Below are 141,157 nucleotides of genomic sequence, written 5' to 3' on the forward strand. Positions count from 1 at the left end.
TAGGTTATATACACAATCCCTTATCGAGTAAGAGAGAAAAATAAAAAAACAAAATATCTAGGATTGGCTCAAGTGAGAATACGAGCTATAAAACATACAAATTGTTAAAAGAGTAAGGGATTGAATTCTGAACTGGACAATTATCACGCTGTTTAATTCGGGATTAGTTTTATAATTGTACGAGTCCCTTTTCCTACTCAGATATATGTTGAGAATAGGGATAATTAGGATCATAAAACTAAAAAAAATAAAAAATTGAAAAGACACAAAGAACAAATGGGAGAAGTGCATATTAGTTTTGTTTTAGAAAACATGTGCGAAATTAACAAGACTTTTGTAGTATAAGTCGGTTTCCCTATTGTCAAATAAAAAAAAGGCTATTATAATTAATCTATTGGCCTATAGCGGTTACCCGGAATTGGGGTCTCCCTTTCCTCTGTTAAAAAAAAAGCTATTATTAATGAAGTTAGCTCAGATAAGCCGGGAGAAAAAAAGAGACAGTGAAAGAGAAAGAGAAAAACGCCATCAGGCCAGAGATACATGTACTTGATGGTGTGCTTCTAGAATCTAGAAATCTTAATGTTCAGAAAACAAGCAGATATGGGAGATTCACAAAGTTCTTGGTAGGATTGAAATTTGGGATGCTTTGAAGATTAATTAACCCATGACATGTGATGGAAAAGGTCCAACACAAATTCTTAGCTTAGATATGGACAGTCTTGTGGGTTGGTTACCATTTTAACCACTCATAGTAATATTAGTCGACGTACACATTCACCAAAAAAAACAAAAAATTGTTAAGTGTTATATATAAACAGTAATTGAAAATTTTCCACCGTCAACATTTTACTTATTCTTTTGCTATGATTTTCCAATATTTATGTCTTTTTTAATGAAAATAACTGTATCATGCACTACCATACATCATTTTGATATTGAGTGTATTAATCCATGGACGACCACGTGTATATTATACATTGAACTTTCCTTAAGCACATGCTGTTAAATTGAAGATCATAGATATTATAAAGTATTTTTCTTACAATTTGTGAGAGAAAGAGCGAGGGAGATGACGGTGGGTGTTGGCAAGTCAATAATTATATATATTAATGAAAGAGAATACGGTTTCAATTAAGTACTGTTCTCTTCGGACTATAGCGTGAGGTTGGCAAAGGTTTTGGTGGGTAGAAATGGGTGAAGGTGGTTGGACAAGACCATAGAATACACATAAAATCTATCCCAATTATTAAAGTGTAACAGAGACTCAACCCCCTCGTGCACAAAATAATTGCAACTAGCCTTCCTAATAAATTTGACATATATTCATATTTTCACATCCTTATATATTGATTACGACACTTGACACACAACATTTCGTAGAGTATAATCGATCCTCATATGTATTCTTGGTTTGGTTAAGTAAATATACGTAAAATAAAGTGACAATTTTGGAAATCCACCGCTACATAAACTGAAAGCTTGTTAGTTATTTAAAATACATACGCAAAGAAAATCTACATGTTTCGTGGAGGATGTCATATTTGTCAAAGAGTTAGCTGTATGCATTTATTAAAAATATAAAGACTTATTCTATGGATGCATCTTGTTGAAGGGTGAGTTATAAAACCATAAATAGGATAGGCCTTACAAGACCTCGTCCTGTTGATGTAAATTGAGCAAGCTTTTGAGTATTCACTATTTGTGGTGCATGCCCCTCTTCACTTTTTGGTAATCTTATTATTCAAGGGATCAAAAGCAGGTTAAATATTGGGTCCACAGGAATGGCAGAAAACCTACCTCCAGGGTTCAGGTTCCATCCTACAGACGAAGAGCTCATCACATATTATTTATTAAGGAAAGTGTCTGATACCAGCTTCACTTCCAAAGCTGTAGCAGTTGTTGATCTCAATAAGTCTGAACCTTGGGACCTCCCAGGTAGTTTTAGAGTTCTTATGCCTCTCATCTATATTCCTTTTCCTTTTCTTCAAAAAAATTAACCCTTTTTTTTATTAATTATTAATTTGCAAGGGTTTATGTTCTTTAAGAAAACTTTCAGAGGTTGATTATTTTTGAAGGACTGCAACTTATTGAATGCGTTTCTAAAGCAAGGTTCTATAAATTGAAGCCAAAAGAAACATAAAATTAAACAATTACATTAGGCTGAAATTTCACTGTTTTATAAGATGCTGTAAATAAAGGAATTAATGTTTCATATATGTTATGTGAGATAAAATTATTTCCTACATAAATAAATGTGTGGTTGATATTTTTTTTTCTCTATCTTTTCTTTGTATGGCTTCACATGGGCTCTTTTCTATGTGTAGGAGTTAAAATTATCTCATAAAACATGAGAAACATTAATCACGCAAATTAAACATAATTAATATATGATTATTTAGACTTCACTTCATCATTTATCACTTTTAGGTTATCAGTCAAGCAAATTTGACAAGTCTTAGTTTCTGCTTCATCTTCATACTGTACATTTATATATAGTTTGACCACTTATATGCTGTACCGCATGCTTTATTACCAGAATTCAGAAATTTAATATGTATATAGTTCACGCAAACTGAACTTCTTCACATACCTTGATTAGAATCCATGCATATAATTGAATATAATTTCATATATAGACACTAACGAATTTAGCATACGGTATTATTTTTTGGTAACTAAAAAATTAAATGAACTAATTAAATTAGGATTATTGATGTTGAATGTGCGTGTGGAAATAGGTAAGGCTTCCATGGGCGAGAAGGAATGGTATTTCTACAGCTTGAAAGATCGAAAGTATCCAACTGGGCTTCGAACCAACCGAGCCACCGAATCAGGCTATTGGAAAACCACAGGAAAAGACAAAGAAATTTTTGGTGCTGGAGTTTTGATTGGAATGAAAAAAACTTTAGTCTTTTACATGGGCAGAGCGCCGAGGGGTGAGAAAAGTAACTGGGTTATGCACGAATATAGGCTACAAAACAAGCATCCATTTAGATCTTCAAAGGTTAGTAAATGCATGCAACCACAAATATAATGTTCTTATTAATTACTAGATTTTCTCATAACACATGCATATATTATATTATATAATGTAATATAGTAGTACCAAAGGGATAGCTCAGTTGGCGCACGGGAGCTAAGTAGGTGGGAGTGAGAGCATGTGTTCGAATCTCTCCAGTACCACATTTGGGAAAGATTTAAAGTCTTAATCTTATACTCGGTCCGAATCGGATTAGTTGCGAAACAATGAACCGATTAGAATATTTTCAAAAAAAAAACATAACAGAGTACTTAAATATTCATATGTGTAATATTTCGAAACTTTAATTAATTAATAATCAAGGATACACACACAAATATATTGAGTCATCTTCCACAATTATTAAAACCAATCTAGATTGGTCGGTCCAACCAGCTGATCCAAAATCTAGTCAAGGCAGTGAATTAGGTTATGCAGTTGAACCAGTACGAAACCAGTGAACAGGTCATAAACGATGCTCCAGCCATTATTAATTGGTATCAGTGTTTTCACTTGAACCGGTTTATGAATCGCCACTAAACTCATACATTTGTTCGTTGAAATATATTTATTACATAATTTAATATAAATTCAGTTGAACCAGTGATCACGTGTCGAATCACTAATCCATTAATCCCTTTGGTTCAAATTTAATAAATTGTTGTCTTGTGTGTCCCATATATATATGTCCATGTTTATGCTTCATAGTTGAGAAATAACTTTTGGTATGCTTTGTTTTTCCAGGATGAATGGGTGGTTTGCAGGGTCTTTCAAAAGAGCTCAGCACCGAAAAAACCACAACACACATCATCCTCCCAACAATCTCAAGAGTCCCCTTGTAATACAACCTCAATGGTCAATGACTTTGGGGATCTTGAGCTGCCAAATCTAAATAGTATCACAAATTCATCAAATGGCTTCACTAGCATCTCATCAGGACAAACTTACAATGGTGTTGGTCCCAGTAATGTTAACACAAATATGAACTTGACCATGAATTGGCCAGCTATAAGTGAGGTTCCCTCTCTTCCATCTCTCCCATGGCCTTCTGGGTTGCTGAATCCAAATCTTTCTGTGAATTCTTTGCTTCTCAAGGCATTACAGCTTAGGAGCACTTATCAACAAAGAGAAGCTGCAGCTACTGATCATTTAGCAACATACATTCCTCAAGGATTTTCTTACCTTGGAACTGACTTGACCTCCAATCTCAATGCTTCTTCTTCAAAAGTTTTAGAAAGTATGCCCCAGCAGCAGCAGCAGGAGGAGCAACCATTCAATATGGACTCCATTTGGTGAAGCTGTGTAAAGCGAATAGCTAACATCATGTAAACCTTGTGAACTAATGTCCAATCTCTCCAAATATTATATAGATAAAATGGTTCCTTTTCCAAGTAGATTGGCATTAATTTCTTAAATGTTATTATAAAACTGAACTCAACCGTTGATATTGTAAACATTGCTCATGAATTGTTGTAATCAGGGAAGGGTTCAAAATAGTGAACTTGTGAGTCATTGTCAAAGTCTTTCCTCATCAATCTTAATGTGGAAAATCTCCTCAGTCAGTCTAGTCCTAGGTGTCAGGTAAGAGTATTAACTTGGATGAAAAATGTCAAGAAAATAAAAATTGTTGTCTGTACCCTTCAATAAATTCAAGGGTTCAGTTGCATCTGTATATGTGTGAACTCTTTCTGTTTGTATTTTTCTTCACCATGCAACGTGGATATGCACGTCTGATATATGTTGAGCAATATTAAGATTACTTGAAAAGAAAAGAAAACTCTTCTGGACCAATCCATGGATCCCCTATCATCTATTAACAACCACTTAGCAAACAGATTAGGATCATTAAGTTAACAACACATGTGTAAGGAGATTAGGTCTATCATCTTAGCCCTTAATAATTTGTCCTTCTACTAGAATTTTACACTTCCATGTAATCTCATTTAAAAATAATGAGTCAAGCCTTTATCTACATTTTTTTTAATAAAAGGGATTTGATTTTCTCATGTTAAATGAGAATTCAATTCTCATGTTGTAGAGATAAAAAACATGTGGAACCCAAGTGTTAGAAAAAATTATATATAAGACCTATGTCAGCACGAAAATCGAAGAGTGTGTAAAGAATTATAAAACCCTAATACAAATGATGGCATTGATACAGACTATTCAGATCCTTCACTGCCAAATTAATCCTATTAGCTAATAGCTTTTTCTATGTACATATTTTTCTCCATTATTAACTATTATTATGCACACACCACATATTTTTGACGTCACACCTGCTTAGTCCTGAATAAATTATCAATGATGGTTTCAATATTCTTCTAAAAAAATATTTAACTGATTTTCACAAAGAAGGGGTTGAGTGGGTAATAAAGGAGGTGGACTTTATCGGAGAGAACCAAAGTTTAAATTCCTGGCAAGACAAGACTCTTAATAGTTTAATATCACAACTGTTAAAGAGATATAATGTAAAATAATTGAAGATCCATCACTTAATAGTTTGAGTGGTTGGGTAAGATAATTATTTATTATAATATTAGAGCCTCTATGAGATTTGTGCAATATCCACAATAATTTGGGCATTATTTGATCAATTGCTTACGAAAAAAAAATACACTGCATGCGAAAAAAAATCAATTGCTAAAAACACTGATCATTTTCCCATAAATGATTAACAGTTTATTTTTTATTTTTTTATTTGTAAAACTGATTAACAAATTTTTATTAGAACAGATATTGAACCTGCACTGATACTTTGAGTTCAATCGGGTCTTTGAACTTTGTCTAATATTTTTTTTTGACAATTCTTTTCATTGTGTTCAAGCCTTTTTCTTAAGAAAAAAGTACACGCAACATTAATTATTAAGGCACAACTATATTTCAATGATAATATTTTAATTATTATATTGATTACATTCTTTTATATATATTTAATTCAAGTAATTAAGCCAATAATTCAGTACCAACCGATCGAATAGATAAGTGGTCGAGTTTAACAATACCGTACAAGAGAATAGAAAGAAAAGTTGCAACAATTTAAGTTAGGCTTCGCCATTGGATTCACATTCACTATCTGTGATTGTTAACTGTTAAGCTGGAAGGAATTTATTTAGCTTTGTATTTAGGGTAGACCAACTAAGGCCCATATTCATGAGTGAAGCCCAAATGAATTCGGACCAAAAATGATTGAGAAGCCCACTAGGCCCAAACAAGCTTGCAAACATTGATCCCCTTCAATCTTCATCACAACATAACTAACATCTGGCAGAATTGAGTTTGGAGCATTCTGGGCGAGCAATGGCCGGCAAACAGATCGGCGGCGAGGGTTTATCGGCGAACATCGCCGGAATGTCGAAGAGTCAGCTCTACGATATCATGTCTCAGATGAAGGTACATTACAACCTCTTTCTCACGGTTCATGCAGCTCTTGCTAACCATTTCGTTTGTTTCTCCCTCAGAATCTGATCGAACAGAACCAGCAGCAAGCCAGGCAGATCCTTATCCAGAACCCGATGTTAACCAAAGCTCTTTTTCAGGTTTCTAGGGTTTTCAATTTTATTTTATTTTTATTTTTTTCCTTCCTCCACTTTTCGGCGCTTAACTCAGTGCCTCGAATTTTGCTTATACACGTTCTAAATTTCAGTTAATTACATTGATGACCATATAAACCTATTTGATAGTTACAATTATATAGTTATTTTCTAGTGATTAGATTTGGAGGAGCTATTTTTTCCCTAATGCTGAATTTCATAATTGGTAGCTTTGTCATAAGTTAAAACCCTAAATATAATATCAGTAGGTATGGATAACCGCACTTATCTAACTGCTCCATTCAATTTTCTTATAAGCTGGTTTAGAGAATCAGTTCTTACTCTTAACTCGTGATTAATGGGCATCATTTCAAACTATCAAGGTTTCACTTGTTGATGCCCTTAACAGTGTAGCTATTGGCTTTGATTTCGAGGTGAGGAAGATTTGATTTATGCGCAGACCTCGTGAGAGATTTTTTTAGGGAGTCCTTGATGTTTCGTGTATGTGTATCTATTTCTTGGACCTAATTTGAATTATATAGGGAACAATCAGATTTCATATTTGTATGTAGTCTTGCTTATGTATACTATAGTTTGTCCAAGCATCATTCCAGTTATTGTCTTACTTAAACATTAATATCTGCAAGTGTATGAGAATATGCTTATTTATTTTTGGAAATAGGATTTTTCAAATCTACTAGTACAGAATTATTTAATGAATATAGTAGTGTGTGTCTTTTAATTTGATTTTATCTTTCAGCAACCTCGATATTTATCTGAGGGTCTTCAAGCACCTTACCCTTATTTATTTGTTTAAAAAATTGAAACTTTTGTCCATTTTGTTTTCTTTAATCAGGCACAAATTATGCTTGGAATGGTGCAATCACCTCAAGCGGTATGCTTTTTACCTTATTTTGATGACATTCTCACAACCTTCCATTGGTCGTAGAAATTTGAATGTTGAAAAATGTCTGCTTCTAGGTTCCTAAAGTTCAGCCAGTGGTGTCGCAGAACACTCAGCAGTCAGTGCAGCCAACACCACAACCAAACGTTCAGCCTGCTCCATTATTGCCTGGACAAGCTGGTGCGCAGGATCAAGCTGGTGTATCTCAAACCCAAATTCCTCTGAGGAAGCACCAACCTTCAGTGCCAGTTTCATCTGCTGCCGTTCCTGCAATGAGTCATCAATCTCAGCCCATGGCTGCACATTCCTTGCAGATGCCACAACAGCCTAAAGGACATTTGACTCCACAAATGGCTCCAGTGTCTCTTCCGCAGTCATCACAACTTCCAAACGTACCTCCACCTTCTCTCCATTCATCTTCACAGTCACTTCATCCAACTCAAATGCCAACTGCTTCCAGTCAGTTGCAGCAACCATTGCAGGCACCTGGATTTCCACATATGCCTCTGCAACCACCACTACCACCACAGCTCAGACCACCTTCAGTGCCAAACTTCCATCCCCAGTATCCCCCACAAATGGGTGCCAATTTAGGTTTTCAACATGCTGGTGCTTCTCACAATCTTCCACAATCCATGTTTCATGTAAGCTTAATATGTTAATTTACAATTCATGATCTAGTGGCAGGTTGAATTGTAAAAATATTTTGTTATTGATGGAATTTTCAGTCAGGTACAAAACCTCCAAGTGTTGGATCCCCATTCCCACAGGGACAGACACCACTTCCAAGTCAACAATCATCTCAGTCTACTTATCAGGTATGCCAAGCTACACCTGACCTGAGACTGTGCTGGTACCATGAATTCTGATAGGAATAATTAGGCTCTATAGCACCTGCATTATTGGCATTATAAGACTTTCTTGTTACCATTATGAATTTATGACTCCTTATTCTAGTTAAATCCTAACATCTGCAGTAAAGTCAAGTCTTCTGTTTAGGATGTAGGCTTTTACCATTGTTTTATAGGGAAAGTATATTTTGGACGATACTTGAAACAATTATTAACGGTAAAGAGCAGAAAAAAGTTAGGGCCTGTTTAGTTTAAGGAAATGTGCTGTTTTCTATTTTTTGTTTTCAATGATAATTACAAAAATACCACTTGTTTTCACTTTGTTTCCTGTTTCAAAGATTTGTACAAGAAATGGTGAAAAAAATATCTTTAAAAACAAGAAACAAAGTGAAAACAATGTGGCATTTTTGTAATTATTGGTGAAAACAAAAAATAGAAATGAAAAACATTTTCTTAAATCAAACAGGCTCATATTTTCTATCTTAGTTTTCTCGGATAATTTAAAATATAAATCTATTGTTAAAAAAAATTGGAGTTATCAGGTTTCTCTACACTTCAGGGTAACGTTTTATAAATTTTTCAGATTTCTTTTTGTTTTTCTTTTTTCCCCCCACCACTTATAAGAATCTTGTTTGTGCACATAAACACTCCCCATTAAACCTTGACTAGTGAGGGTGGAACCTGTGATCTTTCAGTTAAAAAGAAACATTTTTACCACTACTGCAGATTCACCTTCTTTTTGTTTGTGCACATAACTAACAAAATTTATTCCTGACAAATTTATGGTTGCTCCATTTGAATTTGATAATTGAGGTACTTAGCCAGTTTTGTTTAATTGACCAGCATACGCATTTGACCTAAATCCAAGTTGATTTTGGTGATTTGACTAGAAGAAAGTAAATCTAAATAAACGACTTGGAGAACAGTATCAATCATGATAACGCGTGCGCAATATTCTGTGCTTTATAGTAATTGGTTATTCACGTGCAAAGTGATGTATGTTTGTCAGGTTGGGAATATGGCTATCGGGCCTGATTTTGGCAATCAAGCCGGAAATGCAATGCAAGTTGATAGAGGGTCTTCTTGGATGTCTGGTCCCTCAGAGAACCTAACCCAGCTTTCTGGTCCTCCAGGACCATCATCTGTAGGCGCTGCCAATCAACCTCTTCGGCCTCCTGCGGTAATTAATGTGAATTAGCATTTAGTTTGTATTCTGCAGTCTATTGATATTCTATTCTTGCGTACATGCAGTTGACACCAGAGATGGAGAAGGCATTGCTTCAGCAGGTCATGAGTCTCACACCGGAGCAGATAAATCTCCTGCCTCCAGAGCAAAGAAATCAAGTGCTGCAGCTGCAACAGATGTTGCGTCAATGATGCTATACGTATAAACACGCTATGAAAGTCAGGCAATCTTAATCCTTCCAATTCGGCAGAGATTAGTTCAACCAGGTTGACTGCGATGAAGTTTTGTTGTAGAAGCTGATGCAAAATTCATGTGTAACAAATTATAGACCACAATATCATTTATTCTGGAATTTGGCACCATTTAAATCACAGGCCTTTCAACTTGCCTGCTTTACATACCCCCTATCGAAAAGAATTAATGAACCTGGTGGTTACTTGGAATCGAGGGCTGGGTGGATGCTGTTTGCAAAACGCTGTACCCTCTTTCACATTCAATATATTATCGTTAATTACAAATTTCACTTACATATTTATATCAATTATTTTGTATAATAATCATAACATGCCATTAAAATGTTAACGGTAGACAAAAAAAAATAAATGGTAACGAAGTCCGAAGTGAAAGCGGCGTTCAAACTGCAAAAGTATGGGGTGCGAATGCTATATGAATAAGACAGCTGATTGAGTTTGATGCAGATGACGTAGCCAAAATTGTTTATATCCAATTACATCCTTATATTTATTTTTGGGTATACCATTCCATTGAATAAGAGAACAAAAAATCTCGGAAAGGCATTATATTATTTATTTTTGGGTATACCATTCCATTGAATAAGAGAACAAAAAATCTCGGAAAGGCATTATATCAGGATAACATATACAAGAAAGCAGATTGCTTGTCCCTTATGCTCAAAATTTAACCAATATCTGAAAATATACTATCTCAGAAAGGCGGTGAGAGTTCAACTGGCATTGATTTGGTGATGGATTTTGTAGGCACATCTTTCCAGAACTTTGGCTAAATCGGACTGTATATTTTTCAGCTCTAAGAATGTGCAAGCAGAAGAAGAACCATTCAAACTGCTGTAAACCTGCCTCTTGATTACCCTACATGAAGGGAAAATTACGAATAAACAGAACACAATCAGACTTAAACTTCATTTAATGCCATAAATAAAAATTAACAATAAATATGATCCAGAAAATTTATTAAGTTGTGAATTCAGGACCAAAATTGATCCCCGAAACATGTTGAAAAAATAGTCAATACGGCAACTAGCCTGTTATATCAACTATTTTATTAACTGCAGAAGAATCACAGCTGATGTATGGCCAAAGAAATGAGATCAATCTTTTGAGAAATGCAGTATATGAAAATCATAGTTAGTTAGTTATGAACTTACGAAGAAATGATCCCATAGCAAAGTTAATACCTAGCTGGCTTCAGGCAATGGCAGACGTCATTCAGGAACTTCAATTCAAATATGTCAACCTGCCTTCACATGAAACCCATCATTTTAAGTTTGAAAATTTGGAATCGTCATCATCCCAATCACTGTTTTCTTCGCCATCAGAGTCTTCATCCTCACTCTGCAAAATAAACAACCAGCAGATAATTAACACAGGCATTTCCATTTAAGATCCCAAAGCTGGTACCCAAAACTTCTATAAGAAACTGACGAACAACTACGAGGAAATAATATATGCAGGTATTTGATATTAAAATGAAACTTACCAAGGATTAAAATGAAAATAGAACAAGGAGACATGAGGCGTATCTTACTTGGGTGAATTCTGATAGATGGTCAGTTTGATTGCGGTCCTCTATGCTCCACCTATCTTGAGGCTCCAAATCTTGAGACAAACCCTATGGATAATTTGAAGAGACTACGTTAAGACTAGTTGATATAGTCAAGAGTAGATATAACCATCACACTTACATGAGCACACTGAAATTCTAGGAAGATTTGAATGCTAACAATTGGAGAAAGAGGAGGTGAGGACTGAGCATAAAATAAATTAAGATATAAATCATTCCAAAACAAATTTTGGAGCTATTTGATTATTTCAGCAAATGACCGGCCCCACTTACGTTGAACAACTATACAAGACCCGGTAACAGATGATATTTTAACAGCTCTTAAAGCCTAAAAGAATGACATGGTATGTCAATGCATGCATGGATGATTTGGCATCAATAAATTTACCCTAAAAAATAAAGAAAATTTTAACAATGAGACCAGGCATATCACATGCAAAATTGAAATGTTAAATCATAGACGTGTGGCTATAATATATTGGGTTCAACAGTGATTTTAATTTAAAAATAAAAAATCATGTGGACGAAAACCTGTCAGTTTTGGAAAAAGATTCTAAACTATTCCCACAACTCTAGGGTTAGAGCTTTGCTGACAGTAAAATCAGATGTCGGTATTTAAAAAAATCCCCAAGCTCAAGAAAATAACACTTAACATAATCTCTGTCAGTCAGTCTCAGCATAGAAGGCAGAAAGGTTTCAATTGCTAAGATTGATTCAAGATTCTCTAATCCAGAAAAAAAAATTGCAAAACCCAAGTTACATGGTGTGGGAGCTTCCATTCAAAGGATGATTAGGAAGTAACAATTTACTAGGTATGCAACCAATTCATGTTAGGTAAATACAACTAAATGAATTATGATAGTCAAAACTTACAAGTTCTTTTTTCATTTCTTCTATTTTTTCCACCAATTCAGTTATATGCTGACTCAGAGCCTGCACAACTCATATCAAATAAGACATCACAGATACAAATAGAGAAAAATATATTTGAAATTGTCATATAAAAAGTTGGAACCTCATGCTGTTGCATGGCTATTGAACGTTTCAATGCCTTTGCCTTCGTTAGAAGGTTTCTAGGCCTCAGAGTAATCGGCCGCCTATAATTCTTTCCACGATAGTAAATAAGAGAAAATCCTTTCGGAATTCTATCTATTGCCACTAGTATTCCACCACTCTCAAATTCCAGAAACCTAGCTGTGTCTTCAACAAAAGCAAGATTCTTTTGTTTTGTTATTAATTTAACAAGTTCTCGATGTCTCCAATGTAAATGCATATTCTCAATGACACCACCAAAAACACCACGTATACCTGCAGAATATCATAAACAGATGTTAGTTTTGCATCATTGCAATATAGCAATTTCATACAGCTGACAACTACTCACCAAGTAGCAAGTAAGCCTTCATTCCCAAAGCAACCGCATGGAGCCTAGCACGTTCTTCATCTGTGATTGTTTCCTGGTCATAATCAGGACCAGTTGGAACCATGGATGCTTGTAATTTAGCTAATAGATTTTCTGCTCTAAGCCTTTTGGCCTGGGCCTGTTCATGCACATTTAGAGTTGTATCAGATGTTGAGTTTTCTAAGGCTTTATGCACAAAATGGAGATACCACATTTCTAAGATTCAAAAAGCCCTTGATAACAAGCCTAAATTCATAGAATGAATCACAGGGGTTGTTAAAGATGATTTTTCTGCACCAAACTATTGAAAAGTCCTACTAATTTCAAAGTTTTAGCTAATACAAAATAGCCCCTAAAGCATAGTATCCTACAGTATTTGGAAACCTCAATTTTCACTGTTCAGATCAATATAACATATAACTCTTAACAACTTAAGATCTTGTACCAAAATGAGAGCCAAAGAATATTATGACCTCTCAACAGTTCTCATGACACTACAACAATATAAAGACCCTTTGAAAGCAAACTATTTCTGATTTATTCCAACACGGTACTCTCAATAAAGCACAACTGCTTTCTCAAGCATATAATCTTCATAAAATAAGTAGATACTTACAACAGCTAGTTTACGTTCAATTTTTCTGACAAGCTTAACATTCTTGGCTTCAGCAGCCTCTTTCACCATCTGCTCACGTTCTTCAGTAGATATATCCCTTCCCCAGCGTGCCTGAGCCTCATAGAACTCAGCCAACGATCCTGCTTGTCCATTTTCATCTTCCCCTGGTGGAGTTACATCAACAGCTCTGCAGCGCACCTTCTCCTCAATATCTTGCACCTGTTTTGTCAATTCCTGTCTTTCAACTAAAACAGCAGCCACACTAGTTGGAACAAAGTCCTTCCCACGATATATTACAATGTAATATTTATTCCTTAGCAGCAAGGTACCTCCTGTTAATTTCTGCACCATGAAAGAAAAGCAAACGACTTTTCTGATATTCAAATCAACAGAACTACTGCACTGCTCTCATTTCTTGGCAAAAATAAATTAAATATTGTATTTTAAATAAAAAAATACGAAAATGTAGCGATTTGGCCACTATATACGAAAGTATTGCAACCAGTTGCACACGGGATTGGGTGCAACTGGTTGCGCATCAAAATAGGCTCAACAAGCACTGAGTTGTGCATATTTCTGTGCGCGACCAGTGCACAGAAACAGAAGCAACTCAATGCCTGTTGCGCCTGTTTTGGTGCGCGTCTTCCCATGTATTGCACCCAAATTAGTGCGCAACTCACACATAATACCCTAAAACTTTGCCCTAATACCCTAAAACTTTGGAAGGACATAATTTTTGGCTCAGGTGTCCAAATCAAGTTTTTTTTTTTATTCCACGTAACTTTTCGAGATCTACGCGATGGCAAATCCCAGATGGGGTATGATCACTTAAAAAAAAAAAAAAAAAACGCTTCCTTGTTGTGCCCGTTTGGCACATTTTATTTCTATGAATGATGTTTTTTAATTCCTATTCCTATTTCTCATTATCCATCAATAACAAATAATCGTGACTCGTTATTTCAATGGATAGGAGATTATGTAAAATTTATTGAACTTGTCAGAAAGTAGGCATCTGTATCCCAAAATGAATGAAAATGGCTGAAGACGCGCATCAAAATATGCAACACATAGGGAAGACGCGCATGAAAACAGGTGCATTAGGGGACCAGTTGCGCCTGTTTTGATGCACAACCAGTTGAAATACTTTTGTACATACTTTGCAAATCACTGTATTTTCGTATTTTTTATTTAAATTACAATTTTTAATTTTTTTTGCCCTCTTTTGTTATAATACCATGAGTTAGCAACAACATTATGCATGTGACTATGGAAATAAAATTTAGCTTTACCCAAATTCCGTAGATTCAAGGCAGAGAATCAGATCGGTATCTTCAATATAATATTATTTGTATGATAACAAAATTGGATTGACTCCATCTGGTGAATGATGTTTTGAGCAAAAATGGAGAAAACAGACTCGTTCTTTGAGTAAATCAAATATCAATTCCTTATTCTTATCTTCGATTATTTGCCAGCTGATTAAATTAAAAGGAAAATGAATACCAACTAATTTTCTCAAAAAAGATAAAATCCTCAAAGAAATTATAACTTTGGTTGGTGACTCTCGGGTATTATTAAAGGAAAGCATGGTCAACAGCTTTAAAGGACACTTAAATTATAAGTTATAACAAATACAAGATGTTGTATGCACCATAATTGTATCAAAGACTTGAGAGGCCTTGGAGATATTAAGAGCACTATCAATTTGAATAACCTTGTTCACTCATCCACCCTTTTAATTTTATCAGCTCTGCGTCCTATTTTGCATTTTTAATTCAAGATTCAGTACTTTGTCCAGAATGTGATGCATTGGGCTTTACACACTCAATAGCACAAGCAAATAGCACCAAATAGAAAATTACAGATAACAAACCTTCAGCTCCCCAGCCATTAGTTCATTGTTTGTATTCACGAGACCACGCTTGACAGCAATCTTTGCAACTAAGCTTTTCTCCCAAAGCTCAAGAATGGCACATGCCAGACCTTGAAGATTTCTATTCCTACCTTTATCAAGGTCAGCACAAGATTTATACCAGTAAAAGGAAAACTAAATTTAACAAAATAGTTTTGCAGGTGAATTTTACCTAAGGCAAAATGACAAGGAAGAGATTTGGAAAGTTTCCGCATACTCGTCAACTCATCATCAGTCATCCCCGGACGCATTCCGGTAGGAAGAAGCCTAAGAGGTGTTTTGTAACCAGGAACCACAGGGGGAAGTAAATCAGCATCAACAGGAAGTATTCCTGTGCCCCACCATTCACCAAAACGAGGACCTAAACCATCAAGCAGCCTGTTAAACTCTGCTTCCTCCACTGTCATGTTCTCAGGATGTTCATGATTCCTCAATACTGGCTCACTCTTTTCCAGCAATGAGGGCATTGCGTTACTGTCAGCAGAGACATCTGGGACAAAATGGTGATCATCACCTTTCTTTTCATTCCTTAGACTGCTGTATGTTGGCCCTTCATAATTCCCACTACGGTACACCCACATAAAACTTCCTGACTTCCATATAACCAATCCTCTTGTTCGACGCTGCACAATGCTACAACATTTCAGTCCACAAGCTCTTCAACACAAAATGTTAAAATATCAACAGTACAAACATGGACATAAATGAACCAAAACAAGAAGCATACCCTGAAAGTTATAATTACTCACACGATATCAGATAAAGTGAAAGGAAATGAAAAAAGGAAGAAAGAAACCTCGAAAATCTGATGAGCCAGCTTCATATCCCGAGCAAGAATCTCATGAAATTTGAGCTTCACAACCTCATTCTTGCTCCACTCATGATGAATCTTGTCAATCACAGCCTGCGTAAGCCCAGCTTTGGGAATATTAACTTTCTCCCTAATTTGCATACCCAAAGTTCGCAATCGACTTAGTTCCTCTTCCCCAAGTGTTAGCTCCGCCAAAGTTTGCGCCTTTACCTTCTTCTTCTTCTTCTTCTTCCTCAACCCCTTGTCTTCAATCACCTCATCCTCCCTCTCCTCCTTCTCCCATGGCAAAGCCATATCCTCTTGAGCCAAAGTTGCATCAGGCCGAACCCATTCTCGCCGTAAAAAAACATCTCGGGTTGGTTCCTCATCGTCGGAAGCTAAACCTAAATTGCGCAATCGAAGAACGACTCTCTCAATAGCATTGCGCCCTTTATCGTCGTGGAAATAGTGAGTGGGAGCAGGAACAGGGTCAAACAAGTCTTCGTCGTCGTGGGTGGGGAGTTTAGGGTTTGGTGATTCGATAGAAGAGGGCCATTTGACGAGCCAAGGGGCAGAGTTGGATTTGGGGTTGCAGTTTTGGTGTTTGGTTCGTAGAGAAGAGAAGCACCTGAGAGTGAGAATGCCAATGCCAATGCCAAATTGGAATTTCAATTTGGAATTATAACAACAGAATTTGAGAGTGGAGGATCGTGAACTGAATGGGAGTGATGATAATATAACACTAGTGCTGATCAAACCCATCGTCTTGCATTTTCTCCTTCGAATGGATATGGAATATGACCAAGTTGCAGACACGCCACTCTGATAAATATCATTATGAACATATGATATTTTTATGGGTAAAGTTACTATCATGTAACATAACCTAACCAATTTTTCCTACTCAAACAAATATGCATGTGGGTCTCATACATATAATAAATACAAAAAATAAAAAATGCTAGTGCGGAAACCAATGTGAGAGTAGGTAAAAAATTTTATATCATGTTACATAATATTAGTTTTTCCCTATTTTTATATGAACAAATTTTCATATAAATGTATCCAAAAAAAAATTAATATAATCATATTTGAGCATTTTCCGGTTTTTATATGCTAAATTTATTCTAGTTTGTCAAAAATTAAGTAACTAAATTCAGACAAATTTATCATAAATAAATGTGTATTATATTAGGGAAATATTTTTGTTTTGTTGTAGAAAAATAGTTACCTCATATTGTAGAAATAAAATTACAAGTGGAACCTACAGATAAAAAAAGAGAAAAAAAAAGAGTGGTGGAACCCAATCTTTATGTGTGTGTGTAAAAAAGTTATTTATCTCAAGTAAAATGAGATAAACATAACCCATTATATTATAAAAAAACTTCAAAAATCCCTCATTAGTTTTCTTAATTATCAAATATATAAATTTTATTTTTAAAATTTCTTTACCGGTTTATCAATTAATTAATTAAAAATTCTTCCTATTAAATTTTTAATTTAGTTGTGTATTTAAAACTCAAATTCAAAATCATTAGTTAAGCTGAAATAATCTTGCGTCAGTTAATTCACGTACTTATCCAAATAATATATAATATTTAGATTTTATAAGAGTTATATTGTAAAAAAAGTGATTGTATAATATTATAGAGATTTGTTTTGCGTGTCGTAATTTTTTCTTTTTCTTTTTTTTTCAAAAAGTATGAGCCCCACAAAATGTTGTGTGTGTAGGAAACTTTGTTGTATCATGTTAAATGACAAATACAAACCCCATAATATTTTATGGAAAATGTAAAAGTAATATTGCAGGAAAACTAGTGTAGCTACCTGCAGATATAATAATATCATGGGACCTACAAGTTTTTTTTTTTTTACTTTTCTTATCTCACTTTCTCTCTCCTTTGCTTAGTCTTTAGGAAAATTATTGTTGTTTCCATCAACATGGTACAAACAAAACCCATATTTTATTAAGGGGAAATCACTTGTGCTGTGAATGCAGAAGTGATTTTCTACTGCCACAGACTCATTGATATTTTTTCTTTGTTTTTATCTTTATTTTATTTTTTTAAAATGGTGGGACCCACCAAGTTTTTGGGTCAGCTGCAAACTCCAATATTTTGCAGTAACAGAAGAGTTGCAAAGCCCTTTTATTAAACAATCAAACTTTTGTCATTGTTTTATATTTCGAATTTAATAAAAACAATATCATATAATATAATCTCATTATGATGAATCATTGTTCATTTAAACATGTACCATAGATATCTACAGCAGGGCAACTACACAAGACTTGCATAAACATGTACAAAAATTGTTCCTAGTGATTCCCATAAGCTATATGGCAAATGAAATATCAACTAATAATAACGTTAAGTAGATGAAGGTGATGAGGGTCAACTTCCACTTCGAGAAGGATAATTGGTGAGGGAAGGAGAAGAATTGATGATTTCCTGGCCCAGATCATTTATTTTGCTGAGGAGAAGCATTTGCTCAGTCTCCAACTGAGTTATATACCCTTCCTGTGTATCCTGTAGAGTTTCTAGCTCACTCAAAGTTGTTGACAGTCCTTCAAGATTTTCATCCTCTATTAAAGACCGAAGCTTTTTCCTCATCTCCTTTATCTGATAAAATGAACAGTGCTTTAGAATAACGGGGTAATATGAAAATGAAAATGAAAATGAAAATGAAAATATCACAATTTATACAACAAATGAATGAATGGATTGTTTTATAATAGAAATGAACAGAAATTCATTCCATCAATGATTCAGCCATAAAAGAAGTGTTTCAAGAAAATGGCATATAGACCAACCAATAACACCTTTTAGTCTAGCTCAAAATTAATCCCAGAGATATTTCTACAAATTGAATATAGAAAGAGAGGAGATAACGAATGAAAATGTTATAAATATGCATTGCATTTTTTAAGGCAATCATTACTTCATCCTCAGGGCTGCAAAAGTAATCAAAGGTTGTATTTTAAAACAGAAGTGTTTTCGGACATGCAAAACAATCTCACCTCGCTAGGAATTTGGTGTAGTTTACTTAACGAAGGTTCAGAGTCTGGAATATGTCTCACTTTCATCTCTGGAACTTTTCTTGTAATTTGGATGTGGATCTCACCATTTTTTACCCCTTGGAGAGGTATCCACTTGTCAAACATCTGGTTTGGAGGCAAACTTTGATATTCTACAGCACATTCACCTATACTTGATGTGGGTAGTAAAGCATTATAGTCCTGAACACGCAGTACCAGGGGACTGCCATTGTCAGGGAACTCTAAGGTCTGGTTCCAACGAGGGTTGAGAGTTTTGTGTATTACCTACCAGATAATGCCACAACTAGTAAGTAATTAAGCCTTGCAAGATGAAAATAATAACAGCAAGCAAATGCAGAGGAAAAATGAAATTGGGAGGGAAACCAGAGGAATAAAATATGAATGAAAAGCCTAGAGATTCCCCTTTCAAAAATATTTTAAAAAAATAGAGAATATATATGTTAGCCCTTATTATTACCACAAACATAATCATCAATTAATGGCGGCCCAATTCCGGAGAAATATCTAACAACATATGCTTGCATCTATAATTAATCACTGAAGTATAATCAACTTCACATAGTTTACGGGGAAGGGGTATCATATCAATGCTCATGACCCTTGTAGTGCAAAAAACGAAACATAGCACCAGTTTAATTCTTTTGACAAACTATATATCTATCTAATGCCAGTGAAATGCGTAGGGGGAATGTGTGCGTTTAAGTCGCACATCACCCTATGCGCGACTTGTGTCAAACTCAAAAAGTGCCAAAAAATGTCTGTCACGTGTCACGCTCTGCACGACACACATAAGGGGCATGCGCAACTTGAACGCGCATGGCTAGGATGCACGTCTTGTATTGCGTGAATTTTTGCACAAGTCACTATGGGGATAATGCGCGACTAAAATGTGCACACTCTCCGTGCACATTTCACTTGCATTATATGGGTAAATAGTTTGACAAAAGAATTAAATTGGGGCTATGTTTTATTTTTTTCATCAAAGTGGTCAAAAAGCCATCTTCGAGCATATAATTCATATAGTTATAGAACACTCGAATTTCAGTTGAATTTCAAATGCCAGCCCCAAAAGAAAGAAAAAAAAAATGAAAAGAAACAACAAAGGCAAAATAGTAACTAGTTGTAGCACTTAGCAATCATCCACTGTGCCATAACCACCATCAGTATGTGTTGTAAATAATATTGATTTAGTTATTATTTAGTTTATTGTTGTATTGGGCCAAGCCCTTTGTTGTATTGGGCCAAGGCCTTTAGGTTAAAAGTAGGTCACATATTCTCTATAAATAGAGAATCCCTTGTACACATTATTTACAATTCTAATATATATCAGAATACCCTTTTTCAAGTTGGTATCAGAGCTCTCGATCTTGAGGGCTCTGCTTCCGCGCCTACGAAACCCTTTTTTTTGTTTTCCATCTCTCGCTGCCATCAGCCGCCACCGGAAAAATTTTCCGGGGACCTCTTGGACCGAGAGATCACTGCTTCTCTTTGTTTTTCTCCCATCTTCCTCAATAACAAGACCCCAAACTGAACCGTTCAACGTCACCTCCAAACAGAAGCGTTTTTCACTAACCAAGAACACTGTTCATCGCGATTGACCTTCTTTTTGGCGGCCATTCAACTCCGATCAGCCCCAGATAGGTTCGCAATCCTTGGACGACCTTCGCCTGAAAATCCCAGCCCGATCGGACGTCAGACGCGCCTCCACGCGCCGCTTCTTTCCCTGCGCGTGAATCTCACGCGCCGCCAGCTTCACCAGCGCGTGACGGTTGCTATTGGCTGCGGACCGGTGCAGTCTTGACCGACTCTCCAAGCTCGTTCTGGATCTGTGCTCACCTCTTTGATCGGACCTCGTTTGGTAATTTTTTCGTGATTTTTTGGCTTCTTGGTACTATTCCTTGAGTTGTTTTGCAGTATGGCCGCTTCCGACGGTGATTCAACTCTAAACTTATCTGAAAAAAATTCTACCTCATCTGTGGTGACCCCTCTTGGTCACAATGATCTTCCAAATCTACATCAGAGTTATCGATTTGGCGGATCAAATTATTTGTCATGGTCTCAGTTCATTCGTACTACCATCAAGAGTCGCAATAAGATTGCTCATCTTGATGGCCCTGCTCCTGCTGCCACGGATCCCGATTTTGCTGTTTGGGATAATGAGGATTCTCTTATCATGACTTGGTTGTGGAATTCGATGACTCCTGAAGTGGGTCGTCATTGTATGTTCTTGTCTTCTGCTATGGAGATTTGGGAAACTGTCCGCTCCACTTATTCCTTGAAACAGGATATGGCTGCGCGCTATGAATTGCGCAATAAAATATTCACTACAAAACAAGATTCTTTATCCGTGACTGAGTACTATGGCACCTTGAAGGAGTTATGGACTGAACTTGATCAATTTCAGAGTTTGAAGATGAAATGTACTGCAGATGCTACTGCTTTAGCCAAGGAGGTAGAAAATGAGCGTATTTTTGATTTTCTTGCTGGTTTGAATTCCGAGTATGATCCTATTCGGGTTCAGATACTTGGCAAAGAAACTTTTCCATCCCTTTCTGCTGTTTTCAATACTGTTCGGGGAGAGGAGAATCGTCGGGGTGTTATGATGAACCCTGATAAATCTGTCATGTTATCATCAAAAGATGGTGCTGCTTCTAAACCTACTGATGGGTCTGCTATGATTTCAACAAAAAAAGATGGTTCTACTTACAGGAGTTCCTTTCCAAAATGTTCTGATGGAGCATCTTCTAGACCTAAGAAAGATGATCGCTGGTGTTCTTATTGTAAAAGAACAGGTCATATCAAGGATCTATGCTATCGCCTCCATGGAAAACAAACTGTCTTAGAAAAGATGGCAAGGATGCGTGGTCAAGCGCATTTTACTTCTTCTGATATAGCTCCTACACCTAATGAGACCCAACCTACATTTCGTCCAGATGAGTTGGAACGACTTCGAACCATACTTGATTCTCTGAGTAAGCCATCTGGTACTAGTGATTTGGCTATGACTGGTATGAGCTCCAAAATTTCTTCTTTTCTTACTTCATGTATTGATTTTAAACATTCTTAGGTTGTTGATTCTGGTGCCACTGATCATATGGCTTGTTGTGCTGACCCCTTTGTCTCTTATAACCCTACCATTGGCACTCATACGATAGCCGTAGCTGATGGCTCCCATACATCAGTTGCGGGTTCCGGTAACATAAAATTACAGCCTTCCTTACATCTCAAAGATGCTCTTCATGTCCCTAAACTTTCTACTAATCTTCTTTCTATTCATAAAATTACAAAAGATTTAAATTGCACTGTAACCTTCTTTCCTACTCACTGTGTTTTTCAGGATCTCGCCACAGGGAAGACGATTGGGGGTGCTAAAGAGCAAGGTTGGCTGTATTATCTGGTGTCACAATCTCCTGCAACTCATGTTAAGGATCACATCTTACTGTCACATGGCCAGTCAACTGCTGATTCTCTGATTTGGCTTCATCATAAGCGTTTGGGACATCCTCCATTTAGTTTACTCAAGTCTTTATTTCCGTCTTTGTTTTTGTCTAAGTCTGTTGAGTCTTATCATTGTGATGTTTGTGAGTTTGCTAAGCATCATCGTGTGTCTTTCCCTTCTAGTATTACTAAAAGTGTTGAACATTTTGATCTTATTCATTCTGATGTTTGGGGTCCTTCTAAGGTCCCTCATTCTTCTGGAAATAAACGGTTTGTTTCTTTTATTGATGATTGCACTCGTGTAACTTGGGTTTACTTAATGCATGAAAAGTCTGAGGTACCAAAACTGTTCTTTCAATTTTATAAAATGATTGAGACTCAATTTTGTAAAAAAATCAAAAGAATAAGGACAGATAATGGTACTGAATATGTCAATCACTCTTTTTCCCAATTTATACAAAATCAAGGTATGATTCATGAACTTACATGTGTAGACACCCCTCAACAAAATGGGGTTGCTGAAAGGAAAAATCGTCACCTTCTTGAAGTTGCTCGTGCCTTATTGTTTCAAACACATGTACCCAAATGCTATTGGGGAGATGCCATTCTTACTGCAGCATTCTTGATCAATCGTCTACCCACTCGGGTTCTCGATCATGTAAGTCCTATTCATTCCATGACTTCTTTTTTTTCTTCTATTCCAACTTTGCAAAGTCTTCCTCCTCGAGTGTTTGGATGTGTTGTCTTTGTTCATATTCATAAACAGCATCGCAGTAAGTTGGATCCTAGGGCTCTTAAATGTGTCTTCCTTGGATATGCTCCTGATAAGAAGGGCTACAAGTGTTATCACCCTGGAAGTCGGAAATTTTTTGTTTCTATGGATGTTACATTTCAGGAATCTGAGTCCTTTTTCCAAGGTCCTCATCTTCAGGGGGAGAATGATTAACCAGAAGACTCATCACCTTCCTTCTTTGAAACTTCAGTGTCTACTCCTTCACCTGTGTCAGTGTCTCTTCCTCTTGTTCCTGTTCCTAATGTGTCTGTGACTGATCCTCCTATGACTGATACATCAAGTACACAAGAGATACGGAAGATTGTAACACTTGAATTGGTATATCAAAGAAGGAAACAGCCCACATTGCCTCAACAGCAACCTCAATCGTCTGAACCACTGGTAAGTCCTGAATCTCATATTTCTGATCATGATACTTCTGATGACTTACCCATTACTACTGCTTCTGATGATTTACCCATTGCTTTAAGAAAAGGAAAAAGATCTTGTTCCAAGAAATCTTGTTCTTCCTGTCCCTCTTGTACTCAATACCCTATCTCCCATTTTGTTTCCTCTGCTAATCTTTCTGTGCAGCACAAAAGCTTTGTTTCAGCACTAGATTCTACTTCAATCCCAAAATCAGTACATGAAGCTTTGAGAGATGGGAATTGGGCTCAAGCCATGCAAGAGGAGATGAATGCATTGGAGAAAAATAAAACATGGGAGGTTATTGATAGACCCAACGGAAAGAAAGCAGTAGGGTGCAGATGGGTTTATACCCTAAAATATAATTCTGATGGCACTCTTGAGAGATACAAGGCTCGATTAGTCACCAAAGGTTACACTCAAACCTATGGCATTGATTATGAAGAAACCTTTGCTCCAGTTGCAAAAATGAATACAGTGAGAATCTTGTTGTCCCTTGCTGCCCATTACAATTGGGATATAAATCAATTTGATGTGAAAAATGCTTTCCTCAATGGTGAGTTAGAAGAAGAAGTCTACATGGAAATCCCGCCTGGTTTTGATTCTGTGAAGGGGGAAAATAAAGTTTGTCGATTAAAAAAGGCCTTGTATGGATTGAAGCAGTCACCTCGTGCTTGGTTTGGGAGGTTTACTAAGGTTATGATGACCTTAGGATATAGACAGAGTCAAGGAGATCACACTCTTTTCTTCAAGCACTCCCAAAACGGGAAGCTTACTGTGCTCCTTGTATATGTTGATGATATTATTATCACAGGTAATGATTTTGTGGAGAGACAGATTCTGCAGACACGGCTTGCCTCTGAGTTCGAAGTCAAAGACCTTGGGAAACTGAGATATTTCCTAGGGATAGAAGTAGCTCATTCAAGCAAAGGAATTTTTATCAGCCAAAGGAAATATGTTCTTGATCTTCTCAAAGAAGCAGGAAAGCTCGGGTGTAAACCCTCTAATACTCCTATTGAGCAGAATCACAAGATGGGCTATGAAGAAGAGAGTCCTCCAGTTGATAAAGGACAATATCAACGGCTAGTTGGGAAATTGATATATCTGGCCCATACTAGACCAGACCTAGCTTATGCTGTTAGTGTTGTCAGTCAGTTTATGCACAATCCAAAGGAAAAACACATGCAGGCTGTAGAGAGAATTCTTCAGTATCTTAAAGGTACTCCTGGTAAAGGATTGTTATTCCGACGTGATGGCAATCTATCTTTAGAAGTCTACACAGATGCTGATTATGCTGGATCCATGACTGACCGTCGTTCTACCACTGGTTATTGCATGTTTCTTTGCGGTAACTTGGTGACATGGAGAAGTAAGAAACAAGATGTGGTTGCCAGATCAAGTGCAGAAGCTGAATTTCGAGCTATGGCTCAAGGCATTTGTGAGTTACTGTGGCTGAAAATTGTACTTGATGATCTCAAAATAAAATGTGAGGGACCTATGAAGCTGCTATGTGATAATAAGTCCGCTATTTGTATAGCTCATAATCCAGTTCAACATGATCGGACTAAACATATTGAGGTCGACCGCCATTTCATCAAAGAGAAACTTGATAGCGGGTTGATTACCACTCCATACATTCCCACTGGGCGTCAATTAGCTGATCTATTAACAAAGGGGCTTCCTTCAGACAGATTTCAAGAACTTACTAGCAAGCTGGGAATGATAAATATCTATTCCTCAACTTGAGGGGGAGTGTTGTAAATAATATTGATTTAGTTATTATTTAGTTTATTGTTGTATTGGGCCAAGCCCTCTGTTGTATTGGGCCAAGGCCTTTAGGTTAAAAGTAGGTCACATATTCTCTATAAATAGAGAATCCCTTGTACACATTATTTACAATTCTAATATATATCAGAATACCCTTTTTCAAGTGTATGTATAATGTGATGCCAATAAAATTGTAAATCCTAAGGACATTCAATTCATGCAAGAAAAATTACCGATGAAATATTCTAACCTTTGTCCTTTTCTTCAAGTTTCCATAGTCTACCCTCACAAAAGGATCACTTGTCCCTCGAAGATCGGCAGCAACAAGATCCCTTGCTTCAATCAGAACAAGTTCTATCCAACCATTGCCCGAGCCCAAAGCTGAACCCTGTCCATTTCGAAGTAGTAGTGCATGTTAGAATGAATAAGCCAGAGATGAAAATTCAGCATGGGTAAATTAAATAAATGAAATGATAATAGACCAATTATTAGCTTTGTGCATCTGTTTTATTATAATTTGTAACTAGATTATTAAAGAATCATTAATTTCGTGTTGTGGAAACATACCTTTGATCCTTCTAGGTCGTCCACCCTAACTACTTCTATTATAAGTCTTAATTCACCAGAACTCACTCCTTCAAGAGGGATCCATACATCCTTGATTGAACCGTCCACCAGTCCTTCCAAATTTACATGTGCACTACCAATGTTTTCATCTCCGAAAATTTCTTCACTAAAGCATTTTACACTTAGGTATTCATCACCACCATTCTCATCAAATTCAAATGAATCATTCCACGCAGGATTTGGAGGAGTAGGAGCAGGAGCAATCTTTGTTCTCTTGACAACCTGAAAACATTATCACCAACAAAATCAGATAGTGTTATTATGAACTTACATTGCATCGATTAACTTTTAATAAATGTGGCAGAGACCTCGGTTCATCAATTGATGACAAAGCATTCACAGTTCAATAGACCACCAGTGTTACTCACCTTTCCATACTGCAATTTAATGTATGGCTCAAATTTTCCAAATTTGTCTTTTGCAGCAAGATCCTTTGCTTCCACAACAGTTATCTTAAGTTTCCTTCCAGTTCTTGACAAAAGTGACGATCCATTAAGTGATTGTTGAGAGCTAGAATGGAGATTGTTCAAGCTATGCGAACCATCAGAAAATTGCCACTCTTTTACTACAATTCTCGCCTTTAACTAAAAAATAAATTAAATGAGCAAATACGAATAAAATATTTCATTTCGTAACAATTCAATCTTCATTTAGAAATGGTAAAACAACTTTCATTTTAAGTGCAAAAATGTTACCTTAAGGACATTTTGATAGTAGCTCTATCATGAAAAAATCACTCAGAAAAAATAATAGAAAATTACACCATGTAAGTATCAGGTACACTAAAAGGATGTTTGATTTAGAAATCACAAATACGAACAATTTGATGCAATAGACTCAATCAACATAGAATAACAAAATACTAACGAAGTTACAAGTATTACTCTAGAAAGACTATCAATATGAAACTCTACCCCTTCATTTTAATTTGTTAAATGATTAAAACATTAGATAGTTGTTAGATATAAAAAATCATTCACGAGCTTTCATCAAATAACTTAACTTTTACAAAATTGGTCTTTGACATAATATTGAAGTCTCTATTACTAAGTGGTCAAGAATTTCTTTGTACTCTCATTCTTCTAAATAAAAGTTGAATGACATGATAGGGGTCGCCCTGTTCATTATGCACACTGCAACCCCAAATGATTGACAAATCAACCAATATGATTGGGGAGAGGAGGGATAATCATTTTGCTTATGTATGGCATATATTAAATAAAAATACAGAATACTTAATTCATGCAATCAGATTATTATTTCTTAGTAGTTAAACAGCATGCATGTTTTAATTAGGAAAGAAGATCGCCCTTGTTAGCTTTGTTGAAAATCAAACACTGCTAATGTAAGATAACCAAATTATATCTATCATAAAGCAAAGAAAGTTTGACAGAAGGGCAGAAACTAATTATTACATGTTCATGAATATTGTACCTCTCCTGAGTTGGCCCCCTCAAATGGGACAATCATTTCAACTTCATCTCCACAAACCATTGCATGCTTTGCTATGACACCAGAGTCAGGCCCTATTGCCCACATTATTGTTGAATCATCTTCAACATGCCTCATCTTCTCAAGGACAGAGAGATTAAGTTAGCTTAGAATAACAGTTGATAAGCAGTTACCACTGAGAGATTAAAAAAAATATCCCCTTGTTCCCTGTAATTAGTAATCCTGTTGCTTGCTAAAAAAGGTGAACATTGATGACAGTACCTTAATTTCACAACTTGCTAGGAAGTCACACTTCACGCCGCTAGTGGGGCACGCATAAAGATTGAAGCGAACAATTCCTGTACTATCATGTAAAACCATATTAAATGTCGCATCCCATCTTGGAGTTGAACCAAGGCTCATACCTGTCCTCCTTGTCAGTTCCTCTACTTCTACCTCTACAAATGTTTGTAGGTCCTTATCATCCAACTTGTCTTCTAAACACCCATTGTTTGTGCCATTATGTTGCGTCCTAGACGGACTCCCCTTGAAGCAACTCCTAGAAAGTTTGTTTGCTGAAATTACTGAAACATATATAATGCCTGCGACAGCATTTTTCCTTAAATTAACTGCAGGCAAAGAGAAACAACGGCGCCGAGGTTCAACCATGGTTTTAACCAAGGTGTCAGTAAAAAGTTTAACCTGTATAAAAGGTAAATCAACAATCAGCATGAAACATCACACTCCAATGGGGAAAATTTGAGCAAGTTAACTCAAGAGGCTTAAGTTCTCATATAATGTTCCAATACAATGAGCATATGAGGCAAAATATGAAATGGATATGATTTTTTTAGACTAACAGTTCCTAATTCACTTATTTCAAATTGCTCCAGAAATGAAAGACATCAGTTTTTTATAAAAAAAATTGACAAATTGGATTCTTTGAAACACACCAGCCAAGGAGAAACACCAGGCAACTCAGTGGCCGATTGGCTTCCACCGCTTCCAAAGGCAACACCTATTCTAACCTCAGGTGTCGATAAAAATGAATACAGAAGAGCTTTTCCATCTAGAATTGGTGTCACGAGAAGCTGCAAAAAAATGTGAATGATTAGATTATGAAAACAAAAAAATGACCAAACCAGTTGATGCAAAGGATGATATTTTACATACATCACCCTTGATATGAAGACTATTAATCACAATTCGGGCAGTTCCAAGACCAGCTGCAAGCTTAGCAAGCATTAAAATGCTCATTTCACTCGTGTCCCAATCAAAAGCCATTTTAAGGACTCGCTGTCAAATAGCAACAAAATGCTGTATTAAAATCTTAGATATGTGGAAATATATCAGCACTATTAGGAGAAAGCATGAATCATAGACCCTAAATAAACAAAGAAAGAGGAGAAGGATAAGCACAACTTTGCAAAGCAACGGTAATAGAAATGGAATTCCAAATATAATCACTTAGGTGGCATTTTGGTCAGCTGCATCAAAGATTTATAGTATCAACTTCTCATAAAGTCTGACGTCTCATAAAGGAGGTTCAAAGATAAACATGAAATCTAGATTCAGAGTCCCAGAATAATGATAATGTAATTTTTAACTTGTAAGTATAATTAAGCATTGTTTTCCAAATGATATGAGAAAATGCCGTTTGCCCTTGTTTTTGGCAAAATAGAGATGACACGACAGAAGCATTGCAATAGTAGAGGAGAAGGCAGCAAAAGTAGCAAAGGTAACAAAGATTGAAGTGATTTTAGTGGTGAGGATGCAAGGAGTAAATTCACATGAACAGAAAAAATAGAGATATGGACAGGAATCTGTTTAATTAAATATCTAAAAAGATGTATAGAAATGATATCTGAAATGTGAAGCAAACTACAACCTGACCACCAGAAGTTGACCACCGCATCCCTTGAAGACCTAAACTTGGAGGGCATGATCCAAGTGAAAACTCCTGCACCTCAACTCTTTCCTGCAGAAAGGATTATTTTAGTTCATTACACATTTTCCAAATTTTCAGCATATATTAGATGTTCAAACTGTTTTGACAAACAAATGTGAGACTCTTCCATAGATGAAAATGATTGTTACTTACTATAAATCTTGGTCTTCGGAGCTTTAAACGTTTCTAGAGACACAAAAGAAAGACAAAGTAAGTTAATTTCAGACTTACAGTGCAAAACTCCAAGACAATAGACTTCTATATACAGAATTGTAGATCATATGAAAATTAAAGCAAATTACTCATATTGCACAAAATAAAAATAATGGATGGAAGAAAATATATGAAGAACAATCATAAATGTTGGATTAAGATATAAAAATTTAAATGTTGAATTAAGATATAAAAATACATCAATAGAGTAATGGGGAAGAGACTGGAATTTTACCTCGACTATGGCTGATAACCTTTTTGAGAGCTTTGGGTTAAAATAGCTGGACCAGATTTGTGTCAACAGCAGATTCAACCACTCACTGTGTTCCAAAGGTGTGACGGGCTGTATGTACAGAAGTTGAAGTCAGCTTCATAAAGCTCATCGAAAATGCAAAAGGGTGAAAAGGAATGAAAAAGGTACCGAGGTGTTGAGTATGATCCGATTCCATTTCTTATACAAGTCCTCCTCAAGTATTTTGCGCTGATAACTCCCATACTGCAAATAAAAGAGCAGTATTTCACATTACCTGATTACATCGCATACTGTCAAAAGACTCAAAACTCATTAACTCATAGATGATAAAAGAGGAAGATTTCCTCACACAATTTGAAACTTTTATTTATTCAATTCCAACACAGCAAAGGTGAACATGGGTTGTTTGTGTACCCAGGAATATTTTTTTCTCAAGATAACCACAGAACCAGGACTAATTGCTTCCATTACATTTCAACTTCAACAAAGCCCCAATACACAATAGATGGTTATGCTTATACAGCAGTGTAATGTTAACTGCTGCTAACTTCTATCCTTCTTATTGACATGATATAATTCTAAATTATCAATGCTTTTCTTTGCAAGAGATCAATTAAAGCTTTTGTTTGTAGCATTAGAAACCAGGATATGGAGACAAAAAATACAAAACAATGAATGAAAAGGATGAAGGAAGAGAGAGAAGGATTGCATACTTGAATAGATGCCCATAGAGCAAGTGCAAGAGGAAGCCAATTGGAGAAAGAGAAGAGCCATTTGTGAATAGCCCAAGCTATCAAAATGAGAGGAACGAAGAATGAAACCGTGGCCTTCTCCTTCACCTTCAAGAGATGGTTTAACATGTCCATTGCAGCCTCTTCCAGACTAATAGGAATGAACCTCTTCTTACTACCACTACTCATTGCAGTGAGGGAAAGGAGTGAACCAAAAAGGAAAGAGGGCAGAGCAAGAAATGCATATTCGGGAAAATGGAAAATGGGATGTCTGTGTGTAAGTTGACGATTCAGAGAAAAGTAGCAAAAATGTTGAAATTAAAAGTCGTGTCATGTCTCAATATAAAAAATATCACACTAGTGTTCATTATAACGAGGACCTTTTTTGTTGTCCACTTGTCCCCAACAAAATTGCAAACAGCACCCAACTTCTGCTGTTTATAATTCTACTTGTGTTCCATCATTTTTTTTTTAAGGGTTATATAAAAGTGTGTGTGCTGTAATTTTCTTTTCTTTTCTTTTTTTTCTTCAAAAAGTGTGAGCTTCACAAAATGTTGTATGTGTAAAAAAGTTTGTTGTGTCATGTTAAATGACAAACGCAAACCCTTTTTTTTTTAAGAAAATTTGATCTAATTTACTTCAAGTTTAATATTTTAATAATAAAAAATCATAATTAAAACTATTTAAATTTAAAATTGAGATTAGTATTTGATAAGAGACTGCGGGTCCACCCATGAAAGTTGAAACTATTTTTTATAAGGTAAAGTAACATAAAAAAAAATATGGTAATGAGTAATTAAAAAGAAGTATTTTTTCACGGCTTTTTGACCCTTATGCCCCTTAATTAATAATTAATTACCAAATTGCCCTTCATTCAAAACTATTTCGAAAATTTACCCTCCCCAACAAACATAACACCAATCTGTCCCTGTTTGACCGTTGACCACGAAGCCTACCCGGGTACACCATTACCTACCCGGGTAAATTTTGAAACTTTTTATCTACCCGAGTATGTAGGGGTGTACCCGGGTAGAGTTCTTGAATCTGGGAAAATGTTTGAATTATTTACCCGGGTAAGGAGCAGTGTACCCGGGTAAACATCGACGGTAGGGTTTTAAAATACCCCAGCAGCCCCATTTCGAAAACCCACAAAAGGGGTACCCGAGTAGAGCTGCTGGAGGAGTGTCATCTTGAGCGATTTCAGGCATAATCTTGCACCAATTCGTCTTGTTTGTGATCATCATTCGCGGACCTTGCAACCTCTCTGCCTTCTACCGATTGAAATCGATCAAAGGTGCATTTTTTTTTCAATTTTTTCAATTATGTTATGATTTCTGTTCTGATTCATTGTATTTTCGTTTATATCATTTGATTCTGTCCGAATTATTTTATCAATTTGTATGTCATACGCTTACCCTAACCCTAACCCTAACCCTGAATCTAACCCTAACCCTAACCCTAACATGTATCTAATTTCTGATTTTGGTTATTTTTTCAGTTTAATAGTGTGACACAATGACCTCTCGACGCGTTTCAAAGCTACCAGTGACCCATTCCGAGAGAAGAACCAAGAGTCGTCACGATGGGTCGTCATCCTCTCAGCCCCAGGCTGCTTCGAGTCAGGCTCCGGACTTGACGTTCGGATATTTGTTTGAGGATGACATACCTTCACACGAGAAGTTCGTGAAGTTTTTCATGACCCGGAAGATCTGCGAACCGAAATCACTGGATTCGGCATTCTTCAACCTAGAGCGTTTTGACATTGTGCCGCTTCTTGAGCAGACACATTTACTTCACCTGGCGGAGATGCGGTGCCCATACTCGGAGGTTATGGTAAGAGCCTTCTACCAGAACCTTGGCTACTCGCAAGACGAGCTGACTTCCCGTGTCTGCGGGATTGATATCATCATGACTGCTCCTATCTGGACGGAGCTACTGGGGTTCGATTTTGATGGTGTCACAGGAGCAGCACTATATGATGGAGACAGCCATCATATATTTGGTGATTATAACCGGGAGACCATTGTTACAGAGACTAGGAGGGCAGACGCTGAGCCCGGTCATTTTGCTCATTATCCTGTTAGCAACTTGTCAGTTTCTGCTCGCATTCTTCATTATGTGGTGACACATATTATTTTCCAGCGCCCGCATAATCACTCAAAGGTGCTGGAAGGAGACTTTGTCATCTTGTGGGCCCTCCTTCACAGTCAGCAGGTGAACTGGAGGCATTTCCATATGCATACCTACGTCCTGTCTCATCATACGACCTGCACCATTGCTCTTTCGGAATCGCATCCAACCATGAAGCAACTTCAGGATTGTTCTCGATAAATTCCTTGTACCTAATGTCGAAATTTATCTTTGAACATGTGTACCCTGCAAAAAACCATGACATATGCATTGGTTAGTGAATTTCATCAACGTTTTCTTCAAATGGTTGAAAATGTGAGTAATTATACCGTACATTACCTAATTTCATCAACGTTTTCTTCAATTCCACATTCCTAAAACGGGTATTGAAGTTGCTTCCGATGTGACGTAGACAAAATACATGATAAGCATATGGAGGCTGCCACCCTCCGTGGTCTTTCACCGCCCTTATGATGCTTCGATGATGATCGGATATTAGACAAATACCATGCCTATGTGTGACATGAAAACGTAAAAGGCTAAGAAACCAGGACCAATCATCCAACCTCTCACCTGGAGGAACAACAACAAAGTCAATAGGGATGAGCTCAGAAATTATTTACAGTATGAAGTGGCAAAGAAGGGTCACATGCTTTCACATACCCCAAAGCAAAATTATTTACTCACCTGGAGGAACAACAGCAAAGGCAATAGGGAGCAGAAATCCATCTCCATCCTGAGATGTTGCAATCAATAGAGTACCTCTGTACTTCCCATACAGATGAGTGCCGTCAATTTGAATTATAGGCTTGCAGTGTTTGAATGCTTCAATGCATTGGTGAAATGTCCAAAAAACCCTTTGAAATACGGCCCTGTCTGTATAAACCTGACGTTCATCAAAACATTGATTTGTATCAAGTTTGAACACAGAACCCACATTCACCTCCGTCATATACTTCAGCCAATTTGGCAAGAATGCGTACGATTTCTCCCAGTCACCAAACAACTTAACGATGGCCTTCATTTTTGCCTTCCAGGCCTTCCTGTACGTTATGTTGTATCCATATGTTCCCTGTATCCTCTCCTGTATCAGAGCTGGTCTTGTGGATGGATCTTCCTTTAACATATCTGGAAAAAAATGCCTGTAGTGCCCATTTTTTGAAGAATTCTCTCCTTCAGTTCATTGCATGTAGTGCCCACTTTGATTTTCATCGTTTTTGTTTTTCCTTCAAATCGGACACCGTTCGGACCTTCAAAATGCCTCCCATTGTAGTAAATAACTATAGGAACCATGTTTGGACTTGAACTCATCTTTCACACAAAAATTAGATCTAGGTTTTAGGTTTGGAGGTTGGTTCGGATTTTTTAGCACAAAATGGGAGTGTGGAGATGTAATCTCAATGTCCCACCAAGATTCAGCTTTCTGAAATGATGAGATGAAATATGTGTGATGTTTCGGATTAGAGAGGGTAAGAGAGAAAGATTTGGGGTTTAAAAAACCTTATACCTCGCAACAATGGCCGAAACCCATACATATTGGGGTTTCTGGACGCGATTTACCCGGGTACACTGCTCCTTACCCGGGTAAATAATTCAAACATTTTCCCAGATTCAAGAACTCTACCCGGGTACACCCCTACATACTCGGGTAGATAAAAAGTTTCAAAATTTACCCGGGTAGGTAATGGTGTACCCGGGTAGGCTTCGTGGTCAACGGTCAAACAGGGGCAGATTGGTGTTATGTTTGTTGGGGAGGGTAAATTTTCGAAATAGTTTTGAATGAAGGGCAATTTGGTAATTAATTATTAATTAAGGGGCATAAGGGTCAAAAAGCCATTTTTTCACTCACCAAAAAAAAAAGTATTTTTTTTTAGTGCATGAACAAGTCTAGGATCTCGTTTTACTGTTTATGATTTGTTTTATGTAAGTAATGCAGAACCAGATCACGAGTTAAAAAAACACGTGGGAATGTTTGTTTTATTTAATAATTAAATTTAAGCCAGACAAGAATATTTCCAGGCAACTTCGCAGAAGTAATTCGCGAGAGAGAGCCAAAAACTTTTTTAGCAATATGAATATTTTATACTTAGATGAAAAAATATTAATCTAAAAGTGCAACGTTATTTCCACTTATTCTTAGACGGTACAGTGTCAAACTTTGAAGAAGACGCACACGTTGCCGACTTTGGTAAAAACTTTGGATGTCGGTGTTTGATTGCCTTCGAAAGCATCAAATCTGCAGCAGAAATGAAATTTCGAAGAGTGTGAAATTTTGTAAACCAGTTTTCAACTACAACTGAAATATCACCCTTTTTATATTAAAAAATCAAAAAAATAAATTTTATTTTTTTAAAAATAAATTATATTTACAAACTCCAAGTTTATAACTATGTACTATTGATAATACATATTATGTTATCAATTATTACATGATTAAATAATATGTTCTAACTTTGAGTTTGTAAATATAATTATTCTTTTTTTTTAATTTACAAGAATCTTAAAAAATCACATCAAACAAATGATAATCAAGGACTGCAAAATTTTTCCTATCAATTTTTTAATATAATTATATACTTAAAATTCGAATTTAAGATTACAAATTAAATTAAAACAATCCTCTGCCAATTCATTCACATACTTAATTAAATAGACTTTATCGTATAGAATGTAAAAATGTGTGGTCTTTCTCCTTTTCCTTCCTCCATGTATTGGTGATTTACGAGTTTCTAGTAATTGATTATTAATTAAAAAATTATAAAGGATTTTATTGACTGTAACATAATCAATAGGTACTTTCATAATTCTTATAAATTATACAAAAATTCACTTTAATTTTCAATTATTGACTTTTTGTTTCTTAACAAATTTAATTTTCAAATTTCTCTATCCCTGTTCCTCTCCCTCTTGTGGCAATGAGTTTAAGGATGAAATCATCTTTAAATAATAAGTGAATTTAAATTATCTAATAGAATTCATATAAAATTATTTAAATAAAAAATATATTGAAACTTAATTTAAAATTCATAAAAAGATGAAGTTTAAACTTATGGTGTGTGTATTTAGTTGAAATTGTGGTCCCTCGCAAATTCAAAAAAGACCCATATTAATATAAATACCTAGCAAATATAAAGGCACATGTTAAAATCAGGTATTCTTATTCAGTTCTTCAATTTTAAATTCTCTATTATACATTATATTTTCTTTTTCTTTTTCTTTGATGCATTGAAAATCCTTCCATAATCACATATTCTCTGTTTCTTTTTTTTCTTTTGATGCATTGAAAATCCTTCCATAATCACGCATTCTCTTTGTTTCTTTTTCTTTTTATTTGAGGCATTGAAAACGAAAATTAACTAAACATTACTAAACACATTGCTAGATTGAAATAGAAATGTATCTTTGACTAATAGTTCATGTAGTTCAGGGGTGGATTCATGTATTCTCTTTCGTAATGTCTTCCATTTCGGATCCATTTATCAGAATTTTAAATCTAGCTGAGGAGATGGCTGCTATTGTGGTGCTAATTATCCATTGCGGTAATTTAATTTCAGAAAGGACATGGGAATTTTTTTTATTTTTTTTTACCCTTTTGCATTATGTTGTGTTTCTCATAGTGAGAACTCAGGGGAAATGAAAGATGAGAGAAAGAGAAAAAATGGGAATATCAGACAGAGACTGAGAAAGAGAAAGAGATGACGGCAAATTGGGACTAGTTATTCAAAATCGAGCTTTAAGGGTATGATTGTAAATTCAGTCCATGTTCCCAACAATATTTCATACTCAACCAAACATAGCATCAAATCTATAGTATTTCCTATTCTTATTCAGCTCTTATATTATATTCATTGTTATTCTATCATGTTGATCAAATAACTCATAAAACATAAACAATAGATCTTCTCACAATACTTGGTTTACCAATTTCATTACTTTAATTAGTTGTTTTAATAAAGAAAAGGAAGATGGGCAAGAAATAGAGCTTCATATAGAGTACATAGTTATAAAATTTATATTCACTATTTATAAATCAAGGGTATGAAAAAACAGGTTAAGAATACATAATTTTATTTTTAATTAAAAATATAAGATATGATTTTTATTGACAAATAAAATTAATTTCTTTCCTTAAATTTATATATATATATATATATATATATATATATATATATATATATATATATTTGTCATGCAAAAGGCAAGGCAGGACTCCATTAATTTGTTTGTAGCTCAAAATACATGATTATTCCCATCAAATAGATGTGATTCAAGGGATATGAATATTCACATCAAGTAAACATTCAAAAGACATAATTCTCCGGTCAACTAGTTGTAATTCATAATATATGACTACTCCCACAGATTAATTATAAATCAAAAGACATAACTACTTTCATCAGGCAGTAGTTAATAAATCTCTTTCCAAAATTTTAAATGATTAGATCAATATTTCTGATGCCATGCAGAACTGTTTTGTAAATAACTCTATAAATTATGTTCTACTTCTACATGTTATTTTCTGTAATTTTTTCTTTTGGAAATTATTTTAGGTAACTTTAGGGTGTGCATGACAACCATTCTATTCTTTAGCATTGTTTCTTTTCAGAAACAATTCTTTTCTATTTCTGTGCCATGGAACAGTTTCCGAGAAAAAAAATTGTGTTTGATAACATGTTCTATTTTTATTCTGAGAATGAGAATTGTGTTTGATAACACAAAAAATAATATAATCAAAAACAATTTCTATTAAATATAAAAAAACTTCGGATCATCACTTTTATTTCCACATGGTGTGGTTGTGGTGGTGGCGACGGCGGCGGTACGGTAGTGGTGGTGGCAGTGACATGGTGAAGATAGTGGGGGTGGTTATGATGGCAGTGGATGCGACGATGGCGGTAGTAATGGTGGCGGCAACGGTGGTAGTGGTGGGGATGGTGGTGGTGGAGGTGACGGCAGTGGTTGCGATAATGGTGATGGTATGGTGGTTGGTTGCGGCAACAATCGTAGCAGTGATATGGTGGTGGTGGTGGTGGCAATGGCTGCGACGGTGGCGGTGGTGGTAGGTGACAGTGGTGGTGGTAGTGGTGGCAATAGCGTGGTGATGGTAGTGACGGGGGTGGTGTAATGGTGGCGATGGTGACGGTAATGGCTGTGACGGTGGTGGTGGTGGTTGGTGGCGGCGGCAGCGACGACGGTGGTGATGATGGTAGTGGCTGCGACAATAGTAGTGGTGGTTGGTGACGTGGTGGTGATGGTAGTGGTAACGTCGTGGTGGTGATAGTGATGACGTTGAGGATGGTGGCAGTGGCGTGTGATGGCGATGGTGGCGGTGACGGCAGTGGTTGCGATGATGGTGGTGGTGGTTGATGGCGGTGGTGACGGTGATAGTGGTGGTGGTGCTGGTGGCGGTAGTTGTGGTGATGGTGATAATGGTAGTTGTGGTGGTGATAGGTGGAGGTGGTGGTGGTATCGTGGTGGTGAGGGGTGGTGATGACGACATTAGTGGTACGACGGTGAAGAGTGATTGAGAGGGAGAAGGGTTTCTCATTTTGAGCCCGAGAACAAAAAAGCAGAAATTTTTTGATTCTTTTTTGTTCCCCGGCACAAAAATTAAACCGGTTCATCCCAGGAACAAAAAAATAAACCGATTTTACCAAACGAGTTTCCTATCCATTTCTGTTCCCGGGAACAGAAATTAAAAAAAAATGATTTCAGAAAAGTTGTCATGCACACCCTTAACATACCACAGATGCATTCTCACCTTCCTTTCGCATGGAAGTAATTCTCGTGTGAAAAAAATAATTCTTCGTGTGGACTTTATTTATTAATACGAGAGTTTATTATTTCTTTTCAAAGTATTTTTTGTCCTAAATAATAATTTTTATTTTTTATCCGTTGCTTTTAAAAATAAAAAAATGGAAATTATTTTTAATTTTTTTCTTATGGGATATGATACTATGCCTGTTTTTTTATATACATATTTTATCTACTTATTTTCAACATCGTTATATCAAAAACTGAAGAGGAAAGAGAAGATGTGAATGTTAGTAAATATTTTGATATAATATTATTGAAAATGAGTAAGTAAAATAGACATAAAAAAATAGGCAAAATGTTTTATCTCTTTACTTATTATATTGGTAAGTGGTAACTTTAGAAAATGGAATAAAAAATATCAATGGATATATAATATTTTTGTACTTTTTTTTTGGTAAATATAAATATTTTAATTAAATATTGTTGTATTTTCTTTTAATTAAATTTATTTATAACTTGATCTCTTGGTTGGTAAGATTGTTCCCAAGAAACGAAAGGCTGGAATTGAAAAGTCTCTGATTCTATTGCTGAGCCGAGTAGTGGTAGTTGTACAAAATTTTAAATATAAATATATATTTTAAATTCTTTGAGAGAAAAGGTTGAGGACGTTAATATTCGAGAGATATGATATTATATTTATTTTTATATATATATTTATCTTCAACACCTACTAGATCATAAAGAAGAGAAAAAATAAAAGTTTGTTGAGATTGAGATTTAAAGGTGTTACAGAGAAGTAGGTAAAATAAACATGAAAAATTATAGATATAATATTTTGGGAGAGATTATATTTACTATCTCTTTTTCTTATTACCTCTTACTACCAACAACATCAATATCAACAACACCTTTATTCCAAATTAATTGAGGTCGGTGGTAGATGAACCCACATGAAAGATACAAAACGGTTGGAAAAAAAGTAAAATAAAAAGTAAAATAAAAATAAAAAATAAATAAATAAATTAAAATACACAAATAAAATAATAAAATAAAATAAAATAAAAATATATGTATATATAAATAAATAAAAGTAAAAAAGAAAGGGACAAGAAGAAGTGGGGGAAATGAAGGGGAAAAGGACTAAAAAGGGACCATCTGGAACATATGAATAACAGCGGGTCTAACCCTCCACCATACTTATAGCTTTTGTCCATTCCTTTCTAAGACATACTGTCCGCCAATCTATATCTCACTCCATTAAATCTTGTTTTACTACTTTCCCCCAAGTAAGCTTCGGCCTACCTCTACCTCTTTTTGTGTTTAGCTTTTGGTAACAAACTTCTGTTCTTACACGAGCATCCATGGGTCTTCTCATCACGTGCCCAAACCACCTCAATCTATGTTCTCTCATCTTCTCGGCTACCGGTACTACTCCGACCTTTCGTCGAGTATCTTCATTTCTTATCTTATTCATCCTTGTGTAACCACACATCCACCTTAACATCCTCATCTCTGCTACTCCTATCTTATGCTCATGTTGCCTATGTGCTGGCCAGCATTCCGCTCCATATAGCATTGTCGGTCGTACTACCTCTTACTACCAAATCTTAATAATTAATTTTCGTCAATCTAACGGTTATAATTTATTGAAAATTAATAAGTATGACCCAATAAATTACAACTGTTAGATTGACGAAAATCAACGGTTAAAATTTAGTAATAAGAGACAATAAGAAAAAGAGGTAGTAACTATAACCTCCTCTCAGTATCTTACTCCAAAACTGGATAGTATATTTTGAATTCAATTTAGTTATTTTGCATAAAATATGGATAAAAATAACGTGTAATTAACATCATTGCTTAAAACTTAGTTCTTAAAAGCAAAGATCGATAGACCTTTGGGAGGGGTTTAAAATCTTAATTCTGGACTCGTCCTGAATCGGATTAGTTGCGAAGCAATGAACCGATTGAAATATTTTCAAAAAAAGCAAAGATGGACTTACTTTCGTAAAAACATAGTTATCAGTATCTTCTGATACACTGTATTGTGCGATGTATCAAAAAGTGTTTGTATCAAATGATTCGATATTGTATCTTGTGATACGATATGATATCATACGATACAAAAGTTAAATTACAATTTATAATTTTAAAAAAATAAAAATTTGATTTGCGATTTAATTAAAAAAAACTTAAAAGGATCCTTTTTGAAAGAGGATGATAAATTAGTTATGTCATTTATAGATGTTGATAGTGATAGTATTGATAATATTAATCTTAATGATTGATGAGTAAGAAAATAATTGGTTTGCACTTTAATTACTTATGTATTTTGTTTATTAGATCTTTTTCAGAATTTAGATTTATATGATATTAATTATATTATATACTTTTTATTATATTTTTGTATCTTATGATTCGATACAATTTAGGATGCACAATACAAAAAAAGGGACAAATGATAGTGGCGTAGCCACGTAGTCCCTAGATGGGGCATGACCCTTGCTGACTTTTTTAACAAAATTATTATTATATATATTTATATAATTAATTATTATTTGATCCCTTCTAAAGTTAAAATTTGGCACCATCTATGCTCTTTGTCTCTCAGCTAATAGCCTAATACATTCTATGTGGAGTTGGAAATCTCAGCGGTGTCTTCGTGTCTTCGTGTCTCAATGGTATTTGCTCTTAAATTGGTGCTCTTTAAAACAAAATGTTATTTTTTTTTCTTTCTCACAATAACTATTTTATAAATAATTAGGAAATTGCAAGCAATTACTTAATACTTATACGATACAGCCTGCAGTTGTATAAATTTTTTCATGATAGCTTAGTGACTTACAACACCTTTATTTTAATATCAAGAAAAATTATTTCATGGAGGATGATTTTCTTGCAAACAATTTGGTTTTGTATATTGAAAGAGAGATTGTTGAAACTTTTACTATAGATTATATTCTTGAAGATTTCTTCAGTTTAAAAGAGCGTCGTTTACAATTTTAAGTATGTAATTTTTTTATTACATTTTAAATTACTTATTAAATGTTGTTATACATATAATTATTATATTTGTGTGTATTCATATCCCTAAGGCAATACTTGTTCATTACTTATTATGTTGTGGGAGATAGGGGTGTTCATCAACCGATTCAAACTGCAGTGGCCGAATCGAAAAATTGATAATCAAATAAATTGAAAACTGAAAAATCGAAAAAAAAAACCGCAAATTTTAATTGGATTGGATTGGTTTTCGGATTGGTTGAAGAAAACCGATCCAATCCAAACTGATCCAATATATTAATTACCCTCTACCTATTTGGGTTTTCTCCAATTATAGCCCAAAAATTTCTAAACCCAAGACCATTAACCCATCAACTAAACTCAAGAAAATCCTAGTCACATCTCATCAACAAAATTTTATCTGTATAAAATTTTATATCTCATTGCACACACAAAAAACTATATTATTATTTACTGATGCTTTTGTATTTAAAAAATAAATTACAAAGTCAATATATGCAAAAGATGTTATTTGCACAGTAATCATGAAACAAATTTTAGGATTTTTCAAAAAATCAAAAAAACCAAAAACTGATCCAATCCAAATAGAAAAAATTTGGATTGAATTGGATCGGATTTGAAGAAAAAATTCAAACCGAATGGATAATTATATGATCAAACCGAAGGGATTGAATCAGATTTTTGCTTCCAAAATCGATCCAATCCAGATCGTGAACATCCCTGGTGGGAGAAAAATGTGATTCTTTTGTTTGGAATGCTCGCCAGAAAGGTTAGTTTTTTTTATATGTTTGCTTTGATATATAATAGTTGTCTATTGTTTATTTGAATTTTTAATGTTATGTGACATTATTTAGTAAATAATTTAGATAAGTATGCTAGAATTCATGGTAAATTTTTTTCTTAATAAATTTATGTAATTACGATAAATGTTTTGATAATTTGATATGTCAAATTTTTTAACCCCAACTAAAATAAAATCTTGACTCCGCTGTCAAACGATACACGATATATATGTGATTTAACTAACTAAGGTAAAAGAATGAAGGACAAAGAATTAAATTGCATTACCTCAAATTTTTATTGTGGTCTTAACTTTCATATCTAGTAGATAAGACAAAAATATCGACGCAAAATCACGTATTAAAACAAAATAGTGCTAATGAATATTATAAATAAAGTTTTTTTAATTAAATTTTAATATTTTTGTTATATGAGATAAAATTATTTCCAATTTTAAACAAAAAATATTCCCTATATCTAAAAGACAATATAAAGGGATTTTGAAAAGAAAAATTAATTTTTTTTTAAAAGAAATTATATAGCAGGAAAAAAAAATAAGATTCTCAAAATATCCAATATCATACTGAAATTGGGATTGGGGTTATAAATAATATATCTCTTTTTTTTATTATTGTCCTCCGTATGGGAAAATTATTTCTCCGGTCACCGGAGATAAAATTATTTTCAGTGAAATCAAAATGACGTCATTTTGAGTTATAAGATTAAAAAATTATAATGATAAAGACTAATATAACCCTGCAATATATTAGAATTACAAAAATACATTGATTTCTATCACGAAACGACTTTGTTTTGGGCTCTCCGAATATAACTTATCTCAATTGACGGAAGAAATCATTTATCCTATATATAGGGATAGGATATTGTAACAATCAAGTAGTGTTACTACCAATCAATTTCACTGTTAGATTGATTACGTTGATCCAACAGTTATATTTATTTCTATCTTTGTATGGTTATGATTCTCCATATTTAATAAGTTCATACTACTTGAGTTTTACAATACCTTTTCTATATATATATATATATATATATATATATATATATATATATATATATATTATAGAATCTGGTTTCTCTCTCTTGGTTGTTGACAGTTTTTTATTTGATTAAAAATGACAAAAGATGTGGATCCATCCCACCGAAGTCGGAATTTTACCTAAAATCGAAAGAAGGATAAAAATCGTAAAACGTAAAATCTTAACGTAAAAAAATCATAAAAACAAAAAATCGTTTGAAATTTTGATAAAATTATTTTGATTAAAAAAAGGGGTAAGATATACTTACCACCAAAAAAATTTATCACTTTACAACTAACTTAATCACCGTTGATTTCTGTCAATCTAACGGTTATAATTTATTGGGAATAATAATTAATTAATAAATACGATCTAATAATTTTCAATAAGTTATAACCGTTAAATTGACGGAAATCAACGGTGATTAGATTAGTTGTAAATGTTGTAAATTTTTTTGAGAGTAAGTATATCTTTTTTCTTAAAAAAATCACAAAATCATGAAAATACAGATTTAAATCAAAATTTTAAGTAACAACATCCCACTAAACGATGAAACTTTTAACAAATCTGCTGATAGGAAAGCAAATTTGAAACAGATGGAGAGTGCGCCTCTGTGTTCGCGAGTCTCGACATCTTTCACACAATTAAGCATTTTCGCAAATCACAGACGTCGTTGCATTAAGTATATATATATATATATATATGGGTTTATCATCTATCATTTAACATGACCACAAAAATTTTCCTACACACACAACATTTTGTGGGGCCCGTAGCAAAAAAAAAAAAAAAAAAACTCTGGCACGCAAAACGAATCTCTATAACATAACACAATCACTTTTCCTACAACATAACTCTTATAAAACCCTATATATATATATATATATATATATATATATATATTTTTTTTTTTTTCTCTTCAATTCAACACCGTCTCCGCAAAACCATAACCTCATTTCACCAATTACGCTTCTTCTCTCTTCATAACTTCCAAAAGTTTTTAGCCATGAGCCCTGCACCGTTCTACCCAAAGAAACAAATCACCACCAACGGTAAGAAAATCAACAAGGATTCTCATTTCATCAAGAAAAAATCACCATCACCATCACCACCACAAGCTTCTTCCACCAAGCCACCGCAACGCCAACCAGTCATTATCTACACTCATTCTCCCAAGATCATTCACACTCACCCTAATAACTTCATGGCTTTGGTGCAAAAGCTCACGGGACTCTCTCGCCCAGACGAAGATGATGATGATGATGATCAAGAAGAAGAAGAAGAAAACCATATCGGCGGCAACGGTTGCAACCCGCCGAAGCATGAGCCCCGGGAAGCCGTGGCGGTGAAGGAGGAGAAGGACTGCGTGAAGGGCGAATTTGCCAAGAAGGTTGCGGTGGTTTGTAAGGAGGAGAATGACACGTCGTCGTCGGTGATTACCGACGACAGTAATTGCAACTGGAGCTGCAATATGGGTGAGGTGAAGTCGTGTTTGGTGGCGGCGCCGCCACCGATGCTGGATGCTCCGTTTATCCCTTATGCTAAGAATTTGGGGATGTTAGGAGCGAGTTCAACGGATTTCCTTTGCTCAAATAAGCCGTTGTTGGCCTACGTGGACGCCTTGTTCTTCTGATCAGGAGGAATTAAGGGATCAACGAATTTTGGGAGTATCAGTGTCTTCTGCTGGTCCTTTTTTATTTTATTTTATTTTTTATGCAAATAAGAGTTCTAGTTTTCCAGGATAGAACTTTCTTATATATTTTTTAATTTGAATTTTTGAATATTTAATAAAAAAAATTATAGAAAAGGATTTACTCTGCAGGTAATTGTTTCCAGGTATTTATTCGTAGACTTTAATAAATAAAGATTTATCTTTCTCCAAAAATTTCTTGATTTCTGAATTAAATCCTAGGTGTACTGCTCTTATTTTAATTTTACCTTCCTCCATTTTTAGATTAGTTTAATTCTTAAAATTTTGAAAAAGTAGTTAATATATGTACTAAATCTTTTAATTTATTTTAATTTTACCTTCCTCCATGTTTAGATTAGTTTAATTCTTAAAATTTTAAGAGCGAATTTTGAAAAAGTAGTTAATATATGTACTAAATTTTTTGATTTATTTTAATTTTTGACAAAAAAGTAATATATATATATATATAAGTAATATATATATATATATATATATATATATATATATATATATATATATGTAAGCTTTCTTGGTCATTGTTCGTTTGGTATACCAGTTTTGAGAAAACACGAATATATTGTGGATGGTGAAGCAACCATAAGAAATTAAGAATTGTTTAAACATTTGTGCATTTTTTGTAAAAAATATTTGTCTGCCATATTCATATTTATTGGCCTCACATTTTTTTTTCCCTTCACACCAGATTCACTTATTTTCATTTTCGTGAGTGTAATAGAAAAATATTTTTTCTATATAATATTTATTAAAAGCATGTAGTAAGGAGTGAGGACTCGTGAAGAAATCGGAGCTTCTTTTTTGTCCTCTTTGATTTCAAACCACATGGCAACTCAGAGTCTCTTTCACTCTCTCTCTCTCTCTGAGAGGACAAAGGAATCTGCCAATATTTCAATAATTAAAAATTAAAACTATCATTGCAATGGTATATTTTTCTAGATGCATTTCACTTACAACAAAGGAAATTTATTTATAATATTGTGCAAAAATAATCTTATGTTATAATCATATATTCTCAAAAAATTATATAGTTATAATATTAAAGTTTTATTTATTTATTCAGAAGTTGTTTTTATATGAAGAAAGAAAGAAATTTTTTTTTTTATTATAACTACGTATTTTCTGAATATATAATTATAATGTGACATAATTTTTCTTTTCAAGCAACACTAGAAAAAAAAATCTCTAACCAAATGGTTAAGGTAGAAAGCTACAAATTCAATTAATGGCGGAGTGAACAAAAGACTGTTATCAACAGTTGTTATTATGTTATACGATTTGTTTTAATCATTTGACTTCAATGATTTTTTTTTTTTTAACTATTCTCAGTTAAGTCTAGTTAACTTTTCATGTCATCTGATGAATAGTTTCAGTTCCGATGTTTGTGCTTTGTGACTTCACTTTCAGACTTCATTAAAACAGTTGCGTTTCTCTTCTCCTGTAACAAATTTTTTTTTGAAATTTGCATTTATCATGTAACATGACATAAAAATAAAATAAAATTATACAGATAATATTTTGTGAGATCCGTATTTTTTGAAGCAAAGAAAAAAAACTAAAACACGAAAAATGAATCTTTCCATAATCACATATTCTCTCTGTTTCTTTTTTTTTTTTTCTTTTGATGCATTGAAAATCTTTTCATAACTACGTATTCTCTTTGTTTCTTTATTTTTCTTTTTCTTTGATGCATTGAAAACGAAAATTAACTAAACATTACTAAACACATTGCTATATTGAAATAGAAAGGTATCTTTGACTAATAGTTCATGCACTTCAGGGGATGGGTTCACGTATTCTCTTCCATAATGTCTTCCGTTTGGGACCCATTTACCAGAATTTTAAATCTAGCTGAGGAGATGGCTGCCATTGTGGTGCTAATTATCCATTGCGGTAATTTAATTTTAGAAAGAACTTGGGAAATAATTTTTTTTTTACCTTTTTGCATTCTGTTGTGTTTCTCAGCGAGAGAAAGCTCAGGGGAAATGAAAGATGAGAGAAAGAGACTAATGGAAATATCAGACAAAGAAAGAGATGACGAAAAATTGGAGCTAGTTATTCAAAATCGAGTCTTAAGGGTACGATTGTAAATTCAGTCCATATTCCTAACAATATTTTTTTTTTTTTGTTTGTTTTGATAACATCATAACAATATTTTATACTCAATCAAACATAGCATCAAATCTATAGTATTTCCTATTCTTATTCAGCTCTTATATTATATTCATTGTTATTCTATCATGTTGATCAAATAAGTCAGAAAACATAAACAATAAATCTTCTCACAATACTTGGTTTACCAATTTCATTACTTTAATTAGTCTTTTTAATAAAGAAAAGGAAGATGGGCAAGAAAGAGAGCTTCATATAGAGTACATAGTTATAAAATTTATGTTCAATATTTATAAATCAAGGTTATGAAAAAACAGGTTAAGAATACATAATTTTATTTTTAATTAAAAATATAAGATATAATTTTTATTGACAAATAAAATTATTTTCTTTCCTTTAATATATATATATATATATATATATATATATATATATATATATATATATATATATATATATATATATCATGCAAAAGGCAAGGCAGGACTCCATTAATTTGTTTGTCGCTCAAAAGACATGATTATTCCCATCAAATAGATGTGATGCAAGGGATATGAATATTCTCATCAAGTAAACATTCAAAAGACATAATTCTCCGGTCAACTAGTTGTAATTCATAATATATGACTACTCCCACAGATTAATTATAAATCAAAAGACATAACTACTTTCATCAGGGAGTAGTTAATAAATCTCTTTCCAAAATTTTAAATGATTAGATCAATATTTCTGATGACATGTAGGACTGTTTTGTAAATAACTCTATAAATTATGTTCTACTTCTACATGTTGTTTTCTGTAATTTTTTCTATTGAAAAGGTTGTCATGCACACCCTTAATGTACCACGGATGCATTCTCACCTTCCTTCCGCATGAAAGTAATTCTCGTGTGAAAAAAATAATTCTTCGTGTGGACTTTTTTTTTTTTTTTTGGTAAACTTCATCGTGTGGACTTTATTTATTAATACGAGAGTTTATTCTTTTTTTTCAAAGTATTTTTTGTCCTAAATAATAATTTTTATTTTTTATCCGTTGCTTTTAAAAATAAAAAAATGGAAATTATTTTTAATATTTTTCTTATGAGATATGATACTATGCCTATTTTTTTTATACATATTTTATCTACTTATTTTCAACATCGTTACATCAAAAACTCAAGAGGAGAGAGAAGATGTGAATGTTAGTAAATATTTTGATCTAATAATATTGAAAATGAGTAGGTAAAATAGACTTAAAAAAAATAGGCAAAATATTTTTAACTCTTTTCTTATTATATTGGTAAGTGGTAACTCTAGAAAATGGAATAAAAAATATCAATGGACATATAATATTTTTAGTACTTTAATAGTAAATATTTTAATTAAATATTGTTGTATTTTCTTTTAATTAAATTTATTTATAACTTGATCTCTTGGTTGGTAAGATTGTTTCCAAGAAACGAAAGGCTGGAATCGAAAAGTCTCTGTTTCTAATTTCTACTGCTGAGCCGAGTAGTGGTAGTGGTACAAAATTTTTAAATATAAATATATATTTTAAATTCTTTGAGAGAAAAGGTTGAGGACGTTAAAATTCGAGAGATATGATATTATATTTATCTTCAACACCTATAAGATCATAAAGAAGAGAAAAAAATAAAAGTTTGTTGAGATTGAGATTTAAAGGTGTCAAATAGGTAAAATAAACAAAATTTTTTTTATAGGTATAATATTTTGAGAAAGATTATATTTACTATCTTTTTTTCTTATTACTAAATCTTAATCCTTGATTTTCATCAATCTAACGGTTATAATTTATTGGAAATTAATAATTAATTAATAAGTATGACCCAATAAATTACAACCATTAGATTGACGAAAATCAACGGTTAAGATTTAGTAATAAGATATAATAAGAAAAAGAGGTTGTAACTATAACGTTCCCTCATTATCTTATTCCAAATCTGGATAATATATTTTGAATTCAATTTAGTTATTTGCATAAAAAATGGATAAAAATAACGTGTAATTAACATCATTGCTTAAAACTTAGTTCTTAAAAGCTAAGATCGATGGACCTTTGGGAGAGTTTAATGCTTTAATCTTGAATCCGTCCTGAATCAAATTAGTTGCGAAGCAATTAACCGATTGAAATATTTCTAAAAAAAGAAAAGATGGACTTACTTTCGTAAAAACATATTTATCAGTATATTCTGATACCTGTATTGTGAGACGTATCAAAAAGGATTTGTATCAAACGATACGATATTATATCTTGCGATACGATATGATATCATACGATACAAAAGTTAAACTAAAATTTTATAATTTTTAAAATAAAAAAGAAATAAATATTTGATTTGCGATTTAATTAAAAAAAAAACTTAAAAGGATCCTGTTTGGAAGAGGATGATAAATTAGTTATGTCATTTATAGATGCTGATAGTAATAGTTGGTTTGCACTTTAATTGGTGATTGATGAGTAAGAAAATAATTGGTTTGCACTTTAATTACTTATGTATTTTGTTTATTAGATCTTTTTTAGAATTTAGATTTATATGATATTAATTATATTATATATATTTATATTTTTGTATCATATGATTCGATAAAATTTAAGATGCACAATACAAAAAAAGGGACAAATGATACACGATACATATTGTGATTTAACAACTTAGATAAAAGAATGAAAGACAAAAAATTAAATTGGATTACCTCAAATTTTTATTGTGGTCTTAACTTTCATATCTAGTAGATAGGACAAAAATATCGACGCAAAATCACGTATTAAAACAAAATAGTGCTAATGAATATTATAAATAGTTTTTTTAATTGAATTTTAACTTTTTTGTTATTTGAGATAAAATTATTTTCAATTTTTTTAAAAAATTATCCCCTATATCTAAAAGACAATATAAAGGGATTTTGAAAAGAAAAATTAATTTTTTTTTTAAAAATAAAATTATATAGCAGGAAAAAAAATAAGATTCTCAAAATATCCAATATCATACTGAAATTGGGATTGGGTTATAAATAATATATCTCTTTTTTTATTATTGTCCTCCATATGAGAAAATTATTTCTCTAGTTACCGGAGATAAAATTATCTCCCGTGATATCGAAATGACGTCATTTTGGGTTATAAAATTAAAAAATTATAATAATAAAGACTAATATAACCCTGTAATATATTATAATTATAAAAATACTTTGATTTCTGTCACAAAGCGACTTCATTTTGGGCTCACCGAAGATAATTTATCTCAATTGACTGAAAAAATTCTTTATCCTATATATAGAGATAGGATATTGTAACAACGAAGTAGTGTTACTATCAATGTTACTATCAATTAATTTCACTATTAGATTGATTACGTTGATCCAACAATTATATTTATTTCTATCTTTGTATGGTTATGATTCTCCATATTTAATGATTTCACACTACTTGGTTGTTACAATAACCTTCCCCATAACCGAGAGTTCTAAAACAATGAAGATTCTTGCAAGAAATAGTCTGTCAACTACCTATAACCAGAAGAAACAAATGACTACTTATAAAAATAGCACAATTAATCAAAAACTGATTTTGAATTTGTTAAAAAACTGGTTTTGAAATTGATGACCGATTTATGATTCATAACCGGTTTTGAATTAAAATCGGTTTTAAATCAAAACCAGTTATAAACCATAAACCCGTTTAAAAAAATAAAAACTGATTTTAAAGGAAAAAAACTGGTTCGGTTTGAAAATCAAATCATTTAAAACCGGTTCGGTTCGATTTTTGTTAAAATCGGTTATGAACCGCTCCACGCACACCCCTAAATGCAACAAGAAAAAATCTGAACTCAGTATTAAATAATGTGTCCTAAAAACAATTATGCTCTCTACACGGTGTCCAAGGTTCGTAGACAATTATCTCTCAATATATAATGAATTACCTCTATTATTGTGGCAACACTTTTGCATAGATTAGTTTCGTCGAACTCAACCTATATCTGACTAATCGCATTAGAGTATAATTATACAAATGCAAATAATGCACATAAACAAATAGGAAAAAACTCATATTAAGATTTTGATTCTCAATTATTTATAAAAATTATGAGGTCATGATTTAAATGACACTCATTCAAAGATGAAACAACATATCTTTTTAAATTAAATTTTTCTTCGTAAAAATAATTAATTTAAAAATTAATTCCAACATACTTAACCAGCTTGCTAGGTATTTATTGTGTCTAGGGAGTTAGTACTTGCGGGTTTCAAGTGAGGAGATCCCACTGATAAGCCGTGTAGAGTAGTCATCAGTGAGGACATGTGAACTTTTATCTATAATTTATGGGTTCGATGTTTCTCATGTTATAGGAGACACATCAAAATGTGTAAGTTCATGCGAGGAGGAGAAAGAGAAAGAGAAAATATAGACATTATATAATTTTGTGTGTGTAGAAAATTAAATAATCTCGTATAACATTAGAATTATTAAACCACAATTTATACTAAGAAAGTTACTATCAATAGAAAAAAAAAAACAGATTTGTCTTTGAGATATTTGGCACTAGATATAATATTAAAAATTTCAATCACAATCGTTAGAGAATTATTCATATTAATTATATCAGTCTTTCTAATAACCACTACAAAAATTCAAGCATTCAGGTTTAAGACACCCATAAATTTATTGAAAATTTTTAAAAAAAAAACGTTTAAAATTTTACGTTTCTTTTAAAAAACCAGGTAGACTCAAAAGGATAAAAAAAATTCATTCCAAATATTTGAATACATATCTAAATTGATCTGCATTCAGCTTGTTGACTTCACTTGCAAAAACAGCATCTGCAGGGGCTGTTGAGTCTATGTAGTTAGCCTAACAAATAAATTCGGTGAGCAAGATTTAACACAGCAACTGTAAAAACCTGGCTACAAGCCATCACTTTACAACTTGACTTACCATTTAGTCCTTAATCTATATACATAAAAACTGGAAAGTGGCACGCGCTCTATATGAAAAAACATTTAGAACAATGATTCTGCTCTACTTCAAGTGGCATTAACTTCACAACGGGTTAAAAACCAATAGCCACTGTGATCCAACCATCCATACACCCAATCACCGTTTCATGCAACATGTACCAAAACAAGGCTCTTATATTGTAAATTACAAACTAGCCTGCATCTAGTTTCAGACAACTAGATGCCTAATAATAAGGTTGTTAACATTTGTAATTTCTTAAATTTTAAGAGTGAAATTTTCATTTTTCATAAACTAAATCGTTAGCAGTCATATAATATTGATTACCGATGGATTTAGGAGTATTAAAAAAGATAAAAAATTTTTATCACCAAGCAAGTGAATCAATAAATAAAAGGTTGTTTTAACTTAATCAATGGTATTCAGATTGAGTCTTGGAAATGTAGCACTTGTTAAAACTTAATAGGGATAAAGTGATGGATCATATCCAAAATAAAAAATTTCAATTTGTACAATTTGATTGGATTTAAATTACTCACTCTTTTTTGTTGATATTAATTGGTACGAGTTTCATCAACCAATCCTAACTACGCCTAAGTAATTTAGCCTGACATACTCATAATGACAGAATTAAAATCTACTGTAAAAGAAACTGAGTTCATGATAAACTTGTCTAAAAGTGATGATCAATGGTGCAGAGTTAACTCTTTCCTTCTCCTCTGCCACGATCCAGTGCTACGCTTATGCTCCTTCCTTCACTTCGTCTCTGAGTGCCTTCTTTTTTCGCGTTCCAGAATGAATTTTTACGGCTTCCTTCGCGTTGTATTTAAAGGGAAAACATTGGCTATAATTTCCTGAATCCGCTCGCTGAGGAGCTCGCTGAAGCGAGAAACTCAGCGAGCACTTGTTACTGGTCGCTCCCTTACTCGCTGGTGCGAGGACTTTTTCGAGATACTCGCCCATTTTCTCGCTTTAGCTAAGAACTTTGCGAGCTGCTCGCCCACTTGCTCGCTTTAGCGAGCAATGGAGCGAGCGTTACCAATTTTATTTTATTTATTATTTAATCTCTGATTTCCCCGTTGCTCCGCGTATTCGTTGCCTCATTTTGTTACTTTGTTATTCCAGTATTCCAATCTCAACAACCTGAAACAACAACAAATATTTAGAATTTGTTTATTTGTTGGCAATTCATTCTGTTTTACTGTTTTATTGTTTTAATACTATATTTTTGGCTTTTTCACCTTTTTACCCCTTATTAATTAATTAATAACCATTTTGCCCCTGATTCGAAACTATTTATCAATCTGCCCCTCTTTAGTCGACTACATTGCATTTTTAATCGACTAAATGACCAAAACAGACAAAAAAATGGCTGCTGGGAGATTTAGTCGACTAAATCTCCCTATTTAGTCGACTAAATCTTCATATTTTACAAAAAAAAAAATAAGTCAGTATGATTTTAATCGATTAAGTAGAGAGATTTAGTCGATTAAATCTCCCAACAACCGTTTAGTCGATTAAAAATGCAAGGTAGTCGATTAAAGAGGGGCAGATTGGTAGATAGTTTCGAATCAGGGGCAAAATGGTTATTAATTAATTAATAAGGAGCAAAAGAGTGAAAAAGCCCTATATTTTTAACTATTTTAATAATTATTTAAACTCTTTTTAGCCATATAAAAACATAGTGTCTTAGACACTTATCATGAATCTTTAATACTCCTCGTACTCGAATATTTTTAATATAATTAACGTTAAGACTAACACATACATCAGTGTGAATGACACCAGTTGACCTCTTAATTGAATTTCTGAAGCCTAAAATATAATTGCTGCTATTATTTTGGTGGTGATAGGTTGGGCCCTATTTGATATCAAGGGTCAATTTTCTTCTCCCACCCTTCATCCCATGCATTAATATTGAGTACTTGTACAACTTTGTCACTCAACCTGTCTTATCTGTTACCTCTTTTTCTATGTCTATAACCATGAAATATCTAATTGAAAACATTAACATCACCAAGATTATAAAACTTCTCAAAATGAAAATGTTGTAGATTTGCTCTTTTTGATAACTGACATTTGAACTATGTGGTTTCCAATTCCAAGGATTCAAATATTTAATCTATTTTTTTTTTTTATTCTCTAACCCTAACTATATTTTTGCTTTTAGGACATGAGGAAAAGAAGAAATTCATATAGATATAAGATTAAACCCAAATCGAGCTGTATAATAATTATTCAAACTTTAACCCAAAGATTCTTTCTAGGAAACAAACCCCTCTATTACAATTACAATTACATTGATACTGGGCTATATAAAATTTACAAGAACGAGTATCATTCTATTGGGGATACGTAGCATTCTAATGACGATAAACTTATTAAATTAATTGTATATCATTTTCTAAAAGACTATAGGATATAGTTAAAGGGAAATCATTATCTCTATCTACATAAGATAAAAACTTTTTCCTACACAAATTCATTTTCCGTGTCAATTAATTTTTCTTTTCTTTTTTAATTTAAAATGTGGGACCCACATTTAACTTATCTCTACTTTTTTTCTCTCCTACTATCCTACAACATAAGAAAATATGCACCCATAGTTAAAACCTAACTTTTATTGGAATGTACGAATTCAAGCACCACATTTTTATCCTAGTCTAAATGTGTTTGGTTTTTCAATTGAAAGTTGCAAATATTGGGTAGGATAAAAGTTTGATGGTTTTAATTTTGACTTTGGACCAACATCCCACTATCTTACTATTACTATGACGTTTGTTATAACTTTTAACGGTAGTAAATGATTAAATAAAAGGAAGTATATTGTAACAACTAAGTTGTGTTATTATCAAGTTACTACCAATTAATCTCACAGTTAGATTGATTTTGTTGATCCAACGGTTATATTTATTTTCATATTTATATGGTCTTGATTTTCTAAATTTAATATTTTATAATTATTTCTACCTTTGTATGGTTATGATTTCTCATATTTAATGCTTTCACTTTAAATATAGGGAATCATAACCATACAAAGATGGAAATAAATATAACCGTTAGATCAACATAATCGATCTAACGATGAGATTGATATGGTAATAATACAATTTGATTGTTACAATATCCTTCCCCTTAAAGTAAATGTAATCAAACAAATTTGGACAAAATTCAGCACATGTTTGCAGAAAAGATTTGGTCACTTCCCAAATATAAAAGAATGCATCATTGACAAAGATATACCATTGAATTTGAACTGAACAGAGTGAGCCAATTTAAGATAAACTTTCCTACAGTTTCTTTGACCAAGTTTTCTGTGTAAGCTCTCCTCAGTCCATTGCTCTTAATTATAATTAGCCACCTAATTGAGAAAATGCAACCACCCCACCGTTTATAGCGCTCTCTATGCTTGTCCTAGCTCAATAATTAATAACATAAAATGCAGAAAGTTATGAAAATCGTAGCAGACTTTTCTAGTCCATTCTTCTTCTTTTGTCCAGAATACGAATGGAAATTATTGGACAAAGGGGAACCACGTAGAAAGCCGACATCAACAACTAAGAACCAATCAAAACAAAAGGTGGTCCTTTTCTAAGATTCTTATCAGGCTTTCCATGCCGCCCCTTGTTATGCCAACACCAATAACTGCACGTTTTGCTTAAGTTTATAAATAAATTTGATATTTTCAGTCAAGCACGTTTCTGTCACTGTTTATGACCTTTAAACAATGACTCTTCCTCTATTTTTCAATGCCTTAATCCCATCACAGTGGCTTAAAAGATAAGTGTTGCATCCAAATGTTTGGCATATTGAGAATATCGATTTTTAAAAGAATCAGTTTTGAATAAGCATGTGATGTTCCAATCACGTTTGGCCTCCTCACAACATTAACCAAGTCACTAAAGAATTTGACTTTTCAAACGTTCTTTCAGAACTTAGTTTCTTTTCAAACATTGTGCGTAAATGTTGAAATTACTGCAGCATCACCGCCCTACTCTGTCAATTAGAATAACAGAAAAGAATATGACATAGTGTTGAGATATATTAGTCCCACATTGATTGGATGGGTAACTAACACATAGCTCTTTCATTTTCTATACCATTCTTGATGCCTCCTGTATGGGACATTGAGTGAACAATATGGAATACAGTTCATTTGAGTCTGTTCTTTGACTCAGAACAACCTAATCTTGTAACTTTTATTTCCTATTTTTGTGCCCTAGTGTGACTCACTAATGACTACAAACTAATAAACTGTCATTTTTTCAAGAAATAAAGGTAAGATACCAAGCAATGAACCTATCCATCTTCGATGTTTCCTATGGCAATGACTATGGAAGGTGAATGGAAGCTGTCATATGGAATTTATAGCAGCTGTAGCATATATCTTTTAGAAAAGTAATAAAGTGCACATGTTCACTTTGACCTCTACTCGCCCCCCAAAATGGGATACATTATAGTCTACCATGTATCTTGCGTATTCCAATTTGCTTCATAACACTAGCTTCTTTCTTTACTATGTTTTAAGTTACTTCATATATATGCATAGTGTTATGAGTTTTGGTCACTGAGAATGGCAATGCCTACTCCAAAGAGCATCAACAATTCTAGTGAAGAAGATTCTGAACTCAGAAGAGGTCCTTGGACTCTCGAAGAGGATAATTTGCTTACCCAATATATTGCTAATCATGGGGAAGGGCGATGGAATTTTCTGGCTAAACGTTCAGGTAACCTAAGAACAAGCCAAAAAAAATATATAAGACTACCTGGTTGCTAATACAGGATTGTGTTATGTGTACCATTTTTACTCAATTTTTTATGCTAATTCTGATTAGTTTCCTTTCTCTTTTCTGATTCAGGATTGAAGAGAACAGGAAAAAGTTGCAGATTAAGGTGGCTAAATTATTTGAATCCTGATGTAAAGCGAGGAAATTTAACCCTAGAAGAGCAGCTTCTAATTCTTGAACTCCACTTAAAGTGGGGAAACAGGTGCTTATCCCATACATTTGATTCTTGAGCTCCACTGAATGCTAGGAGAAGCAAAGAACTACTATCAACATGTTTGTCAGTTCCAAAATATTATCCTTCCTCTGGATTTTTATTTCTCTTTTCTGATTGTAGGTGGTCAAAAATTGCACAACTTTTGCCAGGCCGGACAGACAATGAAATCAAGAACTATTGGAGAACTCGGATTCAGAAACAAGCAAGACATTTGAAAATTGACACAGATAGCACAGAATTTCAAGAACTAGTTAGGCGTTTCTGGATGCCAAGGTTGCTTCAGAAAGCAAAAGAATCATCTTCTTCAGCCATGTCAATCCAAGGCCAGGCAATTCCATTGCCTCTTGATAGTGTTTCTCATTATTCAACTGTGGGGACAATACCAACACAAATCCCTTGGCAGGGACCTTGTATGAATGAAGCAGTTCCCAATTATTTGGATCAACATGAGCATAACTCAGACTCTGAGCACACCAATGGTTCATGCATCTCCTTTTCTGAGTCAGCAAATATCCCAAAAGTTCCTCAGCATATGGGATACACCACCACTCAATTTCATGCATTAGATAACAATGACTTTGGCACCTTCACATATGATGGCTACCATGTAAATAACAGTGGTTATGAGATGGACACCTTTGAAATGGAATCTGCAAGGGTAGCTGAGGATGTGCAATACCCAGTTGGTGATTGCCAAATGGCAGAAAGCAATTTGGTAAACAATGATTTTGCATGTAGCATGTGGAGCATGGATGAATTGTGGAAATTTAGTAACTTACAAAAATAAGATTTTAGGGTTTGTTTTTGGAATAACCCAAACACTATCTTTGTATGATATTTGTTTATGGATAATCAATTGTTGATTAGCTACCAAATTAATTAGTATAGACAGTAATTGTTTCTATACATCTTTCTTCTGTTGTTATGTATTCCTCTGTTCAGATGAGTACTTTTAATTTGTACTGAATTAGTAAGCTGAAGAGTCGAATCAATATTCACAAATTCATAACACCCGAGTTGGAAATCAAGTGCCAATAAAAATTTCAAAAATACTTGGAATTAACCACTTTTAGAAACTTTGGTGCGAAGATTACTTGTACTAGAAGTAGAAATCACATTGCGACCATTATGATAATGAAATGAAGAAGGTCCGTGATCGAATGAGGATTTATTAGGGAAGAAAAAAGAAAGTAAAAAGGTGCAAAATGGACGGAGAAACCTGTAAAAATGTAATGATAAAAAAAATTACAATTCAAAGTAATGATACTTGCACTTTTCCCATAACTTAATGTACTTATGTCTGAGTTAAAATATTTATTAAGGAAAAAATGTAAAATGACACATTTTATATTTTTTCACTCTCACAAAGAGGTGAGACCACACTTTTAAAACTTTTTTCACCCATTTTCTTTCTCATGATTTATCTATTTCTGTCACTTAAGATAACACAATTTTATATCCTTCAAAATGATACACACTTTCGCTTTTATTAATCATCATAACTCTTCACTTTTTATTATTTAGTGAGGATCTGTCAACGTTTTAAAAAAATATTAATAAGGGCGGAATTTGAACTTTTTCACGCAAGCATATACCATTTTCCATCGCTATTTGTAAGTCTGTAATAACCCTTTTATAATTTGATTCATAAAACTATGATCGTTCTGTGTTACTCTTTTAATCGAATTCATGAGTGAGTATAATAAAACGATATAACTCTGTTCTGGATAATGTTAGTTTGTAAGCTCGAAATTATTATAATTTTAAATTTTTAAATTTTTTCAAATAAATATTTATTTTAAATAATAATAATTTACAAATATTTAGATCTAAATTAATATAATTGTTTTATCTAAAAATTAATATTTAAAAATTTAATTATATCATTGAATAAATAAATACAAAACAGTAAAAAAATCTAAGGGTCTAGAATATGTTTTTACTTTTTTGTTTTCAAAAACTATTTTAAATATAAATTTTGAAAACTGATTTTGAGATTAAAATAAGCATAAACCTTATTTAAATATTATTAGATTTAAAGTTATAAATTAAATTAATGAATTTTCATAATTACATGATTGTTACAGTAAATTAATTTAAAATTAAAAATAAATTAAATTTATTTACTAAAATACTATTAATAAATCCATATATTTATAAAACTGTCACAGCAAAAATAAGAGAACTAACTTTTGAGAACATCCTAGGTTGTTCTGTATTTTTAATTTTTAAGACTAAAGAATAATTATTGTTTTGAGAATATTTTTCAAAACAACTCTTTTCAATTTTTTTTTTAAAACTCAAAAAACTATTTTTAAAAATAAAAATCTAACATGTCCTAAATAGTCCATAATCTGCCTAAAATTGAGTTTTATTAAATAGTCCATAATCTAAAGCCCGTTAATAGATCCAGTTTCAGTGTTCCTTTTTTTTTTTTTAAGAATTTCCCAGCATCAGCATTACTGAGCCCAATAAATATGAGGTAATTGATTATGGCCCAAAAGATATAATAAAAAACAGAGAATTAAGATGTGCAATATGAACCGTCCACTTGTAGGGTATATCAATCTCAGTCGTTGATATACCATTATAAGAAAAGTTTCATCTCAAAGCCTAGGGTTTTCAGTCTGATAAATCAGCTTGACTCTCGCTCTTACTCCTGGCTGCAGATCTCTCCTTCTGGTGAGGTGTGCACTCGATACTCATTTATCTTCACGCGTTCTGCAAATCAATAACGGGAATGATTTGAAACTGAAGAAAAGTTTGTCTTTTTATTTCTAATTTTTCTGGGTATGTAATAGAATGTGCTAATCTTGAATGGGGTTATAGGAATTTTATGCTATATGCGTCCTTGAAGATGTTGATATGTTTTTATCTACTGTTCGATTTGAGGTTTACCCCTTTTTTGTTTCTCTATTTTGATTTATATTCTCTGGATAAGACTCGAAGACATATGGCACTTTTTAAGGTTATCTCGTAGTGGGGAATCCTTAAATTTGTTCAGGGCACTCACAAGTTCTGCTCTTTGTCTGCAGTTGTGAAGATGTACACATCAAGGAAGAAGATCCACAAAGATAAGGATGCTGAACCAACTGAGTTTGAAGAGTCAGTTGGGCAGGTTTAATTTGAACCATTATTAAGTATAGCTGTGGCTGCAGATCCGTATAATATTTTATCCCAAATGTATAATTTTTTTTTTGGCTTTGATTGTTGCAGGCATTGTTTGATCTGGAAAATACTAACCAGGAGCTTAAAAGTGATCTGAAGGATCTATACATAAATTCAGCAGTGTAAGAATGTGTGTGTGGGAAGGTGCATTAGTTTTCTGTCTGTCTTATAACTGACATTTTTACTTATCTGCAGACAAATTGATGTTTCTGGGAACCGCAAGGCTGTTGTTATCCATGTCCCCTACAGATTAAGGAAAGGTTTCCGGAAGATTCATGTTAGGCTTGTCAGGGAGCTTGAGAAGAAGTTTAGTGGGAAGGTAATTAAGTTGTAGTATACTTTTTTTTATCCATATTGAAGATGTATTGGCAGTTACTTTTGTTATCTATGACATTTAGTATTAACGTTCTCTCATGTATTTGGTAGTTTGAATACATTTAGACTCTGTTAATGATCCTTGCTTTACATATCTTATGTAAATATTACCTGGGGGCCATTGTCCATAACTTAAGAAATCTTCTGTTATGTCCGTGTCAACACTTTCTACTACCTAGTGTTTTGTTGTAACCTCTTACTAATGAAATGGTAAGTTGTAGAGATTTAATATGAGATTGCTTGGCTTTTTTATGAGTTTAATGTCTTTTCAAAAACATCCTTGAGAGTTTTGAATGCAATTTATTTGTGTGTTTGCATGATAGTTGTCTTATGTTTCCTCCGCTCTTCATGTTGAATGCTTGTTGGGCTTTCTAATGTTTTCTAGTCTTATTTTTTGAGTAACTTTATTTTTTGATTGAACAGTTTGAATCTTCTAAAACTTGTAGGATGTAATTTTGATTGCCACTCGGAGGATATTGAGGCCACCAAAGAAAGGGTCTGCTGTCCAGCGTCCCCGTACCCGCACCCTTACTGCTGTTCATGAAGCAATGTTGGAGGATGTTGTATTGCCTGCTGAAATTGTTGGGAAGCGTGTGAGGTATCGAATTGATGGATCCAAGATTATGAAGGTAAAGTGATTATTTCCACAATTAACATTTGAAGTTACTTCTTGTAGTCAATCAACCATTAAATGTTTCTATAAAATGTTTGTTAGCATGCTAGCCATGCTAACAAACGTACATGTAAATACTGAAATATGAATACCTATGGTTAAACACGTGCCGTTGAATTTTTTGTCATTTAGCTATGCAAGTTTGCCATCTCATTTACTTATGTACTAGTTTTCATTCATTTCTGCTTAAATTGTATCTTTGTTGTTCGCTGGATAGGTTTTCTTGGACCCAAAGGAGCGAAACAACACTGAGTACAAGTTGGAGACTTTTGCCGCAGTGTACAGGAAGCTGTCGGGCAAAGATGTTGTGTTTGAGTATCCTAACACCGAGGCCTAGTTTAATTTCTTTTGTCAGCTTTGAATTTTTTCCAAGAACTGCATAAGGTGTATGCTGCTTAAAATTTTGTCTGACTAATTGGCTTTCATGCTGGAATTCAATGTCTGATTTTGGAAGTACTAAGGTCTGGTTTCCTCAATGTAGGAGTTGAGTTTATTTTTCTTATAAATTGAAGTTTATTTTATTCGCAAATTTTATCCAATTCTTTTATTCGTGAAGTAAATCTATTGCTTGCAGTTTATTAGAAGAAAACTACATTGTTGTTTGATCTAACGCCGTGCTTGATAATTAAAATGAAAGACCAATAAGCATCTCGATTAGTTTTGGGGCTTGTAAAATCAATCAACATGTTTTTGAATTGTTTTTTTTTTTTTTTTTTTTTTCTGGTGAAGGTGTTTGAATTGTTTTATTTTGGGGTGAAAATAACTTTAATAGTTTGAATTGCCAATTTTTTCGCCGATCTCGCACTTATTATGGCTTTGAGTTTGAATGTAGCACCTGAAAATTTGCGATATAATAAGTGTATTTTGATCAGAGCATGCGTTATTCTCTGATGAACTCAATTCGTAATCACACGCTTAACTGTTGAGTATAAGCTTGGATTTTAGGTGAAGCTAGAACATGTGTATTGTAGAAGCTTGAACATGTAGGTCAAACTTTTCATTGCATTTCTTTACAATAATAAATATGCAATGTCTAGACGTAGTCTTTGACTGATCAAGCATGAAACTCTTAATAATTACTAATTTCAGATAATTCTAATGATATGATTCATTTAATTAAATTACTTTTAGTTAATTATATTGCATATAATGCGTTTTTTGTTTTGTCAAGTATTTTTATCGTTCAATTCTTAGTTTATGCATGCATCCCTGGGGTGCAAACACTTGTTCAAATTAAAATGAAGAATCACATTCCTTTTCGTCATGATATCATTTCAAATTGAATTAGATCGAACAATTTGACCTAAGAGGAGCTATTACTTTTGTTTTTTGGGGTATTTTTTGTATACATAAACTAAAATAATCTTTGTGCATTAAAATTTGGGCTTTTTCACCCTTTTGTCCCTTATTAATTAATAATCATTTTGTCCCTGATTCGAAACTATCTACCAATCTGCCCTTCTTTAATCGACTACCTTGCATTTTTAATCGACTAAACGGTTGTTGGGAGATTTAATCGACTAAATCTCCCTACTTAATCGATTAAAATCATACTGACTTATTTTATTTTTTTGTCAAATATGAAGATTTAGTCGACTAAATAGGAAGATTTAGTCGACTAAATCTCCCAGCAGCCATTTTTTGTCTGTTTTGGCCATTTAGTCGATTAAAAATGCAAGGTAGTCGACTAAAGAGGAGCAGATTGATAAATAGTTTCGAATCAGGGACAAAATGGTTATTAATTAATTAATAAGGGGCAAAAGGGTGAAAAATCTTAAAATTTGTATGAAGAGTCATATTGTAGTTTTGCCTATAATACGAGGGATACTTTAAACTAAATGAATCACGGTTAATAAGCAAAATGTTACGAATAACAACGTAAAGCTTATTTAATTTGTTTTTCAATGTATAAAAGGAATTTACTTTTCTCATTTTGCTTTTGAAAAGTTGAATTTCCTACAATAACAAACTCGGCTATGGGTCCCATTATTTTTTTAAAAATAAAACAAAAAAAAGATTGCACATTTATCTATGTATGTATGGCAGAAGACAATTATCTAACAGAAGAGTAGTTAAACCCATAAAAGAAACACATGACATCTACTAGTGTTCCTTGCTTTTTTTTTTTTATTAATTTACATCTGGATGATTTGATTATAGCCTTATAGGCATGGCCACCCTGAATAGGATGAAGAATGGAGCCAAAGGACCTTGACTTGAGACTCTGCCTCCTTATAAATGAGATGACAATCTTCAGAATTAGTCTGCTAGTAAAGCCATACTGAATTGAATTGAATTGCTTCTCACTGGCTATAGAACAATCTCCTTTCCTGCACCAATACATCAAAACAAATTAAGATGGAATGGTTGCCATTTGTTACCTAACAATATAGGTAAAAAAAAAATGAAGAATCAAAAACTACCTCATGACAAGATCACAGCACCCAGATACACAGCTCCACAAAGAAAGACAAAAGATATTAAACCCCTGCAAGTAGACTTAGGAATTAGTCTAATAAAGCAATGCAATGTAAATGTGATTTCAGGTTACCTTTTCTTGTCAGCTCAATAAAGAAAAAGAAAACAAACAAAAAAACAAAGTCCTTTTGTTGAAACAACGAAGTAAACTCTTCATATTAAGATATCCTCACCAAATAACACCCCATCCAACACCGGTGCAAGGACAAGGGCACACTTCCGCAAATTTTTCTGCATCACTGGAATGTACTCTACGGGAGATCAGATCATCATAAATATCTGTAATATCATTGTTACAGGGATTTTACTATTTCATACAAGGTACATGTAACACCAAATCAATTTCATTCCGTACTTCCAAAGACATACCATATACTGAAAACAAGCTATTCATTACACCTGCATTTTGATTAAAAAAAGAAAAGGAAATTAAGGTTATATTTTTATGAAAATTGTCCAAGTACATAAACTGTAAACAAGGGTTATGAAGATAAGCCCCTTGCACCATCTAGGCTATAGCGTCAAGGCCAGAGGTGGGGGTGTTTGAAGTTTACAGCAATACATTAAAGTATTTACCTATGAACAAGATAATGTACCGTAGTATTCGAAATTTGGTTGTCTCTTGCAAAATCCATATTACACCAAGGAAGATGATAAATCCTGAGACCTCAACATACAAATATATAATATGTTGAGAAACATGATGCATTATGTGCAAATCCTAGAAAACTTGAGTATAAAAGCACATACCAATACAAAGTCCTCGAAGAGTCCACTGTATGAAGATCAACAATACAGGTTCAGTCTCAGAAAATGCACAAATTTTCCACACAGATGCAGGGTAGGAGGCATGTAAGTTATTACTGATTTTTAACAATGATAAAGATGATAATTGATATTATCAAAATGTTTTAATGTTCCTAGTAATATAGATGCTTGAACCTGTTCAATCTGTTTCTAAAGTTTCATATTCTTAATAGACACTGTAGTATCAAATGAGAAGGCTCACTGATAAAATAAATTGCACTGATCATCACTTACATTTTTTGCTACAAAGAGGACAATAAATAGAGCAGCAATAAAACAACCAGCAGCTATTCTAGCTGTAAGAAGATTTGTTGATGCAAGTATCAAGATCATGCCCCAGAAAGATGATCCAAGATCTGGATTGTCACCACAAGGGTAGAATAAATAAGACCAAATAAATCCAAACATTTATAGGACATAATAGCAATTATGATAGTATTCCATGAAAAGATTGTAAGCAGTATGTATAAGTTGGCTGCTGGTTAGGTGATAGGCACTAGGAACAGAAAATATCGCATTTATGAGAATACAATTGACCATTTTGATTGCTCCTGCATGTCCACCTATTGCATTTGAGCTACATATGCATTAAGATGACAAGGTAAGAAATGTAAAATTGAAAAGCAATAATAGTAGACAAATCACAATACATCCAGCTGGCAAGATTAACCAGTATATGCCTCCACGTGTTTGGGTTGTTCCACCTTCATCTGCATGAACCTGGATTCCTTCTACCTGCAATTAAACTAGTATGAGGGCCATGGCTAAATAGAGTACAAACTTACATCAGCTTAGGGCCTTCAATTCAGCCTCATAAAATAATTAAAATACAATTTGTTCCAATCTTATTAAATGACCAAACAAACTGATTGCTGTATCCTCAGTCTCACTCAACTGAATGCTCTAACTAACTTAGCTTCAATGTATGGGGTTGACTTAGCTGAGGAAGTAATCAAAGAATACCATTGACTTGTTGGCGAAGAAAAATTAAATCAAAACAAAAGAGAGATGTTTGTGACAGAATTATCAAAATATATAATCATAATCTGGTAATGTAATTATGAACTAAAACAAGAAATTATGTACCCTTTCAAAACTTTATCAACAGTACAAATATTTAGCTCTGAGATAGAAGGATGTAAGGGAAGAAAACGGCTTCTTACATGACCGCATGTAAGTTTACAAGCAATTGCATGGCTTGCCTCGTGAAGAAAAACTGTAACAAGCTTAAAGGGTCTGAGTAACACTGTTCTCCACAGCTGCAAGGAAAGAAGGAATTACCAAAAAAGATTAACAAGGAAATCATCGGTAGCATAGTCTACATTTACAATAATACTAACACATGCAGAGTTCTGATATGAGTACAAAATCGGTTCTCTAGATGGCTGAAATTCAAGTGAACTTAAATTAATAAATGCACGTAACCATTCAGATTCAAGAATTGCAATAGTAATGAATTTGCAGAATTAAGGAGTTTTTGTCCATAAACGAGTTTATGCTTAACTGAAGCAATTTAAGAAAAAAACTTGGACGGTAACAGCAGTATATACCCACAACCAAACCCATTTGCAAAATGGCATTGCAATTTTATCTACATAGCACAATGTCATAAAAAAATCTTACCCAGATGAAGTAAAGTTCCCATCTTGGCTCTTATGAGAAGCTGGGATTCTTTCATGGATCCAATGCAAAAAATAAAAAATAAAAAAAATAAAAAAATAAAAAAAAGAGTGGGGAAGCATAGAGAGACATACGGCAAGTATAACCACAGAGCAGACACCAACAGTGACCAGAAACACCACCTGCTCATGGTTGCAGCAGTTGTTGAGTTCCCAATTTGGTTTCATCTAAGCTTAAAAAATAAATGCAAGAATGAAAGATGATCCTTATGACTTGTGTGAAGGGATGAAAGAGATGATTGGTTTGTCTTATTCCTGATAGGAGGTGTTACCTGAATGAGGTTGAAGAGGGATCAGAATTTTGAAATATGTAAAACTGAAAGATTGCTGAGGTTTTTAGAGACAGCAAAGACAACAATGTCAACAACAAAACACTTTCTTTCTTTCATTCTAAGTCTTCTAAGTCTTTCTTTTTTATCTTTTATCTTTTGCTAATAAATTTTGAATCTTGATAGTATTTTAATAAAAAAAATTACAAAATGAGAAAAATACATTAACACGTGACTTCTGTTTCTGTCTCTCGAAATGCGAAGTTTTATTAACGAGGTTAAGTTTGAGGAGTTTTCATTGGCGCACTGACATCAATGCATTAACTTCACACTTTTTTTTTTTTAGAAAATAAATCTACAAATATTGTGTATTGAAATTTGTAATTTTATATTATATTATGAAAAAATACTATAAAAATAATATGACTTTCATTTAAAGAATAATATAACCTCTTTTATGTACAAATATAATTTTTTAACTTTAAACCTCTCGTTGCTTGACGTACAAATATAAAGAGAATCTAGTTCAGGTCACAAGTTCAGAGATCTCCCTCCCTGTAAATGACAAGCGGATATTCTGAGGCTGTATATATATATGGAAATCATTGTCTCATTTTATCTGAGATAACTATTTCATGTTTCTCTCACATAAAAAGTTGTGATATCATTTTTTTCTTTTTCTTTTTTTTTAATGGATGGTGGGCTCCACCATATTATGTATCTATAGTAGGAGATACTTATCTCCTACGACATGAGAAAAATAGAACCCATATATATATTGTTGTTTGGATACAAATTTGTTAATTATGGAAGCTCATTGATTAGAAAAGAGGTGACGGTATTTGCAAAAATTCTAGTACGCTTTTATAATTCTCATATTGAAACGTGAGTGCTAAGAGTAGGTGTAAAGTTAAATACTTACAATACTGAAAGTGATCGGCTCGATGAACTAATGAATAAAAAAAAATAAAAAAAATTACGGAAAGATATTGTAACAATTAAGTTATGTTACTATCAAGTTATTATCAATTAATTATCGTTAGATCGATTATGTTGATTAAACAATTATATTTATTTTTATTTTTGTATGGTCATAATTTTTTAAATTTAATATTTAATATTTATTAAAATAGTGAATGTGATTTGCTTTATAAAAGATAAGGCATATGAGGCCGAAGAAAGAGTTATTTGAATGCCATTAAATTTAGGTCTAACAACAAAAATGTTAACAACCCCTGCAGAAAGCAATCAAAAGTTGATCAATCAATAGCCTACCGGCAAATAATTTAAAGATTGTCGACTTTTCAGAAAGAAATAAATAAAAGACTAAATTGCTTTTTGGGTCCTTTTGGTCCTCTATAAATATCATTAAATTCATTTTAATTCTTCAAAAGTAAAATTGACTTATAGTGAGGATTAAGATAAATGTGAATCTTCTTTAAATTTTAGATGAACTACAATTTTGACTAACTGAATGTATTTTAAATTTTAAAAATACTACAAGTCAATTTTTTCTCTTAAAAAATTAAAATGAATCCCATAATTTTTGTTGAGATCCAAATACTTTGCTCTAAATAAAAAAAAATCTTGTACGGTTGTACCCCCTGCCCAATGGGAATGGGACTCGCATGTATATATCTATCAAATTCCAGGCCTTTAATAAAAAAAAATCTTGTACCCCCCTGAATGAAGTGCGGCAGTAGTAGTGATTAAGCTGAAAATGAATTTTTTTAATCATCTCAATTAATAAGTAAAAGAATTAGGACTTTCGGAAATTTAGCCCTAGGATCAGTCAACAGGTTAGTCTTTGTTATAGAAGACAGTGGATGATATTATATCACTAAAAGATTGAACCCATGTATAGAATTAGAGGATGTAGATGATCAGAATTATCATTGTGCAATTATAAATATTAAAATTAAAGAACTGACTTACTTGAAATCAGATGATGATGCAAGCAAAATGATAGAACAAATAGAATGATATGTCAGAAGTAGAGGAATTAAATCTGAGCCCACAGAACGTGTCTCCTTAAGACAATTTGCCCCCTCACTGATGCCTAAGGTTGATGGACACTTGTCTCTCAGGATAGAACGGATTACGTCTGAAGAATGGTGGCACACCAATCAACAGCCCAAACGAACACAACAATTGCCAGAGGAAATCACACCGGAGGATGAACAACAGTATGCAAAACCGGAAGGAGAAAAATTCCGGCAGAGTTTAAGTGCAGAAAACTGGATCCATTTTATGAACCGGTCACGTTTAAAAAGGCACCTATTCGACGACGAAACAACACATACGTTGGACACGAAAAGACACATTCGTTCAACACGAAAAGGCACCCATTCAAGGATGAAACAACATGTCCGTTAGGATGAAACAACACATCTGTTTGGATGAAACAACACATCTGTTCGGATGAAACAACACATCCGTTCGGATGAAACAACACATCCGTTCGGATGAAACAACACATCCTTTAGAATGAAAAGATACATCTGTTTGTCGACGAAAAGACACATCCTTTCATTACCAAACTTCTTATTCATAACCAATATAGTGTCTACACAATTTATATATATATATATATATATATATATATATATATATATATATATATATTCCAACAGTCTTCTCTATTATGCTTGGAGAAAGCCACCAAGAGCTATTTTTTTTTTTTTTTTTTTATAAATTTTATATATTTTTCAGGCAATCGTGTTTAGAATAAATTCAGAATTAAAGCTTTAAAACAAGTGCTGCTTTATCCTTGTTTTTTTTTTTTTCGAGAGATGGCACACGGTAAGGGTTAAAGACCAATTTGCTATATTTGGCAAAATCAACTTTTTTTTTTTTATTTAAAAGTTTCAAGTTTAAATCCTAGTAATATAAACTCTAGTTAAAATTAATGTCATGTACTTATTACCTACTATGTGATGGATTAACGCATCATTATTAATTATATATCAATTATCCTATGTTAAAAATTGTTTAGTTCGTTAAATATATTATAAACTATATGATAATTTACATGAGAAATGAAAAGCAAAGCATCTTCTATAGCAATTTTATTTTCGAGGGCGGCTGATGTAATGTAACCAAGTTCACCAAACCCTGCGTTGCCATATTTGCCCTCTCGAGAAATCAAAATGACACGGCATCCTCTGATCTGATCTGTGTGCCGACGCCGCCATTGACGACGAATCAGAGAACCTAAACTAGAGTCTACAGTGGAGCGGTGTTGTGGTGTTGAACTTGATAGTGGAACGCATAGCATCTGCATCTGCATCTGCATCTGCATCAGCATATTCATATTCCGAGAAAAGAAAAAAAAATGAGGTGTTCTTCGGAAACGATCAACATCGCTGCGAGTACTCAGAAACTTGATGTTGATAATCGAATTGCTCTCCGCTTCTACTACAGGATCGCCGATAATATTCTCAAACAGGTTTTTCCCCTTTATTGCCTGTGAGCACACACGAATTTTGCAATTTGCGCCATTTAATTAACACCTTATTGTAGAATAAATATATAGTATATCATCAAACCAACTGTTACATTAGAATTTGTATGAATGTTAGGCTATATTCGTCAATCTTCACATCGGTTAAACATAAAAGCATCATATTATATTTTAGGCGCTTAAATGTGTATGTGTGTATGATATGAAAAATTGCATGCTTGGATTTCACTTTGTAATATTCATGCTATCATGTTTGGTTTTTCCTTACAATCATGTTATATTTTGCAGCACCATATAAGTAATAATTCAGTCTTTAACTCAGCATATTTTGTTCTCCTAATGCTAGTTGCTTGTACTCACATTTCATACTTTATTCTCTTCTCCTGAATTTATTGTCCCGCTTTATATATATATATATATATATATATATATATAGAGAGAGAGAGAGAGAGAGAAATATGTATGTATGAAGGGATAGATTATTCTACCTACTATTTTTTCTGCTTACCTTTGCTTACCACTCTCCAACACCATTAAATAAGGATTTCAATAGGAGAGAGAAATGATAAAGGTAGTTGAGATCCTGATCTAATGGTGTTGGAGAGTGGTAGGCAGAAAAAATGGTAGGTAAAATAACCTATCTAAAGCATTAATGTGGTAATTTTTCCTTCTTTTTCAAATAAATTTCTCCTTATTTGCTTGCATGACCTCAGCTCCAAATATTGATTTTGATATTGCAGGCTGCTATCTTTCGTGCAGAGAAAAATATTGTTGATCTATATATCATGCTCTTAAGATTTTCTAGGTAATACAAAATGGTCCGACGTTTCATTATGTGGACTTCATTGTATTTGTTATTTTTGTCATCAAATGAAATGAGGGTCTTTCCTCTTTTTTGGTGTTAGTTTGGTGTCTGAGACAATACCACGTCACCGAGATTATAGAACATCTGCACAAAGCAAGAAAGAATCATTGAGAAAGGTTAATCTTCAACTCTCTTCTCCAAATGAAAACATGTTGTTACGCGTTCTTGGATGTAATCTGATTTTCAGCCTCTTGCTACAGAAATTGTTATATTCTGTGAATGAACTGGAGAATTTGAAACCACTGGTACAACAGAAGATCAGTGAGTTTAACAGCAGGCAAGCATACCAGCACAATGGGTGGGAAAAATGTCATTCAAATAATTTGATGGATATTTCTCCAGTGAAAAAGCAAACTTTGGCTAGTTATGATCAAATAAAGGTAAAATTTGCCAGAGAATTTGCATTGAAGGTTGAACCTGGCCAGTGATAATTGTTCCTTACAATTACATCTGTTCTTTTGGTTGAATGCATCTTTGCTATTTCTGTGCTCCCCACCTCCCCTTGAAAAGAAGTTTTGTATCCATATGCTATTATATATGTGAACAGGCAGTTAGACCAACCACTGGAGAGTATGTCTACCGAGGATCAAGGGGCCAGCAGTTTTCTTATGTAAGGCCTGTGGAAGAGAATATGAGAAAGCTGTAAGTATTGGACTCTTCCTTCATGTATAATTGGCCTCCTTATGGTGATCAGTGTTGCATAAATTATTGCACTTGCTTTCTCCTAAACTTGCTTTCTCCTAAGGCATGAAGTTATGTGAAGGTCTTGCTAATCTGTTTGGTTACTTTTCGATTGTCATGTGAGACTTCTGCATATGAAAGTGGATAGTGCTAGATGGATTTCTTTACTTGATAACCCTTGCGATTACGCTTGCTTTCTGTAGATCTTTAACTCTCCCACATCCAAAGGAAGAAACTCTCTCCAGACATTCTATTCTAGGTCCCAATGGGCTTAACGGGCAGTGGCGACCACCTACAAGTGATAAAGGGGTATGCTATTATTTAGATGTATCTTTCAATTCTGTTCAAAGATCATCCTGACTCTTCTGTCTGGATGTAGGTCAGGTATCCAACCATCGTAGATCTGTCTCCAGTTGAAATTCCAAGGTCGTGGCCTATTTTAAGTTTCTGTAGTGCTTTTTTATGTTGTTGGCCTTCCAGTTATTTTAATAAAAAGTGATGCTGTTCATCTCATCTCGTCCTTTTTAAGTAATGGCGGACTTTATTCAAATATATATATATTTTTTAAAAGGGGTTTATTTGATTTATAGTTAATTTTTAAAATTGAGGTTTGTACACCTTTGAGCTGGTTTATCTATTTCCTTTTATATATTAACTACATCCATCCTGTTGGATTGTCTATATGAACAAACAGCCTTCAGCAATCCTTGGAAGATGGATCTCTGAATAAAAATGATACTAGCATTTCAGTACCTAATAGATCAGATTTAGATTCAATTCTTACCCAGAGTGAGCACTGCCAGGCCCAGCATGCTGATGAAGCTCCTTCTCTTATCTCTTTTGAAGCAGCAGAAATCCCTGCTCAAATAGAAGTTATCAGACAGCCTTCTCCTCCACCTGTACTTGCTGAAGTACAAGATTTAGTTCCTGCAGTGTCACCTCATGTTAATGAGGCAGAATGTAAGATAGAGACTCCGTCAACAGATAGTTTTGTTCGTGCTGAGTCTCCTCTGCAACTACATATCGTGAGAGTCAATAACATTTTATTATCAATCTTTGATGCATTCTTCTTTTAGGTTCATTTTTGGAGAGGAATAGCTCAGTTCAATTTGAGTATTTAGTTTCCTTGCATATATACTTATATGAAGTGAGCTCAGTTCATTTTATGATACTTACTATTTCCAAAATCTAAACTGTTGACAAAAGTGTGGCTGAATTCCCTCTTTTCCTGATAATTATTTCTATTTGCAGTCAACTGCTATGATGGAGACTTTTATGAAGCTTGCCAAGTCAAATACTAACAAAAATTTAGAGACTTGTGGTATCCTTGCGGGTTTGCTTGTAAGTGATGGTCACATTTTTTTGTCTTAAAGCATCAAGCTAACCATTGATCCAAGACAAGGTCCCTAAGATTAAATTATGCATCAACTATAAATTTTCCTTTTTGTTTTAAAGAAATTGTGCATTAACTATGTTAGAAACAAAAAAGTTAACCCATTGCTCGTATCCCCAAATCCCTGCAACCAGAAACAAATTTGAAAAAACTATCTCTGCATATGTTAAATTTCATTGTTACATCGTTAACTACACATATTTTTGGACATTCTCTCTTCATCAAATGTGTTTGTGTGTGAACTTGCTATATACATGGTATTTTTATATATTAGGTTGTAAAATTTTCACCAATGTGGTTGGTTTTTCCTTGTATATATCTCTCCTAGCTTACACTTCAATTGTTAGATATTGATTGCTATTTTGTAAATACACCTGATATGCAGAAAAACAGAAAATTTTATATTACGGCTCTGATAATCCCAAAGCAGGAGTCAACATCAAGTTCTGTAAGAACTCATTACTATAAACCTTTTGAGTAATATCTATTATGATTATTTATTCTAAGAATGTTACATTCATTGTACTTCTTGAGCAGTGTCAAGCTACAAATGAAGAGGAAATATTTGAAGTTCAGGATAAGCGTTCTCTCTTCCCCCTTGGGTGGATCCACGTGAGTTTTTGTTCTTGAAGTTTTTGACCTTTTGACACTAATTTGTTCGGATAAATTATCTGTTATACCATATGTATACGTCATATACGATAAATCATTCAATATTTGTTTTAAGCCTATATTACATCTTTAGGATTTCAAACAAAGTTCACATTAACGAGGCACTGGCACTGATAACTATAGTAATACTGGATTTATGGCACCCTCCCACTTTTCTTTACTTTCTTAAATTCATCATTTCTGCCAGAGTTTGCACTTTAGCTTTTTACTGATGTTATCACTTATCTTCTCTATGTAGTTTTATAGCCCTGTTCAACAGAACAAATAGTTAGCATATGAATTCTCTTGTCTTGTTTTTAAGTACAACACTTGTATGTAAATATTTCTTAATTAAAAAGTTACCCGGAATGACCTCAAACTTTTTGGTTGTTCAATGGTGAAACTGCTTTGCAAGTAGGTGAGTGACTAGTTACAGGCTTTTGTATTCTGGAAGTGCACTTAGCCATAAATTTAGTAATATTGTATCCATTTTGCACTTAGGCCATGTTTTTGATAGGAATATATATGTAAGTGTATGTAAGGTGGGTTGTAGGGGATTATGTTCTACCAATGAGGTGGCATAACTAACTTTAGAATATTCTAGGAGGTTAAGATGAGTATAAGAGGGGGGAATGTGTACTGTGTAAAAGGAGATTGGGAATTTGGACACACTTGGCTGGGAAACCAGATTGGGAGAGAATCAGTACCTCTTCAATTGTACTGAAACTGTATCATGGGGTGCACGGTAGCTTGATTAATCTGTTCTTAGTAGTAGTCATTTATCTTTGTGTATTTCCTTTCTGTAATAGCTGAGACTGTAGTGGTGTACTTTCCTTTCCATATTAATACAGGAAATCCAGTTATCTGGGCCAAAAGCGTGTGCTTCTTTTAAATTCTTTAATTCTCTGATCCAGTCTCATCAGTTTTGTTCATCTCAATTCTGGGGAAATAGTTGGTTTTTTTTTTTTTCCTTTTCAAAGTTCTCTAAGAAAGCTGCAAAGAAAATAGAAGGATTATTTTTCCAAAATAAAATGAACCAAACATGTACTGAAAATAGAAAAATTAAAATGTGGAGATTTTTAATAGGAGAGATAAAAGATTGGCATATGCACAAGGCACCCACCATTTTGGGGTCTGGGGAGGTGAGATGTAAATAGCGTTAACCCATGTGAGAAAAGAGATAACACGTAAGTAATTTGGAGGAGAGAGCATTCGAGGCCATTATATCTTGAAAAGCACTCTCACAGCCACACTTCTTTGTTAAATTTTACCATATAGAAAAGCAGGCTCTTGAAGAAAGGTATAAACTATAAACGGAGAATGCACCTGGAGCAATTTTCATATACTTACAGAGCATTATGCTTCAAAGTTGGCCGAGATAACACTAGAGGTATGCTGGATGGAGAATGTTCCAAAATCAGTATTGAAGCACTCATTCCTCCCACCCCCAATAAAGGTTAAGAAAATAAAATTTGAAAAGAAGTTTGCTATAATCTAGTCACAAGGACAGGAAAGAAAAAATGTCACGCAATTAGTTATTACAGGCCTATCCTTAAATGGATGTGGCATGCCAATTCAAGTGATAGTGACATAGAGGGCCAGTCCTGGTTACACTGAGTTGATCATTTTGCTTGAGAGTAACAACTGGAGAATTTCAGTTTAGGTATATTATATCATCTTTTTTTGTTGCAGCGATTTTTCTAATAGATTTGGTTAAGATCACCTTTAGGAGTTTTGATTTTTATTGTTGTCTCCCTTATTCCTCACCCCCCCCCCCCCCTCCCCCCTTCTAAATTTACACATTTGTTTGTTTCTTGTGCTCATTGATTGCAACCTACCTTAGTGGCTTAAAAATTGTTTGCTTAAATGGAGCTGCCTGAACTTCTGTGGCATTTGTGTTTAGAGGGAACCAATTGGGGTTCTGGTTTCCTTTCTTTCTATTTCCTAAAAGAAAGATATAAGAAATGTTGTCTTGTAGAATGGAATTTGCTGTGTTACTCTCTAGTTTCATTTGTCTCGTGTCCAAATTTCTTATTTTTACTTTGTTAGTCTTCCCATGTTGCAACACTGAAATATGTAATTCTGAATTGCCAGACACATCCTACACAATCTTGTTTCATGTCATCGATTGATCTACACACCCATTACTCATATCAGGTGAGTTCATGAAAGATTTCTTAAATTTTAGTTGAGATTGTTATTCATGGGTGCTGTTTGCTTAGTCTTTGAGATATATTTGTGCCTTTTTCTCTGAGGATATGGTGGAAGAAAAGAGAAGATCTGCTGCTAATGGAATTGTTTAATATGTTACCTATTGATCTAATTTCTTGTACTGTTATGAACTGAAGTCTTGCAACTAGATTCCTTGCACTGTCATCCTAGATTCAGTTTTTGATCTTTATTTATCAAACTTACAGTTGAGAGTATAATTTCATATACAAGTTGAAATATATCTGAAAAGTCCTCTTCTTCTGTATATCTTGCGTTGTGATCAATCCCTTAGAAATTTGGTGATTTTGCAAAAATTTAGTTCTTCTATTGTTTGTGTTAATGATGGGGTTATTTACAGTACACTTGAGGGCTTTCATATATTTTCTTTGTACATGTTGTTGTTCCGGTATTTTCTATATATATATATATAGATATAGATATTTGTATCTTATGCTAATGCTTGTCTCTATAGATTATGTTGCCAGAATCTGTTGCAATAGTCATGGCACCAACAGACAGCTCAAGGTAACATCACGTCTCCAATGTGTCTTGATGTGGGAAGTTAGTTAAGAAAGCATATTCATAACAGAATTAAGTTGTTGGTGAGATTAAATTTGATATAACTATCAAGTACGAGACTGCTTGATACAGTTAGAGTAAGGGATATTTATATTAGGAAATTGATCTTCTGTTCATGATAATTGCATGACTTGAGTTCAAATCCCGGGATACCTCGATCTACAATCTCAATGTAAATCCTTGCTAAGGTTGGTGGCTTGCCTGGGAAGAGCCTCTTCTCACCCTACATTTTCATATATACCAAACCCCAACTACCCCCCCCCCCCCCCCCCCCTCTCCCTCTAACAAATTTAGGAAACACAATAAAAGACGTAATAAACCTTGGCAAACAAGTTAAAACCTTAATAGAATAATTGTGAGTTGTAACCCATATAGAAATGCTAAAAGGACATTAACCGGAACATTCTCAGATTTACAAATAAAGTAGGTACTGAATTTAGGTGCTCAAAGAGTGTCTATTTTGATTTGACTTGTGTCCATTTACATGTACAGAACCCATGGCATTTTTCGGTTGACAACCCCTGGTGGCATGTCAGTCATTAGACAATGCCAGCAACGTGGCTTTCATCCACATAATCAGCCTCCAGATGGTGGTCCCATTTACAATACATGTACAGATGTTTACATGAACCCAGATTTAAAATTTGATGTCATTGATCTTCGATGATAAGAATTTGTTGCTTCTAGATGGCTAAAAATCTAGTCATCGAGCTGTTCATATTACCATACTTTCTAAGGTTCATAGGTTTTATCATTAAACCAGCTGTGGACATCATAATGCATGTCATGTCTGCGGTGTTTGTAAAATGAAGAAATCTTTTCCGTTGGCTATTTATTCTTGGCTTCTAAAGGTCTTATTTTGTAACTATTCACCAATGGCCTGCCTGCATGGCTATTTGTTCTGTACGCATTCAGGTGATTTGATCAAATCGTAAACTTTCTGTACTGATATTTATGATTACTACCTTATGTCGAGTGTTATACTGGCTTCAGTTTAAAAGTAGCTAGTAGCCTCAGTCTATGGGGTGAGTCAATATAGTGCTCTAGCTTTCGAGTTTTGTGTGTTTATTATTATGAGATTGTTGTAAAGATATGTGTATTTATTATATATGATTTTATGCAATATTTTGTTATATATCCTTAATGTGATTCAATAAACAAGAGGTATAGATTTTGAGATCTCTTGTATAGTCTCCAATCTATGCAGTAGTACTTCTTTATACTGTTTAATGGACAATTAGTGGTGCTTCAATTCTGTTCTTCCCCTCGTTCTATTTGGAGGATGTAGAACTCCAACAGTCAAGGAATTTTTGTTTTTCGTGAAACATTCAGACGGATAATTATTCTTACAGAAGAAAGGAAGCAAATAGAATGGAGAACTGTTAGTGTAATTTCCTTTTTCTTTTTAAATCATGGTGGCCCCAACAGCTGAGACCATGATTTAAAAAGAAAAAGGAAATTACACTAAGTTGTGTTAGTTATTGGATATGTGTTTATTTAAATGTAGACGTAGAATTACTTCTTTTAGCAATACTCGTCCTTAAATATCCTATATTTCAATGTCTGAACAGCTGTCATTGCAAATATTTGCTTTCTAATTTCTAAATGACCACAACAGGAGGACTTTTTCTTCTTTGGTAGCGAATCATAATCGGTTGTCGATGTTTAATACGCCATTCTTTCACGATCACCAGAGATATGCAGACAAGGAGCTACTGCTCAGTAAAAGTTTTAAAAATAAGCATTTGGCTAAAATTTTCAGGAGTCAATAAGTCAAGTCTTAAATAATCTGAATCGTTATAAGAACAAAATTAAATACATCATGTTGTGCTGTTTGACAAACCACGGTTCAGATTTGAAAAGTCATTCTCTTGAAATAAATAGCATAAAGAAATTTAGATAAAAATGTTTTATAACTGCAATAATAACTTCCAGTGACACGGAAGCAAGAAATTGGTCACTTCCATGGAAGTAGGTGAAGCTACTCTCAAATTAAGAACTCTATTCTGTACTAATGTTTAAAATTGTCTAGGAATTTGACTGCAACTTACTATATGTTCAAAAATGCACTGACTTTCTACTTATGTTAATAAATTTTATAATATTAATTATTTATTACTAAAATATGAGATGGTAAAAATTGAACTCGTGACCACTTGGACACTGATATTCTGATACCATGTAAAAAATTATTTAAATCCAAAAACTTAAACTGTGAAGGTCCATTAATAATTTTATATTAAGGAAGGAGTTTTTGACTCCAATATAAGACTAAGAAGTCTTACTCCTTTTCTTAGCCGTTAATCTAACTAGTACTGTAATTTATTTGAAATTAATAATTAATTAATATAATTCAATAAACTATAATTATTAGATGAAAAAAATTAAAGGCCGAGATAAAGAGTAAAATTTCTTAATCCTATATTAAAATCAAAACATCTCTCCTCTTTTATATTATATCTCTCTAATAAAAATTGCTTGATTTGTGTACTTTCATTATATCGTTTGTGAGTGATAGAGAAATTTATAACAATCAATAAACGGGGGCGTTGACTATGTATTATTCTATTGACATCCAAAATAATGAAGTAAGTAAAGCTAGTTGAAGTTAAATATAGCACCGATCGTTGTTTGATTCTTCCAACAAGAGCAAACGTCTTTGAATCTCGTTGTCATTGATTTTCTCTTTTATTATCTCACTCAAAGTGCATATGGTTTTCTTGCACCAAATAATGGTTTCTGGTATGCCACGCATTCTGAGTTGATAGATATTTTATGGGGCCCTTCAAATATGGTGAGAAAGTGAGATTGGTAGGTGATCTGAATAAATATTATACAAATACAAGGCCTAGAATTAAAGCATTTATAATGAAGCAAAATCTTAGTCCAAGAAGACTGCAAACTCAACAATATTAAAAACTCATGGCTTTATCCCATCAAGCACCACAATAATAAAGCTTATCTTAGCAAAGCTCCTCAACATTAAAGGCAGCATGACAGCAAGTAACTTCAAGATACTTCATCTCCAAGTATATTTCAGCATTAAGACATCTCCAAGTTGCTCATATCTCCACTATAAATACATCTATCAACACTAAGGTACATCATCTTCTCCTACATAATTAAACCTGCTTGAACCATATCTGACTTGAGCGTCGGAGTGTCTTGCAGGTACACCCCCACGCGCTCCATCAAAGACCCCTGGGATAAAGCGGTTCAACTGCAAGATGCTCTGACCCAAGACGGTTCCAGGCCTTTGTAGAGGAAGATCACATGATCGGCCCAGTTGTAAAGATTTGGTCTAATCAGTAGGAAAGTTACAAAAAAGTTGTTTGGTAGGCCGAAATATTACTGAAAAAATTGGGTTAAATTTTCTGAGTTTATGTTTGGTTAAAGATTAAATATTGATGGAAAAATAGATTGAAAAGACGAAAATACCATCTTCCATATGATTTTTTTTGAAAAGACTCCACTTTTTCCAAAAGTAAACCAGGGGCATTTCCGTCTTCAAATTTGTGCTCTATTTTTTCTTTTCCCATCAAACCAAAATACCACCTTCCATTTGTTTTTTTGAAACATTGTTTTTCATCAAAATTTGCAAACAAAACATAATGATTGGGTAAAGCATTTGCATGGTTAAATTTTTTTGAAACTTCTACCAAACATAATTATGTTAAAATACCACTAGAAGTTGCCTAGTTATCTCTACTAAAAAGCTCTACCAAACACCCCTTGGTTGAGGGAAAATTTTTATGAATAATAGGAAAATGAGATTACTAGGGAAATGGTTGGAAAGTGAGTTTGGTAGAAAAATGTAAAAAATGTTGTTTGGTATAAAAATATTTTACCAGGGAAATTAGGTAACTTTTGTAAAGTCTATGTTTGACTTTTGGTAAAATATAGATGGGGAAATAATGTGGTATGATGAAAATACCCTTGTTTTTATAAAATTTTGAATCAGCCTTGCTTTTTAAAATACCTTTTTAGAATTAGTCTTGTGGGGCCATGTGTTTAACCGACAATCATAAAAAAAACCACCTCCTGATATGCTTTTTAAACAATGCGGAAGCCTAGCTAAATGGCACAAAATTAAAAATGGTATGCATCGTCCTTGTCTGGGTGTTCAGCCATAAACCTGTCAACCAAACGCATGCTTTCCAGAATGCCAACTTCATTTGCATGGGGTAATTTCAAAAATCCCTCAACCAAACACCACCTTAGTATTTTGTCATCAAGGATTCTTCCACGTTGAGAGATTATTACTCACACTCACACATAGCAAGTGGTAAAAAATGGGTTATGATAAGAAGCAGCAGTAGTTATATGTAGGGTCCCACTCCCTCCTCAAAGGCAATGGCCGACCTACATTGATTTTATTGTCTGCACTTGCAGACATAAAATTAAGGAGGAAAAAAGAAATTTACATAGTGTTTGATTCAAATCAAGTAAAAAAAAAATTAAAAGGAAAAAGATAAAGAGTGGAGAAGAATTACAGGGGATTTTTCATGTTTTTTTATGAAATAAAACTGGTCAATTTTGGATCAAATAGACATCGACAAAGGTGAATTTTTTTATCGATTAACCCCCACAATTATACTATATTTTATAAATGTCTTTTTGTGGTGTTTATTTATTTTTTATTTATCATTATCGATTATTTCCTTAAATTTTTGGTTGATTCATCAAAGCTTTATTTTTGAAGTGGAAACAAAAATTGAACCATGATTATGATCTTTAAAAAAAAAACCAGAGGTGGCACCTCCAAACCCCCGCCCTGTGTGCAGACATAAAAAAAAAATTCTGGGTTCGCCACTGCTCAAAGGTGTCCCTTGACTCCCATGCTAGCCTTTGCTCATCAAAGCACCGGTAGTCTATAGTTCTCTTCTTTTCTCTTCTTCTCAACCTTTTGATTTTTATCTTTCTACCCGATCCATTAACCTCAAATTGCCCTTATAGGCTTCAACATTTTCAATTATCAAAAAGTCACATACCTGCTCTGTATATTAACAAAATATAATATAAAATTACTAATGTAATATTTATTTAAAGTTTAAATTTATATTATTAGATTGAATTGATTACTTTATATAATGTATAAAATAGTAAGAGTCACGAGTTCAATTCTCATCTAATAAAATTTTATTTGATTAGATATGTTAGAGAAATATAATATAAAATCACTAATGTAATTTTTATCTAATAACTTAAATTGTTTCTGTTGAGTTCCACATCTTATCTAGTTTTGATGATAATAAACAAGTGAAGGCAAGTTATCTAACATGTTGTTTAGTTTTTGAAAGTTTAATCTAGGAAGTAATTATCATGAATTATAAAAAAGTGAATACAACAAAATTGTCATGAAATCATGAAGATCGAAATTGCAAGATAAAATCTTAGACTTCATGTAATTGTTGGATGAGGTGAATTGTGATCATGTCTTAGGTTAGATTATGTTAAAGTTTTGGAAATTAATGAAAGAAGATGGAAAAGATTTATCTTTAATCTAAATAGATTATTGAGATTTGGTTTTTAATTTGAAAATGAAAAAGATATCTTGAGATTTTTTTTTGGAATATTTAATTCTACGTACTTTATTTAACTTTGGAAAGTTATTTTTGGAAAATTAATTTGAAAATTTTAGTTCTAGTTTTAATAAAAAAAATTTGGAAAGTTTTCTTAAAATCATGCTAACCTTAAAAAATAGATTTAGGGCAAAAATTTAAAGATTTTTTCTTAGGATTTAATTTTTAAAAAAGTCTATAAAAAAAGACCATACTTTGAGTCTTTTTTCAAAGTGTGGCCGGACATTCAAGAGAAAGAGCACATATTATTTGTATTTCTTTTTAAGGTGTATTCAAAATTATTTGACAACTAAGACATGAGCAGATTTATTGATTCCAACACATAAGTTTGATATGTATCTATTTGGTTATTAATTAGATGCATGTAAGATAATTCTTAATTTTTTTTCGGTAAGATTTTTTTTAGTTATTGCCGCAATAGGGGAGCAATTGTCTAGTGATAATTGAGATTTTTATTCTTTTGGCTTAGAGTTAAACTAGAAGAGTGTTTAGCAATTGTCAAGGGATTGACAATTGAGACTCAATTTACGAGGATAAATTGGGATACCTAAATCTAGAGTTAGATTTGACTAAATTTTTGTATAAGGATAGAATATATTCTACTCTTGTACTTTGAATTGAGTGTGTGTAACATCCCGAGCGCTAACAAGGGCGGGGAGTGATCGCCGGTGCGAAAGGCATAGACAAGGAGCGGCTCCTGACAGGCTTCCGGTGGGGGGTTACATGAACAGATGAATCGAATCGACACCCGAAAGAGAGGGATTCCAAAGACTGTGCAGGTGTGAGACTGCACAGTTTGGGATAACTTATAAGAATTAATTAGTACTACCTATACTAACAAGATGCATATGCTTTTCGGTAGCCCGGATCGGAAAAACTCCACAGTTAAGCGTGCTTGACTTGGAGCAATTTTGGGATGGGTGACCTACTGGGAAGTTTTCCCGGGAAGTGTGCGAGTGAGGAAAAAGCATACTGAAAAGTCTCGTGTTAGTATGTGGGGATAGTCATTGATTCTTGACGCGGTCGGGCGTTACAAGTGGTATCAGAGCAGGCCTCTCTTCCAGTACGGTGTGGTTCGAGGACGAACCAGGCGGAAGCTGGTGGGCATGTAACATCCCGAGCGCTGACGAGGGCGGGGAGTGATCGCCGGTGCGAAAGGCATGGACAAGGAGCGGCTCCTGACAGGCTTCCGGTGGGGGGTTACATGACCGGATGAATCGAATCGACACCCGAAAGAGAGGGATTTCAAAGACTGTGCAGGTGTGATGCTGCACAGTTTGGGATAGCTTATAAGAATTAATTGGTACTACCTATACTAACAAGATGCATCTGCTTTTCGGTAGCCCGGATCGGAAGAACTCCACAGTTAAGCGTGCTTGACTTGGAGCAATTCTGGGATGGGTGACCTCCTAGGAAGTTTTCCCGGGAAGTGTGCGAGTGAGAAAAAATCATACTGAAAAGTCTCGTGTTAGTATGTGGGGATAGTCATTGATTCTTGACGCGGTCGGGCGTTAGAGTGTGACTTACTATAGTGGATTCATCTCCTAATTAGAAAAATGTATTAAGATTGGGATAGTGGATTCCCCCTTCTTTTAGAGGGCGTTTGGTACATGAGAATTTTTTTTTAATCCAGTAAATAATTATTACTGGAATATAGAGGAAAATATATTTTACTGGAATGTTACTAAAAAGCTGTTTGGTAGGATCAGATTTACTCGAAAAATTATGAATAAATATACTGAGTGTGTGTTTGGTTGGTTGTAATATATTTGTGGGAATGTGAGGTTATTTTACGAAAATAACTTCAGCCGTACGTTATGTTTGAAATATTATATTTGGCCTCTATTCGATGAAAACGACGAACACAACATTTTCCCGGACACTCAATAATTCCACCAATTCTATAGATCTCTAATTTGACAAACAGTACCAAAGTTAACACACAGAACCATTTTCCAGGAATGATATTTGGCCTAGGAAGTTTTCATAATTCAGCTACCAAACGCAACATTCTTTGTTCCCCTACTATGCTTTCCCGAGTTTTCAAATAAAAGTCGTGTACCAAACGCCCCCCTTGTTAGAGTTTATTTCACGTAATTACTTATGTTCTCTCTTTATTATTTTCTTTATTACTCAAAATTATTATTGAAAAATTAACTCTAATTTAAATTTATTAAATTTAGATAACTCAATTCACCCTAAATTTATCCAGAAACAACAGTTTCGTTGAATTAGTTGTTTTACATTACAATTACAATTTTCAGCATGAATACTTATAAAGTCAGTCTCATTCATTAATTTGACCAAGTTACAGCAGATGGATGTATTGGAAGCTTTTATCTTCACAAAATGGGATGTAATTGTTAGAGAAATAAGTAATTCTTGTTCTTGCATAAACTTAGATTTGTATCTTAACATGATTTTGAATGAGCCTCCATCTAACATTGGTTTAGAGGAGAGTTGATCCTTGCTAACGTCATTACCTTATTTCTGTCTATAGGAACTCTAATTTGACTATGCATCTATGCTGTATTTTTCTCCCTATTTCCCTATTGATTCGGAATCAGTCAAATTATTCAGATAAGCTTCAATGAATTAATTAGATGTGACTTTCTTTTTGTGTGTGTGTGGGGGGTAATATAAACTAAAATTATATTGTTTGTAAGTTGCTTGTCATCTTTACCATAACCTTAAACTTGTGATACTTGATATACATGCTCCTAAGTATTTGATCTGTGAATGTTCTCTTTATTGTTTTTTAATTTATGAGACATATTTAGTATAATTCTAGTCACAGGGTGAATTAACCCCAAAAAAGATTGCAGTTTGGTCCATCCACGTGTTATATGAATATGATTATTCAATTCAGTATTAATTCTGTCACAGACGTCCTTAAGAAATCATCCTGACATGTAGGGAAAAAAAGATGATGAATGATCATTGCACATCTAAATGACTAAATATGATTATACAATAAATTGTGATTGTTAATAGTTAGAGATGGAAAGTTTAAAAATATGAATAAATATATGATGATGGAAAAGAACAAAGAGCTTAAATAGTAGAAGGATGAGACCCCCAAAGTCTGTGTCTTATAGAACAAGTCTTGTTAGCCGGCTAATACTAATTAATAGATTGTGGTTGCAGTCATTTACCTCTATTCAACCAACACTTTTACCAACTTTGAAGTTTTCATCTTTCTTTATACTTTCCAAATTGCCACGGATAACATTTTCTCTATTAATTAGTCATATTCTTCCTCTTAACAATAATAGATGAATAATTCTTTGTGCCTCCTTCTTTTGTATTCTGTAAGTGGATGCCTTCTGTTTCTCTGTCTTTTTGACTTGTAAACCAAAACCAACTCTATATTTTCAATCCATAAAGCTTTCTTCTCTTCAAATTTTCCTCTTTTTCTGACTGTTGAGGGAACCTGTTTATGACTATGTGCTCTGAAACAGCTCCCCCTCGTTTCTCTTTCTCCCATGATGATCTCTCAGAGGATGTTCCTCACAAAGACACATTGCTTGATATGGAGTTAAATCATGAGTTTGAATTCAGCACCAGCACAAGCCTTGAGTTTGAATCATCTTATTCTTCAGCAGATGAGCTATTCTCTAATGGGGTGATACTTCCCATGCAGACACAAGAAAGAAACACTACCAGGAAACACACACGTTATGGTGAACCTCCATATACGAGACTTCCTCCTCGTCCATGTACCCCTACCGTTGACAGAATGAAGAAAAAGAGCATTAGAGAAGTTCTTGATGTAAATCCTGTTTATGAGAAAAAAACACAGTCTATGCCTCTCTGGGGATTCAGTAGAAGCAAAAGTTTCAGCTGTGATACAAACAAAAGCTTGATATGTTCTTCACCTCCTTTGTCACGTAGCAACTCATCTGGTTCAGCTCTAAATCCAAAGAGAATGATTTCAAACAAGCAGCCATCATCAGCAGCTAAGTCATTATCATCTTCATGTTCTACCTTAAATTTGTATCCAATGCAAAAGTCTCCTTCAGGTAAGAGTTATGGAGGATCCTATGCCAATGGTCTTTGGATTAGTCCTGTCTTAAACGTACCTACTCCTTACATTTCTAAAGGAAGTGCAAGTTTATTTGGGTTGGGTTCATTTTTACGTGTTGGGAAGGCTAAGAAGAGCAAGAATTGATTTGTTCATATGTTTATCATGTATGAGATTAATGATTAATCCTGGCTTATGAAAATCATCATTATTTATTCTTATCAGACTAGAAAGAGAGAATTAGCAGAGGTTAATCAGCATAGTACTCAATGAAGTTGGATATGTTTATACAAAGACAATTAGTAGAAATATTGGTCATGCAGATTAAGGGCCACGAGCTTGGGAATCCATCTTTAATGCTTTGTCCCATCTTGTTTTCTTTGGTGATTCCACTTAAAATTGGAAGCTTTGTGCCTTTGGGTGCTTGTTCAGATTAGCACTTGTTTATTTATGAGAAATTTTCCTTTAGTTCAACTAACATCTTGTTGCCGATTGCGCAAAATATGACAGCTAGAGGTGGCAGTTTCAATATGGACAAAAGTATTCTTGATGAAACTTTAACTTTTGGAAAACTTTTACTAAATCACCTAATCATGGACCATCTTTTGACCTGGTGCACTTGCAAAGTTAATAATGTCATTCCCAAAGGGTCCAAAAATTCACTACACATGACTAGAAAATATCTAATACTTAACTGTTCTGAGTCAAGCAGGTTTTGTTTCTTTCTTTTATTTATTTTTTGCTCTTCCATATCCGTTGTTTATGAGCTTTAATGCACACAATTATTATTAATGAGTTTTGTTAGAATGTAAAAATAAAATAAAAAAATCCTGTTGACATTTAAACTGGATGCAAAACAAAATCATTTTTTGGGTTATAATCACGATGTTCTTCAATGGAAACTGGTTTTTAACCATATATACATAAATGTTTTAATTTTTTTTTTGAGAGGGGGAACAGTGACCATTGTGCCACTGTTCACCAACTTTTTTACCTAAATGCCACGCGAACAGTGTTATTTCCCAATCTGCCACGAAGGCAAGTTCGCTTCTGACACAAGTGACCTCGGTTTGCTGACGTGTCAGCTTCCTGGTGGTGTCAGAGTTCGCTTCTGACACAGGCGACCTCGGTTCCAACAATATTTTAATCAAGTTCGCCTACATGGTAGGCGAACTTCATTTTTTTTGAATTTTTTTTTTTTAAAAATTTAATACTTGTTATCCACTAAAAATGTGACACGTCAACAAACCGAGGTCGCTTGTGTCAGAAGCAAACTTGCCTCCGTGACAGATTGAAAAATAACACTGTTCGCGTGGCATTTATATAAAAAAGTTAGTGAACAGTGACATTTTGCTCAGTATCCGGGGGTTCTCATATTTGTGTTATATATGTGTCTCCATCCATGGTGGATATTGTTGTGGTCCTTGAATCATCCATGCGTATTCAGTATTTTGTGAATCGTATCCTTAAAATGGATTCACGAGATTGAAAGGACATAACATAGCTACTATTAATCGGATGGTACTGTTTGTCCTATCTTCACATGCATGAATGTGGTGATCGTGACCTATAACGCTTAGCACTAGTATTTATCTTTATTTGTTGTTGGCCAACATGAATTAAGCAGCTGGGCATGAAATTTGTCCACCAATTATTGTGTTATCAATCCAAAACTCTAAAACCTTGGTGTGAATATATTGCATAATCTTCTTCCTGAGTTCCTATTAATCTTTTGTTTATGTTTTTGATTCATAGATAAATCAATTTAATGAATAAATCTAATTTTGATTCATGAATTGGCGGTTCTAAACAGTTCAACAAAATAATATATATTTTCAAATTTTTGCGAACTCTCTAACTATTCTGAATTCTTCTGGTTTACATTACGAAAGGAACAATTTCTTTAAATGGAACATGCCACATTAATTATTGGAATGGTTATAGTAGTTAGTACAAACTAAACTTTTTCTTCCCTTTGAAATCTTCTTATCCTTTTTCTTCAAATTTATTTTTTCAATCAACTAGATAAATACCATGCGGTTGCGGATAAAATAAAATACAATAATTAAAATTAAAATAACAAAATTTTGGAAATAACCAAACGATAAAGATATATTTTAAATAATAGTTGTAATAATATATTGAAAACATCTAAGAAAAAGTCTTCTTTGATATTTCAAAAAAATCTGTTGACTGGATGGCTAACTACGCAAGAGTGATGTCTGCTGGTCAAGACACTTATTTTATTTTATTTTTTGATGACCTCTCTCGCAATGTTAGTATTAGTTAATTAGTTAGTTTTTTTTGGCTGGGGCTTTAGGCCACTAAATTACAAAAAATATATATATATATATATATATATATATATATATATATATATATATATTAAAAAAGATCTAAGAGAAAGTCATTTAAAGATAACAAAGTAGAGATCAAAACCATAGAGAAAGAATACAAGTAAAATGATGAACCTTTCCACACACACACAAAAAAATAATAATAAAATGAAACCATGAACCAAATAATCTAATATGAAAGAATGAATAATCTGAAATAGTACGAGTTATTTGTATTTTGAAATTAAAAAAATACCTTAAGAAAAACCAGAAATTTATTTTAAAGGAAAAAATAAAAATAAAAACCAAAAAGAAGAAACTCTAACTCAAAGAAAGATGACTAACTGAAATAAAAAAAGATAAAACTGTAAACAAAAATAAAAATTGGGCCACATATCAAGAAACTCAAAGGTTGGACAAAGCGCATTAGGCTTATTATGTCAAACGGGTTGGCCTGATTTATGAGGGCCCGTTGTGGCATTTTTTACATTAATTCAAGTCCAGCACATAGAGCCGTCCAAGTAAGTAATAATGATTCAATAACCCGAAAATAAAAACTAATAATGATAGTGATTCAATAAGTAGTTTATATTTTTCACCCAAAAAGAAAAACATTGCCAAACAATTAAAACTTTCCATATGATCACAACATTCATTTCGGATAGACAAAGGTTTTTTTTACAAGCTTTCTTCCATTCCAGCACACAAGAACCTCAAATCCCAGTATTGAGTGATGTCAAAGAATTACTTGAGATCTTTGTTGCATGAAAGTCTGCTTCAACTATAACTCTGATTACTAGCTACTACTCTTCAACCGCTACATAACAAGAATTATCACTAGCATAAATACACCTTCAACTGCTATTATTAGCATAATTGCTTCATCTTAGAACATGTTTATGGCAACAGAATCCTTAACGAATTGCTACTATTTCCTTACACAATGCTGTCATTTCATTTAGAGATGATCACCATACCCCATGCAATTGAGAAAAAACATTTGCTTCAGGTATTTATTCAGCTTTTCTCCAGTAACAGATGCAATCAACATTTGCGCAATGTCCCAAAGACAAGAATAGAAAGACAGTAAAATCTGCATTCCTAGTGTTCTTTCTTCGCTAACAGATGATTTTTATAGCAATTCGATCTGATTTAAGTCCCTGCAGTAAGTTTCTTGAATGGCAACACAATCACACAAGATAATTTCTGAATGAAGTTTGAACACTATTTACACCAGCAAACAGCACGTGTAAAATTTAGCTATTCCTTTTTTGCGGCAACTGGTCTTGCCTATCATGGAAAATACTCCCTTAATCCTCCTCAATAATGGTCCAAATCTATTGCTTTCCCAGAATCTGACACAACACATTTTCCATTCAGAATCTATTGTTTTAGTTTTTATACATTTATTCTGGAGATGCATTTTTCTTTAATATGGTTAGAAACTAATGTTTCTGGTTTTAATATGGACTCGAATTCACTACCTTTGATCAAGGAGAACAAGTTCCTTGCCACTTAAACTATAGTTGTCGGGAAAATTTATATATTTTTAAACATTACAGTCAATGGTACAAACTATGCAAATCTAAATATGTCAATTTTTCTCTATCTTTATAACTGGTAAAACTAGTGCCAAAAATAACTTTTTAGTACGTTATTAATGGGGGATAAGATTATGTTCTTAGCTTCAAGAGACAGATTCACATAATGCCTACACAGAAAGAATAAACTGCTCTGCATACAGTATAGCAGGATTCTACCAATTTGAGATTGAATTGAAGATCTCCACAAAAGTAGAAATATTGTTTATGTATAGAATGTGCAAGCTGCTACATTTCCGATAACCAAATGCAGAATTCCATTATTGAAGTTTATGATTTACATGGTTGATTTGGTAACTACCATTATTTATGTCCCACTGTGTAAGTAAGAAGTCAGCAAGCATCGCAATGGCATCATTCCAACCCCTGCAGGAGACCATTATTCACAAAAATTAGAGATTCAATTAAAAATTCACTGATGCATGCAATACAGAGATAGAGTTAAAAAAATAAAATAAAAAAGAACTATCACTCCACTTGACCTCATTCAGGGACATGATCCACTTTGTAAGATTCTGCAGTGACCTCAGTAAGCCACAATCCAGGAAACAGTGTCTGCAAAAAATTAAACCAAACCAGAGAGAAAAAGTTAAAAGGAAAAATCTTTTTTTTTTTTTTTTTTAAATAAAAAATGATTTTATGGTCTTATTATTACTGACATCCAATTGCCTCTGCACAATCCTAGGCCTCTTCTTAGGTCTCCTGGGAGGTCTGGTCCCAACCAAAGCCAAGAAATCTTGTTCCACCTCTTCCTTCGACAGTGAAACTGAAAACTTGGCTCTCTCATTGGTTTTCTTCTTCTTCTTCTTCTTGTTTTTGTTGTTCTCCTTAGCTTTACCGACAGAATCAATTGGGTTCCTCTGATCTTCATGGTGAGGTTCCTTGCACGCAGCTCTTCTGGCCCTCAAATTCCAGGGCATTGGATTCCCATTCCCATTCCCTTCCTCAAAGATGGAAACTTTGAGCTTGTTGGCGGCGACCCTGAGATCGATCATGAGCTTCTCGCGAACGGCGTCGATGTCGTCGTTGGAATTTTGAAATGGGTCGATTTGGTTGTTGTTCCTCTTGTGGGGTTGTTCATGTTGGTGAGGATCGAGTGGGAGTGGGGATGGCTCGGTTGTTACTTTGACGCACCTCAGGAATCTTTGGTTGCCCCATTTCAAACATGGCATCGAGAAGTTGTGCAGTGGCTTCGATCTTTCAGGACCCATAGCCATGATGATGATGATGATCAGCTTCTCTTGTTCCTCGTACTGTGTCTCTCAGATACACTAAAATTCCTTGCTTTTTTTTTTTAAACTGTGTTGTCTCTCTATCTGCGATTTGAGGTTCTTGTGTGTCTGGGAATTGAGGAATATATAATGGAGTAAGACACCAGAGATGGGTGTTCCCTCTTGTCTCTGAAAATCCCCGGGAAGTTTATATCAATGCAACAATGTTATAGAGAGAGAGAGAGAGAGAGGTATCGTTCGGTTGGAGTTGGGAAGCCAAACTAGATTTTCTATTCCTTTAACCGCATTATATTTATGTACATATGCTGCAGCATCATCAATTCCATTTTATTATCCATGACTTGTTTGTTTCAATACTAATTTAAATACACAAAAAATATTTTATAGCCAGATATAATTTTTTTCCAATTAGTATGATTTTTTTTTTGTTTTTTTTAAAAAAAAAATCTTCTACTCAATTATATATGTGAGGTAGAATGAAACATGTAAACATAGCAATTTTGCATGGTAGAACTGGGCACTTCACATTCACTTGGATATTTAGAAATGAAAATTTATGGTGATGTCTTATATTTTTAACCAAAGTTTTAAAGGTAGAAATAAAAATTTGACAAGGAAGGCATTTATATTGTAATTCAACCTATTAATTGAATTATAATTAAATTAACTAATGTTTAAAATATAACTATTTCACAGCTCTCGTCATTGTTGCTAAACCCGACCTGGGCATCGACCTGATCGGATACTGAGTTATTGGATCACTAGTTGGACCGGTGGGTCACTGGTCGGACCGATGACCCGAATATATATAGATATATAAAAATATATATAAATATGAACATATAAATTTAATTATATTTATTATTTTCCATATCTAAAATGAATTAAACAAGATTCACTAAATAAGCTCAAAAATATGAAGCATAAATAAATAAAAATACATGCTATTACTATGTCAATTTAAATTGCAACCCAGAATCCCCATAAACATACCTCTCAATGACATTGAACAATATTTTTCAAATTCAACTACATTAAAATGACATATGTCACATTCTCTAATTTATTATTTCATAAATTGTTTCATTATTAAAAACTAAGAGGTCATTGTAGAAGAGTATACTAGCAAATAAAATTATAAAAAAAATTAAAATGAGTTATATATATTTTTTGATGAAACAGTTTTAATTTTTTTTTTTAAATGCATGACCCGATCAGGTCGCCTGGTCACCGGGTTTAGATGATTTTATTCGGATTTGACCGGGTCAATACATAACTCATCCAATGCATGATCTGAACCGGTCTGATGACCGGACCAGCCGGAGTTTTACAATAGTGATTCTCATGGTTTAAATAGACAAGTTGATATAATTTTTAAATCATTACAGACTAGGCAAGCAGACAATAACTACCCCAATACTATTATTTCGTGATCTGCTCAATCATTCTGTGTATTTTTATTGCAGAAGAAATACAAAGTTCGCTTGGGAAGAAAAAAAAAATTAAAAAATTACTATATTAATAACAAATTACGAATAGATAACACTTTAGATTTACGAATCTAAATATACTCAATCACGTTCAAAATGAACGTGACCACTTGCGTTTGGATTATGTGCAATAGGGTGCAGGATCGCACCCAATTTAAGCGTGACTCATCTGGTACTGATATGTGACAAAAAAATCAACAATTTGATTGTAAAATTTTGGAAGACCATAACTTTTGACTCAGAGTGTCCAAATTAAATAATTCTTTTAATTTCATAAGACTTTTTCGAGATATATGCAATGACAACTCATTGAAGAAGATTTGGTCAAAAAAATTCCAATATTTTTTAGAATTTGGGATATTTTACCGTATTTGACTCGAGTGTTCGAATCAAGTGTTTTTTTTTCATTGCATGTAACTTTTTGAGATTTACGCATTGATAAAAATTTTCAAGAGCTACGTATTGGCAAATACCTCGAGGGGATTTTGTCAAAAAAATTCCCCAAATAATCCTTTGATAATTTTTCAATGCGTAAATCTCAAAAAATTACGTGAAATAAAAAATATATATCTAATTTGAACTCTTGAGCCAAAAGCTATGGTTATCCAAAATTTTATGGTAAATTTGAACTCTTAAAAATTTTTGAATTTTTTTTTGACTAAATCTCCTTCTATGATATGTCATTGTATAGATTTTGAAAAATTATGTGAAATAAAAAAAAAAACTATCTGATTCAGACACTCGAGTCAAAAGTTATAATCGTCCAAAATTTTACAATCAAACTGTTAATTTTTTGTGTATCACATATCAGCACCGAGTGAATCGCACCTAAATTGGCTGTGACCGTGCATGCACCCTATTACGCCTAATCTGGACGCGAGTGGTCACGCTCATTTTGGGCATAACTAAATGCAATAAATCCGTTAATTAGTTCCTATTTATAATTATTTCACAAAAGTGAAATCAAAATATCCTAATGAATAAATTATGAGTTTTATAAGAGTTATGTTGTAAGAAAAGTGATTGTGTAATGTTATAGAGATTCGTTTTGCGTGCCTTAATTTTTATTTTATTTTTTTGCTTCAAAAAGTGCGGACCCCACAAAATATTATGTGTGTAGAAAATTGTTTGTGTCATGTGATATGATAGATGCAAACCCCATAAATTATTGGAGAAAAGCCTTGGGTCAAATTTCAGTTTGATATCTTACATTCAACTTCTTGTGATTGAAGATTGGAAATTCAATTTAACCATTGATTCGTCTACCACTATCTAAATTGATAGAATTACTACACAATTGGACTCAAAATGATATAGTAGGTACAACACTTCGGTAACGATATCATCTGAGCTTCCATATGAACCCATAATGACATCAGTCGGTATCTACCTCGAGCCAGGGAATTTGTAGATGAAATCCTTAGCATGAATAGAGCGCAGTAAGCGCACTGATATGAACTTAACGATAAGAAGAAAGAAACGAGCTGAGGCTGCAAAAGTATCCAATTGCATAAAGAAAAAGTTCGAAGAAAGTTGATCTGTAAATAATTGTTATAAAACTGATTAGATGCTTTTATCCCCGGTTTATGAGAATTCATAATAAGAGGTAAGGTAGCGACTCACTTGCATTATGCATAAGACGAAACAATGATAGGCCTCCTGGTTGGGGGGAAATTTGGATTGGCTATACAAGTATTTACAAACTATGTCTACCTCCTGACAAATTCTAGCACACTAAGAGCAGGTGGAATTTGATGCCTCACATTTGATCACCCGGGTATTGTAAGAGCCACAAAATCCACATTTGTGATACAACCAGTGGAAGCGTGAAGTGCCCTTTCGATCACAGTCATGGCAGAGTATGTCCTGCATTACCATTTCAAACAGACAATAAATTTGCAAATTCTTTGCTGGCCAACTAAACTTTCTTTCATAAAATCCAAACAAGCTTTTGAAAGGAATGAAGTGAAGAGTAACATGAGAGAGACACAAAAGTATTCACCTGATAGCGGTCCCTGTACTCTTCAGGAAGCTCCTCAGCAACCAATAAGGCATCGAGCATACCAAAGTAAACCTGGGTAGGTAGAGAAACAACCAAGTATGGGATGTCGTGTACCTTCTTTAACATCTCAATTTCTATTTCAATGCCGCACCAGAAAAAGTTCAATAAGCTGTGGCTTTTCCCTAATAGCCATACCCCAACACCCTACAAAGATTCGAACTGAACCCCCGACAAAATGATTGACAAAGAAACTCACTCAACCAAACCCGATCAATGGTAATCAAATTTGGTTTTCTTTAGTTAACTCTGTGGTTATTCATACCCCATAGAATTTAAGATATTGAGATTTAACATGAATATTCTAAAAATATCCCCAATTAATTTGGGATAAAGGTGTTGTTGATGTTGATGTTGATTCTAAAAATATCACCCATCTTTTCATTCAATCTTTTAATCAAAGGGAGTGAGTGTCCTCTTACACTCTTTAATTATGTCAAATTGCCAATTCAAAAACTGCAACATTTTATGCATAAATTTGTTAAGATCAATATATGTATACTTTTCCAGTTTTACATTTTTCAAACTAAGGAAAAACAAGTTTTTATTTAATTGAATTATATGAAAAACTCAAAACTCAAAACGCAAATTGTTAAAATCTTTTATTTTGCCTCAACTTGTGAACTCGAGTACATTTTAGAAAGACATAGGAGCATTATTAAATTAATGGCCCTGTTTGTTTCTCCTCTGCATTTTTGTGTGCATCTATAAACATTATGTTTCTTGATGGAGAATCATAAAGGTGGAGAATAAAGGCTTAATTGAGTGCATAAGAGAGATTTAATGAAAGAAAATCTTCTTACCGCCATATCTCCCAATGACTTGCTGCAGATTGGGCATGTGTAGTGACTACAAGTGTATGCCTAGCATATTATAACAAAGTATAAGATTGAATCCGCAACCCTAGAGAATAATTTATTTATCCCCACCCCCTTTTCTGAGAGGGGATTAAAACCTAAAATGGGTGTAAAATAGACCTGAAAGCATGCAGAATGCATATAATGGCCACAAGGTAGAGCTCTGACTGTAGCACTTGACGTGAATAAGTCATCACAGCAAATTGGACAGTTCATTTCTAAACCTTTCTCCAGGCACTTGTGAGATACTGATTTCATCCCCAGGCAACAATTGCATTTCATACAATGAAAATAATCAATCCCAAGCCCTCGTCCAACACGGCATAAATTGCAAAATGGGCAATGATATACATTCCTGAAAAAGATTGATGCAAAATGGGAAAAAGATAAAAGGAAATATAAAATTAACAAACTAAAAAAGTTGAAGGAACAGATTATAATCAATCATATCATATTTCTTGCTAAGACATTCATATGGCATCAAACAGACTAAATAGTTTTGTAACTATTAATTTTTTTCGAAAACTATAAATATGTACAGCTGAATATCGGAGCATCAAAAGATTTGAATTCATGCTTTTCAAAACCCTGGGATATTCTCCGTCTTTTTGAAGAAATAGATGCTTTTGCCCCAGAGAGTATAGATTGAGCCTTGCATTTTGCTCTACCATTAATAATCAATCAATGTCCATCTTCTTTTCTTTGAAACATCTATAAGTTGATCTATTTTACAGAATAGCTCTCCACTAAAATGGTGGATGCACCCCTTTATGTTGTCCATAAGTTGTCAATTTCAGTCCAAATACATTAAAATGTTAAGCTCAAGGTACTTGGCCATTGGCATTGACCCCAAATCCCCCCCCCCCCTTTTTTTTTTCTCTTCCTCCCTTTCTCCCCCACAAAAAAAAAAAGGAAGGCAATAATTTTAAAATAAATTTTGAATTCTGAAGAAAGAATTAAAAGGTACCTTTCATCATCAAAAAATTTGCATATATTGCAATAATACTTTGCCATTGAAAGCCCGTTACATGAAGGTGTCATGCATATAGGCCCTACTGGTTGTATATTCAGGCAGCGCATACACATCATTTCCGATGTCGCTTTTCTGTAAGGATCCAGAAGATGATTAAAGGTACATACTACCATCAAATTTAAAAGTCCCATAAGAAATTTACCTATCCATCGAGTGATCGCTCACATTGTCATGACAAAATCTGCAAGTAAATAACTTGCCACAACATGCAGCTTGGAGCTTGCAATTTCTCTTATAGTGCTCACACCCAAATACATGTTTCCCTGGGTCCCGAAATGATGGTGAGAGTCCTTCTGTTTCTACACCATTAGATGATCCTTCAGATAGAGCTTTAGGTGATTTCTGCTGGGCAGCTATCCAACGACTACAATACACAAATAACTAATCAACAATTGGAGCTTGATGGCAATAGGGTAAAGTGTTATCAAACAAATATGCAGTTAAGCATGTCCCTATTAAACAAAACCAGAGAATTATGGTCATTGGAACCAACCTTGTCATTAGATTCTGCACAAGATATGCCTTTCTCCTAGGATCAAGAGTTGAGTCACGATAAACCTTCCGGATCTCTGACTCAAGTTCATTCTGATTCATCCGGAATATGTCTTTCCAACCTGGCTTGAACATCTGATCATTGTGGCCCAAGCTTTCTTGATATTCTGCACCTAGGAAAGAACAATAACACAGTATTATACTAATTATCCATCCCACAATTTCCATAAAAGATGAAGAAACTGAAAGAATATTAGATACCTCTCTGAGAAGTGCTATGATCTGATGTTTCTGTCAGAGTTACAGATGCTGGATTCTCTTTCCAGCATTCATTAAGCCATTCATTGAACATAGTGTTCTTAGTTGCCTGCTTCCATGTGTCCATCATTTTGTTCTGTTCATCCTGAGTAAGTGCAGAAGTTACCCATGGTAACATTGATTGGAGAACTTCAGCACCTGTAGTTCCAATTATCCGGCCAACTATCTTGTCTTGTTCTTCCACAGTGAAATGTTTCCCAAACAATGGCCAGAGTTCACACTCTTCCCTGAAAAGATGCTGATCCAGAGTCACTCTTATGGATTTGCACATCCCCTGAAGTTTAGTAGCAAGTTCATTATACTTTTTGATATCACCACTCTCAGTGGCATCCGAAGTTCCAAAATTACTTTCACATAAATCCTCTGACATATGGGTCATCCGCAAGGTTTCATGAAGGACAGAAAGCTCAGAAAGAACGCAGGAAATATCTTCAAACAATTGTTCCTCCTGCTTATGGTCCAGCATGTATGAATGACTCACGTTATGAAGTGCCTCTTTGGATTCCAATGCTGGAAACACTATATCATCTTCGGCATTACTATGAGCTCTGTATAAACCCCACAAAAGACGAAACCTTCCACTAAATTGCCGAAGTATTGTCTCATCACCATCACTCAGTTTTCCAGATTCAACATCTAAATACTCCAGGTCTTTACGAATAGCTTTATGGAATTTAAATATGGTATCAATTGGTCTTTGTACAGAGCCAACATCACAAGAGCTGCTATCTGTTTCCCATGTGAAAAGACTAGAATTAAGAGATGGAGCAGAAGAACTGAAAGACAAGGAGCGTAAGGACTTTGCTGTAGAAAGAGAACTCAGCCCCAAATTGTTACTGCTTACTCCTAAACCTGGCACGCAACAAGGTCGAGCACTACAAAATTGTTTCGGGATACTTTCAGCCTCTGAAGTTACAGTTACATCTCCATTCTTGTCCGACTCCAATGTGTTACGCTTGACTGATCTATTGTTCCGATCTGATTCAGCTAATACTGAGCAATGTCTACCAGACACTGCAGAGGCACAAGCACAGGATGGCCGAACAATATTTTCTTCGATATCGGAAAGTCTTTGAGCAGGACAGCAACCTGATGCACCTGAAGACAAACACAGACCTTCATTACGAGCCTTGCAAGCCCAACCACAGAAGAGTGTAACTAGAGCAGAATCTGTTGCTGGAGCTGAAACAGATTGAGAAGTGGTCAAATATCAATTCTACAAAAATTTCTCAGAAATATTATTGTTTTAGTAGGAAAGGACATTAAAAAATAGACATCGAACCTGCCATCTGCATGTTTCTAAGAAACATCTTTGCTTCATCTTCAGTTAAAGATCCTACTAACCATGGCAGGACGCGCTCAATCAATTTCAGAGGCATCATGCATAAGCTTTGATACAGAAGTTCGCGTTGCCTTTTAAAGCTAAAGTGCTTTCTTGCAAGTGGAAGAACCTATAGATGAGAGGAATTAAGAACACTTTAAATAGATTAAAGGTAGCTTAGTAGCAAATTTCTTACAAAGAACTTCCCATGTCATACTTCTCTCCCAATAAAAGGTAATCAATTAACTAATAGATTCAACAATTACCCATATTTATCAACTTATATACCATTCAAATGCCACCAACCAATTGATATTACTTCCTGTCGCAATTAACATTGCGGTTGCTAAACACATTCAAATCTCACACAAGTCACTCAAAAAGATGATCACATGAGCAATTATGGCTCACCTGAACCTCTTCATTATGGAAATGTCTCTGTATGGTTTCCATTATATGATCAGCATGAGAGCATAACTTGGAATAAAATTCAACTTCTGAATTAGACGATGCTCCTTCATTTTGAATACCTTCAATTAAACACCGGAAGTCATTAAATTGGCTTTCTTCTTCAGTATGTTCCTGAAAGAAAGAAAGTTCTCCATCTACCGCTGGAAAAATAACCTTGTCCTCAGCAATACTGCATTCAGAGGAATAAATAATTAATACTTCAGATAACAAAGGATGGTCTTTACCATTCAAATAGCATAATTTCATAACTGTTACTCGTTGTGCAGTTAAAAGTTACAACACTACATAAAGATTAAAGCACAGAAATAATCCCTAAAAGAAATGCGTAAGAATTGTTTAATTGAAGAAACATATGATACACTTATAACACAATTCTTGATAAAACTAAATTAAGGTGATACCTGTGAAATATGCAAACTTCAGCAATGAATTGCAATCTTTCATTAAAAGCCAATAGATTAGTAAAATTTCCAGAGTGTTGTATCTGTCTGGTCTCCACTGCTATCTCACTTAACTCTTTTTTTATTGCATTATGCCAGAGCAAAATTTCATCAATAGGATGTGTTCCAGTGACATCAGAAACATCTTCAATGGATCCAGAATATTTCCTTTTTCCAGTTGTTGTCGACTCGCATACACAGTTTACTTTCCTAACCTGATGGGTTAATGGGCTAGAACTACATTGAACTTGAGAATGATCTGCACAACTTTCAACTGTGTTAACACTACTTCTCCCTTCCATCCAGGTGAAGATAACCTTCAATAAGCAAGAATATGATAAGATATATTACCATTACATATCAAATGTATATAAATTGCATCATCAGCTTCAACCCATAAAGTAACTTTAAAAAAGAAAATGAAACAACAATGCTCTAAAACAGAATTTGAAACCACACCTTCTGAAGAAGCTTTTCCTCTGGCACTATCTTGATTAAGCAATTTCGAAGATCCTGAGATTCATCAGGTGATATAGATGTTTTAAGCCATGGAAGAAATTCTGCCATCATATTCACAGGAATACTGCAAAGAAACTGCCAAACTAAGGATGCCTGTTCCTCGAGAGAGAACTTTTCAATAAGCAGAGGAAATACCTGATAAAATAAATAAAAAAATCAGACACATCCCCCAAACAAATAATATTATTTAGCCATTTAAACTACAGGGCCATGATAAAAAGTTACTGCAAAAAATTTCTATAGTTCTACCACATTGGCCAATTTGACACACAGTCATGTTCCAATAGTTAATAATTGAAATTCTTTTTACAATAGGGATGCCTTGTCCGCCAAACTCTTCGTAAATACCATCTCTTCTTCTTTATGAATCTCTGTTTTATCAATAAATAAATCAATAATAATAATGACAATAATAACACTAATTCTAGCTTGTAGGGAGGGGAAAAAAATAGAATTACTTTGTATTTATCTCATTAAAAGAGTGCAAGTGAAATACAAGGTAAGAGCTATTAAATAAATTATTAAATTTATACCTGCTCCTCTTCCTTTGCCATGTGTTGACTAACTGATGTATGCAAAGCTCCCGTGCATGATGCTAATTCTCTTGGAAAACTTTCATCATTATGGAGGGAAGAATTTAACAGCTCAAATAGATGATCAAAAAGATGGCTTTCACCCTTGTGCTCAAGAGAATATGTCTGTGCTACATTCTTCACACGTATATCTAGAGCTGGAAAAATCACCTACATTCCAGAATATATTTCCCTCAGGATGTTTGAAACTTAGCAGAAAAGAAGTGATAAAGCCAAAATAAAAATATAATTGCTTTGGGGGAAGTATGTAATCTATCAGGCAAAACATATAGCCTTAACAAAAAAAAAAAAAAAGGTCATAGAACTCTATCAGGAATAGGAAATTCTAGAAAAGAATAATCAAACACAATTTGAAAACGAAGCATTTATTATAAGAAATATTTTGAAGGACTGACGGTAAAAGATCACTTCATGTCAAATACGAAAAAATGAAATAAGTTTATGTGCTACTAGCTGTTTGTTAACTACATCAATTCCTGCAGTGGCACATAAGAAAAAGTTTTTTCCAAGTTTTTCACGCACAATACAGAGAATAACCACAACGTCTGCATTGACATTCTTTTTGTTAGGGGGATAAACGACGAAAGGAGTCATATCTGGATTTTATATCCAATTAATCTTATCAAAGGCATAGTGTAAACAAAAAATAAAAAATAAAATTGAGAATAACCAAAGACCATCAACGTGAACGGAAAACGCCACGGCGATTGAGGAGACCATATCCAATGTTTCAATTTTAAAATATTTTTCGCACCTGAACTTACTTCTTCCCCCAAGCTAAATTACTGAATCCTTTTATTTTTTACCATTTCTTTCCACAGATAGTAACAGAAGATTAAATAATATAAAGAAATCGATTCTGTACAAAAATAGCTCCCTTTGTTCCCATAAGTATCCAAGCTAGTTATCATTATAGCCTCGCTAAAGTTAACAAGTCTCAAAGTTTGACCTAAGTTTACCAATAGGAAATGGCCGAGAGAATACACAAACAAGAGCGCCATTTCGTTTCATCATTGACAAAGCAACCACATATAAAATCTTCGTTTTCTACGCAATTTCTCTCACCAGGCGAAATTTGATTAACGCAATATTCAACAGGGAACAAACTCCGAAAGACATAAAAATTGAACGAAGATTTGCACCTCATCTTCCGCAATGGAGTGGTGCCTATAAATCGAGCTGAGGAAATGGTAGCGCTCGGAGAGCGGCTGAATATCAGAGCGATTGCCGGTGGCAAATGCCATGGCCAATCGGTGCAGCGCGTCAAGCTCATTCCGAATCGCCTTGTGAAAGAACAAGAAAATCAAAATTGGCGACTCCAGTTTGGAGCACTTCAAGCCGCCATTGAGAGCCGAGGATGAATCGACCTTGTTGACGGAATTCGAGAGCACCGCCACTCCTCCTCTGTCCAACGGTATCGCCATGACCTTTTTTCTTCCTCAATTTCCTACGACTTTCTTTTTTTTCTTTCTCTCTGGCTGTTTATTTTCCAGGAAAATTACGTGTTTTAAGTGCGTGAGCACTATATATCTTTCCTTTATATGAAATCAGTGAGTTTCGTGTGACTTCTCTCTCCGGTGGCAACGACAGTTTCAGAAAGAGAAAATGGCTAGAGAGAGAGAGAGAGAGAGAGTTTCTCTGTCTAAACTCTAAATCTTTTTAGATGATATGTTGTTGTGAAGCGGAGACGAAGGAGAAGATTGGTTTGGCTACAACCGATACCAGAACCTACGAGTGCGAGGGGGGGGACCAAGTTTATACTCCTGGGTCCGAAAAAATCTTTAGCGCTCCGTGCAATAATCGGTGTTACGGTATTTCAAAATTAAATTATAAATTATGTATATAGAAAATACATTGTTATGATATTAATTTTTATTTTTTTTCAAAAAATACATCGACTGATGTGTACTACTCCTATTAATAGGAAGTATTAAAGTTTTTCTCCCTGGATCCATGTCACGTGGCTCCATATGCCACGTTGGATAACGATGTCAGTTCCAGATAAATGATAAGAATATCTTCTCTTTTGCATCTTCACTCTCAACTCAACTCAAATTAAATGCACATTTAAGAAAGATTTTAATTTTAATTTTCAAGGACAACAGTACATGTAATGTAAACTTTAAGTTGAGGCCTGCTTATTATATAACTTTTGGTAATAACAATTTTTGCGTAAAATAACACTTATGTTTTGCTGGATATGATTTACAGTATAATACCATTAATACGTGATTGTGTCATGCTTTAGTAAGTATATAAATTATTTATCCTAAATTGTATCATACAAGATACTCTCTTTTTTTAGTATGCTACGAGATACCTTTTCGATGCTTTAAGTAGTGATTTAAAAAAAATTACTTTTTAATTAAAAACATAAATAGTGTATAATAAATTATAAATTAATTTTTATCGTCAATGTACCTAACAATATTGCACAATTTTATTTTTGAACAATGTTTAATGTTCACTAATAAAATTAAGATGAATAAATAATATTTTGAACTTAAGGAAAAAAAAGGTTTTTGACTCGGAATGGAAAAATAACTTAAAATTGTGTGGTGTGGGTTAAATAAATTCACACGGCACCACCATGTATCAATACTTTTACCTATTATTCATGAGAATTAAAAAAAATTTGTGAGTAAGAGAATACCCAAAAAAAAGTAGCAACCATAGATTAGCAGCGGTCAAGATGCTGACGAGACGTAACGTAGTAGCCTGTTAAAAGTAAGAAGAAAAATTATTCTTATGTGTTTGGTAAGTTTTCTTCTTATATATCTTTCGATAACCGTGAATTTTTTTTAGATAGTGGATCCCACCACTATGTATTTACAATATAAGATTTTTCTCTCATGCAACATGAGACTAGATAAGTCCAAAAACAAATTGTATGGTTTTTATTATGGGATTATATTTTCTCATGTTGCACTTCCAATTTGATATGGGTTCTGTTGCACAGGAAAAGAGGAGAAAAAAATTGAAGTGAGACTCAGATCTTTTTGAGTGTGTAGGAGAGGATTATTGTCTCATCTGACATGAGATTAATATTTTTCTCGTATTATTTGTTTATACTTTAGGTGGTGTTTGGTTGGGAGCTTTTCAGCGGATATCTATCTTTCTCAAGTATGGCTTTTAGAAACACCATGTTTGTTTCAACGTTTTTCACCAAAAACCCATCTATCCAATTTGTCTGGATTTATGAGAAACATAGATATCCGCACTGTTTAGAAACCCAATTTGAAGGTGGGATTTTTCGGAAAACCGGTTATCTGGCTTTTAATGCACTGTTGATTTCATAAAGTTACCTAATTTTCTCAATAAAGTTTTTCCTCACCAAACAACTTTTTTTACATTTTTCTACCTATCTCACTTTATCTATCTTTCCAATCATTTCTCTATCTATCTCATTTCCCTACTATTCCAAAAAAAAATTCCTGAACCAAACGCCCCCTTATAGTTCCTCATCGTTCAAAGGTTTCGAAAGTTGGAATTTGATGAAATTAATGATATTCAAAACACGAGGGTTACCTAAAACTGCGTCGTGGTCGAAAACGTGAGGTTGGAACGCTAGAAGAGAAAAAAAAATCCATGGGATAAAGTGGAATTGGGCATTCAAAAATGAAAAATCACTTTCAATTTATGTTTGTATTATAAAAATAAGTAAAAAAAAATTGGGTGACTTGATAGAGATATAGAAGTAAGATAACTTGAACAGCAATCCACTGTAATACGGAATATAAAATTAAATGTAAAATATAATTAGTAAAATATAATTATTATAATATATTCTTAATATTTGTATACTTTTGTTTGAAAAAAAAAAATTGGGTGAAATTTTAAACTTAATACAGGAGGAGTTACTTGCTCTCACAGTTTGTAAACATTATTAGAACGCAAGGGAAATAAAAGAAACAAGAAAAATAATAATAGCTTTGTTGTTTTTCTGACTTTATTTTTCTTAATGTATTTAATATAACAGTACATTTTGTTAAGCCTTAAACAAGAATTTTTTTAATTTATTATCAACTTTTGAAGTTTAATTTACATTTTATTGTTACTAGCATTTTGAATATAATTTTACGTATAGTATACTGTGTACATATTTTCAATGGACTAACTGCGTCCACTTTCTGTGTACCATTGTTTGAAGTAGGAAGAAAAAAACAAGAATCATAATGAGTTCCAATTCCGAATAGCATATAAAGAAACGGCTGAATATTCAGAAACGGAACAAGAGGACAAGAATATTACCTTGCATTAACAAAGAAAACTAAGAAAAATGAAAAAAAAAAAAAAAAACTTACGATAAATGTTTATTCATTTATTGAATTTGTCTGTTGGTAAGAAGTCAAATCAAGGTGTTAGTTTGAGATAAAAGGTAGAAAAGGAAATGTAAAACGGTGGGCATAAAAATTTAAGAATAAAGTGAGAAAGGCACAAGGAAGCACGAGAGCAGAGTGTGGCTTGGATTAGTTGGCGCTTGACAGAGGCATGCCCGTGTAATCTTAAACCTGTTTTCCATTTGGATAACACATTCTTCAATTCAAACCAATGCTTACTCCTTGATGACGTTATTTACTTCATTTGGGAGCCTTTACTTTTATTTGTCCTTTGTTATTGAGATCAGAAAGCAATGGCACAATTTTTAAGGGGTGTTTGGTAGAAAATTAATTTTTATTTATCTAAAAACAATAGATTACTGGAATATAATAGGAAATATATTTTGCTGGAATGTCACTAAAATATTGTTTGGTATGGCCAAATTTTCCTGGAATTTTATGGTTTATTTTACTAAGTGTGTGTTTGGTTGATTGCGAAATATTAGTGGGAATATAAGGTTATTTTACGAAAATAACCCTATTTTTACTTTTAAATATAATATAGATTTCATTTGCTACCAAAAAGTAGGGTTATTATTGTCTACAAATATTTTGGTCTCTCGGGCAAACCAAAATTCTAACTTTTGGATGGACATATTTATATTTCATCTGTACTACTTTTTTTTTATACATAAATTGAAAAAACCGAGTAACATTGTTTCTTAGAAAAATATAATATTTTTGCTACCAAACATGGTCTTTTAATTTTCCATACCTAATTTTTCAAGGAACCCAAAAAGAATCTAGGTACCAAACACCCCTAGACGTTTTTATGTTGTAAAAGTAGTGAACAAAACAAGGGACAACGTCAATTATCTGGATCAGTTCATTAATTTATAAAAAAAAATTGATTCCAATTCAATTTTAGTTAACAACGTTTGTATCGTATTATGCAACTATATATTATTACGTTGGAAAGAAAAAAAAAATGTAATGCATAAATAAAAGATATTATAAAAAATGAAAAGAGTTATTACTCATTTTGTTTTATATTATTTAATGAATAAGAATCTGTACTCTTCTTTATTTGTTTGATTTCATGAAAAAGAGTAATAGTACATGAAAACAAATATCAAATTATTTTACTATCCTTTGTTTACTAAAATTTATTTACGTTAAAGACTTTTAAATTAAGTAAAATGAATTTAATAAAAAAAAGTGAGTCTCGCTGATAGTTTTACTTTCCCTTATAATCCTCCTTATATTCATAAAGAGGGATGTAAAATATGTGAATTAAGCGCACCAAAAAAAAAAAAAATTCAAATCTCTCCCTCTGTTCTCTTAAACTAATTATTTTCTTCTCCCTCTCTCTCTCTCTTTTCATCCTAGTTATACATAAAAGGAGGAGGAGAGAAGTAACGGAAAGAATTATAACTCTTTTTATTTAGGATCGTCCAATAAAAAAATAAATTAATGAATCTCTTCACTTATTTAATCATTAAATAAAGAAATTACATGTAAATATAGGGTTTGGTATTTGTCATTTTAAATGACATAACTTATGTCATTTTAAGAGAAAGATAAACACAAAAAATGAAAATCATGAAAAAGAGAAAGTGAGTTATTTTTTTAATTTAAATTTTAAATAAAAAAATTATTTTATATCTATCTTTCTCTTAAAATGATATAATTTTATGTCATTTAAAATAACAAATATTTTTTCTATAAATATATGATGAGACTCGCAAAAAGATATTTTTCTTTTCTTCTTTTACGTCCAAGAGTGAAATGATAAAAATTTAATGGGCCCTATAAAGAAAATTTCCCTCAAAATCCCTTTCTTTTTATATTCATAAAGTGCAATCAAACAAAAAACGAACTTCACTCTTATCTTTGTTTTTTCTTTCCCTTTCACTCTTAAAAAGAAAAAGTATTTGTCATTTTAGATGACATAAAGTTATGTCATTTTAAAAGAGAGATAGACACATAAAAAAAAATTTATTTAAATTTTAAATTAAAAAAAAAACTACCTACATTTTTATTTTTTTTGTATCTATCTCTCTCCTAAGATGACATAACTTATGTCATTTAAAATGACAAACATTAAACCCCTCTTAAAATCATACGAAACAAAACCTAAAGATTTTAGTAAGGATTTGTTTGGTATTATAAATAAAATGAAGCAAAAATAAACGAAATACAATTAAAAAAAGGGTAAAAAGATTAAAGAGAATAATAAACGGGTCATTTCTCCTTTTGTTTAATATTATTTAAGAAAAAATATTTTTGCTTTTGCTGTGAATTTTTTTGTCTATTACACTTACATAAAAGTGAATGAGTTCCATTATAAAGTGAAGAGAAAGAAAAGATTAGTGGAATTCGCTGACTTTTATGTGAATGTTACAAATAAATTTCTTTTGCAGTAAAAAGTAGAAACATAATAGGGTTTAATGTTTCTGCTTTGCTGCAGAAGATTTTATTCTGACACACTTATATATAAGGGGAGGGATCTTTTGACTCTAGAGTAAGACTTATAACTCTTATTCTCCATCTCAACCGTTGATTTCCGTCCATCGAACGATTATTATTTATTTGAAATAAATAAATAATTAATTGTAAGTCTTACTCTAGAGTCAAAAGATCACTTCCCTTATTTATTTATTTCAAATAAATAATAACCGTTAGATAGACGGAAATCAACGGTTGGGATGAAGAGTAAGAATTGTAAATCTTACTCTAGAGTCAAAAGATCTCTTCTCTATATATAAAAGTGAGTGAGTTTTACAAACTTTTTTTTTTCTCTTTATAATGAGACTCATTACTTTTGTATAAATGTAATAAAATAAAATTTTTGCTGCAAAAGCAAAAATATTTTTTCTTATTTAATACAACGAAAGGAGACTTAACACTTAAGGGTAACTACATTGACAATTGAGTGCACAATGATTTGCTTTAATAACAGGTTCAAACTTTGACCAGAACAAATTTTTGAAATTTTTTGGGCACCAGTTAAATTGTCTCTCCCTCAAAGGAAATTAGTCTTATATTTTCGTCAATGGCAAATTGGCAATGATCCAATATATTCTCTGTTCTAACGAGGGGTGTACTGCGAGAATATAGTGGCCAGAAAGATTATACGGGGATACCTCTAAATTATCTTTGAAAAAAACAAGAAGGAGACTTTCGTTCTTTTCGGGCATTGATCATATTGCCACTTCTTTAATAAAAATTTACTTGATTGTCACTTCTGAAAAAAAAATTGTCAAAATGCCACGCCTGAATCCCGCTGGTCTGACAAGCGGGAATGGACTGGACACGTGTCAGCTTCTGAATGGTCAACCATTCTCACTGGGCTGCCCAGCTAGAATGACAGAATGCTGACACGTGGCAAAAGCATTAATTCTAATGCCTGTGCTTTTGCCACGTGTCAGCATTATGTCATTCTAGCTGGCCAGCCCAGCGAGAATGGTTGACCATTCAGAAGCTGACACGTGTCCAGTCCATTCCCGCTTGTCAGACCAGCGGGATTCAGGCATGTCATTTTGACAATTTTTTTTTCAGAAGTAATAATCAGGTAAATTTTTATTAAATGAGTGACAATATGGTCATTGTCCCTCTTTTCTTTGGTTTTATATAACAAAAAGAAGAATTGTAAATAACTTTATTACTTTTTTTTTTAATACATAACTTTATTACTTTAAAAAATGCATATTACGCAAAATGTGGGCCCCCCGCAAAAAAAAGTAGACAAATACGTCGTCATAAAGCATCAGTGGAGCGAGTTATAGCTTGTTTATGTCTCTCTCACTCTGTGTTAAGGTCAGAGAAAAAAATGGATAACGCCAGTCTTCACTGCCTCTAAATCCGTCGTATATTGGAGGGATGCGAAAATTGGACGGCAGATAAATTCAATCCATTCCAATCTCTTGTTTTCCTTTCTAAAAAAAATATATCAATCAAAAGATGAGGGGTATCATTGTCCTGAACTTTTTTTTTTTGTACAAATCATTTATTTTCTACTGCAAAATATGATATTAATCTGATCGTAAATCATTTATAAAAGGGGTTTGCGAGCCATTCCTGCAAAAAGTAAAATGGTGGCTCCAATTTTGTAAACGAAATAAAAAATAAAAAATTTGAAGCGCTCTCTGCATTAGGAGAAGACAACTTTCCTGTTATATGAAAAGTATTTTTGCCTTTATAAAAAAGTTTAATATTTTGATTTTTGTTATAAATTTTTTTTTGCCACATTTATGTAAAAATGAATTAATCTTGTTATCTTTATTTTTCTCTCCTTTTCATAAACCCACTTAATTTTACGTGAGGGTGATAATTTTTTTTTCTTGCAATAAAAACAAAAACATTAGACGTTTATGAAATATGATGAATACATTATAATTGAGTTTTTTTATACATTATAATTGAGCTTATTTAATTGTGATAAATACATGTTTGAATGAATTCTTTTAAAAATAAATCTCAGACTTACAAAAAACAAATTGGACCCATTTACAAATTTAATTAGCAAACATTTGAATATAAACTTGAATAGAAAACCCTTGGGCTGTTATAAATTTAAGGTAAAAGTTTGGTTTGCTCAAGAATTATTTATTTCGGTATTTTTTTTAGGAATAGGATATTGTAACAATTAATTAGAGTTACTATCAACCAATTTTATCTTTAGATCGGTTATATTGATTTAATAGTTATATTTATTTTCATCTTTAAATGGTTATGAATCATGATTCCCTATATTTAATATGAAAGCATTAAATATGAAAAATTATAACCATAAAAAGCTGGAAATAAATATAAAATATTAAATATGAAGAATCATAACCATACAAAGATAAAAATAAATATAGCTTTTGAATCAATATAATCAATCTAACGGTGAAATTGATTGGTAGTAACATTGGGAATAACTCTAATTAGTTGTTATAATATATTTTGCCCATTTTTTTATTATTTATCTTTTGTAATTTTCTTCATTCAAGTTCATATCCAATGTGGTTAAATAATGAGTTAATATATTCATTTTGTTTCGTGAACAATAAAAAAAATATAAGGGAGATAGATGGATAAAAAAAAAAACAAGTTTAAGTGATAAAATATTAAACAATAAAGGTTTTTTGAATTTTTGAATTAAAATAATTAAAAAAAATATGTGAGGAATAATATGAAACTGAACAATCTAATGTGTTATATGACCATCCCAAATAAAAGGGTATTTTACTCAACATCATCCATATCCACATGTGTTATTTAAGTTTGTTATTTATTCGTATCATTGGTCGTTGTATATGAATACATCATTATTATATAGAAGAAACTATTATTATCCTAATATTTTATTTTATTTTAATCCTATCTATTTATTTATTAAATTAAAAATTAATATTTAAAAAAATAGAAGATTAAAATCATAAAAATATAGCACTCATTAATAATTCCTTTTACATTTCATAAAAAAAATGAAGAACACCGTATTATAAAATCTTAATTTAAATGCATCGCAAGAATGCTATATAATATAATGATTTTATCTCAATTCTCATTCTTTTTATAAGATATTAAGATTTTTTCCAGCGAACAAATTCAAGTGAATGTTAAACAGAACACCTTTTTTATTTTTATTTGTTTGCAATCGTCAAAAAACTCATTAGCTTGTTTTTTTTTTTTTTTTGGTAGACGCTCATTAGCTTGTTTAGTTCCATATTGTTCATAACATTAAGTTTTTTTTTAATTATTATAAAGGAAAAGTTCAAAACCTCTCTGTTTAATATTTTAACACTTATCTCCTCGTGCCTCTTTTTTTTACTCACTTATTTCCCCTGTTTTTTTACATGTTCACTGAGATAAAATAAATAAATTAGCTCAATATTTAACGACGTTAGAAGTGTCTTTAGATGAAAAAAAAAATCAGATAAAGTATGTAATAAAAAGAAATATTTAATATGAAGCAAATCACGCTAAGATCAAGTTACCCAAAATTAAGTTAGGGAACAAATTATACTTTTTTTGTAAATAACTATTGAGTCGGACTCTCAGTAGGGATGTGTATGGATCGAATCGAACCGAATTTTTTGAAAAATCGAACCGAATTGATTTAAATAGTTCGTTCAAAAATGGTTCGGTTCAAAATTGGTTTGGTTTGTTTGGAAACAATTCGGTTCCGTTCGAAACCGGTTCGGGTCGACTCTGTTTTGAAAAAAATAAAAAAAAATAAAAATAATAAAGTCATAAAATTCAATTTGGTTCGGTTTGAAATGGTTCGATTCAGTTCAGAAACGGTTCGGTTCTTAAATTGATTCTAAAAATCGATTCGGTTCATGAACTGGTTCTTTAAAAATCAGTTCGGTTTATGAATTGATTTTTAAAAATCAGTTATTTTAAGAACGGTTCAGTTTATGATTCGGTTCAGTTTTTTAGTTATTTTGCACATCTCTAATTCTAGTAAGCTATATATTGTTTTATATTCCACAAAAACTATGTTTTTTTTTTTCCATTATCATAATTTAGAGAGGCTGTGCACTGTGCTTACATGAATAATCAGAGGGAAAAAGTTAGTCTTCCCCAGACTGTGCATGTTCTACTAGAAGGAATTTTACGTGTAAATATGAACTAAACTGTTTGACTCTTTGATTAGATTTGGTCTGGATTCATATCCTAGCAATTATATTACTATTAAGATTGGATAGAGATATCGCAATTATATAATTTAGAGAGGGTCAAGGGATAAGATCTTTATCTCTATCAATTATGAGATCTCAAACACCCAAGTCCAATTGTGAGATCTCAAAGGCCAAAGTCTACAAAAGTAATCCTTATAAATAATAGAGATCCTAGTACACATTTTTGATCTATTTACTATTACTGCTAACAATATACATACACTCACGTATTGACTATGAACTTATTGTTTGTGCATAGTGATTAGAGTATTGGCCATAAGCCAATCAAGATATCAATCCCCTCAAAGTATCCTTATATGGTTGAATATACCCGAACAATTCTCATCCGCAGATATAAAACTTGCTTCTTGATGATAGAGTAAGTGTATGCTTGAAAAGTGGTTGGAAGACCATTATTCAAAATCAGGAAAGTAGATTTTACCATATTTATGTTGTGCCTTATTAATCTCATTTTACTGCAAAGAATTTTTTTTTCAACTGACACTTCAATTTTCATAATTTACTTTTTTATTATTATTTTAAATAATAGGGCTCACTATTTATTGTCTCAGCTACAAAAACAAATTTCTCTGCTGTGAAAATTGAGAAATAAAACCCATTTATGTTGTGTATGTGATTTCTTAATAAAAGTAATAGTCATCTTGTGCCAAATTAGCAATTAAACCATTCTTAATTTTTTTATTTTACTCCTAAAGAATTAGGAAGATTTACAAAAGATGAGTACACTAAGCCCCAAAAAACTAATGAATACATATATAAAAATAAAAGAAAGATGAACGTAACTGTCATCTTTATCTTCTCCTTTACATGCCCGTGTGTCAGACACATCTATGGCACACATCTTAGCATTAAAATATTGACATGTCATTTTACTCAATGGATCCACTGAGGTTATGTTTCTAAGACTTTTCATCCCACTTTAGTTGGAGATTCCTTATCCATTCCTTCAATAATCAATCCGGAACTATTATGTTACTTTACCGTGATATCTCTATATAATACATAATTGTTTAGGCCATTTTCATTCCTTACTTCCCCCCCGTCCCACTATCTCAGTATATGCCTTTTGTTTAATGTGCTTGTTGATATCAAATTAATTTAGAGTTTAGACCCACTTTTGAAGCACTGCGGATGACCAAGTTGTAAATGGTTAATCCACTAACATTGCATCTCATGAAATTCTGAGCCCGCATTTACCTCGTATCATAATTATTATGTTGAGTATAATTCTTAATTTGCGTTTAATCGATGATTCATATCCTAACACGTTTGTATTATTTTGTGTTTTGGTTTTTTTTTTTTTCGAAATGGGGAGGTTATTCTTACTATTTTTTTTAATATCAAGTCTTAACCGTTAATTTTCATCAATTAAACATTTATAATTTATTGGGTCATACTTATTAATTAATTTTTAATTTTCAATAATTATAACGGTTAGATTAATAAAAATTAATAGTTAAGATTTGATAGTAAGAAAGTAAGAAAAAAGATAGTAAATAGAACCTTTTTCTTTTTAAATTTCTTTTAATTTATTACAGTTTGAAATTTTCTAAAACAAATTGATTTCCGAGAATATAATACATTTGGAGAAATCAGGGTAAAATCCTTACATAATACTCAAGCTCCTAGAGGCTCCATTAAGAGCAAGTTTGAATTTTTTTTAAGTTAAAAATTATTTTTAAGGTAAAACTAAAAAAAAGAGTTTAAAGAAAAAGTTAAAACTATTTGGTGATTATATAATTTTTTTAGCTTAAAAGTTACTTAAAATATATATTTCAATATTTCTATGACTCTTTATTTAAAAAAAAACATACACAAATTAAGAAAAGTTAATAAGAACTTAAAAAAAAAAACTCCTAGTACATAAAAAAAAACTCCTCGTAGAAACTTTTGGCTTTTTTTTATCATAATTTTTTTTATTATAAGAGTTTTTCTTAAAACATATTTGGCATAACTTTTACTTATAAAGAAAAGAGAAGCTAAAAATAAAAGGATCCAAACAGGTACTAAATAAAGCAACTGAGAAAAATGTACTGTAATTAGTGAAATTTGAGTGGACAATTATGATCTGAATAATGAGAACCAACCAGCAATCCTAATGATAGATTGTGAAGCAAAATGACTGCAATGATAAGCCCATCTTAGGGAAGCTCACACTGATGTGTTCTTTAGATAGAATACATGATACTGGGAATATCCAAAGCAGATTTGTAAGTTTTGTTGTTTACAAGTGGAATGGTAATGATTATGAGGTTTTAAACTTATATTTTATAATATAAGTGAGAGGGAGTCATGAGTTTTATGATCATGGGCACTTTGATGTCTCCGAATTTTCTTTGAAAATTCTTTTAAGTTGGTAATGCTCACACTTCTTCACTCTTGATGGTCAACGAATTTTGCTACTATTATGTAAAGAAGTGGTATAATACTTTTTCAATTCTGCATTTAAAGAATACTTGTAAATGACACTTTGATATTCAAATTCATTTTAAAATAAAAAAAAGTGTAGGGGACAAAAAGATAAAAAAATTCATTATTAATACAAAGAATCATGAAATATGATCCAATATACGGTCAAAATACAACTGGTAAGAAGAAGAGTTTGTAAATTGCAAATAGTAAGAAATTGTCAATTGTTGGCCTCAAAATATTAATTAAATGCCACTATGACTATATAAAAACTGATAATGATATGAGGAAAATTGTGCAGAAAGTAGAGTTAAGTATGCCTTGAATGTAATTAGAAAAATTAAAATAGAGCGTATTAATAATCTTACCGAGTTAAAACAACAGGAAAGGAAAACGAACTTTTGAGAAAGAGCCTCTTAATGCCTGTAATGTAAGAATATATTGGCTGGCCCCAACGTGATTTAACCTCACTTAAGTAAGTGAGGTGCTTTGGCGAGCAAACTTAGATTTCCATTTAGTGTCGACAAATAATTGATGATAATAATTGATGATGAAAAAGTGAGGATAAAAACAAGCACAAGTGCTCAGCTATCATATCTACCAACATAATGGTGGTCAAATCATTCTTCAAATAAGTCATTTAACTAATCAACGAGTGATATTGATCATACTTCCCTTTTTTATTATAATATATCTAAATATCATCGAGTCAATTTTTTTTCAAACTGTCACAAAATTTCTTTGAATGTGTCCTTGAATTCATTCATTCGAGATGTGAGCAAAACTCAGATTGGCGAAGAATATGGTCCGTGGGTTCCATTTATTGGAACTATGTTTCTATTTATTTTTGTTTCTAATTGGTCAGGGGCTCTTTTGCCTTGGAAAATCATACAATACCATAGTCACTAAGATAGTCAGCTACTATAAATGAAACACATGTAACGACTTTGGGTTGCAAGCCTTGGTTGAACCAAGCTATTGAGCCAGACATAAATTAAAAGAATATGACACGTGTCCAGTTCATAGTAATTAACTATCGTGACAGTTTGGAAAAAAAATTCGCCTCCCATAATATTCAAATATATTATATTCAAAAAGAGAACATTATGTCCCCATACATAAATTAAAAGAAGAAAAAGAATAGAAAAGAACTCTAGTGGGTAGTGGGTACTGATCTCGATCCATGCTGAACTAGATTTGTCATTTGGGATTTGGGGCAAATGCTGTTGATATGGGCCTTTAAGGTTTGGGCTAGCCCAAGATATTGAGCCCATTAAGAATCGTACGACACTTGTTTATGGGGGAATCGAATTCAGTATTCAGATTTGAGAGTCTCACCCTGTTGTTGATGATTCAATGGCGGGGTCTTCGATCATGGAGAACCTGTTCCAACGAACGCTGGAGGATCTGATAAAAGCCATGCGCCTCCAACTGATCGGCGAATCGACCTTCATCTCGAAGGCCACGGAGGAGATCCGGCGCGAGATCAAGTCCACCGATACACACACAAAGTCCACTGCTCTTCACAAGCTATGGTACCTCTCCGCCATCTACGGCGTCGACATGTCTTGGGCTTCGTTCCACGTTGTGGAGGTGATGTCATCTTCTCGCTTCGCACACAAGAGGATAGGATACGACGCCGCTTCACACTCCTTTCACGATGACACCCCCGTGCTCCTTCTCATCACCAATCAGCTCCGCAAGGACCTCTCCACCAATAACGACTTCGAGGTAAGCCTCGCCCTCCATTGCTTCTCCAGAATTGCCACCCTCGATCTCGCTAGGGATTTGACCCCCGAGATTTTCAACTTGCTTTCCACTTCTAGGGTTTTCGTTAGGAAGAGAGCTATTGCTGTCGTTTTGAGGCTTTTCGATAAGTACCCTGACGCTGTTAGGGTTTGCTTCAAGCGCTTGGTTGAAAATCTTGAGAGTTCCGATCCTCAGATTCTCACTGCGGTTATTGGGGTTTTTTGCGAGCTGGCTTCCAAGGATCCCGTGTCCTATCTTCCCTTGGCACCCGAGTTTTATAGAATTTTGGTTGATTCTAGAAACAATTGGGTTCTGATCAAGGTGCTTAAAATATTTTCCAAGTTGGCTCCTTTGGAACCCAGGTTGGGGAAAAGGATTGTTGAACCTGTTTGTGAACATATGATGAGATCTGGAGCGCAGTCGTTGATATTTGAGTGTGTTAGGACTGTGCTCACTTGTTTGAGTGATTATGAGTCTGCTGTTAAGCTGGCGGCTTCCAAGATTAGGGAGTTGCTGATTGACCAGGATCCCAATCTTAGGTATCTAGGGCTTCAAGCGCTCTCGGTTGCTGTGCCGAAGCACTCGTGGGTGGTCTCGGAGAATAAGGAGGCTGTGATTAAGTCCTTGAGCGATGAAGATTCAAATATCAAAGTCGAGTCTCTGCATTTGTTGATGGCCATGGTGTCTGAGACCAATGTGGCGGAAATCTCCAGGGTGTTGCTCAATTATGCATTGAAATCTGACCCGGAATTCTGCAATGAGATTTTGGGTTCCATATTAACAACATGTGGCAGAAATGTATATGAGATTGTTGTTGACTTTGATTGGTATGTATCCCTTCTTGGAGAAATGTCCATGATTCCTAATTGCCAAAAGGGTGAGGAAATTGAGAATCAGCTTATTGATATCGGCATGAGAGTTAAGGATGCTAGATTGCAGCTTGTTCGGGTTGGTCGTGATCTGTTGATCGACCCTGCATTACTGGGTAATGTGTACTTGCATAGGATATTGTGTGCTGCTGCTTGGGTTGCTGGAGAGTACGTTAAGGTTGCAAGCAATCCATTTGAACTCATGGATGCACTCCTACAGCCACGGACCAGTCTATTGCCACCATCAGTTAGAGCAGTTTACATTAATTCTGTTTTTAAAATTTTAATTTTTTGCCTGGAATGTTACATTCTGCAAAATGAAGGTACTGCATCCATATATTCAGATAATTTGGCTGGGGGGCAGTCAGAGTTGTTTATTGTAAAAAAAGACCCCGAGGCTCCTGAATTGGCAACATGTGAAGGTTCAAGTTATGAACAGGATGAGGGTTTTAACCCAAGGAACACAACCGAATCTTCTGAAGATCTTTCTGTTGAAAACGACAAAGATAGAGTTGTCACTCATGGTCAAGCACTTGCGCCTACTCTTTTGGTGAAGAAGAATTTCATGCATGAATCAATTGTAAGCCTATTAAATCGAATGGAATTAATTTTAGGCCCGTTAACAGCAAATCAGGATGTTGAGGTACTGGAGAGAGCACATAACATGCTTGCCTTTGTTCAATTGATTAAGGCAGAAATAATTGATAATTCAGTTCAGAATGTGGACATTATGGACAAGAAAGTGACTCATGTTTCAGCTATTATCAAATTGATGCGTGATGCTTTTTCCATGGAACTTGGTCCAGTCTCGATAAATGCACAGGGAAAAGTTGCTGTACCAGATGGATTAGTTCTTAAAGAGAATCTTGATGACTTAAAAGCAATATGTGGTGATATTGAACTACCTTCATCAAGTTCATTTGCCATAGGAGGCCCTCACTTTGCTACTACTTCGGATGCTTCTTCATCTTCTTCATCTAATCTTCTGAAAAATGAAGATTTAGGGCCATTAAATGAATCAACATCCTTGCTTGAACACCGAAAGCGGCATGGATTATATTACCTTCCTTCAGAGAAGAGTGAGATTGTTCCTGATGATTATCCTCCTGCAAATGACCCAAAGTCAAACTCTAATATAAATGATGAAGTTGCAGAGCTAGCCAAGCTGACAGAACAATCACTTCTTTTGAAGAAAAGGACAAACCAAACGAAGCCCAGGCCTGTAGTGGTGAAATTGGATGATGGAGATGTTACACCAATTTCAGTCAAAAGGTCAGAGACAACAAATGATTCTCTTTCTGGTGCCATAAAAGATGTTCTTCTAGGAAGTGAAGCCAGTTCAAGTTTGTCTCGAAGTTATCCTTCTGGTAAGTCATCAAGTAAGCGAAAAGAGAAAAAGAAACTAAGCACAGATCTTCCATCCGAAATGAAAGAAAATCTAGGCGAAGCAGATGACCTTGAAAATCCGAATTCAAGTAGCAAAAATCATAGTCATATTAAAGAGAGAAGACAGAGAGGTAAAGAGAAGATTGTTGAAGGTGAAGAGCATGATAAGAGGGGAAAGAAAAAGAGTAGCCACCGCCATGGTAGGCATAAAAAACATCAAAGAGCGAATTCACCCTTAAATGCGGTTTCCCAAACACCAGTAATTCCAGATTTTCTTTTGTAGCATTTAAGGATTTTGATTTTGATTTATCGTCACCTGTTATTGATTGAGGCTGTTTACCTGTATTCTTAATGTTGAGCCCTTAGGTTAGTTCTGTAGATTTATTTCTATTTTTTTTTTTGTTATTGCTTATGATTTCTTAATACTATTTTTTCTTCTTCTCTGTTTTTGGCCCTACATGTCACAGAATGTGTATATTTAAGGAGTAAATTTTCAAGTTGGATGTTGTTTGGCTGCTCTTTGCTTTTCTCAAATATGAAGGAGTTATTATTGAAACTTTTGCCGTTAAATATTAGCCTTGTTTCTTGAAATTCTCTTCCTCTCCTAAGCTTTCGAGAAAACCGGTCGGTTAGAGCTTCTTTTTATTATTATTTTTTTGAATACAAAAGGAAATGAAAAGCAAACTACAAGTTTGTATATCTCTGACCATTCTAGGCCAGCCGACTCCTCTAAAGTCACTCTCAACAACTCCTATACATCCTTCAGGAAGATGTTCAAACACAACACACAACAGTTTCCCAACCCACAGAAGTAGCAAAGTTAGCAAGCGAGTCAGTTGTCCTATTACCTTCTCTGTATGTATGCAAAACTTCTACCTGTCAGTATAAACTCCTAAGCTGGTTAATCTTATTCACAAGTCCAGCTAAAGGATGGTGACTCGCGATTCCCTCCTTAATCATCTTAGTGGCTATCCTCGAGTCTCCTTCCAAGATCACTCTCATGTACCCAAGATCCCAAGCCATTAGAAGCCCCAACAAAAGTCCCCAAAGTTCGGCTTGGACAGAACTGCAAACTCCAAGGTTTCTGGCAAAACCTCTGATCCAGTGGCCAGTATCATCACGCAGCACGCCTCCGCATCCACACCGCATACCATCTACCTTTGCTGAGCCATCAGAATTAACTTTTATCCATCCCCTTGGTGGAGGGGACCACTGTATCAGCACTTCCTTTTTCAAATTACTCTGGAGACCAGCCTTGCTATACATGGTTTTAGCTTCCAAATGGTTAGCCAAATAAGAGCAAGCTAGCCTGGCAGTAACACCTTCACCAGGAATTTCTCCTTCAAAAACCAGCTTGTTCCTCTCTTTCCATATGAACCAACACACTAAGCCAAATAAAATACAACATTCGGCCCCTTCAGCAAACAGAGAGCTGGTGACAGATTTTCATAGAGCCAAGAATGCAGGGGTAAATTATAAAATTCTGACCAGCTGCCAGGGTCAATAAAGGACTTCCAAATTTTCCTCGACCAGCTGCACTCCCTCAACATATGAATACAACTTTCAGGAGCAGCCAAGCATCTAGGACACACTTGAGGTTGCCAAATGTCTTTGCACTCTTCACATATTTGTTAGAATGTTTTCCCCAAAGAGCATCCAAAGGAAAGTTTTAACTCTAGGAGGGCCCTCCCATTCCCATACAGTATTCCAATGCACCTGGCTATCCTCCTCATTCGTGTTATAAAGCATCTTAAAAGCTAATCTTGTGGAAAAACTCCCATCCTGGGATAGGTCCCATATAATACTGTCATCATCACCATTCGGATTAGGGGGACAAAACCCAGCAATAGTATTCAATGCTTCCTGGGATAATAAATTCACAAACAAATTCCACTTCCATTCACCATTAGCCTTTACCATATCAGCTAAACTCACCTCAAGGGCATCAGGGAGAATCAGCTGAGTAGTGTGCAGCTCTAGAGGACCAATTGATAGCCATTTGTCCTTCCAGAATAATGTGCCAAATCCATTACCCACCATTAACCTTGAACCCTCATAGACTTTCTGCCAGACCTTGGATAGCCCCAACTAGAGGTTCGAGCACCCAGTCTTCTTAGGAATGCTAGAAATTAGCCCATCTCCTACTTTATATTTGCTTTTCAGAATCTGGACCCACAGATCATTTTTGTGGGTGAGTATTCTGTGACCAATCTTCATCAGGCTCGCACTGTTTGTCATTCTCAGGTTTTTTATACCCAGTCCACCATCTTTTTTTGCTCTACAAACCATACTCCAAGGAGTAGCATGGATTCTTCTTTTTTCCCGACTTGAGCCCCAAATAAAACCCCTCATTTTCTGCTCCACAGCCTCACAAGTGCTTACTGGGATCAAAGAAGTTTGCATAGAGTAAATTGGGAGTGCAGCCAACACAGATTTAGTGAGAACCAGCCTCCCTGCCATAGACAAAGAGCTCTCCTTCCAAGCATTTAGCTTCCTGTTAGTATTATCTAAAATGTGTCTAAATGTGGTCTTGTTCACCCTTTTGTGTAAGATAGGGATTCCAAGGTACTTACTCAAGTCAGCTGTGATAGAAAAGCCCAAAGCATGACTGAGATCACTACGTCTGGTATGGTTGACATTTTTTTGAAAAAAAACATATTGTTTTATTCAAACTAACCTTCTGACCAGATGCATGGCAGAAATGGTCAAGGATATCCACCACCAGCTTAGCTTGATCAGCATTAGCTTATGAGAATAGTAGCAGATCATCAGCAAAAAAGAGGTGGGAAATTGGAGGTCCAGTTTTCCCCAGCCTCACAGGCAGCCAGTCTTTTCTCTCCACAGCCGAATTGATAAGGTGGCCCATCCTCTCAATGCATAACACAAAAAGGTATGGGGATAAGGGGTCACCTTGCCTGATCCCTCTTGAAGGCTTAAACTCTTCAATTTGAACTCCATTCCACAAAATATTCATGGAGGGAGAAGTCACACACTCCATGATAAGATCCACCAGATTACAAGGGATTCCTGTATCCCTTAAGGTTTCCTCCAAGAACTGCCAACTCAACTTGTCATATGCTTTTTCCAAATCCATCTTTATAGCCATCCATCCTTTCTTCCCTTTCTTAGATCTCATGGAGTGAAATATTTCCTGGCTAATAATGATATTATCTGAAGCATGTCTCCCTTTGACAAAGCTACATTGATTTGGCATAATCAATGTACTCATGTGAAACTTCGACCTCTCAGCAATAACCTTGGTAATGACTTTGTAACTGACATTACAAAGGCTAATCGGTCTAAACTGGTGGATCATCTCAGGGTTGTCCACTTTTGGAATTAAGCAAATCAAAGTTTGGTTAATCTCAGCTACCTTTCTCGGATTATCAAAAATCTCCTTGATTAATCGAATTACTGAATCCCCCACTTTCACCCACTGAGTATGAAAAAAGACAGCATGAAGGCCATCAACACCAGGTGCTTTGAAAGGTTGCATTTTGAAAATGATCCTTCTAATTTCCTCCCCACCAGGAACCCTGCCAATGTCTCTCCAACTCTGGTTGTTAATTTTTGGGAACATGTTCCCAATGCACAGCTTCTGGGAACAAAGGCTAACCTCCTCATATAAACTTCGAAAGAAACCAATAGCCAAAACCTTAAGTTCCTCAGGCTCCTGGACCCACTCTCCCTCATCATTTTTGAGAGACAACACCTTGTTTCTTCTATTCCGAGCAACTGTTGCTGAATGGAAGAATTTTGAGTTCCTATCCCCAAAAGCCAGCCAATTCTTTCTAGATCTTTAAAACTATGTAATTTCCTCCTGCACATATATCTCATTAAGTTCCTGCCAAAGATCTCTGTGGAGCATCTCAAGGGACTCATCAGGACCTCTAGACAGAATAACATCCACCCCTCTTAATCTTCTTTGGAGCTTAAACTTTCTCTTTTGATCCTCCTTAAACTTCAATTTATGCCACTCAGATGCTTCTTTGTGGAAATCATCTTTCGCAACATTCCAGTTGGCATTATTCCCCCAGCATTTATCAACCACTCCATTGAAGCTATCATTTGTTAACCAAGCGGCCAAAAACCTGAAAGGTTTAGTACCCCCTAGTCTCCCATCCTTGTATTCATTTATTACAATGATCGACCTGTGATCCGATCCATGATAGTGAAGATGGGACAAGGATCTGTTTGGGCAGCCCAGAAACCACTCCTCATTAACCACCAACCTGTCTATACGCTCCTGTAAATTTCCTCTTCTCCAAGTGTGTCTAGGTCCAAAAAAACCAGCATCAGACAACCCACAAGCACTTAGACAATTTCCAAAATCCTGCATACTTCCCCAATTCAAACCAGAGCCCCCAAGCTTATCTCTTTCTTCCAAATAGGCATTGAAGTCACCCATCACAGCCCACTTGCCAGCCATATCAGTAGCTAATTTCATAATCCCATCCCAAAGAGTTGATATCTCGGATCTCCTAGGACTAGCATAAACAAATGTAAAAAATTCCTCTTCACCCGAATCCAACCACCTGAGATTGGTATGCACAAATTGATGGTCTTCATCTAGAATCCTAACACACGTTCTTTTTTTGTTCCATAAGACCCAAATGCCACCCGAGAACCCCATTGCTTCTCTTATAAAGTGACTATCAAAGCCCAAGCTCTTACAAACCCTCTCAACCTTCTTTCCACTAATTCGAGTTTCCAATAAAACAAGAACCTGGATTTTATTCTGAAACACTAAATCCTTCACGAGAGAGGAAAAACCCTTTTTCCCCGCTCCTCTACAATTCCAAGTGCAAACAATCATCAAAACAACTAAAAAATAAGGTAACAGAAACTAACCGAAGCACACCAAGCGAAGGTTAGTCAATTGGTGCCCATGGCATTAGTGATGTCATCCAAGGCCATGTCTGCCCTCCCATCTTGTTCTGTACCCTTGGATTCCCTACTCTTATCAGGAGGATGATCTTTAATACCAAGAACAATCCGATTTACAGCACCAGAATCCACCCTGTTAGGACAAACAGTCTCTATGCTGCTAATGGTGGCTCTAGCTCCCTGGAGACTCTCCTCCTGTACACTTCCCTTGAGCTTTCCCCTTTCCACCAAAATTGTTGCTCTACCCGGTTGCACTCGTGACACTGCCTTAGAATTCTCCTGAGTAGAAGACTTGGAAGCTTTTCTCCCCAAATTATTAGCTTCCGAACCTTGCAATTGCTTTACTAAGCTACTGACCAAATTATTTTTCTTCTTTTTCCCCCTGATCTTTGCTATGTTGGCTTGACCCTCCAACAGGCTTGGTGTTACTAATTCTAGCCTCTAGAGTGGGTACTTTTGTAGACAGGAGTTCCTTCTCAGCTTCACCCTCTAAGGGACCAAACCTGGACCCAGTGACACAGCTCTTGGATTGATTATCAGACCTCTCAGCAATTGGCTTCTCCTTGCTGACTAGAACTTCCTTGGGTTTCAAATTCTGGGCTGGCCTTTTAAAACTCCTTCTCTGGACCGTCATCCAGCTTCCAAACCCATCCACCTATTGGCTCTTCTCGATACCAGCCGTGGGCATAACCTCATTGTGAGCATGATTCGAATGGTTACCTTGGGTCTGCCCTCCAGTACTATCCTCAGCCTTTTTCCCATTAACTGGATTCATGGAGCACTGATCCCTCCTATGCCCATATTGACGACATAGGAAACAAATTAGGTGGAGGCCTTCATAACCAATATACAACTGTCTCTGGCCTATCCTGAACTTGGAAAGAAAACTCTTGGTCAGATCAATTTCTACACAGATTCGGGCGAATCTTCCCATGTCCGTAATCTCTTCGAGTTGCCTTGGCCACTAATCCTGAGGGAGCTTTCATCTATCCTCAGTGTCCTGCCCACCATATTCCCCATCCTCCAAAGGTCCTTATGCGTATAGAACTCTCTGGGAACCCCTGGGATCCTGATCCAAACCGCTAGCTTCCGCATTCTATCATCACAAGGGTCGAAATTGGGCCTCCATCTCTGCATTATGAGGTAGTGATCAACCACAATCCACGGACCCTGTTGCTGGACGAACATATAATCTTGGGGTTTTTCAAATTCGACTATATAATGGTCATTCTCCAAATCCAGGACCCTATACTCCCCTTCTAGGTTCCAGAGCTTATGAAGACGATTCCATAAGAACCTCGCACCTAGCTGCTTGCCCATCAGCTTGACAATTAATGTCTTCCTCCATCTCTTACACTGTTCGACCTTCTCGAGAATGTCAAATTGATAGAACGGATTTAAAGGATCATCCTCGCCATTCTGTTCATAAGCCTTCAGCGCTTCTTCCTCTTCGACTTCATCTTTCTTGCTTTGGGCGAACCAGTCATCCGCGTCATCTTCAGGGTTTCCGTCCCATACACCATTAACACTGAGGAGTTGGTCTTTATACGAGATCAGCTTTCGAGGATCCCTCTTGACCTCCTCCTCTGCACCGACGCCAACCATGGCTTCATCGTCCCCAATCGGACCAGATCCATCTCCCTCAACCTCCATTGTGCCCACAACCCGAGGTTCCTCATGCATCTCCAGATCCACCATCATCTCCCCCTTCTCCTTCTTAGAGTCTCTGTTAATCAGTTGATCCCCCACAGAAATTGGGGGTCTACCCCCTTTACCCACCATGAATCGCGCGAAAAAGCCCTATCAGAGCAAGAAAAGATTACACGCGCCCCTCTTCTTTTTATTATTTTGTAATGTTAAGATCAAAATGTTAAATGTTTATAAATTAGCGAGGGTAGTGCTTTGGCTTATCCTGTCTGTAGTAATTGTTAAAGTCGTGACATATCGTGCGTATTTTGGTTAATCTCTCTCTTCAATTCTGTAAAAGGAGAGTTATTTATGCTAAATAGAAAATTTATAAAGATATTCCTTATGACATGTAAAACAATTAGAACACAATCACATTACAGGATTGGTTCTAGTCAATAATTGTTTGCTTCTCCCCCTTCAAATTTTGAAATTGCATCTTCATATATTTTCAATGGATTTTATACTTCTCGTGTTTCGTGAAATAACCTTCTTATACCATAGAAATGAAACTTATGTGAGATTTACATATTAGAAAAAGTTATGTATGAAACTCATATTAGTACGGAAATTAAAAGGTGTGTATGAAAATTTCTCTGTTTATATTACATGGGAAGTATAAAATTCATTTTCAATATTCTAACTAGGAGAAATAAGATCCTGGTTGAAATAAGATAAGTTAGGTTAGGCAAATATGCTTTTGTAAAATGTAAATTTAAACCTACCTATTACTTATTATAGGCTCTCAATCTAGCCTTCATGTAAAAACGTAAAAGCTCGGCCTAATTTAGTCTGGAAGTTTATTTTAATGTCAATATAGCAAAATACTTAAATTTTTAGTTTTTAAATTAGTATAATCTTGAATGGAATTGATATATTGTAATAAAATTCATATGTTATATTAATCTAAAATTAATAAATTATGAGTAATTATATATTTAAATAATAAATAAATAAACCTGCTGGGTCAAATAAGTATATGCGTAGCCTTTAACATATTCATTCAATTAAATATTCTAAAAAAGACCGAATATGATTTATTTAAGCTGAACAATTAGATCCAAAAAAATCGAATGATCTTATTCCCACCCAACTAGGACATACCAAATTATCAACTTCCGGAAACCAATTTGACAATCACACCTTATCATAAGAATCGTTGCCAAAACATGTGAAATAAAGAATATGCATTATCATATATAATAATTTAGGGATGTAAATAAGGTAGACCTTTTGAGAATGGCTAACAATTTGACCTACTTTTGGCGTGACTTTGATCTATTTTAGAAGGGTTTTATAAGGGTGTGCATGACAACCTTCCCGGAATGAGTTTTTTTTTTTTAATTTCTGTTCTCAGGAATAAAAATGGATGAGAAACTTGTTTGCTAAAACCGGTTTATTTTTTGTTCCTCGGATGAACCGGTTTATTTTTTGTGCCCAGAAACAAAAAAAAGAATCAAAAAATTTCTGCTTTTCTCATTCTGGGCCAAAAAAGAGAATCAATTTTCTCTTTGGACTCTCACGACTTCGACCATATCAGACGACAACAAACCCCTCCCTTCAATCTCTTGCGTTCACGACTTCGTCTCCTTCCCTTCAATCTCTGTCGCTTGTTCTTCCCTTCCAAAATCAACGACAGCGATTGTCTCGGCCACCATCCAGGTACTTCATTCTTTTATCCCCTTCTCTCTCTCTCAGTTTCAGTTTTAGGTATCTGTGCGCTCTCCTCTCAGTTTCAGTTTTAGGTATCGCTGCACAAAACTGTTTATCTCATTCTTTTATCCCCTTCTCTTTCTCTCAGTTTTAGGTATTGCTCTCTTCTTTTTTATGGTAAATTATTTTCATATAAATAAAAATGTGATTTTTTAATGTATTTTTTGTATTTGAAGATGGGATCTTTTGTGTTCCTTATTATGTGGTTCATGTCAGACCTGAAGCATTGCTAGGGATTGGAATTTCATGAGCTTGTATTTTGTGGCTTTATTTTCTAGTTATATCAGTGCATGTTTCTGTGTGTTCCTCAAACATGGTTGAAAGGTGGAGAACAGAAACATGATGGCAAGTTTTCCTTGACGGAGCTGAGCTGCAACAATATAGATTTGTTGTGAATTGTGGTAGCCTCCTACTTTGATTTGTTTAGTATTTTAGTTAACATAACTTGAATCTGTATTTAAAACTTACTTGGGAGTTTGATTCTTAAATGTTATGATTAATTGATTGGTCACTGAAATGAATAGTTAGCCTTCAATGTGTTTTATTTTGGGTTGATAGTAACATGTTAACATTAAACAGGTAGTGTGTCACATAAATCTTGGATAAAGAAAGAAAATGAGTGGGCAGAAAGTCTCATGCTTGCTTAATTTTTCAAGTCCAAATTTAGTTGATCCTGCAGTTGTGGTCTTCTAGAGCCTGCTATATATATTATATAGTGACCATTTTATTACTTTAAATTTTGAATGTTCCTATAAAAGTTTGTCTTCTTAGTTCTGAATGCGTATTACGTTGGAAGTTATATAATAATATTCATATCTATTTTTGAAACAATCTATTTCCTTTGTTTTGTTCCCCATTATAGCCTGTTTATCTAGAAATATTGGATTATTTTACCATGTCTAAATAATAACCTGGCTGATTGCTCTAGAGCTAGCTTCTTCTTACGGTAGACTAATAATTGTTTATATTCATTGGTGTTAGAAGACTGCAATTATCAACTTAGTGAGAATATCATTCTTTAAAGAAATTCCTCACAATCTGCTCATGACCCTTCGAGTTTTGATGCATGTCTCATTTATTCTCAAATTGTTCTGATGGGAATTGGGATGGTTGGTTCTTAATTTAATGCATGCTTGGAAATCACTCACTTGGTAGAGTATTATATAATTCTGGTAACAGCCAGAGGTCTTTATGGTACTTAGCATGTACCTATTCCTTAACCTATGATCTGAGACTGAGATGAGCTCTGTCATTACTCATGACAAGTTACTTGTGCTTATACGGTGTTAGAGTGACCTGCTGTGTCCACTGGTCATTACTCACAACACTTAAATGATAACAAATAGTGTCAACAATCTTTGCCTTTCTGACTGGTTACATTATTCACCAGGCTGAGTATGTGCATTTCTAATTTTTGGTGTTATGGTTTATTTTCTGACATGTTATCAGCAAGGAGTATGGCATCTGAAGGGTTCGTAGCAAAATGGACTGATAAAAACTCACATCTTTTTGTTAATTTGCTGGTAGAGGAAGTAAAAAAAGGAAATAGAACAACCCTACCTTCAGTAAGAAAGCATGGAAAAGCATTAAAGATGAATCTACAAAACAAACAGCGCTTGATTACACACTAAATCAACTGAAAAACAAGATGAATAAACTTAGACAAGAATGTTCAAGTTTCAAGAAATTACTAAGCATATCTGGTTTTGGTTGGAACACTGTTTTGAAAACTGCTACAACCGAGGATGCATCTTTATGGGATGTCCACATTAAGGTAACTTTTAACATAGTGTTCCATATGATTTCTTATAAATTTGTTGATTTTTTAAACATAATTAGGTAAATCTTTTGTACAGGAAAATCCCCAATGGGACAAATTTCGGAAGAATGGCCTTCCTTATTGGGAAGAGTTAGTTGAGATATTTGGGGATGTTTATGCAAGTGGAGATAATGCCATAGGAAATGCTGCGGTACACCAAATTTCAGATGGAGATGGTGATAATATTGACAGTCTTGTTGAGACGCCTAGCCCTGTATTACATAGACAAGAATATAAAGAAGATGAGCATATGCTTAATGAAGATTTATTTGCATATGATCCTATTGAGACACCCAGTCCTGCACATCATAGACAAGATAGGACCCCAAATGCAAAGCGTAAAAGAGGTAGTAAGAATACAGATATTGCAATGGCATGTCAAGCTATTCAGGATCTGGTTAAGATTAGACAAAACCAATGCCAGCATAATTATGCTAATTCTGCTACTGCAAAAGTGAATGAGGATCCATTTTCAGTTGAGGCTGCAATGGATGTATTGAATGACATGGTAGGATTGGAGGATGAAGTGTGCCGCAAAGCAGTTAATCGAGTGGTTGAAAGCAAAGCATGGAGAGTAGCATTTATAAAGGCTCCACCTGAGAGGAAAGCTTCACTCCTATAAATTTTTAAATGAATGAAATTGTGTTGCAACTTTTAAATTTTGTCTTGTTTAATGGTGTTGAAGACCATATTTTAATTCTTTTTTCATATGACTATGTTGTGGATATTTTTTTAATTTTAATTTTTTGTATGACTATGATGAGGATACTTTTTAAATTTTCATTTCTCGTATGACTATGATGTATGATTTTTTTTTTTTTGTTAATGTGATTTTTTTTTTTTGAAATATGTTAGCATGAAATTAATGATGACAATATCTATTGATGCAGTATTGTCATGGCTGATGCTCCTATTTGTCTGACTTGTGGGCAATATTTTGAACCTCATACTGACGACGAATCAATAGATGAAGATCTTGTTATATCAAACTTGTTGAATATTATTATTAATAATTCAATACATACAAAGAACCCATTAGAGATAGTAGCCTGACAGGTGCTGAATGGGTTGCGGAACTTAGATCTGGCCACTCAGATAGAATACATGAGGCATTTAGAATGGAAAGATTTGTGTTCAACAAACTTTGTATGTTGATGGCACAAAAAGGCTGGTTAGCAAACAGTAGATATATTAGGTTTGATGAACAGTTAGGAATTTTTTTGTACTTGATTGGACACGAGAGTTCAAATAGGAATGTTTGTGAGAGATTTCAGCGTTCAGGGCAAACAATTAGCAAGTATTTCAGCAAAGTGTTGAATGAGATGCTTCAATTAGCACGTGAGATAATCAAACCACCTCCTTTTGATATGGTTCCAAAGGAAATTAAGGACAATCCTAAACATTTCCCATACTTCAAGGTAAGTTTTTTTTTAAGGATTCAAGTATTTTTTATTTTCAGAATTTTATTTATTTTCCATTTTAATATTTGATTTTAAATATTAGGATTGTATTGGCGCAATTGATGGCACTCACGTAAGTGCTACGTTACCTGAGAATAAGCAAATACCATTTAGAGGCAGGAAACAAATTACAACCCAAAATGTCATGTGTGCATGTTCCTTTGATATGAAGTTCACTTTTGTGTATGCTGGATGGGAAGGATCAGCAAATGATTGTCGTATTTTTAGTACTGCGCTTGAAACTCCTAGGTTGGAATTCCCTCATCCCCCACCAGGTATGATTAGTTTATACAGCAATGTGAATGACATTTTTCTTTAGTTTCACATTTGATTATCCTCATTATTGCAATTTATATATTGGTAAATTCTTGTCAACATGTAGGCAAATTTTATGTCGTTGATTCTAGATACCCAACAAGGGATGATTATTTCACACCATTCAAAGGAGAGCGCTACCATTTGAATGACTATAGAGGAAGACGAAATCAACCCAGATCAACTAAGGAGTTGTTCAACCATAGGCACTCTTCTTTGAGAAATGTAATCGAACGGTCATTTGGAGCTTTGAAGAATAGGTTCCCAATTTTGCGTAAAATGCCTTCATTTTCATTTTGGAAGCAAGCTCTCATTGTGATTGCATGTTGTGCAGTACATAACATCAGGGATCATCAGATAGCAGACAAAAATCTAGCACATTATGCAAATCCCAACATTGTAGCATCAACCCATACATATGCAACTATAGATGATGAAGGCTCCTCAAATCAAGTGACCCAAATAGACATTATTAAGAAAAATATTGCAAACCAATTAGCTATAGATAATCAATTGCCCCCAATATGATATTGATGAATCAAGAGACATATTCGAAATACATTGGAGACTTGTCATTTTTTTGTTCAATGCAACATCAATTATTTTTTGCTTTAAGTATGATGTCATGAATATTTAGTTGAGTGATGTGACTTATGTATATGTATTTATTTATTCATTTGTATCATTAATATTAAGGTAATAATATGATATTAAAAAATAAAATGGTCAAGGGAATGAGAAATAAAAAAATATGAATTGTGAAGATGATTGAAAAATAATAGTTAAAACTATATATTAGCATTTTTCGTAAAAAAAAAACTATATAATAAAATATTATAAATTTTTAGATAATTTTGTTAAATATAAAATTTTGCATTTCGGTTACAATCTATCGTCATTTGCTATTTTATACAGCTGATGAAATCTATAAACAAAAGTAAAGAAATAGATTTTTATTGTGTTATCAAACGTAATTCTGATTCTCGGAATAAAAATAAAATGTGTTATCAAACGTAATTCTGATTCTCGGAATAAAAATAAAATATGTTATCAAACGTAATTCTGATTCTCAGAATTGTTCCAAGGCACACAAATAGAAAAGAATCATTTCTTTTCAGAAACAGTGTCAGGAATCAGAATGGTTGTCATGCGCAGCCTAATTCTCATTTAACATGAGAATTCAAATTTTCCTACACACCCTTCGATTTCCGTGCTGACATGGATCCTACATATAATTTTTTCTAACACATGGGTCCCACATGCTTTTTATCTCTACAACATGAGAATTGAAAAATAAAATGATTGAGAAACAAAAAAAAAATGGTCAAGGGAATGAGAAACAAAAAAATATGAATTGTGAAGATGATTGAGAAATAATAGTTAAAACTATATATTAGCATTTGTCGTAAAAAAAAACTATATAATAAAATATTATAAATTTTTAGATAATTTTGTTAAATATAAAATTTGGCATTTCGGTTACAATCTATCGTCATTTGCTATTTTATACAGCTGATGAAATCTATAAACAAAAGTAAAGAAATAGATTTTTATTGTGTTATCAAACGTAATTCTGATTCTCGGAATAAAAATAAAATGTGTTATCAAACGTAATTCTGATTCTCAGAATTGTTCCAAGGCACATAAATAGAAAAGAATCGTTTCTTTTCAGAAACAGTGTCAGGAATCAGAATGGTTGTCATGCGCAGCCTAATTCTCATTTAACATGAGAATTCAAATTTTCCTACACACCCTTTGATTTCCGTGCTGACATGGATCCTACATATAATTTTTTTTAACACATGAGTCCCACATGCTTTTTATCTCTACAACATGAGAATTGAATTCTCATTTAACATGAGAAAATCAATCCCCATTTTAGAAATAGTATATTTGAGTTTATTAAAAGATTTGTTTAAAGATCAGGCCACAAATTTGTTTTAGTGGGCTTGTCTTCTAATTAATAATATTTTATAAAAATAAAATAACATCTTATTACTTTTTAATAAAATAATATCTTATTATTTTTCAATAAACTAATATCTTGTTATTTTGAAATAAAACAAAGGGTTCGCTTTTTCTGCAGTTACTGCAGATAAGTTATCTTCAGTAAGTTTATTTCATGGTTATAATAGTATTTATATTTATAATTTTTTAAAATTTTAATATCAAAATGACGTCGTTTTGAAAATAAATGCAGATAACTTATCTGCATTAACTGCAGAAACATTTTTCCCTAAAACAAAATCTTAAGATTTTTTAATTTTTCACAATATTTTGTTTTCTCATTTGATAAATACATTTTTTCTTAACCCTAAATTACTCCGCCAAAATTTTCTACTCTTGTGCCTCATTCTCAACTTCTTATATATTCGAAATCATCCATGGCTCACTGTCGACTCTCAAGACTTTCCTTATTCTTTGTATTTTTTGCTTTTTTTTTTGTTTCATTAACAAAATTGTCTCTTAAAATTTCTATTAAAAAAACAATATATTATTTGACTTATCGCTATTCTATGCATCTACCTATTATATTATTGTATGTTAGACATGTGTTTATGTGTTTTTTTTTTGGAATTTTTTTTAATTAGTTCAAATTATATATATATATATATATATATATATATAAATTTTTAATTAAATAAAATTTTAATTTTATAATTAAAAAACAATATAATTCAAATGAATTGATTGTTTTTTATTTTTAACATCAAATTGTCAATATTTTGGGTTGTGTTCAAATATTATACAAAATAATTATAACATATAATGTTATAATTTACAGAGTGCAATATATTATTTTTAAAGGTTTGATAGGTCAGATCAAACCTTATATTTTCTAAAAACAAATTTGGATTATATTAGATTCTTAGGCCTGTTTGGAGCACCTGATAAAGAAGATATGATATGATAACTTATCATATCCTACTTTTATCTCTTGTTTGGTGGGTCAATAGGATATGATTAGCTTATCCTATTATCTCATTGTATCCTATGCAATACATAATTTCTTATCTTATGGGGGAGCTGGGTTATGATTCAACATGATAGTATACCAATATTGGATACCCAATATATCTCCATGCTACTCAATATATTTGTATTTATTCATTATATTTTCTTTCTCCTTTCTCCTTATACATAATCTTATCAGATGGTTAATCAGCAGGTGCTCATCAAACAGAGGACATGATATAGGCTTATCAGCCCCATATCATATCCTATCTTTATCAATCTCATACTTGTCATTTTACCAAACGAGACCTTAAAGTAATTTACATGAGTATGACCTGTTTGAACTAAAGCTTGGCTTGGCCCGAGTCGTTTACACCTTTTTTCAATACTCACAGTCTAATTGTTCGTCGGTTAAATTCTAAAACATTAATTAAATTCTAACTGCAGATTTAATCACGAAACTGAATTCTTTTTAACGCGCTGATTTAATGCACCTTCATAACGTTTTTTTTTTTTTTTTTGAGAAAAAGGAAAAGCAGCATTGAATTAGTTTTTTACTTTATATATTCTCTAGGTACATTTTATAACCAATAACTTGTAAAAATGCAATTGTCTGACCATTTTAACTATTTTCTTTCTTCTTAACTTGGAATTATACAGAACATAGGTACTTTTTTTTTTTCTTTTAATAAATTTATGCGTCTTTTTAGTTCCAACCAACATCCTTTATAAATCCACTTTTGTGTGTGCCTGTGCAGCACCTATACTTGTAATCTTCTTGTTTGTCATCATCACCATGAATAAAAGCTCATCATATCCAAGGCTATTCAGTGCTCAACACCATCTACTCAACTTCTTCTCTCATGTTCTAGTCTTTGGCTCTGGTTTGCTCATTGGAATCACCCTCAATTTCTGTCTCAAAGACTTGTCCCTCAACTTTCAAATCAAGCAAGTTCTCTTTCAAACCCTGCCATCTTTCTCTCCTCCTCCTCCTTCTTCTTCTACTGCTGCACCCATCTCAAACTCCATTGCAATATCAAATAATCAGACAAAAGTCACCACCTTCACCCCAAATGGGTTAAAGGGTTTCTTGGAACCAACCAAGGCTATGCATGATATGACAGAGGAAGAATTGCTGTGGAGAGCTTCTATGGTTCCTAGGATTAAGGAACTCCCATTCAAACAGACCCCAAAGGTTGCATTTATGTTTTTGACAAAAGGACCTTTGTTTTTGGCTCCTCTGTGGGAGAAATTCTTCAGAGGAAATGAAGGGTTGTATTCTATCTACGTCCATTCCAATCCTTCTTTCAACAAAACAGTGCCTCAAAGTTCTGTGTTTCATGGTCGCAGAATCCCAAGCAAGGTCAGTATGTGCTACTTCCTTAATCTTTTCATTTCATTAAGATTTATAACCGTAATTCCAGTATTTTCCATGTGATCAGCAAATCCATCTGAGATTTTATTTTTATTTTTTTAAGGAAAAATATAAAAAATAAAAAACAGAATTATCATTCCCTCACCCTCTAATGGTTTGTTCGTAGATCACTGCATAATACATGCATTGCGGTTTAAGTGCCTCAATCCACGCCTTATTTAATGGTTTTTATCTGCAAGTGTTCAATACTATTTAGCTATTTTTCTTTAAGGGGGCAGGGTGGGTTACTTCAGGTTTTAGTGCACATAGACAATGCCACACCACTACATATCTATATATATAGAGAGAGTAATAATAATTTCTTTTTAGTTTTCACAAGCACGTTTTTTATCTTCATGGATCTAGGATTCAATATTATGTTTTGACATTCTTTTATTAAGTTTCAACATCTAAATGTTGAATAAACACTTGCTTCTTTCTCTTCAACTTAAGGATTTTTAGAAATCTAATCAAGCATATTATTCTATGATAAAATATGTTACTTCCTACTACGTTTTTTTTTTAGAAAAAGAAAAACTGCCAACTTGGGCAACACCTGTCTGCACGAACCTTAACAGCCATTCTTTTATATAATGTGATATATAGTTTCTTCCAATTAGAGATGAACACCTTATTATGAGTTTTTATGCAACTTAAACAACCTAGTAATTAATGGGGTCATATTCAGGGTCAGCACTTGAAGATTGCTTGTAAAACTAGGCTTTGATGAGAGATTTAAAATAATCAGATACCACTTCCACTACTTTTAAATAACGGCCTTGGAAGTCATCTATTCATTTGAGAAAATTCAGGTTTTTACTAGTGCAGATATTTGTTAAATGAACAGCAAGATTTTCTTAAATAAAAGCAACAATTCCCTGTTTCTTTGTGGTTATTGGTTAACTGATAGTCCACTTGTCCTTTTTGGGAAAAGGGTTTTGAATTTATCTCCCCACTTAAAGTGAGATTTTCCATTTTTCAAAAATATAAAGTCTATCATGACTAATATACCGTGGATGGAGGTGAAAAATCTGTAACTACTAGATTCACTGAATATATGCAAAGCCCAATTTTTTTTCCTTATTCTTGTTGGTTACTTCCTTAGCTGAGCTGTTAAAGCAAAGTGTCCATTTCTTTCATTCCACTCCTTTTGCACCTCCAAGAAATTCTATTCTTCTCTCCATTTGCAAACTTTTATACATCCTCATCAAATCTTTTCATAATTCCTTTCTTCATGCTTTGACTCTCACATGCAACAGATAACATGAACAAGCAACATATAAAACTTCTTGCCTTTTTATTGTATTTTTAATCATATATTAATTTTGAAAAATTCCCTTGTATTGGAAGCATGTTAAATTGCTAAGTCCTCATGCCATGTATCCCAAATGGCCCAACTTTAGGATTGGGCCTATAACTGAGCATAATAGTACATTATTGGTTATGAACACATTGCCAATAATTCAAAGCCCAAGAAAAAGCACTTTCCAATAGACCCACTTTATACATTATTTCAGATAATTTGATTTTCCCTTACATGATGATGATTGATGCAGGAGGTGAGGTGGGGTGACTTCAACATGATAGAGGCAGAGAGACGTCTAATAGCAAATGCACTTCTTGACTTCTCAAACCAACGTTTTGTTCTGCTCTCAGAGTCATGCATTCCTTTGTTCAATTTCTCAACAATCTATAATTACCTTATGAACACAAACAAGACCTTTGTGGAAGCCTATGATTTTCCTGGTGCAGTGGGGAGAGGAAGGTACAGCCCAAGAATGAAGCCACTTGTTAGGCTTTCTCAATGGAGGAAAGGGTCCCAATGGTTTCAGATAGACCGTGACCTTGCCATTGAAATAGTCTCTGACAAACAATACTTCCCAGTGTTTAAAAAGCACTGTAGGAATGGATGTTATGGTGATGAACACTACTTGCCCACATTGGTTAGTATCAAATTTTGGGAGAGGAACTCAAACAGAACTTTGACATGGGTTGATTGGTCAAGGGGTGGACCCCATCCATCAAGGTTTATGAGAACAGATGTAACTATTGAATTCTTGAAGAGGCTAAGGCATGGAAGCAGATGTCAGTACAATGGGAAGACCACTAAAATTTGTCATTTGTTTGCCAGAAAGTTCATGCCTCAGGCTTTAGATAGACTCCTGAGGTTCGCTCCACTGATAATGCACTTCAATTGATTTGTGTTTCTCATTACTTCCTTTTTTTTTTATTATCTTTGATTTTTTATACAGATCAGGGTTTAGATTGATCAGTACCAGGGAATTATTTAAACATAATCATTCATTCATGTATACTATAAACAATACATTTTGTTATAAGTTTTTATAAGAAGAGTAAATATATATGGTAATTTGACTTATAAAAAGAGTATACAACGATACGTAACACGTTTTCTCTTGGGTTGCCTTGATTTTCTCGTTTCATTCGTATTGGCGGAGTTTGATGATAGTGGTTCACACTTCACAGCCTATGATTGGTCACTTCCAATTATTATTATTATTATTATTATTTTGGGCTTTTCAGAAATGGGACTATGCCACCCTTTGATTCCTTCCTTTCTTTCATAAGCATTCTTCTTTGAAACGTGTGATTGCATGAATTGAAGTTTTAACTCCCCTGGCATAAAATTTATTGTCAAACGGAAACTACATAATGAAAGTAACTCATTCAAGGTTCAAACCTTAGTGCCAGTATAAACAAAAAACTCATTCTAGCTCCTATAACGGCTTTGGAGAGCGACTTTGACAATTCATGAATATAATCTTACTATTTTTTGGAAATTTAACTATAAGCTGTATGTGAGTGAAAACGTTTCACATTAGAAAATAATACGTGAAATAAGAATTATGGAAAAAGTGTGTATTATTTCAAAGATGTAAAATTGTCTCATTTTAAGAGAGAGAAAAAGATAGATAAAGAGAGAGTTGATAAAAAAATAAAGGTATGGATCCTACCTCTTTGTGAGAGTAAAATGACACAAATTGTGTCATTTAAAAGGATAAACACTTTTTCTAATAATTATATATACTAAAGGGGAATGACCCGTTTATAATTTTTTATTATAAATTACACTAAGTATGATTGATCATAGACTCTTGATTGATTGAATTGAAGTAGGATGACTTAATGTAATTTGTAAGAGTTGTAAACATAACCTCCCCATCTATTAAAAACCACATAAATTTAGAGCCTGATTGGAATTTTTTAAAATAAAAATTCACTTTAAATAAGTATTTGATTGTCAGCTATTAAAGAAAAGCGTAAGTTGAGAAAAAGAAAAACCAAAATATTATTTTGTTTTAAGTTAAAATTTCTGGCTTTAAAAAAAAATGAAAGTTAAAAATTAAATATTTATTGTAAATTCATATTTGCTCTAGCTCCACGAGGAACACTCACCATACACAACATGAGAAATTCATATTTGGGTTGAAAAAATCAAATATTTATTGTAAATTCATATTTGCTCTAGCTCCACGAGGAACACTCACATACACAATATGAGAAATTCATATTTGGATCGATCCATTTTTAAAGTTATATCATCTTAATAAAAACTAACACTAAAAAATGACAATGGTGGGTAGAGCTAGCAATTTGGGTTGACACAATATAATACAGTCAAATCGAATGCAACAATATTAACTATACAAATAAACCTTTCACCACCTTGCCACCATCTCCACCACCACCGAATCTTTCCATTATTATTATTATTATTACCCAATCCCAAATCTTGCTTTTATAATATACTTTCACATGTTTTTTTTCCTTCTAAATTTATATATAAAATATACTTTTTAATGTTAATATTAAAGCAAATTTTTTAATTAAAAGTATTTTTCAGGTATTTCATCAAATGCGAAATAAATTTTATCCTTTTTTTAAAAAAATTCTTCTAAAAAATTAATACATATTTAAAAAAAAAAAAAACCTTATCCAAACGGGTTTTAATATTGTTATGGACTTATATACGATGCTCATTTACTATCAGGCACAACAAGAGATAATCCTAATATAAATTTGATATAATTAAAGGAGGATATCCATCAAAGATATCAATCCTAATAGGATAGCATTAAACATGAGCTTGAGATGCTAGAAGAGGCACAAAAGGTTCAAAATTCAATATCCACTACATGTATGATTATTTTCTCTCTTACTGTTATGCTGTCACTGTGCATACATATCACCCGTTTGATGAAATATCTAAGTCATACATACCTTAAAGAGAGCACTTAGATCCAAAAACAATTAACTAGTTCATTAGGGCAAAATAAATACCTTTTAAAATTTTGAATCAAAATGCAATATCAGGTCTATTATGTAATTATTTACTTATTTCAGTAGATGCATATCTTTCAATCAGTAAGAAATGACACTATAATTTTTCTTTTTTACAAATATCACCTAATATCTTAAAAGTTTTTTTTTTTTTTTGATTTTTTAAAACCTTTGAAGATTTCAGTAAATAGAAGATGAGGGAAGGAGCCTGGCAACTCACCCCAGGATATGGGAACGAATCTGGACTATTAATGTAGCTTAGTTTTGAGTTGTTATCGCAGTTATTTTTTTTGTCAAGTCGCTGTTAATAATGGCAATCTAAAACATATATTAATGGAGGTCATAGTCAAGTGAAGGTTTTCTGAGGGGTTGAACAAAACAACAAATCCTGAATTATACAAGAAGTTGTACAATAATATTCAATTCGGTTCAACCATGATTTATAACAAAGTGTCCATGTCCCGTCTCAATGTAACGTTACGCAGAAACCACGTGATAGTTTCACTTCAGTTTCCTTTTATATATAAATAATTGGTATAAAACTAGTACAGCGCCAACCAACCAACAATTAGTATTAGTTTTGTCAGTTCCTCAGAAAGTAGAAACTATCTTTTGGTGCCTAACTCCTGCTCCTTTTTCGGCGAAGCGGGTCTCTCTGCTCTTGGCCAAAAAGCATGGTTGAATTTGACTGACCTGGCCCTAAGGTTAATTGAATAAAACAAGACGTGTTTGTCATCGCATTATGATGTTAATGTTAACTCTATTTGCAAAATTTGGATTCGGAATTTATTTACTGGTCAACATTAATTACAAATATTATTATATATTAGTCTCTCTTTGGAACCCTTTTGGTGTTGAGCGGGTGCCATGTGGATTTAAAGATCAATAAAGTGACCATTATGAAAACCGGGAAGGAGCTACCTAACTTCCTAACTGCAACATCTTAATATATACTGTGTGTGGGTGGTATTATGATTTCCATATTTTGGGCCACAGATATATATCATTTGCCTCGGGACCTACTTCGATAACCGAGTGAGAATAGTAGATATCATTTGTTTTGGGGCCTACGTTAATAACCGAGTAGGAATCGGCGACTTGTGTTGATTATGTTATATATGATACTTTTGATGGAAGAGTGCCTTTTTTTTTTTTTTTTTTTTTTTGCATTTGTCATTTAACATGACACAATAAATTTTTTTCCACACACAACATTTTGTGGAGTCCACACTTTTTCAAGAAAAAAAATTACGGCACGCAAAACGAATCTCTATAACATTACATAATCACTTTTCCTACGACATAACTCTTATAAAATCTTTTTATATATATATATACATATATAAAAAATGTTGGTTATGCTTAATCTAAATGAGTATTATTTGATGTAATGAATGGATATTAATCGAATCACTTGCATTTTTGTGTGGGATAGTAATAATGTTGTGGGATTAGATATTTGATGCCATAAGAGATGGTGAGCACGTGTAATATATTTTGATGCTCAAGTCAGTATTTAAGTAATGAATTTAAGTATAATTAAAAAATATTTGTATCTAGGTCTTTGTCTCTTAATTTATAGCATGTGGCATGACATGCTTGTAAACTCAACTAATGGCCTTTGTATGGTGATATGATTGATATGTTTTCTGATTGACTTATTTGGGTGGCCTTTCTTTTATGCAAGATGTCTCTTGGTGAACTATATTGCTAAGACTTAGCTAAAAACTTGTCTTGTTGTTCAATCCTTGGCCGGATGAAAAGGTTGATAAACTTATGTTGCTTGAGTCTATCTATCTTTGCTGCTAAATAGCCTGCAAAATTGTGTGTAGATGTATTTTAAGCATTTTATTATGGATTTTATAAATGTTATATGTTGTAGAAAGTTTGTGTCATGTCACTCTAATAAAAAGGATGTGGGTCTCACTGAAAAATAAAATAAGATGAGACCATCATTTTTATTAGAGTAACATGATACAAAAAAACTTCCTATAACATAATATTCATAAAAGTCTTTTATTATTAGTTAAGATTTTAATTTGGGTTCTTGCCTTGAGCTGACCTCATGGGCTGTTATTTTAGTGAAGTTTTGTGGCTCCTAATATCGGTCCAAAGTATTGATCTGATTACCAAAAAAAAAAAAATGTGTCCAAATCAATTATCCCTAATTTGTTGTTGATGTTTTAGGATGATTGATGGGATGTAAATGTATTTTTTTGTCGCGAGATAATTTTTTGCACGATAAATCTTCAAAGTGTCCGCATGTTTATTTGAAGTAAAAAGTAAAGGATTTATAATTGTTATGTTGTAGGAAGTTAA

General features: G+C 33.6%; 15 protein-coding genes across 27 annotated transcripts; 10 read left to right on the forward strand and 5 right to left on the reverse strand.

Moving 5' to 3' along the window:
* Positions 1-1,676: 1,676 nt before the first annotated feature.
* On the forward strand, positions 1,677-4,315 carry LOC133290886 (NAC domain-containing protein 92-like). Its single transcript, XM_061489031.1, has 3 exons — positions 1,677-1,935; positions 2,739-3,004; positions 3,764-4,315. The coding sequence occupies exons 1-3, from the start codon at positions 1,782-1,784 to the stop codon at positions 4,313-4,315; spliced, it is 972 nt and encodes a 323-aa protein (XP_061345015.1). The 5' UTR covers positions 1,677-1,781.
* A 1,977-nt stretch (positions 4,316-6,292) lies between these two features.
* On the forward strand, positions 6,293-9,982 carry LOC133290867 (cleavage stimulating factor 64). 2 transcript variants are annotated; one of them, XR_009748748.1, is made up of 7 exons: positions 6,293-6,412; positions 6,481-6,558; positions 7,409-7,447; positions 7,534-8,100; positions 8,189-8,274; positions 9,317-9,487; positions 9,559-9,697. XR_009748748.1 is itself a non-coding variant. In XM_061489008.1 (7 exons), exons 1-7 carry the CDS (start codon positions 6,320-6,322, stop codon positions 9,682-9,684), a joined length of 1,164 nt encoding a protein of 387 aa, XP_061344992.1. In that variant the 5' UTR covers positions 6,293-6,319; the 3' UTR covers positions 9,685-9,982. The 2 variants fall into 2 exon arrangements, 1 of the variants encoding a protein (XP_061344992.1); XM_061489008.1 differs by having other exon boundaries at positions 8,185-8,274; positions 9,559-9,982.
* A 367-nt stretch (positions 9,983-10,349) lies between these two features.
* LOC133290868 (CRM-domain containing factor CFM3, chloroplastic/mitochondrial-like) lies at positions 10,350-16,805 on the reverse strand. Of its 2 annotated transcripts, none has more exons than XM_061489010.1 (10): positions 16,041-16,805; positions 15,417-15,867; positions 15,206-15,336; positions 13,333-13,674; positions 12,699-12,855; positions 12,330-12,622; positions 12,188-12,247; positions 11,279-11,362; positions 10,929-11,085; positions 10,350-10,602 (listed from the first exon to the last, which is right to left on the reverse strand). In XM_061489010.1, exons 1-9 carry the CDS (start codon positions 16,794-16,796, stop codon positions 11,008-11,010), a joined length of 2,352 nt encoding a protein of 783 aa, XP_061344994.1. In that variant the 5' UTR covers positions 16,797-16,805; the 3' UTR covers positions 10,350-10,602; positions 10,929-11,007. The 2 variants fall into 2 exon arrangements, with proteins under 2 accessions (XP_061344994.1, XP_061344995.1); XM_061489011.1 differs by having other exon boundaries at positions 10,899-11,085.
* Positions 16,806-18,289: 1,484 nt separating this feature from the next.
* On the reverse strand, positions 18,290-30,921 carry LOC133290881 (uncharacterized). Its single transcript, XM_061489024.1, has 14 exons — positions 30,681-30,921; positions 30,136-30,210; positions 29,950-30,057; positions 29,655-29,687; positions 29,442-29,531; positions 28,727-28,849; positions 28,507-28,644; positions 27,836-28,255; positions 27,557-27,691; positions 26,491-26,706; positions 26,063-26,344; positions 25,746-25,883; positions 19,054-19,356; positions 18,290-18,655 (listed from the first exon to the last, which is right to left on the reverse strand). The coding sequence occupies exons 1-14, from the start codon at positions 30,885-30,887 to the stop codon at positions 18,428-18,430; spliced, it is 2,496 nt and encodes an 831-aa protein (XP_061345008.1). The 5' UTR covers positions 30,888-30,921; the 3' UTR covers positions 18,290-18,427.
* A 13,514-nt stretch (positions 30,922-44,435) lies between these two features.
* LOC133290828 (VQ motif-containing protein 20-like) lies at positions 44,436-45,062 on the forward strand. The gene has a single exon (XM_061488949.1). It carries the CDS (start codon positions 44,436-44,438, stop codon positions 45,060-45,062), a length of 627 nt encoding a protein of 208 aa, XP_061344933.1.
* An 11,716-nt stretch (positions 45,063-56,778) lies between these two features.
* On the forward strand, positions 56,779-58,044 carry LOC133290866 (transcription factor MYB62-like). Its single transcript, XM_061489007.1, has 3 exons — positions 56,779-56,926; positions 57,059-57,188; positions 57,321-58,044. Exons 1-3 carry the CDS (start codon positions 56,779-56,781, stop codon positions 57,985-57,987), a joined length of 945 nt encoding a protein of 314 aa, XP_061344991.1. The 3' UTR covers positions 57,988-58,044.
* A 1,767-nt stretch (positions 58,045-59,811) lies between these two features.
* On the forward strand, positions 59,812-61,937 carry LOC133290854 (small ribosomal subunit protein eS7). 3 transcript variants are annotated; one of them, XM_061488990.1, is made up of 6 exons: positions 59,812-59,887; positions 60,236-60,318; positions 60,417-60,490; positions 60,564-60,687; positions 61,190-61,372; positions 61,634-61,937. In XM_061488990.1, the coding sequence occupies exons 2-6, from the start codon at positions 60,244-60,246 to the stop codon at positions 61,751-61,753; spliced, it is 576 nt and encodes a 191-aa protein (XP_061344974.1). In that variant the 5' UTR covers positions 59,812-59,887; positions 60,236-60,243; the 3' UTR covers positions 61,754-61,937. The 3 variants fall into 3 exon arrangements, with proteins under 3 accessions (XP_061344974.1, XP_061344976.1, XP_061344975.1); XM_061488992.1 differs by having other exon boundaries at positions 59,860-59,882; XM_061488991.1 differs by lacking the exon at positions 59,812-59,887 and adding an exon at positions 59,952-59,990.
* Positions 61,938-63,442: 1,505 nt separating this feature from the next.
* LOC133290816 (uncharacterized) lies at positions 63,443-66,707 on the reverse strand. Of its 2 annotated transcripts, XM_061488933.1 has the most exons (11): positions 66,653-66,707; positions 66,456-66,553; positions 65,865-65,960; positions 65,352-65,436; positions 64,936-65,057; positions 64,645-64,669; positions 64,471-64,554; positions 64,264-64,293; positions 64,068-64,173; positions 63,840-63,904; positions 63,443-63,746 (listed from the first exon to the last, which is right to left on the reverse strand). In XM_061488933.1, exons 2-10 carry the CDS (start codon positions 66,546-66,548, stop codon positions 63,841-63,843), a joined length of 705 nt encoding a protein of 234 aa, XP_061344917.1. In that variant the 5' UTR covers positions 66,549-66,553; positions 66,653-66,707; the 3' UTR covers positions 63,443-63,746; position 63,840. The 2 variants fall into 2 exon arrangements, with proteins under 2 accessions (XP_061344917.1, XP_061344916.1); XM_061488932.1 differs by having other exon boundaries at positions 66,456-66,664.
* A 3,090-nt stretch (positions 66,708-69,797) lies between these two features.
* LOC133290815 (AMSH-like ubiquitin thioesterase 1) lies at positions 69,798-77,548 on the forward strand. Its single transcript, XM_061488931.1, has 14 exons — positions 69,798-70,097; positions 70,853-70,917; positions 71,018-71,093; positions 71,178-71,357; positions 71,525-71,619; positions 71,862-71,967; positions 72,038-72,084; positions 72,353-72,683; positions 72,910-72,999; positions 73,437-73,499; positions 73,589-73,663; positions 75,797-75,859; positions 76,386-76,438; positions 76,985-77,548. Exons 1-14 carry the CDS (start codon positions 69,984-69,986, stop codon positions 77,157-77,159), a joined length of 1,533 nt encoding a protein of 510 aa, XP_061344915.1. The 5' UTR covers positions 69,798-69,983; the 3' UTR covers positions 77,160-77,548.
* Positions 77,549-85,519: 7,971 nt separating this feature from the next.
* Positions 85,520-86,245, forward strand: LOC133290829 (uncharacterized). Its single transcript, XM_061488950.1, has one exon. The coding sequence runs from the start codon at positions 85,520-85,522 to the stop codon at positions 86,243-86,245; it is 726 nt and encodes a 241-aa protein (XP_061344934.1).
* A 4,017-nt stretch (positions 86,246-90,262) lies between these two features.
* LOC133290890 (uncharacterized) lies at positions 90,263-91,497 on the reverse strand. 2 transcript variants are annotated; one of them, XM_061489036.1, is made up of 3 exons: positions 90,695-91,497; positions 90,518-90,590; positions 90,263-90,401 (listed from the first exon to the last, which is right to left on the reverse strand). In XM_061489036.1, exons 1-2 carry the CDS (start codon positions 91,250-91,252, stop codon positions 90,519-90,521), a joined length of 630 nt encoding a protein of 209 aa, XP_061345020.1. In that variant the 5' UTR covers positions 91,253-91,497; the 3' UTR covers positions 90,263-90,401; position 90,518. The 2 variants fall into 2 exon arrangements, with proteins under 2 accessions (XP_061345020.1, XP_061345021.1); XM_061489037.1 differs by having other exon boundaries at positions 90,263-90,590.
* A 2,471-nt stretch (positions 91,498-93,968) lies between these two features.
* LOC133290859 (zinc finger protein BRUTUS-like) lies at positions 93,969-102,564 on the reverse strand. 6 transcript variants are annotated; one of them, XR_009748745.1, is made up of 15 exons: positions 102,003-102,564; positions 100,801-101,010; positions 100,208-100,402; positions 99,710-100,065; positions 99,249-99,477; positions 98,799-98,967; positions 97,460-98,698; positions 97,200-97,365; positions 96,849-97,070; positions 96,641-96,778; positions 95,794-96,028; positions 95,620-95,679; positions 94,760-94,831; positions 94,381-94,623; positions 93,969-94,295 (listed from the first exon to the last, which is right to left on the reverse strand). XR_009748745.1 is itself a non-coding variant. In XM_061489001.1 (14 exons), exons 1-14 carry the CDS (start codon positions 102,282-102,284, stop codon positions 94,492-94,494), a joined length of 3,711 nt encoding a protein of 1,236 aa, XP_061344985.1. In that variant the 5' UTR covers positions 102,285-102,564; the 3' UTR covers positions 94,302-94,491. The 6 variants fall into 6 exon arrangements, 1 of the variants encoding a protein (XP_061344985.1); XR_009748744.1 differs by having other exon boundaries at positions 93,969-94,247; positions 97,200-97,371; XR_009748743.1 differs by having other exon boundaries at positions 97,200-97,371.
* A 13,062-nt stretch (positions 102,565-115,626) lies between these two features.
* Positions 115,627-118,797, forward strand: LOC133290857 (AP-3 complex subunit delta). Of its 2 annotated transcripts, XM_061488997.1 has the most exons (2): positions 115,807-116,014; positions 116,110-118,797. In XM_061488997.1, exons 1-2 carry the CDS (start codon positions 115,944-115,946, stop codon positions 118,568-118,570), a joined length of 2,532 nt encoding a protein of 843 aa, XP_061344981.1. In that variant the 5' UTR covers positions 115,807-115,943; the 3' UTR covers positions 118,571-118,797. The 2 variants fall into 2 exon arrangements, with proteins under 2 accessions (XP_061344980.1, XP_061344981.1); XM_061488996.1 differs by having other exon boundaries at positions 115,627-118,797.
* Positions 118,798-129,510: 10,713 nt separating this feature from the next.
* LOC133290830 (uncharacterized) lies at positions 129,511-130,695 on the forward strand. The gene is made up of 3 exons (XM_061488952.1): positions 129,511-129,810; positions 129,896-130,127; positions 130,235-130,695. The coding sequence occupies exons 1-3, from the start codon at positions 129,511-129,513 to the stop codon at positions 130,693-130,695; spliced, it is 993 nt and encodes a 330-aa protein (XP_061344936.1).
* A 3,223-nt stretch (positions 130,696-133,918) lies between these two features.
* On the forward strand, positions 133,919-136,734 carry LOC133290831 (glycosyltransferase BC10-like). Its single transcript, XM_061488953.1, has 2 exons — positions 133,919-134,485; positions 136,093-136,734. Exons 1-2 carry the CDS (start codon positions 133,919-133,921, stop codon positions 136,732-136,734), a joined length of 1,209 nt encoding a protein of 402 aa, XP_061344937.1.
* The last annotated feature ends 4,423 nt before the right edge of the window (positions 136,735-141,157 follow it).

This window comes from Gastrolobium bilobum, unplaced genomic scaffold (genome assembly GCF_033153095.1).
Source record: "Gastrolobium bilobum isolate Gb01-03AN ecotype WA unplaced genomic scaffold, APGP_CSIRO_Gbil_v1 utg966, whole genome shotgun sequence".
NCBI classification, from domain to species: domain Eukaryota; kingdom Viridiplantae; phylum Streptophyta; class Magnoliopsida; order Fabales; family Fabaceae; genus Gastrolobium; species Gastrolobium bilobum.

What these genes read in the sequence shown, in the direction of transcription:
- LOC133290866 (XM_061489007.1), top strand. Translation starts at nt 56,779, where the DNA reads ATGCCTACTCCAAAGAGCATCAACAATTCTAGTGAAGAAGATTCTGAA. An exon ending in TTTTCTGGCTAAACGTTCAG is followed by an intron (nt 56,927 to 57,058) that starts GTAACCTAAGAA and finishes TTTCTGATTCAG; the next exon opens with GATTGAAGAGAACAGGAAAA. An exon ending in CACTTAAAGTGGGGAAACAG is followed by an intron (nt 57,189 to 57,320) that starts GTGCTTATCCCA and finishes TTCTGATTGTAG; the next exon opens with GTGGTCAAAAATTGCACAAC.
- LOC133290881 (XM_061489024.1), bottom strand. Translation starts at nt 30,887, where the DNA reads ATGAGTAGTGGTAGTAAGAAGAGGTTCATTCCTATTAGTCTGGAAGAG. An exon ending in GGTCAACTTCTGGTGGTCAG is followed by an intron (nt 28,850 to 29,441) that starts GTTGTAGTTTGC and finishes GCTATTTGACAG; the next exon opens with CGAGTCCTTAAAATGGCTTT. An exon ending in CTGGTGTTTCTCCTTGGCTG is followed by an intron (nt 28,256 to 28,506) that starts GTGTGTTTCAAA and finishes CCTTTTATACAG; the next exon opens with GTTAAACTTTTTACTGACAC.
- LOC133290890 (XM_061489036.1), bottom strand. Translation starts at nt 91,252, where the DNA reads ATGGCTATGGGTCCTGAAAGATCGAAGCCACTGCACAACTTCTCGATG. An exon ending in TTGTGCAGAGGCAATTGGAT is followed by an intron (nt 90,591 to 90,694) that starts GTCAGTAATAAT and finishes AATTTTTTGCAG; the next exon opens with ACACTGTTTCCTGGATTGTG.
- LOC133290854 (XM_061488990.1), top strand. Translation starts at nt 60,244, where the DNA reads ATGTACACATCAAGGAAGAAGATCCACAAAGATAAGGATGCTGAACCA. An exon ending in TTGAAGAGTCAGTTGGGCAG is followed by an intron (nt 60,319 to 60,416) that starts GTTTAATTTGAA and finishes TGATTGTTGCAG; the next exon opens with GCATTGTTTGATCTGGAAAA. An exon ending in ATGGATCCAAGATTATGAAG is followed by an intron (nt 61,373 to 61,633) that starts GTAAAGTGATTA and finishes TTCGCTGGATAG; the next exon opens with GTTTTCTTGGACCCAAAGGA.
- LOC133290816 (XM_061488933.1), bottom strand. Translation starts at nt 66,548, where the DNA reads ATGAAACCAAATTGGGAACTCAACAACTGCTGCAACCATGAGCAGGTG. An exon ending in TCCTCTTTGTAGCAAAAAAT is followed by an intron (nt 64,670 to 64,935) that starts GTAAGTGATGAT and finishes ATCTTCATACAG; the next exon opens with TGGACTCTTCGAGGACTTTG. An exon ending in TCTTCGAGGACTTTGTATTG is followed by an intron (nt 64,555 to 64,644) that starts GTATGTGCTTTT and finishes TTGAGGTCTCAG; the next exon opens with GATTTATCATCTTCCTTGGT.
- LOC133290831 (XM_061488953.1), top strand. Translation starts at nt 133,919, where the DNA reads ATGAATAAAAGCTCATCATATCCAAGGCTATTCAGTGCTCAACACCAT. An exon ending in GTCGCAGAATCCCAAGCAAG is followed by an intron (nt 134,486 to 136,092) that starts GTCAGTATGTGC and finishes TGATTGATGCAG; the next exon opens with GAGGTGAGGTGGGGTGACTT.
- LOC133290829 (XM_061488950.1), top strand. Translation starts at nt 85,520, where the DNA reads ATGTGCTCTGAAACAGCTCCCCCTCGTTTCTCTTTCTCCCATGATGAT.
- LOC133290830 (XM_061488952.1), top strand. Translation starts at nt 129,511, where the DNA reads ATGGAAAGATTTGTGTTCAACAAACTTTGTATGTTGATGGCACAAAAA. An exon ending in AACATTTCCCATACTTCAAG is followed by an intron (nt 129,811 to 129,895) that starts GTAAGTTTTTTT and finishes TTTAAATATTAG; the next exon opens with GATTGTATTGGCGCAATTGA. An exon ending in ATTCCCTCATCCCCCACCAG is followed by an intron (nt 130,128 to 130,234) that starts GTATGATTAGTT and finishes GTCAACATGTAG; the next exon opens with GCAAATTTTATGTCGTTGAT.
- LOC133290886 (XM_061489031.1), top strand. Translation starts at nt 1,782, where the DNA reads ATGGCAGAAAACCTACCTCCAGGGTTCAGGTTCCATCCTACAGACGAA. An exon ending in TGAACCTTGGGACCTCCCAG is followed by an intron (nt 1,936 to 2,738) that starts GTAGTTTTAGAG and finishes GTGTGGAAATAG; the next exon opens with GTAAGGCTTCCATGGGCGAG. An exon ending in ATCCATTTAGATCTTCAAAG is followed by an intron (nt 3,005 to 3,763) that starts GTTAGTAAATGC and finishes TTGTTTTTCCAG; the next exon opens with GATGAATGGGTGGTTTGCAG.
- LOC133290859 (XM_061489001.1), bottom strand. Translation starts at nt 102,284, where the DNA reads ATGGCGATACCGTTGGACAGAGGAGGAGTGGCGGTGCTCTCGAATTCC. An exon ending in GTGCAGAATCTAATGACAAG is followed by an intron (nt 97,071 to 97,199) that starts GTTGGTTCCAAT and finishes TGTGTATTGTAG; the next exon opens with TCGTTGGATAGCTGCCCAGC. An exon ending in AGTACAGGGACCGCTATCAG is followed by an intron (nt 94,624 to 94,759) that starts GTGAATACTTTT and finishes ATGGTAATGCAG; the next exon opens with GACATACTCTGCCATGACTG.
- LOC133290815 (XM_061488931.1), top strand. Translation starts at nt 69,984, where the DNA reads ATGAGGTGTTCTTCGGAAACGATCAACATCGCTGCGAGTACTCAGAAA. An exon ending in ATGCTCTTAAGATTTTCTAG is followed by an intron (nt 70,918 to 71,017) that starts GTAATACAAAAT and finishes TTTTGGTGTTAG; the next exon opens with TTTGGTGTCTGAGACAATAC. An exon ending in ACACCCATTACTCATATCAG is followed by an intron (nt 75,860 to 76,385) that starts GTGAGTTCATGA and finishes TTGTCTCTATAG; the next exon opens with ATTATGTTGCCAGAATCTGT.
- LOC133290828 (XM_061488949.1), top strand. Translation starts at nt 44,436, where the DNA reads ATGAGCCCTGCACCGTTCTACCCAAAGAAACAAATCACCACCAACGGT.
- LOC133290867 (XM_061489008.1), top strand. Translation starts at nt 6,320, where the DNA reads ATGGCCGGCAAACAGATCGGCGGCGAGGGTTTATCGGCGAACATCGCC. An exon ending in ATATCATGTCTCAGATGAAG is followed by an intron (nt 6,413 to 6,480) that starts GTACATTACAAC and finishes TTTCTCCCTCAG; the next exon opens with AATCTGATCGAACAGAACCA. An exon ending in AACCTCTTCGGCCTCCTGCG is followed by an intron (nt 9,488 to 9,558) that starts GTAATTAATGTG and finishes GCGTACATGCAG; the next exon opens with TTGACACCAGAGATGGAGAA.
- LOC133290857 (XM_061488996.1), top strand. Translation starts at nt 115,640, where the DNA reads ATGGCGGGGTCTTCGATCATGGAGAACCTGTTCCAACGAACGCTGGAG.
- LOC133290868 (XM_061489010.1), bottom strand. Translation starts at nt 16,796, where the DNA reads ATGGGTTTGATCAGCACTAGTGTTATATTATCATCACTCCCATTCAGT. An exon ending in TTGAACGTAAACTAGCTGTT is followed by an intron (nt 12,856 to 13,332) that starts GTAAGTATCTAC and finishes GTGCATGAACAG; the next exon opens with GCCCAGGCCAAAAGGCTTAG. An exon ending in AAGAAATGAAAAAAGAACTT is followed by an intron (nt 11,363 to 12,187) that starts GTAAGTTTTGAC and finishes AATTATCCATAG; the next exon opens with GGTTTGTCTCAAGATTTGGA.